The sequence below is a fragment of the Bufo bufo genome, chromosome 1 (assembly GCF_905171765.1).
Source record: "Bufo bufo chromosome 1, aBufBuf1.1, whole genome shotgun sequence".
Classification (NCBI taxonomy): Eukaryota; Metazoa; Chordata; class Amphibia; order Anura; family Bufonidae; genus Bufo; species Bufo bufo.
In genome coordinates, this window is record NC_053389.1 from 619817171 (window position 1) to 619961349 (window position 144179).

At 44.7% G+C, this 144179-nt stretch overlaps 2 protein-coding genes across 4 annotated transcripts; both read left to right on the forward strand.

The window, feature by feature from the left end:
• Positions 1-5176: 5176 nt before the first annotated feature.
• CSNK1G1 (casein kinase 1 gamma 1) lies at positions 5177-84193 on the forward strand. 3 transcript variants are annotated; one of them, XM_040413767.1, is made up of 13 exons: positions 5177-5531; positions 25362-25754; positions 31022-31062; positions 36996-37065; positions 41381-41532; positions 43308-43542; positions 54235-54320; positions 57236-57320; positions 59402-59550; positions 63323-63430; positions 72542-72652; positions 75459-75565; positions 82198-84193. In XM_040413767.1, the coding sequence occupies exons 2-13, from the start codon at positions 25574-25576 to the stop codon at positions 82253-82255; spliced, it is 1383 nt and encodes a 460-aa protein (XP_040269701.1). In that variant the 5' UTR covers positions 5177-5531; positions 25362-25573; the 3' UTR covers positions 82256-84193. The 3 variants fall into 3 exon arrangements, with proteins under 3 accessions (XP_040269701.1, XP_040269702.1, XP_040269703.1); XM_040413768.1 differs by having other exon boundaries at positions 5177-5492; XM_040413769.1 differs by lacking the exon at positions 72542-72652 and having other exon boundaries at positions 5181-5531.
• Positions 84194-125138: 40945 nt separating this feature from the next.
• STOML1 (stomatin like 1) lies at positions 125139-138208 on the forward strand. Its single transcript, XM_040413771.1, has 7 exons — positions 125139-125332; positions 132986-133092; positions 133448-133597; positions 136065-136268; positions 136659-136869; positions 137066-137215; positions 137311-138208. Exons 1-7 carry the CDS (start codon positions 125257-125259, stop codon positions 137505-137507), a joined length of 1095 nt encoding a protein of 364 aa, XP_040269705.1. The 5' UTR covers positions 125139-125256; the 3' UTR covers positions 137508-138208.
• The last annotated feature ends 5971 nt before the right edge of the window (positions 138209-144179 follow it).

Consider the following 144179-nt stretch of genomic DNA (forward strand, 5'->3'; position numbering starts at 1 on the left):
ATTTTCACGCCATAGCTCGCCCGCTTAGTGGGAATGTATTGGCGGAAACTGAGTCTCCCCTAGGACGCAATGAGAGACTCATCAACCGCGACCTCCCTTCCAGGTACGTAGGCCTGCGCAAATTTGGCCCCGAAGTGATCGATGACCGGCCGTATCTTATACAGACGGTCATAGGCAGGATCACCTCGGGGGGGACATGCTGCATTATCTGAATAATGCTGGCATTTCCAGATGGCCTCAAACCGGGGGCGTGTCATGGCCATACTGTAGAGTGGGGTCTGGTAGAGGACGTCCCCACTCCAGTATTGCCTGACACTGGGTTTTTGCACTAGACCCATGTGCAGCATGAGGCCCCAAAACGTCCTCATCTCGGCTGCACTGACCGGCGTCCAGCCACCGGGTCTAGCCAAAAAAGAGCCCGGGTGCTGAGCAACGAACTGTTGGGCGTACAGGTTCGTCTGCTCCACCATCAGATTCACAAATGGGTCACTGGGGGCAAGTGGCAGCACTCCTGGGTGGGTCTAGGGTCTCACAGCTAAGTGCTGTGGACCCCAACCACCAGAGACAATAAATCAGATAAAGTTTTTTTTTTTCTCCCCCCCCCCCCCCCCCCCCTTAACTAACCCTTCTATCCCTGCCTAATCGTGCATCTCCCTCACTGACCCTAACCTACCTGGAGGGTGATGGGTGCCGACGGGGGGATTGCAGGAGCTGGTGCAGGACGGTGCAGGTGCAGCAGCAGGAAGAGGAGGGGAAAGCGGAGCTCCGGGAGTTTGAATCTCCCGCCTCTCTCCCCGCACCAATCAGCACCAAGGACAGCACCGCCGCCCCCAAATGCTCGGACTGTGATTGGTGATGTGTAATCACACCACCGATCACCGTCCTTTTCCGGTTCATCGGAGACCCGAATGGACCGGAAACGCAGCAAACCGCAGGTCTGAATTGACCTGCAGTTTACAGCGATCGCCGATGCGGGGGGGTCACATGACCCCCCCAGGCGTTGTGAAAGGATGCCCGCTGAATGATTTCAGCGGACATTCTGTTCTGATTAACCCCCGCCGCAGGGGGGGACTCGGCAAACATGGCGTACCGGTACGTCCTAAGTCCTTAAGGGGTTAAACCACTCTAATGTTGCTTTAGCAGTGTGTTTGGGGTCATTGTCCTGCTGGAAGGTGAACCTCCGTCCTAGCCTCAGATCACGCACAGAGTGGTACAGGTTTTGCTCAAGAATATTCCTGTATTTAGCACCTTCCATCTTTCCCTCAACTCTGACCAGTTTCCCAGTCCCGGCTGCTGAAAAACATCCCCACAGCATGATGGTGCCACCACCTTGTTTCACTGTGGGGATGGTGTTCTTTGGGTGATGTGTTGGGTTTGCGTTTACTTTGATGGCCGAAAAGTTAAATTTTAGTCTCATCAAACCAGAGCACCTTCCTCCATACATTTTGGGAGTCTCCTACATGCTTTTTCGCAAACTCACAACGTGCCTTTTTGTTTTTATCTGAAAGTAATGGCTAAATGGATGTTCTGGAACATTGTTTCAGAGATGACAGCTGCACGCTAATCGTGCAGCTGCTGTGCGGGGGGCCCGCTGTAAGTGACAGCAGGGCACCTCAGAGAGAAGGCAGGGACCGTTTCTGGGTGTCCCTGCCTTCTGGATTGCTGTATAGACAACGAGCGCTGTGTATACAGCTGAGGAAGCGATGTCCCGGCGTGGTGGTCATGTGACTGCCGGAGGAGTGCAGGAGTTGTCTGGTCTTCCATAGACCACAATCAGCACTGCAATGAGGCTCTAACAGCCTCTCTGGGGCTGTATTTCCCCTGTAATTGGGGCTACTGTGTTAGCCCCATTAACAGAAGAAATCAATAGGGAAAAAAAAATTTAAGTTTAATGTCCCCCAGAGGTCTTCTATGACCTTATGGGGGACACAAAGTGTAAAATAAAAAAGGAATTAAAAAAAAAATCTTTCCCCCCCCCCAATTAAGTTATTAAAAAAATGGGAAAAATCGAAAAAAAATTGAATACATATTTGGTATCGCCGCGTCCGTAACGCCGCTCTATAAAAATATCACATGAACTACCCTATCAGGTGAACACCGTAAAAAAAATAAAAAACATTACGCCTTAACAAATTTTCTAGCCACCACCTCCCAAAAAACAAAAAAACGTTATCATGACCAGAAGATAATATCCAGAGTAACCACCGTTTGGTGCACAGACAGAAGCTAGACGGGCTGGGAATAACTCAGTAAGGTCCTGGTAGGTTGTCACAGGTATGTGGAGCTATGCTGACTGCAGTGCATCTCACAGCTGCTAAAGGGTGAGTGAGGGAGGATCCATAGAGCGAATACGAAGATCAAGGTTGTACCTCAGAAGCTCAATTGGGTTCAAGTCCGGGGAATTATGGGGCCAGGGTAGTACTTGGAAGTCCTGGTCAATCTCTTCCAACCAATATCAGACATTTCTAGCCGTGTGACATGTCACATTGTCTTGTTGAAAGATCCCATCAGCCCCAGGGAAGACAATTAGCATGTATGGGTGTACATGATCTGCAAGGATGGATTCATACTCAAATCGGTTGAGAGTGCCTTCCACATGGGTGAGTGGGCCCTGAGAATGCCACAAAAACATTCCCCAGACCATAAATTGTCTTCTTCCAGGTTTGGTTGCAGGGTGTTTGTTCTCTGATGTTTGTTGCCTGACATACCAATGTCCATCTGTTCGATGAAGCAGAAAATGTGACTCATCGGAGAAGACAACTCTTTGCCAATCAGCAGGGATCCAATACAGATACTGCCATGAAAATTGAAGCCTTTCCTGCCCAATCAGTGTATTTCTGTATTATTGTTTGTAAGGTTCTACACACGAGGCGCTGCCCCTTTTTTTGGTTTTTTTCTTATATACATGTAACTTCATTAGAAGAGGTGCAGTGACCAACTGTCTGCTTCGGAGCCCCATACGCAGTAGGGTTCACTGAACTGTTGTTTTAGACACACGTCTGGTAGCCCCCTGGTTCATTTGGGAGGTGAGCTGCTCCACTGTAGCGTGTCGGTCTGCCCTTTGCACACCTTTGTAGCCGATGTTCACCCCTCACAACAATGGCATGTGGTGCTCTGTAGTTTCCATGTCACAAAAGTGCCAATTGTCCACTCACCACAGCAGCACACAAACAGTTCCCAAACTGCACAGTTTAAAAAATACTGACACCCTTGGTCTGAAAGTCAATAATCCTGCCTTTTACCCATGACAGCAACAAAGGATATGAGTGCAGAGAGCCTATCACACACCTTATATACCCACCAATCCAGCTCACCACACATCACTTCCTTCATACTTCTGACGTTGAATGTAGGAAATGATCCTAATAATGTGACTCCACTGTGTATAAAATCATTCATTGTTCTGGGTAGTCCTACCCTGCGGCCTCTCCTCTCCTGCTCAGCCCACGGTAAGGGTCCATTCACACGTCCGCAAATGGGTCAGCATCCGTTCCGCAATATCGGGAACGGGTGCGGACCCATTCATTCTCAATGGGGCAGGAATGGATGCGGAGAGCACACTATGTGCTATCCGCATTTCCGGAGCGCGGCCCCGAACTTCCAGCCTTCAGCCCCGAACTTCCCGGCCGTGGCTCCGCAAAAAAATAGAACATGTCCTATTCTTGCCCGCAATTGCGGACAAGAATAGGCAGTTCTATGGGGGGGTTCCGGTTGGGTGTATTACGGATTCGCAATACACTACGGACGTGTGAATGGACCCTACGGGTATGTTCACACAGCAAAATACACTTTGAAAAAATTCTACATGTATTTGCCACAGAATCGGTGGCAGAAATAGGAGGCTGTTCACAAATTTTTAGGTTAAAAGCTGCAGATCTGACTGTGGATTGACACCATTCAGTGTCCCAAGAGGTGACATGTTGCTTTTTTTCCTGAATTATAGTTTTATGAACTGCGCATGGAAAAAAATCAACGTCATGTAAACTATGCTGCAGGTTTCTCAAATGGGAAGCAGATTGTGCAAATTATTTACTATGGCAGAAACAAATGTACAACGTGCCTGAGCAGGGGTGGACTGGCCATAGACTCTACAGGGAAAGTTCTGGTGGGCCGATGCCCCATGGGTCTGACTGAGTCAGGTATATAAAAATCTGATGCCGCCAGTGTTAAATAATGTCAGGTAAGTATGTACCAGACCAGCACCTGCAGGTGCCCTCCTGAATTCAACTATGTGTCCTCAGAGGTCATCATGGTGGTCTGGACTGAACGGAGAAACGATGGAAAGATAATATCTACATAAGAGGGGCAGCTTCGGGGCAGTATGTTGTGTTGAACTGTGGTATTTGGTTCTGCTGGGGCAGTATATTGTGCTGCACTGTGGTAGCTGGTTCTGCTGGGGTAGCATTTGGTGCTGTGTTGTGGCATTTCGTTTTGCTTGGACTATATTTTGTTTAACACTACGGTATTGCTGGGCCCGTCTACCTGTGTTGGATTTCCCTACAACATGGGGCCACTTTTAGTTTTTTCCAGGGCCACTTTAATTAATCATTCCGCCCCTGTGGCTGAGAGTGGTATTTGCAATCAAAGATAAAATTTAAATATTACTGCTGAAGAAAACACATGGTTCCACTGAATACAACTTGAATCACTGTAGAAATAAATTGCCATAACATTCATGATTTTATAAATGTGGTTGATTGGATGAGCAGAAGTGAGCAAAAGATGTCACTTTCTTGTTAGGCTATTGTACTTGTCTATCACGAACACTAGGTGGCACTATACTTCTAAAGCAACCATTTGTTTCCGCATAGCAACTAGAGAAGCGGTCGCTATGGCAAGGAAATCACCTATTCGTGGTTCCAACGGAAATACGCAATGCGGCTGTCCTGCCATCTTTAGTACTGGCAACCCATCTAGCGGCTAACACAAAGCTAACATCCAATGCTCTGATGGCAGCTATGACGTCTGTCATGGGCTGCAAATATGGAAAGTCACCTGTAAGTCTTTTTCCGGTAGTCAATACCCTTACACAGCATGCGTAATACGATGGAACCCCAGACGCCCCCTAGCGGTGTTATCCTGAGCGCACCATATGACGTCACGTCGTCTTCCCCATGCGGTTCACGCCCCTTTCCTTGTTGTGCGGTGAAGGTAGGCGGAGCTGTTAGGGGAGTTTCCGGTTCGGCCCCGTTGTGTGTGAGGAAAGGATACCGGGATGCCGGGGCGGAGCGACTAACCGGAAACAACGGAGTTTGGGCTTTTTTTTTTTTTTTTTTTAGGCACCTGTCTAGTGTGGGACTGCTGGGAGCGTGAATGGTTTGTTGGACCGTTGGCTGCTGTAGGATGTTGTAGCCCGGGCATCCGCCACCGCCCTGTATGCTGGAAGCTGACAGACCCAGGAAGTGCGGGCCGAGCGCCGGTCCTCCCCTATGAGATCTGCACCGGAGCCTGCAGCCGTCTGGACGTAGGTGGCGCGCGGAGCCATTGTCCCTGTGAGCCTGCCCATCCCAGTGACACCCGCAGGACACAAGGTGACCACCCTGCGCCATTGTCTTCCTCGGGCCCTGCTCTCATGTACTGGCGTACATTGCAGGGGTGGACCGGTTTCTGGGGTTTGCTATACAGAAGCACCGGACTGGGGTGTGGATTTGGGGGATGCAGAGGTAGCAGTTGGTCCAGCACTATAAAGGCAGGTTGTAGGTGGGGGCCCTGGTACAGGGCTTGCATTGGGGCTTGGCAGCATCTCTTTATGGGTCAGGATGATTGGCTATATGGGAGGTTTATCAAAACTTGTGTAAAGGCAAACTGGCGTAGGCTACTTTCACACGAGCGTCAATATTTTCCGGTATTGAGATCCGTCATAGGGTCTCAATACCGGAAAAATAACGATTCCGTTTTGTCCCCGTTCATTGTCAATGGGGACTGAACTGAACAGAACGGAATGCTCCAAAATACGTTCCGTTTGGTTGCGTTCCCATACTGGAGAGCAAACCGCAGCATGCTGCCGTTTTCTTTCCGTCTTGGGATACGGAGCAAGACGGATCCGTCATGACCCACAATGCAAGTCAATGGGGACAGATCCGTTTTCTCTGCCACAATAGAAAACGGATCCGTCCTCCATTAACTTTCAGTGGAATTCATGATGGATCCGTCTTGGCTATGTTAAAGATAATACAACCGGATCTCTTCTGAACGGAAGCAGACGGTTGTATTATCAGTAACTGAATCGTTGTTGCTAAACCCTGCGGATCCAGCAAAAACTCTAGTGTGAAAGTAGCCCAAGTTGCTCAGATTTCACTGTTCATTTTTCAGAGCTCCTTTGCAAAATGAAAGGTGGAATCTGATTGGTTGCTATGGGCAACTAAGCCAGTTCTACTTTACACCAGTTTTGATAAATCTCCCCCCCCCCCCCCCCCCCCCCCCATGTGTCATGTCCCTGGGCTGTTTCATGGAATGGGTGACATCAGCAGTGTGGCACTAAGGACCTTTTGACCACTCTGTGCACCATGTACATGACATCCGGTTATTGCCACGGAATTGTGTGGAGCAGGCTATGCTTCCATGGAGTGTAGTCTTTCAGTTTGCATTCTGGCTTCCTAGGCTGTGTAGTTGATCTGTATGTGTGGTCAGACCCACCAGTCCCTTGTCTCGGCCCACCTTCTGCCTCTACAGAACAAGGGCTTCCTAAGCTCTGCAGGGGCCTTCTTACCCCATTAATGGCTTGGGTCCCTGGAGGATCTTACTGTCACCTTGGCTGCCAGTCTTATCTTGTGTATGGACTTATTTTTTTCTATTACACTAACCCTCTGGTTCAAGAAAAACAATTAGATATTACCTGGGGAACAAGCGGGAGACTTACCTGGAGCCGTCCTTTTCATCTTTTTAGCTGCAGATCTGCCAATTCCTGGGCTGCTCTTCTTCCATCCAAGATGGCCGGAGCGCTTCTCGGGCTACATGCGGCCCTTGCGTTGGCCAGCCCTGCTTACATGAACGGTGCTGGTCATTCCCAGACCAGGGATGGACAGGTAGGAAGTGTCTTGGGATACCAATGCACCATATAGCCTGAGAAGCAGTGTGACCATCTTGGATGGAAGAAGAGGAGCCCAAAAATGAATGGATCTGCATCTCCTAGGATGAAATGTAGAGCACGGGGTAAGTGTTCTGCTCATTTCCCAGTTGATAAGACATTTTTTCTCTGAACCAGTGGGTCACTTTAATGTGTTTGCTCGTACTAAACATATCGGTGCAGGGAACGGCTTGTCTGGATTAGCCCTAAGGGCTAGTTCAGATGTGATTCTAAGCTGTCTTGAGCTGCAGCATGCTTACACAGTGATCTTGAAAGGACGTGATAGGAGCTCATACTTTGGACTAGGCATAAAGCATCGGGTTCATGGACCCCCGCTGTCATCCAAGTTAATGTGTCTGCCAGAAGTAGTATAGTCAGAATGTCGTCCTTCTGTGTCTTGGGGATATTATTTTCTAACCATTTAAAGAAAATCTGGTACCATGATCAACCCTACGAAGCCAGGCCTACTGTCTGGCAGGGCTCATCATGACTACAATGAGCCCTTTTCTCTGCAGTGTTTAGTTATATGGTCAGAGCACCACTCCTCCTTTAGATGGACAGGCCCAGCACCCTCACCACTCCGATGCCTGGTCTTGAAATCTCGTGCATGTGCTGGCGCAGTGATCTCTTGCGGTCGTCCCCACTGCACATACACAGATGGTACTGCCACCAGCTCATGTGTGATATTCAGGACCAGGCATTGGAGCAGTGGCAACAAGAAGAGAAGCCTTGCTCCAAGTGGCTAGGCCAGCCCCTCGTTGCTCCGAGCACCTCATTTACATATAACAAAAATTAGAATTTCTCTGCGTTAATAATGCGGATTACAGAGAGAAATGGCTCATTTTAGTCACCATGATCAACCCTAAGGGCTCATGCACACAAACACGTGCCAGCCAGGCCTATATTGCGGCCCACAAACAGCAGGTCTGCAATATACAGGCACCAGCCATTTGTGCACTGCCTCACAGATGTGGACCCATTCCGCACCTCAAAAAAATAGAATGAATGGGTCTGCATCCGTCTGCGGCAGCCACAGGGAGGGTGCCCGTGCATTGGGGAGTGCAATTTGCGGTCCTCTAGTATTTATTACCTCGGTGTTCTGTAATGTAGTGGTTTAGATCATGACCACTTTTAACTTTGTTTTCTTCTTGATACACCAGTTTTTGCAAACAAATGGTATTCTTTATAATGGAAAACTGTAAGGCTTTTCACATTACACTATATACTTTCAATATCCTTAAGATCTGTAAGCACCATATTATAGGTCCATTAAAATCCAGATTTGTAGTAGGGTATGTGTGCCTTTTAGGCTGCTTTCACATGCCTGTAATGTCTATCACAGCCATAACACAGACGTCCTTGGGGTTGCGTCCACATGAAAATGGCGCTACCCTTTTCTCTGATCACTGTAAATTTAATTAAATTGATTTCCTGTCAATTAATGTTATGGGGCATTGCTTGTGTATTCTGATCGGTGGGTGCATGACATCTGTCAAGTGTGCAGGACTGGGCTGCAGTTGCCTGTACTTTGAATGGATGAAAACATTGCTGTTAGAGATGAGCGATTTTCATATTTTGAAATTAGTTCACGCTTCGTTTGGTGATAAAAGGTGAATTGCGTTATGGATTCCGTTACTACAGACCATAGCGCAATTCTATGACAGAATGCCTTTAGAAGCATTCCGTTATTCATTCCGTCATAATAGAAGTCTATGGGCTGCATAACGGATCCGTCCCGTTTCCGTTATGCAGGAGAGGACTATTATGACGGAATGAATAAAGGAATGCCTCTAAAGGCATTCTGTCATAGAATTGCGTTATGGTCCGTGGTAACGGAATCCATAACGCAATTCACCTTTTACCACCAAACGATGCGTGAACGAATTTCATAACATGAAATTCGCTCATCTCTAATTGCTGTGGGGGAGCGACTGCGGCACTTAGCTAATTCTGCGACCCCCTTCATTCTGAGAGTCATGGAGATCCATCTGCCGGGAAATGCCATCAATCAATGTTGTGGGAAGACCCGTTTAAAGGGAATCCGTCACTATGTGAAACCATCTTGCATACCAGATGCATGCTTGTCAATACATTCTAACGGTGTTGGTCATATTTCCATTGTTGGCCCCAATGTGGAAAAATTAGGCTTCTTATTTTATTCTAATTAGCCTCTTGGTGCAAAGAGGGTGGTGCCATTGCACTTGGAGCTCCGCTTCATTTCCTTCACGCCCCCTCCACTTTGCTGGCAGGGCTAGGCAGTGAAGTCGTACTAATGCCTGGCCCTGAAGTCTCCCATCTCGCGATTGCTCATTACAGCCATTGCTGGCTGATGGATTCTGTACTACGTCTGTGCAAAACAGTGAAGCGAGCTAGCAATGGCGAGACCTCCGGACCAGGTATGAGAACATCTTCACTGCCTGTGACCCTGTCAAAATGTTGGGGGCGTGGCCAGGAATGAAAAGAAGCTGAGCTTTGTTCCCCAAGATGCAATGGTACCGCCCTTGTTGCTCCCAGGGCTAATTAGCATACAATAAAAAGCCTATTTTCTCCACAATGGAAATGGGACCAACACCATTAGAATGTATTGACAAGCATACTGGAGAGGGTGGAAATTCAGCCCAGGCCTGTTTTACACTGATTTTTTTTTTTTTTTTTTTTTTGACTATTTCAGTTGACTTGAACAAGAATGAAGAAATGATTTGGGTGAGGTAGTTTGTGTGAAGCTGATGCCCGATGTGTGGTGAGGAGTTGTCAGCGCGCCGCTCCGTGCTGTAGGTGTGAGAACAGTGTCAATGTCAGACGTCAGCAGTCTTGCATGAGTTAAGATTGTAGTTCATTTTGGAACAAGAGAAGGTGACTCACAAAGGGGGCCTTTCTGCTTCCTCCTGTCTGTGCCCACACCCATGTGCTTCATGTAAAATAACCCCATTAACCCATTACATCTAAGATGACATGTTGTTTTTATGCTTTGGTCTATCAGGACTTGTATGTCGTCTTTAAACAGTGGAAAATCCAGAGTGGAAACCTCAGGTCTGGTAGGAGCTTGTAGGAAATTACTGCCTCATTACGTTTGGCAGCAGTAATTGCCTCAGATGTTTGTATGCCACAAATATGATATAGATATTTCTGCTCTATTATCTGAAAATATTAGGTTAGCGTTACTGCTGGGCAGATTGGTAACCTGGCTCCGGTCCTGCACTGATGGGGTACGTCCACGTGGGAAAGAAAGTTCAGCAGAGAAGTCCGTTGCGGCTCTGTGGTAATAGCGGCATGGCTTACATGAGTTTATTTTTTGCTGTGGATTTCACCCCTTTCAGATTGAAAGGGCTGTTAAGCTCTGCCTCTGCCACCAGATGTAATGCAGCTATCCTATAAGTGAAGTTTTGACTGTTTAAACAGGCCTTGAGACATGACTTGGATATTAAATAAGCCAGCACCCCATCTGCAGACAGCTGTTTTAGGGTGATTGCCCCTCATCAGTGCAGAGGCCTAGGCTTGCCTTCTTCCCAGAATTCCAGAGGAGCATTGGCCTCTAAGCCTTCTGATGCCGAATAAGGCGCTCTCCATATGGAGATATAGTACCACCAGATTCATAGAGCGAAATCTGTGGAGATGATCTGCATCATAAATTGAGACGCTGCAGATTTGAAATCCGCAACGTGGGTCAATTTATACGGCTATTTTGTTTGCGCAGCATGTGGTTGAGATTTCTCAATCTACTTTGGCAGATTTGCTGCACTAATATGAGTGATGGTAAATCCGCCATCTGTACAGGTCTCTTCATGACTGTGTAATCTACAGTCGCCAAGTCCAGGGGTCGCCTGTCCCTATCTGCCCCATAAATGTTAAATGAAGCACCAGGACGCGTGCTGGATTGGTGCTCCATCCAAAGTCCTCCTCGCTGCGGTTCTATAGAGAGGTAGAATTTGGGACTCGAGCCCTGTAGTGATTTGTGGAGTTCTGTGGATGGGGTTGGACCACCCCTTTAATGCTACTTTATGGGATGTGACTACTTCTGGGAAGTAAGGTAGGTAGTATCGCCTCATCACATGACTGCTTCCTGCCCAGATTACTACCATGGTGGCATCATCCATTTGGAGGAAAGCCATGTACTAATGCTTCTGGGTATTTGCAGAGCACGCCCAGATATCTGCTGGGAGGGGGCATACACTCTTATGATATTGAATGTCGCTGATCGAAACTGTATTGAACCGTGCAGCCTTGCCAAAAATGGTGGCTGTCCTGCTCGGCTCAGGACTTCTTCAGAAGTGGTTAAAAAAACCTGGCGTGACGTTGACTCGTGGATACACAGAAACTATAGTGACTTCATATTGGCTAACTGGACTGTAGGCAAATGGTTATGTATCCGTGTAATGTTTGCACATGCTTATGTGTAGGAAACAGGTGTCATGGGCACAGGGCTGAACACCGGGAAGTGGTGGGGAATGTTGTACACCTCCACGCCGTTCTTCTGCCTAGTTTTATTTTAGGCACTCTTATGCCGCTGGGCTGGCATTCTGAGAATGGAACAGGTGCTCCGTGGGCACCATGTGCTTAGTATCGGTTGGCAGCAGTATGGTAATGTACTCTCAGTTGGTTGCTTCATACCTGTCAGGAGTGCTGCGTCTTATCTTAGATTCTTACGTCTTAGGGCAGGCACTATGAACGTCTGGTAATCTCAGATTATAACCGTACTTTCACTGACTCAGTGCCCTGGGTGTTTGCATCTACATTCAGACGAATGTATGTGGTTTGCGGTCCGCAAATTGCAGATCTGCAAAACACGGATACCGGCCATGTGCATTCCGCATTTTGCAAAACGCTCAGGGCCAGCGCTATGTAAAAAATGCTTATTCTTGTCCTTGATTGCGGACAAGAAGAGGACATGCTCCTATATTTTTTGCGGGGCCACGGAACTACGGATGCGGACAGCACACGGTGTGCTGTCCGCATCTTTTGTGGCCCCATTGAAATGAATGGCTCCGCACACGTTCCGCAAAATTGCGTAACAAATGCGGACCCAGTCATGCGGTCGTGTAATCAGTTTATGACATTACTTTGAGAGTCAGGGTGCCTTCCTGAAAATCAGTTCTATTCATTTGAATGGGGCAGTAGCACACGGATTTCTGCAAGCCCCATCAAGGTGAATGGAACTGATTTTTGGTTGCGGAATTTTCTGCCACGTGTGAAGGCACCCTTAGGGTATGACCATGTGGCACAATCAAGTAACGCAGCCTTCGAATCGCCCAAATCTGCCTCTAATTAAGCTGAGACCACACTGTTCAATGGGTTTGTATTGAAGATGCCGCGCACATTACAGACCCACTAAATAGTGCTGTTTATTTAGAGGCAGCATGACCACAAAACAACCCCGCTCTGTGGTCATACCCTTAGTCCGCAGAACACAGATACTGGCCGTGTGCGTTTTGCGAAACAGAACGTCCGGCCCATAATAGAGCAGTCCGGAATGCGGTCAAGAGGGAATGTTGTATATTTTTGTGGGGCCACGGATTGGACATATGGATGTGGAGAGCACATGAGTGCTGTCTGCATCTTTTGTGGCCCCGTTGAAGTAAATGGGTCTGCATACGACCCGAAAAAAATGCAGATCGGATGCGGACAAAAAAAGTTTGTGTGCATGAGCCCTTAGGGACATTGGTTTGTCCAAAAACTCTGCAGCCACAGTAACTCTTCTAAAATAGCATAATCAATCATACTACTTTTCTCCCCTACCACCTCCAGCGCTGAGCTGTGGTCCACCCCGCCGGTGTTCCTGAAGGTGACATCCTGTACACACCACGTCACCACTGCATCCAGTCACTGGCCTCAGTAGTCATGTCCTGGTTGGCTGCACGGTGACCTGGTGCTCATAGGATATCTCCGCTGCAGTCAGGGGGATGACTTCAGGACTGAAGTGTGACGCTGGAAGTAACAGGGGAGAAAAGGGCTGAGTGACCGTGTTTTTTTACGCCATTTACTGTTGCTCTTTTTAATAAAAAAAAATGTAGAAAGCGCGGTCCTATTGGTTGTCTTTTGTGGCGTCTCTGAAAATATTCCCATTTACAGCTTGAACATGCTGACAATTAACAGAAGTAAATTCAGATGTGATAACCAGTATGTGCTTCCTCCTTCTGTTCTTATTTACATTAAACTGATGCCAGTGGGGGTGAACTATCTAAACTGGTGTGAAGGAAAACTGGCTTAGTTACCCCTAGCAACCGGTCAGATAACACTTTTCATTTTCCGAAGGAGCTCTGACAAATCAAAGGTGGAATCTGGTTGCTAGGGGCAACTAAGCCAATTTTCCTTTGCACCAGTTTTGATAAATCTTCCCCAATGTGTGGCCTTGAAATGATATGCAGATCATAACCTATGCTTAAAGGGGTTGTGTCCCTTCAGCAAGTGGCATTGATCATGTAGAGAAAGGCACTTCCTAATGTACTATGATTGTCCATATTGCCTCCTTTGCTGGTTGGATGAATTTTTCTATTACATTATTCACTGCTCGAGCAGTGTATAATGTGCTGGAAGAATGAATCCAGCCAGCCAAGGAAGCAATATGTACAATCACAATACATTAGTAATTGTTTTGCATTAACTTTCTCCACATGATAAATGCCATTTGCTGGAGTGAGACAACCCTTTAGGCTCCATTCACACGTCTGCAAATGGGTCCGCAGTGTGCTGTCAGCATCCGCATTTGCGGAGCGCGGCCCCGATCTTCAGGTCCGCAGCTCCGCAAAAGATGGAACATGTCCTATTCTTGTCCGCAGCTTGCGGTCAAGAATAGGCATTTCTATAGGGGTGCCGGGCGGGAGTGTTGCGGATCCGCAATTTGCGGGTCCGCAACACACCACTGACGTGTGAATGGAGCCTTAATGTTAACATGAGGGCAGATTCTACATATCTTGAGCTGTGCTGCAGTTTTTATGTGGCCCGGGGTTTTGCCTCACGGTTTTTAAGTCCCCGCCTAAAATGTACAGGCACTTCATTCTTGGCACTGTACCCTCACAATGGAGCTAAACCTATAGCGGATCCGTGATGAAATCTGCTGCGTATCTGACGGCAGAAACCGCTGCGGGTTCTCACGCAGACCCACTGTAGGTTTAGCTAAACCGCGAGCATACTCCCGCTGTGCCTTTGTGAGGGGTCCGTGCGGTGTGGTCTTGAAAATGGAGTGGCAAAAACCCTCGGCCACGTGAACTGTGGTGCCTCCTATTGAAAACAGTGGGAGGCGATTTCAGCGCATATTCAGTCCAGTTTTCAGCGTCAAATCTGCGCCCAAAATCAGTCTTCTGAACATTCCATAATAAGCGGGCGGCAAAGTGGAATGTGGTTAGTTACATTTAATAAGGTAACTGGATTCATCACAAGCGCATTCGTATTCCGGTCGGAGGGGGTGTAAGGAGGCGACAGCAGGCAACGTGCGGCGTTTGGTTAACTTGGCTGCTATTACGGCAGCGCAGACAAAACTGGCAAAAGTTTGGAGCATTGATTGGGGAAAAGACTCATTTGTCTAGTCATCTTCAGTCAGCGGAAACCAAGCATGATGTCACTTCTGCAAATAGTTTGGGTATAAAACCAACACTTTTGGCCACGGAGAAATGTCAGTAATGTTGCCGGCTGTGAACCGGTTAGTCAGCTGTCATGTAATATTAATGCGGGCCGGCCAGGGGCTAGCGAGTTAAAAGTGCTTGTATTGATTGTGCCTTGCACACACACGCGGCCTTTTCTCCTCCGCTTTGCTTTCTGCAGGGTGGGGGTGCTTTGTTCCAGGCGGAGAGCTCCTGCTGAGATTTCTGCTCTCGTCACAATGTTCCTCCTCTCCTGAATTCATGTGGGGAAGATAATTGCTTGACACCCACTCATGGAGGCCTTGCCTTGATTTCCTCTATGCAGTGATGAACATGGGGAGGTAATATCGCTTGTCTTCCAGTGTTGTGGACCCCCCACATGTACCTGTTATTCTGCATCCTGCTGGTTTGCTGTACACTGCTTAGACTACTTTCACATTCACGTTTTTGCTTTCCGTTAGTGAGATCCGTTCAGGGCTCTCACAAGCGGTCCAAAATGGATCAGTTTTGCCCTAATGCATTCTGAATGGAAAAGGATCCGCTCAGAATGTATCAGTTCAGTCTCTTTTCCGCTCTGGAGGCGGACACCAAAACACTGCTTGCAGCGATTAGTTGTCCGTCTGACGAAACGGAGCCAAACGGGTCCGTAAGTCAATGGGGACGGATCCGTTTTCTCTGACACAATATAAAACGGATCCGTCCTCGCTATGTTACAGATAATACAAACGGATCCGTTCTGAACGAATGCAGACGGTTGTATTATCTGAACGGATCCGTCCGTGACGGATCCGCACCAAACAAAGTGACATCTGTTTTCTGTCACATGACCTGGGTGGAAATGGATACAGGCAGCCTGCACATCCTCAAAGCACTGGCCAATGTGGTGTATGAAAGTACTGCTGACAAGGCTTTGGACGTTTGGGGTGTTTTTTTTTTTTTCTAAACTCTCTCCCAATATTGATAGAGCCTAACGCCTCCTGTGCTTTATAGCTTCTTTTTCTCATTTTCTTTCCTTTGTTTTAAAAAAAATAAAATGTAAGGCCAAAAGCTACGTGACCTGGGATTTAACCCCTTAAGGACCGGGCCATTTTTCACCTTAAGGACCAGACTGATTTTTGCAAATCTGACATATCACCTTAGTCCACTTAATCGCGCTGTCGGCATCTCCTTCTGTCTCCTTTTTTGCTGATTGTAGGAACAGGACCTGTGGTGACGTCACTCCGGTCGTCACATGGTCCATCACATGATCTTTTACCATGGTGATGGATCATGTGATAGACCATGTGATGACCGGAGTGACGTCACCACAGGTCCTGTTCCTACAATCAGCAAAGAAGGAGACCGAAGGAGATGTCGGCAGCACGATCAACTGGACTAAGGTGAGTTAAATTTTTTTTTTTTTTTTTTTACCCCTCCAGCGCTATTTTACTATGCATTCTGTATTCAGAATGCTATTATTTTCCCTTATAACCATGTTATAAGGGAAAATAATACAGTCTACAGAACACCGATCCCAAGCCCGAACTTCTGTGAAGAAGTTCGGGTTTGGGTACCAAACATGCGCGATTTTTCTCACGAGAGTGCAAAACGCATTACAATGTTTTGCACTCGCGCGGAAAAATTGCGCGTGTTCCGCAACGCACCCGCACCTTTTCCCGCGACGCCCGTGTGTAAGAGGCCATTAGGTGTTCCACAAGAATTCATGGAAAATGGAGATGAAATTTCAGAATTTCACATTTTTGGCAGATTTTCCATTTAAATCTTTTTTTTTTTTTTCCGTTACGAAAGCAAAGGTTAACAGCCAGACAAAACTCAATATTTATTGCCCTGATTCTGTAGTTTACAGAAACACCCCATATGTGGTCAAAAACTGCGGTATGGCCACACAGCAGGGCGCAGAAGGAAAGGAACACCATATGGTTTTTGGAGGGCAGATTTCACTGGGATAATTTGAACTTGCCATGTCACATTTGAAGCCCCCCTGATGCACCCCTAGAGTAGGAACTACAAAAAAGTGACCCCATTTTGTAAACTACAGGATAAGCTGGCAGTTTTATTGGTACTATTTTAGTGTACAGATGATTTTTGGTTGCTCTTTATGACACTTTTTGTGAAGCAAGGTAACAAAAAAATTGCTGTTTTGCCATTGTTTTTATTTTTTGTTATTTACAACGTTCATCTGGCAGGTTAGATCATGAGCTATTTTTATAGAGCAGGTTGTTACGGACGTGACAATACCAAATATGACTACATTTTTTGGTTGTTTGTTTCAGTTTTACATAATAAAGCATTTTTGAAAAAAATGAATTTTTAGGGTCTCCATATTCTGAAAGCCATAGGGTTTTTTTTTTATATCAATTTTTTGGGCGAATGTCTTTTATGTAGGGGCTCTTTTTTTCAGTATGGGATGACGGTTTGATTTGTACAATTTTGGGGTGCGTATGACTTTTTGATCGCTTGCTATTACACTTTTTGTGATGTAAGGTGACAAAATGGCTTTTTTTACTTTTTTTTTTTTTTTTTTTTTATATACAGTGTTAACCTGAGGGGTTAGATCATGTGGTATTTTTATAGAGCAGGTTCTTACGGACGTGGCGATATCTAATATGTATACTTGTTTTTTTGTTTTGTTTTACTTTTAAGGGTACTTTCACACTTGCGGCAGGACGGATCCGACATGCTATTCACCATGTCGGATCCGTCCTGCGGCTATTTCACCGGGCCGCCGCTCCGTCCCCATTGACTATAATTGGGGAGGAGCTCCGGCGCAGCACAGCGGTGCACGGCGAAAGGCTGCCGGACTAAAATTACTGCATGTCAGGTTTTTTAGTCCTACGGCTTTCGCCCTGCTGCGCCGGAGCTCTGCCCCCGTCCCCATTATAGTCAACGGGGACGGAGCGGCGGCCCGGGGGCACGGCGAAATAGCCGCAGGACGGATCCGACATGGTGAACAGCATGTCGGATCCGTCCTGCCGCAAGTGTGAAACTAGCCTAACACAATAAAAGCATTTTTGAAACAAAACAAATTATGTTTTAGTGTCTCCATAGTCTGAGAGCCATAGTTTTTTTTTATTTTTTGGGCGATTGTCCTATGTAGAGGCTCATTTTTTGCGGGATGAGGTGATGGTTATATTGGTACTATTTTTGGGGGCATACGCCTTTTTGATCGCTTGGTATTGCACTTTTAGTGGTGTAAGGTAACAAAAATGTGCAGTTTTTCTTCTTTCTTTTTTTCTGTTTTTTTTTTTATTATAAAATCAGGGGAAAGGGGCTTTTTTTATTTTTTTTATTTTATTTATTTTTTAACTTTATTTCTGTCCCACTCTGGGACTTCAACTTTTGGGGGTCTGATCCCCTCTGCAATGCATTACAATACATCTGTATTGTACTGCATTGCCTGTTCGTGTACTACACGGAGTAATACACAAACAGGTTGCATAGGAGACCCAGCCTGAGGCTGGATCTCCTCTGCACCCTTAGAAGGCAGGTCCTGATGCCGTGCAGGGCTGCCTTGCCACGTATCGAGTCCACGCCACAGCAGCGCGGGGACTCAATGCGCTGCTTTACTCGCCGCGAACCACTTCTATGTCGCGTCAGCGCGGACCACGGCATATAAAGGGTTAATCCGCCGGCATCGCTGTTTACAGTGATGCCGGTGGATACAGCAGGGGCCCGGCTACCAGGGACTGCCGGACCCCTGCAGTGATCGGGCGTGCACCGCTCCAGTGCCCGCCCAATCATCCCGCCGTGCATGTACGGCGGAATGTATTCTGGCAATGCATCCCCCACAGAACATGCACGGTGTTCTGCGTTAAGGGGTTAAAATCAACCCAGTGATAGCACATTTTTATAATCAAGTTGTTGAACTAAGTTTGTAGCCTTTGTGGTTATGAGGTCGACAAACAAGTCCCGTTACTTTAGGCCACATGCCCGCAACCGTATGGTCTTTGCGGTCCGCAAAATACGGATACCAGCTGTGTGAATGCCGCAAGATCTTTGTAGAAGTGCCTGTTCTAGTCTGCAGTGCGCAGAAGATTAGGACAGGTTCTACAGTATGATTCGCGGTATGGACACAAATGGCGCACTGTCCACATTATTTGCGGTCCCATAGAAATGAATAGGTCCACATGCGATCCTGAGAAAATATGGACCGAAAATACAGTTGTGTGCAGGAGGCTCTAGCTCAAGCTTACAGCAATATGGCTTCCACCGCTGCCCCCCACACAGGAGATGAGGAAACTGCAGGCTACTGTACTCTGCCACCAGTGAGTGAGTGCCCCCTTTACCCCATAGGATTTTTTGAATTTATCACATTTTAAGAACTTTGATCACTTTTTTTTTTTGCATTTGTCCGCAACCTTTGTCTAAGGCCTCATGCACACGACCGTTCCGTTTTTGCGGTCTGCAAAACACGGAAGCCGCCCGTGTGCCTTCTGCAATTTGTGGAATGGAACAGGCGGCTTATTGTAGAAATGCCTATTCTTGTCCGCAAAACGGACAAGAATAAGACATGTTATATATTTTTTTGCATACCACGGAACGGAGCAACGGATGCGGATAGCACACGGAGTGCTGTCCGCATCTTTTGCGGCTCCATTGAAGTTAATGGGTCTGCACCCGAGACGCAAAAACTGCGGCTCAGATGCGGACCAGAACAACGGTCATGTGCATGAGGCCTAATACTGAGCAGTGTAGTGGAGAAGCGTGTGTCTGCGTGGCGATGTCCAGCCTCCTTAATGCAGTAATCACTCATCTGTCCTTCTAGGCTGTTCAATAATATATGGGCTGATCCCTGGATGAGCTCCTTTATACTGGAGGAAGGGTATGTTTGCTGCAGTCGTCTCGCCTTGATGCTTAATCCCAGGCTATGACTTGTATATACCCTGCCCTGATACTTTACAGAACTGGTTAACATTTCCCTTCGAAAAATGAACATTGTACAATTTCATGTCTTATTTCTTGTAGTTCGTCATCTTGCTGTGTTGTTGAATCTGTAAAAAAATGGTTGGTGTTTCATCCATGAATAGTCCATGTGTGATCCATGCATCCGTTTTTTGCCCTCCATGTGTCATCCATATTCCACATGCACTGGTGGTCTTCATGGAACCATAGACTTCAGTTGATGGATTTGATCCACATCACGGACCAAAGTAGTGCATGTCTTTTTTTTATATTTTCCAGAAAATACAAGTATATGTGAATTAACATATTCAAATCAATGGATACGTGTGCTGCCCACGTCCTGACTTGCGGACGTGTGTGAATAAGCCCTTAGTCGACCGTCCTGTGTTAGCCTGTTGTGGGTTTTTGTGTACGTTTCTGGAAAATTCTGTGTCCTGGCTCAAACAGCAGTGTGGTCATCTCTGGAGCTTAATCCTGAGATATTGCTTCTTCTTTGGCTTCATATTGACGTGTAGTTCCGCTTTTGAACCTTGTGTTAAACTTCTCCCTTAAGTTTAGCGATACAGACGGCATGCAGATTTTTTATGCTGTCCTCCCCACTTGGGAGTGCCGTGGCGGCGCACGGTCTGGGACCTTGACCCCAGCAAATTTACTAAGGCTACTTTCACACTCGCGTTTGGTGTGGATCCGTCATGGATCTGCACAGACGGATCCGCTCAGATAATACAACCGTCTGCATCCGTTCAGAACGGATCCCTTTGTATTATCTTTAACATAGCCAAGACTGATCCGTCTTGAACACCATTGAAAGTCAATGGAGGACGGATCCATCCTCTATTTTGCCAGATTATGTCAGTGAAAACTGATCCGTCCCCGTTGACTTGCATTGTGCGCCAGGACGGATCCGTTTGGCTCAGTTTCAACAGACAGACAGCAAAACGCTGCAAGCAGGGTTGTGGTGTCCGCCTCCAAAGCAGAATGGAGATGGAACGGAGGCAAACTGAGGCATTCTGGGAGGATCCTTTTCCATTCAGAATGTATTGGGGCAAAACTGATCCGTTTTGGACCGCTTGTGAGAGCCCTGAACCGATCTCACAAACGAAAAGCCAAAACGAGCGTGTGAAAGTAGCCTCGCTACAGGCATAAAAGTCGGGTTGACGTATTTTTATTTTTAACTCCAGGTGCACGGACTGTTGAGGATGCGCTTCATTTATGATGATGCCTGCACCTCTACATAAATTAGGCACATCCTTGGGCAGCGCAGGCAGAATCTAAGACCAGTATAAGCTGGTATAAAACCGCCGAGCTTTGATTAATGCCCCCCTTTCATTAAGGCCTCATGCACGTGACCGTTGTTTGGGTCCGCATCTGAGCCGCTGTTTTGACGGCTCGGATGCGGACCCATTCACTTCAATGGGGCCGCAAAAGTTGCGGACAGCACTCCGTGTGCTGTCCGCATCCATGGCTCCGTTCCTCGGCCCCGCTAAAAAAAATATAACCTGTCCTATTCTTGTCCGCAAAGCGCGGACAAGAATAGGCATTTATATTGCCGGCGCCTGTTCCGTTCCGCGGTTTGTGGACCACAAAAAACGTCACGATCGTGTGCATGAGGCCTAAAGGTCAAGAGCTTTAACCAGAATTTAGTCACATTTGGATTGTTAAATCTCCCCAATGTTTTCTCCTTTCCTATTCTCTTGTTACTCAAAAACAGCATCATATTTACTTCCCATTTGTGCCATAAATTAGCGCCACCTTGCCGGTCAGTGGTGCGTTATGGCATAGCCAGTATTTAAACACAGAAATGTGATTTAGGCCCTATGCACAAGACCGTATGGCCTCTAAAAAGGATAAACATGTCCTATAGGACATTCCTTCAGGAACAAAAAACCCCATGGTTTGTGGACCACAAAACACACACGCTCGTAGGCATGAGGCCTTAGACGCGGTATTTAGTAACCGGCTCATTTATCAAACTGGTGTAAAGTAGAACTGGTTTAGTTGCCCATAGCAACCAATCAGTTTCCACCTTTGATTTTTCAAAGGAGCTGGAACATGATTGGTTGCTAGACAAGTGTCATTTTAGCCTTTTACCTGTGACCTTAATGGCAGTGAGGTTGATTCATTTACCCATATTTTTCGAAAAGGAGGCCTAAGGCTAGGTCTACACGGCGACATTTGTCGAGCTACAATTTTTATAATGGTAGTCTATGGTGTCGCACTGCGACATGGGACCTGCTACGACTGCGACGCGACAGTCGCAAAAAACCCATTCGAAATGGATTTTTCTTTGACTGTTGCGTCGCAGTGTGTTGCAGTGTGACACCATAGACCAGTGCTTCTCAATTATTTTCTGTCATGCCCCCCCTAGGAAGAAGAAAACATTTCGAGCCCCCCGCGCGACTGTAAATAGTATCATTTGTCTATAAAATTGTTATAAGTACACCTCTGCATAACACTGTATCCTTATTAACGTATAAGAATAAAAAAAGAAAGAAATGTGGATCGGACACTTATTGGGGGGGGGGGGGAATCTGTGGAGGACGGACACTTATGGGGGGGATCTGTGGAGGACGGACACTTATGGGGGGGATCTGTGGATGACGGACACTTATGGGGGGGATCTGTGGATGACGGACACTTATGGGGGGGATCTGTGGATGACGGACACTTATGGGGGGGATCTGTGGATGACGGACACTTATGGGGGGGATCTGTGGATGACGGACACTTATGGGGGGGATCTGTGGATGACGGACACTTATGGGGGGGATCTGTGGCTGGCACTGTTATATATGTGCCATCCACAGACCCCCCCAGCCCATAACTGTGCCATCCACAGATTCCGTGTGCCCGCCGCCGCCGTTTAAAGTTATTAAACATGCCCCCCTCACTCCTAATAGTACCGTATATACGAATTTCTTCTGTATAATGCCGGCAGGCGGGCCGGGCGGCCAGCGCGTCCCTCAGTGACGTCACTTGTCTGCGCCGCCTGCTTCATTCATAAAGCAGGCGGCGCAGGCACGTGACATCACTGAGGGACGCGCCGGCCGCCCGGCCTGCCTGCCGGCATTATACAGAAGAAATTCGCACACCCCAAAGGCCGGCCCTGAACGAGCCCCCCTTTACGGAGCCTGGCGCCCCCCCTGGTGGGCGCGCCCCACTATTTGAGAAGCACTGCCATAGACTAACATTATAAAAATTGTCACGTGACATTGGTGCGACAAATGTTGCAGTGTAGTTGTGTCCGATCTGTTGTGCGACTTATTGTCGCCGTGTAGACCTAGCCTAAATCTTTTGACGCCTTATTTGTGGGTTGAAAGAATGTAATTGGTTTTAAAGTAACTGTCCATTCATGAGCTTAGTTAGAAGTAAGGCAGTACCTGTCGGTGATGCTTTACCTGCTGTTTATTATCATTGGTTATGCTGCTTTTTAACTTGGCTCTATTAGGCCAGATGGGTGATCTGATTCAGTGTAGCTACAGGAGTCTGAGACTCTCCCCCCCGCCTCATCATTGGTTCAGTCTGCTCCACTCTGCCTGTTCAGATTGGCTGCTGTGTAGAAGCACAAGCCCACCGCAGGCTCACCAGGATTCTCTGCATTTTGAACTGCCACATATATACTATGATTATGTATTTATTTTTGCTCTGTTCACCCTCGAGTCGTAGCTTCCATTGTTACCAATGCCGCTCTGTAGTGACCTGAGGGTTCCTGGCTGGCATCGAGGAGGAGACTTCATCTTGTCGGGTCAGCAGTGAATGTAGGTGCAGTGTTGAGAAGCAGATCAAGGAAGCAGATAGCTCTGGGAAAGCACCACCCAGGTTAATAAGTGCTTTGATGTGCGCAGCCGGCAGGGGAAGGCACATGCCTTATTTATAGCCGCACAAAGGGAGAGGCGGAGATGTACGAAAGTGAAATCCACTTCTTCTGTTAACCTTTGGGATTGAAAGCCACAAAATGGCTGTTTCTGAATCCGTGTTTGTGCTATTTGCTTGTTCAAAAGTGGCCATAAATTATTGCAGATGTCACTTGTTTTGTACTTGGCTTACGTGAGGGGTTTTCAGTTACTTGGATATTGATGACCCATACGCTGGACCTCGATAAGGGTGGGATCACGTTTTAAGCCTCCGTTTGATGTATATGTTGGGAGGGGGGGGGGGGGGGAAGGATTAAAAAAAACACAGCGCTCCACGTTCTTGTATCTTGCCCAGTCCAGTTAAAAAAACAAACAAACATATACAGTTATACACACTTTTTTTTTTTTATGATGGAACTCTATGGTGAACTGATGCCACTGTATGGCATTAGTCTGAGGCATCCATCTAACATATATGTTTTTAGTTTACGTAAAACGGATGGGGAAAAACCATGAACCTAGCCTAACAGATCGTCTGGAGGCAGACAGCGCCATACTGTGTGCAGTGGCTGTGCTGAGGTACTGCAGCTTAGCTCCTGTTAATGTGAGAGGGAGCCAGAAACTACTCGTATACGAAGCCTTCTCCTTTCGTCCCGTACACTGTATGTTTCTGGTGGTGATGCCGGGTGTTGGACCCCAACCATATGATATTGATGCCCTATCCTGACGAAGGGTTATCAGTATCAGTCTGTACAACCTTTTTCGGGAATGCTGTGTATTATGCCATTATGATTTATTGTAGCTCTGACTCATCATTACTGTAACTCGCTGCTAATCTGTTTTATCTCCCCAAACCCTCCCGTCTCCAGTCAGTCCTGAATGTAGCAGCCAGGCTCCTCTTCTGTCCAACCACTGTACCGATGCCTCCACCTGGTGACTGTCCATGCACTGGTTACCCATTCTTTATAGAATACAACTTATCACCCTCGCCCACAAAGCTTTCCGCAGTGCTGCACCCCTGCTTCTCCTCGCTCCTCTCTACCTGTGCTCTACATTATGCTGTGTGAGCGGGCACTATGACTAGCCTCTTCCATAAACCGGATCTCCCATCTTCAAGACTTCTCTAGTGCTCCACCAGTTCTCTGGAACGCTACACCAGACAATTAGATTAATTCCCAACATCCACAAGGGAGCCCTAAAAATATATTTACAGTCAATTCATACCCCTGTCCGCTATATGAGCAGGACCACATCCATAAGGCCTCTTTTACACAACCGTTTTTTAATTATTATTATTATTATTTTTTTTCCCCACGGGCCGTTTTTTGTGTACTGTATACGGAACCATTTATTTAAACGGTTCCGCAAAAAAAACGGAATGTACTCCGTATGCATTCCGTTTCCGTATTTCCGTTTTTCCGTTCAGTTGAAAGATAGAACATGTCCTATTATTGCCTGCAAATCACGTTCTGTTGTTCCATTTAAGTCAATGGGTCCGCAAAAAAACTGAACACATACGGAAATGCATCCGTATGTCTTCCGTATCAGTTCCGTTTTTTGCGGAACCATCTATTGAAAATGTTATGCCCAGCCCAATTTTTTCTATGTGAAACGGAACATCGGATTCGTTATATATATTTCTCTTATATAATGCAAGCACTGTTACCTATAGAATGTTCACATTTCATTTAGGAAAATCTGTAATTTCCAAAGTAGTGCAACATGCTACTCTATTCTTCCCTTCAAAATGGCTGACACCATTACAAACTCTATGAACCCATTATGAGCCAGTGGGATCCATCGGGCACCACTGGTGTCTAATAAGATTAGTGCTGTTGATAGTCATATAATGAGAGGTTTGCTCCCCTTTTTTCTCTATGTATAACCAGGCTCCCTGTTTAAATGGAATTGACAGGACAAAGTGCTCTGTTTACTGACTTTAATTTAATTTTTCTTTTCTCAAAGGATACTATGCGAAGCCTCCACCATGAAGTTGCTGAGTGGATGTGAGATGGTACCTTGGCAAGTCTGTGCGGTGATGTGATCAGCTTCTTTGGCCCCTGCGGGTACTCTGCTGGGTCATTTTTGGCCCCCCCCACAGTTTTTCTGCCTCTGTGGTTTGGGAGTCTCCTAGCATCAGCTGGGATTTGGAGGAATAGCTCTTATGGTATGTTAACATGGACCATAGCAACAGGGAGAAAGATGACCGACCACGAGCAACTAAAGCTTTGCCAGTACGGACTGGTCATAGCTCCCGGCCGTCCAGCTCGACCACCTCCTCAGGGGTTCTTATGGTGGGACCCAACTTTAGGGTGGGAAAGAAGATTGGCTGTGGAAACTTTGGGGAACTACGATTAGGTAAGATAATATTGATATATATTTTGCAATCTGTAACATAAATGTGATATACTTGTTGTGTGAATATTCCCATTCACTATATGGCCTTAAATCCTACTTTTTTTTTTTTTTTTTTTTAACCTGTATTTGTGATTGGGGGGGGGTTTTAGTAACCCTATTTACGTGTGTATTTTTAGTGCAGAATCTGCTTAACCCCTTCACGCATTATTACGTACATGTACAGTCATGTGAAAAAATTAGGACACCCTTTGAAAGCATGTGGTTTTTTGTAACATTTTTAATAAATGGTTATTTCATCTCCGTTTCAACAATACAGAGAGATTAAAGTAATCCAACTAAACAAAGAAAACTGAAGAAAAGTCTTTTCAAGATCTTCTGTAAATGTCATTCTACAAAAATGCCTATTCTAACTGAGGAAAAAGATAGGACACCCTCACATGTATTCCCTCTTAAATTGGCTCAGATCTCACACAGGTATATCACACCAGGTGCACATAATTAGTAGATCGTTACTCTGCATGTTGAACGAGGCTTGCCCTATTTAAACCTCAGACATTTAGTTTGGTGTGCTCCTGACTGTTGAAGTGAGAGTGAGCACCATGGTGAGAGCAAAAGAGCTGTCAGAGGACTTCAGAAAAAAGATTGTAGCAGCCTATGAGTCTGGGAAGGGATTTAAAAAGATCTCAAAAGATTTTGAAATCAGCCATTCCACTGTCCGGAAGATAGTCTACAAGTGGAGGGCTTTCAAAACAACTGCCAACATGCCCAGGACTGGTCGCCCCAGCAAGTTCACCCCAAGAGCAGACCGCAAGATGCTAAAAGAGGTATCCAAAAACCCTAAAGTGTCATCTCGAGAACTACAGCAGGCTCTGGCTACTGTTGATGTAGAAGTACATGCCTCTACAATCAGAAAGAGACTGTACAAGTTTAACTTGCACGGGAGGTGTGCAAGGAGGAAACCTTTGCTTTCCAAGAGAAACAACGAAGGCCAGACTGACATTTGCCAGCGATAAAGTTGACAAAGACCAGGACTTCTGGAATAATGTTCTTTGGACAGATGAGTCCAAAATTGAATTATTTGGACACAACAGCAGAGGACATGTTTGGCGTAAACCAAACACAGCATTCCAAGAAAAGAACCTCATACCAACTGTGAAGCATGGAGGTGGAAGTGTCATGGTTTGGGGCTGCTTTGCTGCAGCAGGACCTGGTCAGCTCACCATCATAGAATCCACGATGAATTCTACTGTGTATCAGAAGGTGCTTGAAGAACATGTGAGACCATCAGTTAGAAAATTAAAGCTGAAGCGGAACTGGACCATGCAACATGACAATGACCCAAAACATACTAGTAAATCAACCAAAGATTGGCTGAAAAAGAAGAAATGGAGAGTCCTGGAATGGCCAAGTCAAAGTCCAGATTTGAATCCCATTGAGATGCTGTGGGGTGACTTGAAAAGGGCTGTACGTGCAAGAAACCCCTCAAACATCTCACAGCTGAAAAAGTTCTGCATTGAGGAGTGGGGTAAAATTTCCTCAGACCGATGTCGAAGACTGGTAGATGGCTACAAGAACCGTCTCACTGCAGTTATTTCAGCCAAAGGAGGTAACACTCGCTATTAGGGGCAAGGGTGTCCTATCTTTTTCCTCAGTTAGAATAGGCATTTTTGTAGAATGACATTTACAGAAGATCTTGAAAAGACTTTTCTTCAGTTTTCTTTGTTTAGTCGGATTACTTTAATCTCTCTGTATTGTTGAAACGGAGATGAAATAACCATTTATTAAAAATGTTACAAAAAACCACATGCTTTCAAAGGGTGTCCTAATTTTTTCACAAGACTGTACATGAGGGAATGCGGCTTCTGCATGCTGTATGCGGTGATGCCGGCAGATTAACCCTTTCACATGCCGTGTTTTTTTTTTTTTTTGTTTGTTTTTCGCTTTTCCTGTGGATTTGCTGCAAGTTTATTCCTCTGCCTTTCAAGGGGTAAATCTGCAGCAGAAATCCTAAGTATAAGGCCTAATGCACACGACCATTGTGTGTTTTGCGGTCCGCAAAACACGGATGGCGTTCATGTGCGTTCCGCAATTTGCGGAACTGCATGGACAGCCTTTAATATAACTGCCTATTCATGTCCACAAAGGACAGGCTGTTTTTATTTTATTTTATTTTTCATATTTTTTTTCTTTTGAGGAGCGGAGAAACGGATGTGGACAGCACACGGAGTGTTGTCCGCATCTTTTGTGGCCCCATTGAAGTGAATGGGTCCGCATCCGAGCCGCCAAAACTGTAGCTCGGATGCGGACCACAACAACGGACGTGTGTATGAGGCCTCAATTGGCATAGTATCATTTGTTAGCATGATCAGCCATATTAAACCAGGCATATTTCCTGGTAGGTATTGTTTTAATCAGCCTTATCAACCCTATCTGTATGCTGCAGATATTTAAGTTTTTTTTTTATGTGCAAATTAGCAACTTGGAGCACCAGGGGGTCGCCCAAAGCTCTTGGTGCACTGCTTCTGTAATGACCCAGTGCGCCCTCCCCTTTGTGTGCTTACAATTTAGCAGTGGGAAAGCCTCAGCAGATCTGCCATATGTGAACTTGTGGGTTCATATGTGGCATCATTGCTGAGTTTTGTGGATGATATTTCAGAGACTTGAGATGAAATGTTTCTTGTCCATAGCAGTCCAGGTTCCTCATTCAAGACACCACTACAAATAAAGGCAAATGTGGCTGACTGTAAATGTTAGGACATGTAATTGGCACCTTGACATCAAATTTCCTTCTGCTAAACATCTCAAAATGTTCTGGGTAGAAACAGGGATGTGTAATAAAGGTACCACCACAAAACTGTGGGAGCTGCTTGTGCTCATCCCTGGATCAATCGATCTTCTCTATTGGTGGTCTGTCTTTTCCGTCCGGAGCCTGTTCGCCATGTGATGTGCCCTTGTATGACCACTGCTTCCAACAAATCCTAAACGGCTAGGTCAGAACGGCATGGTTGGTGTGCAATTCTCAGCACATAAATCCTGAATGTGTGCATTTACACTTAGGTATTAACAAATCATACCAAACCTGGCGATGGAGATTTTCATATGAAGGTTAAAACAAGGTTTTTAACTGAAACAGAAACTCTGCTAAAAAGGTGAGGATGTGGTAGACTGTTTGGATTACCGTATTTTTTGCTTTATGAGACGCACCCGATGATAAGACGCACCCCATATTTTAGAGTAGAAAAATAAGAAAAAATATTTTTCATCAGACCTCATCAGCCCACTCGGAGCCTTATAAGACCTGAGATTAGCCCATCAGTAGCGCCAGACCTGACTAAAATGAAAAAAATCATCTTACCTGTCCTGCGCTGCACTGTCACATGACTGCGTGCATCGTCAGGTCATAATGCGCGCACTACGTCCTGACGCTGTACGGGGTCAGGACAGTGCAGCGCAGGCCAGAAAGATGGGAGCGCGACAGCTGAAGAGGAGCCGTGGCGCAGACCAGGGAGGGTAAATATTACCTGCGCTTGCGGCTCTTCGCTTCCCGCTCCTAATACATACTAGTGAGCACTTCCATAATGGAAGCGCTCACTAGTATTCGTTTTATAAGACGCACGGACATTTCCCCCCCCCACTTTTGGGGGGGGGGGGGGGGGAGTGCGTCAGATAAAGCAAAAAATACGGTAATACTGTATGGAGATCAGTCTCCTTACACTATTAAAATGTATGGACTTTGATGATCCAAAGTTATGTATTCACAAAGTCGTGCGTTGAATAAGTTCAGTATTTGATTTTTAAAGTGAAAAGCCACTTCAAAACTTGAATCCGAACAGAGTTACACTTTAAAAATCAAATACCGAACTTATTCAATGAAGTTACGCGTGACTAAATAACTAGAGCTCATTGGAGCCCATACATTTTAATACTGTACGGAGATGGATGTATTTACCCAGAGTTTTGAACTAAGCGACTTCAGATGTAACATCCACTGCAACAAGACATAAGGTAGGTCTACTGTATCAGCAAGGTCTGATTTCAAAGCAGACTGGGGTGTCAAGATGTGCTGTATAAACAGGCAAGGTTGAAAACCGTAGTCTCGGTGGTTGGCCAAGGAAACTTAGTGCAGCAGATGAAAGACACATCTCGCTTACTTTCCTTCTAAATTGGAAGATGCCCAGCAGTCCCATAAGCTCAGAACTGAAGGAAACCAGTGAAACCAAGATACGCACATCTTCTGTTTGAAGAAGCCTGGTCATGAGTGTTCTTCATGGAAGTACTGCAGCCAGAAAGCCATAGCTTTGACTTGGAAAGGAGGTAAAGTGACCCAACTGTGCATGAAAACTTAGGACCTGGGGTGCAGAAAAATGTCAGCAGGTGCTCTTGACTGATGAGTCAAAATGTGAAATTTGGCCGTAATAAAAGGCAGTTTGCTGAAGGGCTGGAGAGATACAATAAGGAGTGTCTGTAGGCAAAAGTCAAGCATGGTGGAAGTTCCTTGCAAATGTGTAGCTGCGTTACAGCAAATGGAGTTGGGGATTAACTAATGGTGTCCTCAATGCAGAGAATTTCAGACAGAAACCTTTCAATCATGCGGTGTCATCAGGGAGGTGTCTGGCTCCAAATGTATTCAGCCAGTGTCTAGAACTATCTTCAGAGTAAAGAAGAACAAGTCCTGGAAGTGATAAGGCCCCACAGAGCCCTGATGTAAACATCATTGAGTCTTTCTGAGATTACATGATGAGACAGAAGGATTTAAGCAAGCCTACGTTCACAGAAGATCTATGATTAGTGCTCCAAGATGTCTGGAACAACATCCCTGTTCTTCAAAAACTGCAAGTGTACCTAGAAGAATTGATGCTGTTTTGATGGCAAATAACACTATTGTATCCCCCCCACACAGTACTGTATATAGTTAATGTGTAGTAAATGGTTGGAACGTTTCCATACGTAGGTGTGAATGGTATTAGCTTTGCCATATTCTGAAATTACATTGCTGCTATATTGTCTGTCATTTTAGATTGAAAAGACCTAAATCTCTATTCCCACTGCATGTGACCTTCAACAAAGAAGCCTTAAATTTTTTATGTATCACTTTAGCAGATTGTGTACATTTGTATTTCCTTCCTTTTTATACTTCTCTGAAATTGAAACATTTTTCTTGGTACTTGTGCAAATTACGATCTGCAAGAGTCAAAGGAGTGGGAAGTAGCAAGATTGTCAGGGTGACGGTCCTACAAGTGTGTAATTCTTTGTTCTTTCTCCTTCAGGCAAGAATCTTTACACAAATGAATATGTGGCAATTAAACTGGTGAGTATATGGCAGTCATGTTTGTGCTCTTGCCAGGACTACGTTTGTCTTCAGTTTCCTGACCTAAACCCCTGCTTCCTTCCTTTTCCTGCTGTGGAGCACATGTATAAACTATGGCTGGCTTCCTGGTTCACAGGTTACTTGGATGCTGTGAGGTGGGCAGCACCCTTGTCTGGCTTCTTCCAGAGATAGACCGTATAAATATCACTTTTCTCCAGGTTTACTCCTTTGTAAGCAAATCTTATATTGATCTTACGGCATCTTCCATTATCATGCAGCACCTTCATACTTTCTTACCTTCCTAGTGAGGGATGACCAATCCTAAGGAAAAACCCTTCACTAGAACTTCTAAGAAGCCGAGTGTTGGGGTCCATTCACACATCCGTGTGTGTTTTGCGCATCCGCAAAACACAGACAGCGGCAATGTGCGTTCCGCATTTTGCGGACACTAATAGAATATGCCTGTTCTTGTCCACAATTGCGGACAAGAATAGGGCATGTTCTATTTTTTTTCGGGAACGGAAATGCGGACTCGGAAGCGCGGATCCACATTTCCGGATCGGGGCCCGCACATCGTGCGACCCCATAGAAATGAATGGGTCCGCAATTCCGTTCCACAAAATACGGAATGGAATTGCGCATATGTGAATGGAGCCTTAGAATTTTCATAATTTTTATCCGTTTTAAAGGGAACCTGTCACCAGAAGGGCTCTATTGAGCTAATCGCATGTGCCCGCTGGTCAGGCTGGTGTGATGCATAAGGTTTTTTTTTTTAAAGTTCATAAAAAACAACCTAAAAATGTCCGTGACGGCATGAATATTGTCTTAGTGGGGTCACTGGGGCGTGTCCTAAGCTGAATCACTAAATACTGCTGGCAGTTGGAAGCAATGGGAATACCGGTTAACAATCCCAGGATTGCCGTCTCTGGTGTTGGTGAGGGTGTGGATGCTGGATACACAGTGGGTTTCAGTGTCTTCAGTGGTAGGTAGGCGTCCCTAGCCAGTGTCGGGGCATTCGACTGCACACAATAGGAGATGGGAATAGTGAGGATGCTGTTTGCATGTATTGGGATGGGGGACACTGTTCAATGTTTTCTGCTTTGTACTTGTATTTGATCTGTACCATTGCTATATTTGAAAACATCAATTAAAAGCATTTGATTTTGAAACGGATCATTTTAATTGTGTTTAAAAATAAATAAAAAGCATACAACATAGTTACAAGGAAATATAGGACAAACTGCAAAGGCAAAAATGCTGTATTTTTAATGGCAGTAATATATATTTTATTTTTGTATTGGAAAACAGTTCTTTGTCTCCAATGTTTTTCGGGTTTTGTTTTTGCCTCGGTGTTGGCTAAAAATATGACATGATGACCTTATTCTGTGGGGCAGTATAATTAGGCTTTATGTACACAACTGTTCATATTGCAGTCTGCAAACCTTGAGGCCACAATAGATCTGTGTACAATCTGCATTTTTCTCACTCCCATCAATAGAAAGCACTATTCTTGTGACAAGAATAGGATATCTATTTGTGGAATGGACATACGGATGCAGACTTTTTTTATTTTTTTTGCTGCGCACCCATAGAAATGAAATGGGTCCATGTGTAATCCACAAAAAAATGTGTGGATCAGACACAGATGCAAAATATGGATGTCTACATAAGGCATAACAACAATACCAAATTTATATAGTGTTTTACTACTTTAAATTTTTTTTTTTTTTTAAAAGTATTTATTTTTGTATCGGAAATGGGGATGATTTTTATTTTTTTATGTTTTGGTGGTTATTTTTTTTAATAAAACGTATTAATTATCTGTAATTTTTAGTTCTCTTAGAGGATTTGAACATGTAATCCACTGATTGCTTATACCATAGACTGCAATAGTATACCTTTTTGGAGTCTGTGGGACTTTTACGGGCTTCCTATTAAGCTCTGCCGCAAGAAAGGCTAAACAGGCAGTTAGCTGTGGCCCCAGGCTACCATAAGACTGATTGGAGCCCTATGGTTTCAACGTGGGAGCTCTAGTCTGAGGACAAAGGTAGCCCCCTCGCTCTAACTGCTCAGATGCCATTGTCACTATTGACCACGGCATCTGAAGGGTTAAGTGATCAGGATTAGAGCTATCTCCAATCTTAATTGGAGGCTTGACAAAGGCTCCATGGAGTGAGCTGAAACGTTGCTGTTACCACATGGGTTAATAAAACACCCACTGTTTTTCACGAATATTTGAGTGCTGCCTTGGCTCTCTTTTTGTACATATCTAACAAGACCCGGTCCGTAATCTGTTTCAAGGTATTGCACCAGTCTTTATTTGTGTGCTGCTCTTCAACTTTTTTCTTACATATCTCCAATCTTAGTCATTGCAGTCGGATGCCAGCTGTACACAGTTGGCCCCTTTTAGCATATAGAGCGGGTTCAGCTGATAAGTCTGCTCCATACATTTACACCACACCAGCAATGTGCAATTACATTGTGGTGCACGTGAGAGCTAAACCAATCTCATCCACATACAAAATTTTGGGAGAGAATTTATCAACCTGTCAAAGTATTCAGTGAGAAGTGATCTCCACAGACAAGGAGGTGTCAGCCTATTAGGCTTAGGGTACTTTCACACTAGCGTTTTTCTTTTCCGGCATAGAGTTCTATCCTAGGGGCTCTATACTGGAAAAAGAACTGATCAGGCATATCCCCATGCATTCTGAATGGAGAGCAATCCGATCAGGATGCATCAGGATGTCTTCAGTTCAGTTTTTTTGACTGATCATAACAAAGATAAAACCACAGCATGCTACGGTTTTATCTCCGGCCAAAAAAACGGAACACTTGCCTGAATGCCGGATCCCGTATTTTTTTCCATAGGAATGTATTAGTGCCAGATCCGGCATTCAAAATACCAGAATGCTGGATCCGTCCTTCTGGTCTGCGCATGAAAAAAATAAATGCCTGGTCCATTTTTCCGGATGACACCAGAAAGACTGATTGCAATGAAAGACGGTATTGCAATGCATTTTTCAGACCAGGCATTTTTCAGACTGATCAGCATCCTGATCAGTCTTACAAATGCCATCAGTTGGCATATGCTTTGCCGGATCCGGCAGGCAGTTCCGGCGACGGAACTGCTTGCCGGATCACTCTGCTGCAAGTGTGAAAGTAGCCTTAGTGGCCAATGTGAGAACTACATGATTGAAGGGATCTTTTAAAGCATAGATGGTTACATGAAAAACTAGCCACTAGTGTGCACTTCTTCCAGGAGCATACTATGCCCACGTAGTAAGTATCTTCCTCTTTTTTTAGGATTATTGGTCTAAAACAAAATTACTGAAACGTAAAGAAAATGTCACCAAAAATGTTATCTGCCAGTTAAAACCAAATAGAAACACCATCCTTCTTTTTTTTTTTTTTTGTAGCGTTATTTATATATACGGTATATTTTTTTTTCTGTACGTGATTATGGGGGCAGCCATCTTACCTGAGCTGTTCTTAACAGCGTTTAGAAAGCATTAATAAAATTGCATTATGGCAGCCCCATGACGCAACGGTCAGGAAGGGACCTCATTGACTTCTATGGCAGAGTTTTGTAGCCATGACCTGTGCAGAGGTCATTGTACAAGGAAAGAATAGATAAGATGTGACAATCGCCTATTGTGAATGGAGGATCCTGTCTTATCTATACACATAGGTGATATCATTACAGGCAGGATTAGAATGAGTTGTAGTAAAGTGATCTGTATAAAACAAAAGGTGGCGCCAATTAGGCATAGTGTCCAGTGCGAAAACTGCAAGATTGTATCTTTTTTATTTTAAATATACGGAATACATGGAAAATTTAAATCATCAAAATTTAAAATGTTAATGCCTTTTAACAATAGTCATGTAAAAAGGTTGAAAGAACTTTTGGGGTAGAGGATACTCCACCCATGTCTATAATGCCAACCAGCGGACTTGCTATGGAGGACCTAAAAGGAAGTCATTAAAGGGGTTATCCGAGTTATTTTTTTGTTCTTTCTATGTTCCTAATTAAGCAAATGTAACAGCTTTCCAATTCACTCACTATCTCCAATGCCTGGTTTCTCAGATTTCACTGAGGGTCACATAACCTGTGATGTCAGCTTCTCTCCCTGCTCTGACAAAGGTCATTTACAAGCCTGTAAACGAGATGTCACTGTGCTGGCCACGCCCCCTTCACTGCTGGCTGTGTGCTCTATCCTAGGAATCTAAACCCCTTCAGCTGCACAGCTCTGCAGGCAGTGAGGAGACAATGCTGGGCACATGATCTGACATACTAGAGAGAGCATTACACAAAAAGGTAGGGGGAAGATCCTGTGTGTATTAGCAGTGTCATTATACAGCTGGGACTTGTAGTCCTACACATACAACATGCTGCAGAGTCTCCCAGCACTCAGGGCAGCTCTTGTATTCTCTCCCTTAGCAGTGTCATTATACAGCTGGGACTTGTAGTTCTACACATACAACATGCTGCAGAGTCTCCCAGCAGGCAGACATGTCACTCAGGGCAGCTCTTGTATCCACTCCCTTAGCAGTGTCAGTATACAGCTGGGACTTGTAGTCCTACACATACAACATGCTGCAGAGTCTCCCAGCACTCAGGGCAGCTCTTGTATTCTCTCCCTTAGCAGTGTCATTATACAGCTGGGACTTGTAGTTCTACACATACAACATGCTGCAGAGTCTCCCAGCAGGCAGACATGTCACTCAGGGCAGCTCTTGTATCCACTCCCTTAGCAGTGTCAGTATACAGCTGGGACTTGTAGTCCTACACATACAACATGCTGCAGAGTCTCCCAGCACTCAGGGCAGCTCTTGTATCCACTCCCTTAGCAGTGTCATTATACAGCTGGGACTTGTAGTCCTACACATACAACATGCTGCAGAGTCTCCCAGCAGGCAGACATGTCACTCAGGGCAGCACTTGTATTCACTCCCTTAGCAGAGCAGGGGGAGGGGCAGAGATTGTTTTTATTGCAAGTAAACAAAGGGCCAGAAAAGAACCAGGGAAATGAGGAAAAATATATATATATATTTTTTTGCATAAAACTTGCTTAGCTCAGTTATATATCAGATTTTCAGTGCTATATTTTTTTTCCTAACTCGGATAACCCCTTTAAGGCCTCATGCACACTGCCGTGGCTGTATTGCAGCCCGCAAACAGCGGGTCCGCAATATGCGGCCACCGGCCGCGTGCTCCCCGCATCACAGATGCGGACCTATTCACTTGAATGTGTCCGCAATCTGGAGCTGCGGTGCGGAACAGAGGCATGGAAGCACTACGGAGTGCTTGGTGGTTCTGTTTTACCTGATCTTGATTCCTAATCCCAATTACTATTGATGAGTTGCACAGCAGTCGGGGGTCCGCCTCTGTGCAGAGTGTATTGACTGCATGCACTGTTCTAGCGCAGATGGACCTAAAGGGAATATGTCTTATGTCTTCAAAAATGACCTATTGTTTAAATCACATTTTTAGGTTTAACAAATTTCTAAAGAATGTATGATATTTAGAATTTTCCATGTCCATATCAATATTTAAACACAATCCATAAATTCCTGCAGTTTTCGCACTCACCCCTCAAGCCTAATAATAGATGCCACTTCTTGGTCTGTACAGATCACTTTACTGCAGTTATATATTATTCTAAAGGCACTTACACGGGCAGATAGAGCAGTCGATTGTCGAGGGGGAAGAGCTGCTTCCCTGCAATCCCCTGCTCGCTAGAGGAGACCACTGCTATTACATGCATGATTTGCCTTGTTGGTTAGCCTATAGATGCTACACTTCTAATTGGTCCTTATGTGGACAATTGTTTAACCACACTGATTTGTGTCCCAAAACGTGTTGGTTGTAAAGCTTGTTTTTTAATATTTTCCTTTTTTAAATTTTTTATTTTTTTTCCCTTTTCTTCCCCCAGGAACCAATTAAATCTCGTGCTCCTCAGCTTCATCTGGAATATCGGTTTTACAAGCAACTAGGGAGTACAGGTAAAAAATAAATAAATCAATAATTAAAGGCTACGTGCACCTTCAGAGGTGTCAGTGCAATTCATGCGCTTCTTCTTTGTGTGGTGCCAAATCAATTAGAAGTATAAGTATGTGTACACCATACTGCTTTAGGCCTCATGCACACGGCCGTCTTCTGCGGCCGAGAACGGTCCGTGGTAACCCGGCCGGGATTCCTTCTGACAGCAGGAGCGCACGGCGTCATTGGTTGCTATGACGCCGTGCGTTCCTGCTGTCAGAAGGAATCCCGGCCGGGTTACCACGGACCGCTCTCGGCCGCGGAACACGGCCGTGTGCATGAGGCCTTATAATGAGACCAGACACACAGGGGTAGGCAACCTCCGGCTCCCAGCTGTTGTGAAACTACAACTCCCAGCATGCATACTTGCTCTGCTCTTCTAAGAACTCTCATAGAAATGAATGGAGCATGCTGGAATTTGTAGTTTCACAACAGCTGGGAGCCGGAGGTTGCCTACCCCTGCACTAGGTGGTTTCATGAAAGCATCTTCTCATCTTCCCTGAGCCATGGTAGAAGAGGCGCACTTTATTCACATTACATTGACTTAAATAGCAGACATGACATCACAAAAGGGGTGTTCCTTAAGAAGAGACTATTGGCTCCTTAACCTGATAGGAGTGGTTTCAGCATCTTCAACTGAGTTCATAGGTATATTTGAAAACTGTAATACAAATTCCGTCTCTCACAGAGGCAATTTTTTATGATTGCGTTTTACTCATTTTAAGCTAAAAATATATATTTTTAATTGGTCTTTATTAAAAATGTTGAGGCGTTCTATCACAAAGGGTTAACTGTCTAGCTGTGTGAATCGTACTTTTTACTTTCACTTTGTGCCGGTCATCTAATAAACCTTATCTCTAATTTTCTAAGAGGTCATAAACACCTATTTAAAGGTGGATTTACACGCACCAATAATTGGCCAGATTATCATGAACGACGGTTCCTGCAAACGCTCATTCCCAATAATCTGGACCTCTAAATGTGCCGCCAATCATCCGATGAATAAGCGAAATATTCGTTCATTGGGTGATCCTGTCACTCATGCAGGCACTCCAATCATCGTTCCTGGGCAGCAGATTGTGCTGTCTAAGGCTCCATTCACACGTCCGTGGTGTGTTGCGGATCCGCAACACACCCGCCCGGCACCCCTATAGAAAAGCCTATTCTTGTCCGCAAGCTGCGGACAAGAATAGGACATGTTCTATCTTTTGCGGAGCTGCGGACCTGAAGATCGGGGCCGCGCTCCGCAAATGCGGATGCTGACAGCACACTGTGTGCTGTCCGCATCCATTCCGTCCCCATAGAAAATTAATGGGTCCAAAATCGCGGAACGGATGCGGACCCATTTGCGGACATGTGAATGGAGCCTAAACAGCGATCTACTGCCCAGAAACACAGATTCTGTATGGGGATGAGATCGCTGCATGCAAATGTGCAGTCTCCTTCACTGAACAAGCAGCCGGCTGTCTGGAAGGCACACATCTGTCTGTAAACACGCCTTAAGCCACTTTCTTACCAGTAAGATAAGAACTGAGCTATAATGAGTGTTAATATTGTCAGAGAGCAGAGATAAGGAGCCCTAAGGTGAGCTGGCTGACTGAGTATAGAGATAATTCAGCTCCTGCTACTACAGCCTCTCTGACCTGTACAGAAAAAGGGCTCAATATTTTTTATAAAGACCATTTATAAAAATGATTTATAGTTTTAAAATTAGTACAATGCAAGATAAAAAAAAATTGCCCCTAAAGGTGTACATGGCCTTTAAATCCTTAGTATAGTTTGCACTAAAAACCCTTTAAATTATTCTGAATTTTAGGCTGGTTTCACACGAGTGAACGTCACTCTCCAGACTCGCAATGCTGCCCCCGTCCTGAACTCCCAACACTGCCAGGGTCGTAGAATTATATTGATTTATGATGCTTTGTAGCCCTTTCAGTTCTGGAATGTATTAGATAACACTGACAGCATTTTGTCAGTTTTTTCCAGTACATTCCAGACCTCTAAGGGTTACATAGCATCATAAATCAATATAATGCTATGCCACCCCGGCAGTGCTTGAAGTTCAGGACTGGTGCTGCACCGCAAGTCCGGAGCGTGACACTTGCTCGTGTGAAACCAGCCTTATTTGGAAATTTGTGGTTACTTGTGGCACTCTCTGCATCCTCTAATGTGAGCTATTTTTGAGTTTAAGGGGTTCTCTAATAAACCCCCCTCTTGCAAAAAAAAATAAAATCTGTTTAAAGGGGATAAAAAAAACACACTCTGGACCCCGAATGGTCAGCTGTTTAAAGAGGCTATGGCGCTTGTGTGAGCGCTGCGTCCTCTTTATTGTTTATCTGCACGCGGTCTACATTGTAGCGGCGGTGCAGTGCAATTATACCTTTTCCTGTTCACTTGAGATGAGCACCATAAACCCTTTAAACAGCCGATCAGCGGGGGTTCTGGGAGTTGGACCCTGCCGATCTGATATTGATGGCCTATCCCCTGTAGACATTTTATCCACTGAAGACCTATATCTTGTTCTTTATAGTAGCTCATTAGAGGAAAATACGTTTTGAGATGAAATCTGTGCAATAGTTATTTACTCCTTATGTTTCCTCAGCTGTTCAGAAACAATTTTGGGGAATGCTGGCCTCACGATGGTATCTCTCTGATAGCTATGTACTGTACTTTTGTCTGTGTATACTGTACGCTAGCATAGTTAGAACGTTAGAACATGTAAATCAGTGGTCCAAATTCTTCCTTCTGTACTAGTGTACTGTACACTGCCTCTATGTCCTTTAAATAGTTACGATTAGGCATGTATTCTGCAATTTTTTAATTATGGTATAGATGTCCTTTTTAGTAAATTGAACCCGTTTTCTAGCTTGTACTGTGGTTGTGACACTGGTTGCCAACTAATGGCCAGGATTAGAAAAAGATGTCTGCTTTCAGCACCACACCTGTCCACAGGTCTTCAATGGAGCTCAGCTGCAATACCAGACACATCCCATGGACAAGTGTGGCGCTGTTTTTGGAATAAATCAGCCATGTTTTTCTAGACAATCGCTTTATTGTTGACCTGGACAACCCCTTTATCATTGACTTACTAATCGATATTCTTAAGGTACCCAGACACTTTGGATATTTATGCGTTAGTGTTCAACCTGCAGCTCCGCTCGCTGTCCATACATCAAGTCATAGTCAGATCTGCAACAGGCCTTTTGGTTGAGATGATGATGATGATCTTTACAACTGCAGCATCAGGATTTGAATCTTGATAGTAGAGATTATTATTCAAGTGTGTGACCTTTCGGCACGCAGGCCTTCCTCAGTTACTATGCCGCAGTGATGAAGTAGAACAAGGACGCAGCGCACACGTAAATATGTAAAGTCACATGTATATACGAGAAGCTTCACATGTGAGTTGACATATTTACGTGTGCGCTGCGTCCTTCTTGTTCTACTTCATCACTGCGGCATAGTATCTGAGGAAGGCCTGCGTGCTGAAAGGTCACACACTTGAATAATAATCTCTACTATCAAGATTCAAATCCTGATGCTGAAGTTGTATTTATTACTATAAGGGTCCATTCACACGTCCGTTGTTTCTTTCCTGATCTGTTCTGTTTTTTGCGGAACAGATCTGGACCCATTTATTTTCAATGGGTCCTGAAAAAAAATCTGACATTGAGCTGTCCGGTTTTTTTCAGGACCCATTGAAAATGAATGGGTCCAGATCTGTTCCGCAAAAAACGGAACAGATCAGGAAAGAAACAACGGACGTGTGAATGGACCCTAAACAAGGTTGGAACCCTACTTACAGAGTGCAGCAAAGATTTATTGCAAATGATAATCTTTTATATAGCGCCAACCTATTCCTCATGTTTTCTGTGGTGACAGCAATTAGAGGACCCGTCACCTCTCCTGATTCTGGACCATCTATTCTTATGGCTTTATGTTGTGCCATTCATTTATTAATCCTGCTAGAAGTTATGAATGAATTACTAGCAGATTTGGTGTGTCACCAGTTATCCAATCGGTGTCAAACTGTGCTAGGAGACCCTTCCCAACTGGTAACACCCAGCTGGACTTTTATGTGCAAAATGCAAGTAGTTACTGAAACGGGTCAGGAGAGGTGACAGGTCCTCTTTAAACACCGTGCAGGGTGAAACCAGCTTAAAAATGAGATTCTGCTGATTAGCATTAAAAAAATGATGTAAGTTTATGCTTAAATAACTGGAGGTATATCTGGTAATAGTTTTTCCTTCCTGTGGCTGACGTTTACTTGTTTTCCAGCTGATGGGCTTCCCCAGGTTTTCTACTTCGGTCCTTGTGGAAAGTACAATGCCATGGTACTGGAGCTTCTGGGTCCGAGCTTAGAAGACTTGTTTGACCTATGTGACAGGACTTTTACCTTGAAGACTGTGCTCATGATAGCTATTCAGTTGGTGAGCAGGCCTTTTCTATTACCTCTGCCCAATACCGCTTTGCAGAAGAATCATTTGTTCTTGAAGACTACATGCTGTTTTCCATATGGATTGCCAGTTTCTTTTCCTGTTTTATGCTATTGCGTTAAAGCAGTATTCTCTAAATATTTTTCCATTTTTAAATAAAAAAATTAAAGCGCTTAAGGGGTTTCTGTCAGCAGGAAAATGGTTATTAACCTGGCTGACATTAGCGATGTACTAATGTCAGCTGAATGTAACTATATTAGTGCCCTCTCACTGCGTGCCGCTGTTATTGAGAAAAAATATAACTTTTATAATATGCAAATGATCCTCTGGGGGGGGGGGGGCGTTGCTCCTGCTCTTAGAGGCTTCATTCTCCCACCTCTGGCCACACCCTTTTACTCTTGATTGACAGGACCAGGCAGCGCGGGTCTCCTCTTGCTGGCCCTTTCTGCCGTGGAAATCTTGCGCCTGCGCCGAATACTGAACAGGACTGCGCAGGCGCGAGATTTCCACAGCAGACATGGCCGGCAAGAGGAGACCAGCGCTGCCTGGCCCTGTCAATCAAGTGTAGCAGGGCATGGCCAGAGGTGGGAGAACGAAGCCTCTAGGAGCAGGAGCAACGCCCCCCCCCCCCCCCCCCCCCCCCCCTCTCCTAGAGACTTCGTAAAGTAATAACTTCGGCTCATCAGAGCCAATCCATTCTAATACTGTACGGAGCTCCCTATTGATAACCTATCCTGAGGATAGGTCATCAATCTAAAAAAAGCGGACTACCCCTATAATTTCTAATGTGATGAGAAGGTGGCAGTTGGCGAAACAGGAGATGTAAGGATCTGTCAGCAGTTTTGATCTTGCTAAACAAATGACAGCACTAGTTAATACCCTTTGTGGAGCTTTTCTCGAAGGTGTAGTGTGACTATGAAGTCCTGCAAATTCTGCTCTCTCAAGCAAGTGCCTGTGCCAGGGCTTCAGTGTGAAGTGGTGTCTGCATTTAAAGGGGTATTCCAGGACAGGCCGTCTGTATCGGATCAGCAAGTTTCCTGTTAAATCTGCTTATCGCCCCCATGAACTCTAGAACGAGGGGAGAGGAGCGTGCGCATTGCATGCTCTCACTTCACTGCAGAGGATGGAATTGAGACAGGCCCATAGCAATCTAAGGAGCCTCCTTTTTTTTTTTTTTTTTTTGCAGAGACAGAGCACTCAGACCACACCAATCTAAAGTTTAGATAGGTTTCTATGACATCAAAAGTGTTTTGAAATGTCACCCTTTGAAGGGGTATTCCCATCTCAGACAATGGGGGCATATCGATAAGATATGCCCCCCATTGTCTGATAGGTGCGGGTCCCAGCAGTGGGACCCGCACCTATCTTGTAAAAGCAGCTGGCAAAGTCCTGAGGGGCGCACCGTGCATGTGTGGCTGCCCTGCATTTATTTCTATGGGGCTGCCAAAAATATTCAAGCACTGGCTCAGCCCTTTCCGCCCATAGAAATGAATGGGACTGGTGGCCACGCAAGCGCAGTGTGCTCCTATTCAATTCTGTGGGGAGAGTGCTTGGTAGTGGGGGTCCTCCAGTCACCACCTTTGTTCCCGATATAGGTGCGGGTCCCAGCTGTGTTACCTGCACATATCAGAGAGATGCCCCTATTGTCTCATATGGGAATACCCCTCTAAGCTTGTGAAAGTGGCAGACTTGTTGAGACAATTTTCTTTTCTTGTAACCAGTCATAGTTGTGTGTGGGTTTTGTTTAATTTTCTTTTTCATTTTTTCAGATCTCAAGGATGGAATATGTGCATTCTAAGAACCTCATTTACAGAGACGTTAAGCCAGAGAATTTCTTAATTGGTCGCCAGGGGAATAAGCGAGAACATGTCATCCACATTATTGACTTTGGACTGGCCAAGGAATATATAGACCCAGAAACCAAAAAGCACATACCTTATCGGGAACACAAGAGTTTAACTGGAACAGCAAGATACATGTCCATAAACACCCACTTAGGAAAAGGTGAGCATTTTTGCAATTTTTTTCGTGAAGGGGAAAAATTAAATCTTAGAGTACCTGTCATGTCCTCACTGATGTGTGTATGCATACCTTTACTGTTAAAGATCGCTGACTCCCAAGTTTTTTTTTGTTTTTGTTTTTTTTCTTTCTTTTTTTTTACACCTAGCTTCTAGTGCTCAACCTCTGTTGTTTTTTCATTTTGGTACGGTACCAATGAATAGTCAGGTTGGTTGTCCCCAGCACCCAGGGTCAGTGGCTGAGGGAGCAACGCAATGACAAGTTTGGTGCTGTTGGTTGCCAAAATTAATGGCACCAATAGTGATGAAATGGGGGAAACTGGAAGTAAAAGAAAAACGCCACCGATGTCAGCGATCGTTCAGCTGCAAAGGTATGGAGCCTGTTGAACTTCTGTCAGGACCTGACAGGTCCTCAATAAAGGGGGACTGATCATCTATCCTGGATAGGTCATCAGTATCTAATCGGTGGGGGTCTGACACCCAAGACCCCCACTGATCAGCTGTTTGAGAAGGCACCGGCCTCATCATATATTAGGTGCATACTCCTGCAGTCAGTGTGCCTAAGAAGAAATCTACGACCGCTCAGAGCTGCCATAGATTTCTGGATTCATTGACACCAGAAAACTGGTGTAAATGAACATACATTATGTCTCTGCAGCTCACCCTGCCCACTTCTCTGCCCTTGCCACACCCCTGCACTCCAAAGGACTCTTCAAAAAGTCAAAGCGTTTTATTCACCCATAAAGTGGCAAAGAGCAACGTAAATGAACCTGAGATGAGTCCTGTCCAGGACTCATTTCAGGTTAATTTGCATATGCATCAAATCGTTTTTTACACAATAAAAGCACACAGAGCTATGGGGACTGGGTATTGCGGATGTGCTAGCGGCCATCTAGCAACCCATGTCCTCAGCTCTATACACAAAATACCGGTGACATGTTCTCTTTAAGAGAATGTCTTTATCACACTAGTTTATGGGAATCATGGGAAGTATGTCTGTAGTTGGATTACAGTTCATGAAAATCTAGACCTGTCGCCTCCAAACTGATATGTCAACAGATAGTAATTGCCTATAGTGTTAGAAATCTCCTTGCTCAAGTAAATTAATCACCCTCATATCTCGGGATCTTCACTCTATGGAGGTCTTTTTTTTATCTATATACAATTTTCTGTAATGGGGGCTATGCTTTAAATCAGGCGTCTCACCTGTGGCCGTGTATATGGGCCGCACATAGAACATTTTTCCAGTTGACGGGCCTCTCCCCTGAGACTCGCCTCAGCCAGCTATGCTTGGGAATGACGTCAAGAGCTCCCCTAGTGGTGACGACAGTGGGATGTGAGGGATATTGCTACTTTTTTGTGTGAGTTTATTCAATTCTCAAAAATAAATGTCACATGGCTAGACAACCCCTTCTTATTACTGACCCCAAAATTAATATAGACTTCCAAACCAGACCCCAGAATTAATACAGAGCCCTAGGCCAGACCCTAAAATTAACACAGCCCTCAGATTTATTTTTTTTTATAGCCCAGAGTACACCCTAAATCAGCCCCTAATTGCCTTCAGAACCCAGATTCCAGATTAAACCCCATATCAGACCCTAAATTTATGCAGACCCCAGATCAACTCTCAAATTCATGCAGACGTCAGATTAGACCCCAAATGTATACAGACCTGTCCTGGCACCAATGCTGCACTGCGTCAGGTCATATTGGATGCCTAGGTGCACTCCGTTCTGGAGCTGTACTCTTCAAGGACCTAGGCAGCGCCAGCACCGGACGAGGAGGAAAAGCACTAAGTAGTCAGCGCAGCGCTAGTGGTGCCATCCCGGCTGCTCCCTGGGCTTTCTGTCCTATACTAATGAGCACTGTGGACACCACAATAGAAGTGCTCATTAGATAAAGGGATTCTGTCCCCATCAAACTGTTTGCAAAGACACATAGCTGTGGTTCACCTGATAAAAATGCAGTTTAGCTTTTGTTGATATGAGACTCCTTTCCAAAGTTGTGATACCGTTTCTTAATATGTAAATTAGGCTTTTGGTGCAATGAGGGAATCGTCATTGCTCTTTTTGCACCCAAGCTCCACTCCTTTCTGTAGTCGCCCCCTTCCTCACTGCTTTGATTGACAGGGCCAGGCAGTGGCAAAGCACTGAGGGATGGGGCTGGCCACAGAAAGGAGTCGAGCTTGGGTGCAACAAGAGCAGTGGTGATACCCTCGTTGCACCAAAGGCCTAATTTGCATATTAAGAAAAAGTATCTTGTTAACAGTTACTTGAGGTATTGGGGGCTGGGGTGCTTTAAATCGTAGAAGGTTCCTTTTATCTACGGTTCTGGCTAGCTTATGCTTAGCCCATTTACTGCCAGGGGCACATGAAAGCACTCATTTTAGGGTCCATTCACACATCCGTGTGTGTTTTGCGGATCCGCAAAACACGGACAGCGGCAATGTGCGTTCCGCATTTTGCGGACCGCACATTGCAGGCACTAAGAGAACATGCCTATTCTTGTCCGCTATTGCGGACAAGATTAGGACATGTTCTATTTTTTTCAGGATCGGAAGTGTGGGTCCGGAAGTGCAGGTGCGGGCCCATAGAAATGAATGGGACCGCAACTCCATTCCGCAAAATGCGGAATGGAATTGCGGATGTGTGAATGGAGCCTTATGGTGAGAAAGCCGGAGTATTTATATTTCTGGGAACCAGTTTTCAGACCTGTGCTCTCCATATTTACTGAACTGTTGCTTGTCTGCTTGTGTTGACTGTGGTTGGGAAGGCAGGTGATGTGTGTTGTGGTTTCCATTGTCTTCTATGGTTATCATATGACTTGATAGGTGAGTGCTTTTGTAACTATATCGTGAAAGCGGTTCAATACAGGGATTTCTCCCTCCATTAAAGGGAGATTCTGGGGCACATATTGAAGGCTTATTCTTTAGCATAGGCCATGTTCTGTTCATTGTTAACACAGGCTCAGCAGCTAGACAGTGCCTGGTAATGTAACTCTATCTCCATTCAAGTGAATGCTCCTCTGATCGGCAGGATTCCTTGTGGTCAGATTCCACTGTTCACCATTAATGGACTCTCCATAGGATAGACCACCAATGTTGTAGTGTTGGAAATCCCCCCCCCCCCCCATATAAATTAAGTTTTAATGCCTGAAAAGGGAATGTTGTCCCATCTTCCAGCAGCAGGTGATAGAGCAAATCAATAAATAGGAAAAATAATATGGAAAAAAAAAATCAGTCTAGGGGTACTTTCACACTAGCGTTAGAAGAATGCGGCAGGGAGTTCCGTTGCCGGAACTGCCTGCCGGATCCAGAAGTCTGCATGCAAACGGAGATCATTTGTTTCCGGATGCAAATCTGGTGTCATCCAGAAAAACTGATCCGGTATATATTTATTTTTATTTTTTACATTTTTAAAGGTCTGCACATGCGCAGACCGTAAAACCGGATTGCTCAATGCAGAAATTTCTTAAACACTTGGTACCGGATCCGGTATTAATACATTTCAATGGAAAATAATGCCGGATCTGGAATTCCGGCAAGTGTTCCGGAATTCAATACTGTAAAAGGGATGGAACGGAAGACACCCTGATGCATCCTAAACGGATTTCTTTCCATTCAGAATGCATTAGGATAAAACGATGCATTTTTTTTCTGGTATTGAGCCCCTATGACGGAACTCCAATACCGGAACACTTTAACGCTAGTGTGAAAGTAGCCTAAGGTCCTGTTCACATCTCGTTTTTGTTGTTCGTCAAGCGGATACGTTTGTAAACAGAAAAAACGTATAGAAACCTATGACTTGACAAACCCATATACCAGGGATGGCCAACCTGCGGCTCTCCAGCTGTTGCAAAACTACAACTCCCAGCATACCCAGACTGCCTTCAGCTTACAGCAGGGCATGGAGGGAGTTGTAGTTTTACAACAGCTGGAGAGCCGCAGGTTGGCCATCCCTGCCATATACTATAATTGTGCAAACATAAATGGGCCTGTTCACATCTGCGTTGGAGGCTATGTCACAGGGTATGTCAAAAATTGTGGAGAAAAAGTTAGGGTCCTGGATAGGGCTATTACCTCCCTAATTAGGTTTCATTAACAACTACTAACCATTATTAAACAACTTATATCATCCTGACCCTAGTTTTCAAATTTATTTTTTCTTTTGTCTTTCTATATTGATTGATTAATTATTATTTGGAGGGATTCATTGACTATTTTATTTATACATATTAAAAGTTATATTTTAGAATCGTGGGATCATGTTGTGGATGACCTATAATGGTGAGGCAACTTTAATCTGTTGACCTTCTCCTTTTTTATAACTTATTTTTACAGCGTTTTCAAATTGACAAGTTTGCGGTAAATTCCAGCTAGTTCACTTATTTTCATTGGTTCAGGGAAGAGAAATAAGCTGTATGTAGTTGTGCTGCTAGAGTAGAAAGCTGCATAGAAGATCGATATCTGGATTTGATAATGGTCCCTTCTCACAAGGACATCCACTACCCTGCTACATTATTCATCAGTGGACATTAGCTGGACGACTACTCTTATGGGCATTTTCTGTACTACAATTGAGCTGAAAGCTTCCTTTAGGCACTAGGGTAGGTTCACATATGCGTTCTGAGATCCGGTAGCCTGATCTTGCAGAGGAACCAGCTACCTGATTTCACTGCATCAGACCTTGCCAGATACTGCCGTTCACCGCCGGACCCTATTGACTACAATGGGATCCTGCAGTGATCTGGCTGCTTTCCTGCATGAAGCTATTATTATTTTTTTCTGGCCTCCAGCCACCAATTATACCAGAACAGGCTGCCGGCTTTTCTAACGCCAGTGTAAAGATAGCATTAACTATCTGGTTTTATGATTGGACAAAATGATTGTAGTAGTTGTCCCAAAAGAACCCAACACACCACTTGTTTTAGAGCTAACTACTTTTCAGTATAGCACGTACAGGACAGTGTGTGTTAGCAGAGAATTGACCAAAGCATTGTCTTGGAAATAACCAGTCCTGTGTGGCAAACGTTTGTATGCTTTAGAGTAGCGGAAGGTGGCCGTACTCGTTAGACCAAGGCCGATCAAACTACTGCCCAATCATCTGTGTATTCGTTTTTTGTTTGGGAATAAGAGATTTTCTACATGCTTGATCTTTTGTTCTGAAGGCCGCATGCCCACGACCATATGTATTTTGCGGTTCTAAATGCGGATCCGCAGAATACGGATGACTTCAGTGTTGCATCTAGACCCATTGACCATGGGTCTGTAGTCCACATTTTATGGCCAATTCTAGGATATGTTCTATTTTCTGCAGGACGGACATATGGTTGAAGAAAAGACATGAATGATGCATACGATTGTGTGCATCAGGACTAAGGGAGATAACATAGGATAGCATAGCATGAGGTCTCAGGTCTGCTGACGGCTGTTGGAGCTTTATGGCCACGTCAAGTAGTTTTGTCTGGCCCTCAAACCACCCAGTTTCATACACATGGGGGGGTATTGTGCGTTCAACAAATAAAGATAATTCCTTGTATAATGAAACGTTAAAAGGATAAGTCATCAGTATCTGATAGGTGGGGGTCTGACACCAGGGACCTTGGAAAAGCCTGTGTCTTCTCCAACAGCTGATCAGTGGAGGTCCTCAGTGTCGGACCTCCGCCGATCAGATACTGAGGACTTATCCAGAGGACAAGTCATCAGTTAAAAACATCTCGGAAAACCCCTTTAAATCATTTTCCAATATACTTTTTGTATTGATTACATACTGTTTTCAACATCTCTGCTTGCTGTCATTTAATAGGAACCTTCATTTATTTACAATGGATATAAAGGGCAGGACTGAGTTATGAGCTCTCTTAACTGATCGAACGCCTGTGTGATCATCACATGATTAGGAGAGATTTTTTATCAGATGGAAACTTTGGTTTGGTTGTCCTACAATACCTGTCAGTAACATTGAGGGGATAACATAGTGACTAATGCTTTATATTTTCTTAGGGTATTTTCACACTTGCGTTAAAGGGGTTCTGCACTTTGTTTAAACTGATCTATCCTCTGGATAGATCATCAGCTTCTGATTGGCGGGGGTCCGACACCTGGGACCCCCGCTGATCAGCTGTTTGAGAAGGCAGCGGTGCTCCAGCAGTGCCGCGGCCTTCTTACTGTTTAGTTGAGAAAAGGGTTGAGCGGCACTCCTTGTTAGAAAGTCGGTGGTGCTCAGTGGTAGAGGGTACATCTAATATAGATGGAAAAACCACGGCACTCTATAGTTGCTTTTAGCTTCTTATTTTATTTCATTAATTATTTTCTTATCCATCTGGCCAACGTTTCGGTCTAATCCTAGACCTTGTTCACGGCCTGGTGTATAAACAATTGAACATTTAGAACAATATATAGAAAATGGAAAGGGTTACGGTACATAAAGGTGACGTATTACATAGTAGACAATATGACATGGTTGCGGAGAATATCTATCTTTTAAAGGTAATACGTAACGGACCAAAATTATACATGATTATACATTCCGACATGTTATCAGCATGGTCTGGTGATGGAGAGTAAGAGCGGTATAGACTAGGAGGGGGTACCAATCATCCCAGGTGGAGATGGTAGGATATATGCAGGGTATCTGTGAAATCCAAACAGTACATTATTAGATCAATGAGACAGGAGTAATCCTGTGATATGGGTAACAGAGTTCATATAAATCAGTTCCTGAAAAAACAAAGTTAGTAGCAGTGTAAGGCTTCATGCACACGACCGTTTTTTTTTTTTTTTGCTGTTCGCAAAACGGATTTCCGTTGTTCCGTGACCGTTTTTTCTTCCGTGGGTCTTCCTTGATTTTTGGAGGGTCGCCATGTGACGCCATGTGCGGGCGCATGCGCAGAGTGAGTCTGCGGTATAGACAGGGAACTGGCAGAGCGTGTTGACGTACTATATAATCATATAATGGTAATGGCGTGATGCTACCTGTCTGACAGTGGTCATTTCACCTGTAGAAAATAACGAGGGGGGAGGAAAAATTTGTATCGAGAAACACATTTCATGTACATTGACAGAAAGCAAAAAGTTAAGCAGTAAAAAAATCGGATAATGGAATAGAGAAATGGAAACCTTTAAATCCAGGAATATGGAATCAACAGCAAGATCAGGAAATGCAAAAATCAAAGTCTCTATTTAATCCACGTGGTGTCAAGGTATTAAGTTCGAAAATCCAGTAGGCCTCACGTTGTTTTAGACGTGCCGTCCTGTTTCCTCCGCGTCTTGCCGCTGCTACTGTTCAAGAATTTGGAATCTGAATTGATCTGATGGTTAGCCGAGATGAAGTGGTGTGGTACTGGTAGTTCGGTTTTGCGACAACGGATGTTAAACTTGTGCTTGGAAATGCGGTCCTGTACACATTGGGTGGTTTTACCCACGTATGCAAGGCCGCATGGGCAACATATTAAATAAACGACATATGAGGATGCGCATGTGAAAAAGCCTTTTGGGTGGTATATTTTACCTGAGTGTGGGTGGATGGTCCTATTGCCTCTAATGACATTGTTGCATTGGGCACAATTGAGACATGGATAAGAACCTGTTTTGGATGGTGCCAGTGTGGATCGTTTCATAGGACCAATATCTGCCTTCACTAGTCCGTCTTTGAGATTTTGTGGCCTTTTATCACACATGCGGACTGGAGACTGAAATTCTGGGATCTCTGGTTATGGCCAATGTTTTTTTTTATTATTGTTTGGATCTTTGGCATGATAGGCTGATATGTCACAACTAGTGGGAGTCGGGGAGGGGATGGAGTGGTGTTTGAGGAGGAATCGGGGCGTGTGGGAAGGGACTGTTCTTGTTTAAGTAGGGAAAGTGGATACCCCCTATCCTAAAAAATTTTAGACATTTCTTGCAATCGTTGTTTACAAAGTGTGGGATCCTTGACAATTCTAGATACTCTTTGAAACTGGGAACGGGGTAAGGATTGTTTTGTGGTATGGGGATGACAGCTGGAGTAGTGAAAAAGAGTATTCCGGTCGGTTGGTTTGCGATGTAGATCGGTGGTCATTGTGCCATTGGATGTCTTAATAACTACCGTATCCAGAAAACTAATGGATTGTGGATCAGTGTGTTCTGTGAACTGCAGGTCTGGGTCAATACTGTTGATGTGTAATAGAAATGCAGAGAATGAGTTGTGGTCGCCTCTCCATAAACAGAATACATCGTCGATGTATCTGTGCCATGATATTGCATGTGTTTGGAACAGGTCATTGGAATAGATCCAATCTTCCTCGAAACGGGCCATAAAGGCATTGGCATAAGGTGGCGCTACCATGGCGGTCCCTTTCTTTTGGATGTAGAAGTTGTCACCAAACATGAAAAACTGTGTTGTAGTACTAATTCTACTAGATGTATTCAGAAGGTCCCTGCTGCAGGGGATAATTCAGAAGTTGTCAACAGTATTGTAACTGCTTCAATTCCTTTATCATGTGAGATGGAAGTGTATAGGCTATTGACATCTAGTGTCACTAGTAGACTGGCTGGGGGTAGGTCTTGTAGATTTGAAATAATGGATAGGAATTGTGAAGTATCCAGTAAAAAGGAGCGTGTTTGTTTGACGAGTGGAGTAAGTATTTTTTCAAGGAACATCGATAATGGTGAGAGTAGAGGGTCAGTGGAGGCTACAATTGGTCTACCTGGTGGATGGGTAAGGTTTTTGTGGATTTTCGGTAGGATGTAAAATGACTGGGAGAATAGGATTGTTGTTGAGAAGAAAGGTGTATGTGGGTTTGTCAATGGTACCTAATTGGAGATGATGGTCTAGAAACGTGGTGATGTCTCTTGTTAGTTTAAAGGTGGGATTGTATTGGACCTGTTCATAGGTGGTGGTGTCTGATAATTGCCTTTGTATTTCTTGAATGTATAGCGAGGTATCCATTATGACTATTGCGCCACCTTTGTCAGCTGGTTTAATGGTAATTGATTTATCTGACTGTAGTGTATTCACTGTTTAGCGCCGGCCCAGTGACGTCACGACTAGTATCACTGGCCTGGGCGGGGCTAAGCTCTGTTCACTTGAATGGAGCTTAGCCCCGCCCAGGCCACTTGAAACTAGTCATGACGTCACTGGGCCATCGGTAAACAGCGAGAATGCTGGAGCGCTGCTGCCTTCTCAAACAGCTGATCGGCGGGGGTCCGACACCTGGGACCCCTGCAGATCAGAAGCTGATGATCTATCCAGAGGATAGATCATCAGTTTAAACAAAGTGCACAACCCCTTTAAAGTTTTCCGGTATGGAGTTCCATCCGCTGGGCTCAATCCTGGGAAAAAAAACACTTCAGTTTTATCCTAATGCATTCTGAATGGAGTGAATTGCATTCAGGATGCATCATTTCAGTCCCTCTTACGTTTTTTGGACGGAGAAAATACCACAGCATGCTGCAGTTTTCTCTCCCGCCAAAAATACTGAACACTTGCCGGAATGCCGGATCTTTGAAGTGTGTTAGTGCCGGATCCATTAATACCGGATTCGTTTTTCCGGATGACACCGGAGAGACGGATCTGTTATTGCAATGTATTTGTGAGACGTATCCGGATCCGTCTCACAAATGCATCCGTTTGCGTCCAGATTGCCGGAATCCTCTGACCCAAGTGTGAAAGTACCCTCATATGTTCTTTATCGGAAAACTCATTTATGACCGATAGATGATAAATCTATGATCGCTGCGGGTCGGACCGCTGAGACTCCCAGGGGTCATGAGATCGGAGGCCCTTGTGTGAGTGAGCATCACTTGTGTGTGACTTCCGAGTAGTGGTCACACTTGCACGCCATCATGTCATTCACCCAGGACTTGGGGACCCTATTTTCCTGTGCTCGCTGGAGATCCCAGTGTTTGGACCCCCAGAAAGCATAGACTTACTATTTATCACTCAGCCCCAGGATAAATGATAACTGGAAAACCCCTTTAATACTTCTGCATGAAAAAGATATGTGGAAGGGAAGAAAATTTACTGGCAATCGGCGTATGTCACAGAGAAAACGAAGGGAGTTCTCAGCTGTGATGACAGTGCCGGACAGCATCCTGGCAGAGCGTTATTATTGGGTTAACTGCAGTCCTGTGTAAGTTTATAGGTTTTGTCTGGTTTTCCGGCCAGTGACTGCTGATTAATAACGGGGTTGCTGCCATTGATTACAGTAGGCTGTGATTGGCCGTGGGCTATAGAGTTTGCATTGTCAAACCTCTTATCCTCTGTTGCTAGCTGTTTGACAGGAACATTGCATAATGGTATGATTTCTATGGCAACTACAGTGTAAAATGTTATTATATCGGTGCTATTACAGTGCTCTGCTTCTCACCTCCACTACTTCAATGGAAACATTTGCATTTCCATAGACGAGTCTCTATTGTATACCGTATTCATGGGTATAAGCTGGGACACTACAGAATATTCCTATAGGGCAGGTCAAGGCTCTCAAGTATCACATCTTAGTAGAAAGGAAAGACTCTGTAACATAATGCCTTAATTTATGGTAAGGTAGGGTCATTGAGCTTGTGTGCTAAAAGAAGACGATGGTATAGAGTCCTGGAGCCCGGCTTTATTCTACGTACAGTGTGTTACATGAATAATAATCTATACGTGAAATATACACGTAACAATCATTTCTTTTTCTTTTATCTACTAAGAACAAAGCCGAAGAGATGACCTGGAGGCACTGGGACATATGTTCATGTATTTCTTACGAGGGAGCCTTCCATGGCAAGGCCTAAAGGTAAGGAGTTATCCTCAGGAAATGTCTGTATAAACGTGCTGGCGATCGGTCAGGTAGGTAGAAGTATTTTCTTCACATAATACAACATAGCATTGGCTATGTGTAAGTGACCATCAGGTTACACCAGGTCTGGATTGTTAGGGTTCCTGGGATTCGCATCCTCGCCTATCCCTTGGTTGAACGTGATGGACTCATATTAGCTATGTAACTATGTGGCAGAAAATTCAGCAACTGAAAATCCGTTCCATTCCTATGAACGGGGCAGCAAGCGCATGGATTTCTGCAAGCTCCATTAAGGTGAACGGAAGAGATTTTTTTCAGTCGCAGAATTTTCTACCACAAGATCTGCCACGTGTGAGGGCGCACTAACCGCTTAGGAGGTCGATGCAACCAGATGATTTGCACGTAGCCTCCACAACATCCAGAGGAGTCATCAGTTTGTGACCAGACCCTGCAGCATAGACAACTGGTGGTTTTTTTGCTTTTAAGGGTTCTGTTAGAATTACATTTTTCCTTGTGGAGACCTCCAGGTTGTCATAAGGGGTCCTATAGGCCAGGCAATGCTTCCTGGGGAAAAAGGAAATGACATCTATCCTTACTTTATGGGAAATATTCTTGCTTTGTATTCACATCTTCGTTAGAGATGATACAGCCTAATTGTTGGCTGTCAGCCAGGACTAAAAACGCTATATTCAGCGATATTTGTCTGGCGAAACCCGGCAATTATGCCTGAAAGTGGCTAGATGACCACCGGGTCTGTTGAGTGCTGGATCCATGAACGCCACCAGCAGGCGGTGCCAGAACAGCCTGCCGGAAACATTCACCAGATGTGAACATAGCAGGAGTCGTTGTTCCAAGGTCTAAAATGGTTGTCCAGGACAAGAAAATCATGGCGACTTTCTTACAAAAAAAACAGCACCGCAGGTTGTGCCTGGTATTGCAGCTCTGCTCCATTCACTTCAGTGGAGCTCAGCTTCTATGGATAGTTGTGCTCTATTAGTAAGAAAGCAGCCATAGTTTTCTTATCCTGGACAACCCCTTTAAAGGGCACATTGACTAATAGGGTAGCTATCCAGTAGGTGGCACTAGAGGACCAGCTTTTGTCTATCTGGATAAGAACTTGTTTTCATTGGCTGTAAGGACACCTCCATATCTACCAGGAAAATATCAATTTCCCAGCAAATCCACTGCAAAACCCATCTGCTATATGCACATCTTGCTGCATTTTCACTCTGTTGAATGGGGTAAAATCCAAAGAAAGAATGGACTTGCTGCAGATGTAAAATCTCATGTCCGTTTCCATATTTTTTTTTATTTTTTATTTTATTTCCAGCTTCTGCTGTAATTTATATGCTGTGGATTTTCTCCCCTCAAGTCTGGGCAGAAAATTTTCAGCGGATCCACTACACTTGAGCATGGCTTAAATTTCCAGGATCATGGTCGATGGTTTGTTCTGGAGAATGTAGAATCGGCTCTTCGTTTCCTCCCGTCCTTGATGACCTCTAACGTGTTCTCACTGGACAGGTGCTATAGGATGATAACATTATGATGGTGGCAGGTTCCACATGTCTAAATGTCAGCTTATGGCAACGCTCCAGTTTCTATTCATGGAGTCAAAGGCGGACTTCTGCCCGGTCTTCTTAGAAATGTAGCATAGCAGCCTAAAATAATGATGCGCTGCAGTCATCTGGTTTGTGGGACAGAAAAGCAGAATATTTTTTTTTTGCGTAATGTAGTTCAACACTCCAGCTGCTGTGGAACTACAGCTCCCAGCATGCACACTTGCTTGGCTGTTCTTTTGTTGTAAATGGATAGTTATTTAATGGAATGTTTTCATCAGAAATAATTATATTTTTTTCACTCAATATTCATTTTGGCAGTATTAGACCATTTAGAATTAAATTCTAAATATTGTCTCACTTCAGCAGTCAGCTTGAGAGCTAAAACTCCTGTGTGGATAGGTTCTTGGCTGTTTACTGCTGCTGTGAGGGGCACGTGATATCTGTTAGGCTACATGCACACGACCGTGCCGTTTTTTGCGGTCCCATTGTAGACATGCCTATTCTTGTCCGCAAAACGGACAACAATAGGACATGCTATATTTTTTTGCGAGGCCACGGAACGGAGCAACGGATGTGGACAGCACACGGAGTGCTGTCCGCATCTTTTGCAGCCCCATTAAAGTGAATGGGTCCGCACCCGAGCCGCAAAAACTGAGGCTCGGATGCAGACCCGAAAAACGGTTGTGTGCATGAGGCCTTAGTAGAATTAGGATGACAGTAGGTCAGCTCCGTTCTCCTGATCTTCCTATATAAAGATGCTCACAGAAGAGCATTGCACTTATCAGTGTAACGTGGGATGTTCTAATGGAGTCAGCCATCCCTCTTTCATTTCTGGTTGCAGTGATGGTCTGACTGAGAGTCAAGCGAGGCTGTTTGCTGTGCTAAAGGATAACTAGCATAGTTGCCTATAGCAACCAATCAGATTGTGCCTTGCATTTTTCAGAGCTCATTTTGAATCTGGTTGCTATGGGCAACTAGGTCAGGATTCTCTTAAACTAGTTTTGATAAATCTCCCCCATAGTGATATTTGTAAAGGGGGGAAAAAAAAGACAGAATATCTACATATTGGCTGTTTATATGCGATACATAAATTGTTGATGGTAATATCCCTTTATTAGAGGTTGTCCCATATCGGCCTTTCGTGTTTTTTTTTTTTTTTTGTTTTTTTTACTATCCCTGCTGAGAAGGGCCGAGATGGGACAACCTCTTAAATATGTCTTTCTACATTTTTATTGAATGTATTTTTCTTTTTTTCATGGTCCCTTGTGTGAGGGCGATACAACTTACTGCATGTATAAAAATACTTGTTCATATTTACTTCATTCTTTATACATTGCTGTTCCAAACTTGCAGGCAGATACACTGAAGGAGCGCTACCAAAAGATTGGGGACACGAAACGTAACACTCCGGTAGAAGTCCTCTGTGAGAATTTCCCAGGTGAGAATGCTTGACTCTAATGTGCACTCCGTCTGTCTGCTGAGTGAAGCCTCATTCTCACGTAAGTGTTCCACGTATGTGCGCTGTACATGTTCTCCACGGACACCACGCGTCCCCATTCATTTTAATGTGTGTATTCACACCTCATTTCTTTACCATGGTCCGTGGGTCCGTGTTTTTAGCACAGATGAGTGCTCTTCTTTGTCACTGTTCGCCGATCTATCACGTCCATTATAGTCTACGGGTCCGTGTTTTTAGCACAGATGCGTGCTCTTTGTCACTGTTCACGGATCTATCACGTCCATTATAGTCTATATGGGTCCGTGTTTTTAGCACAGATGCATGCTCTTTGTCACTGTTCACGGATCTCACGTCTATGGGTCCGTGTTTTTAGCACAGATGCATGCTCTTTGTCACTGTTCACGGATCTCACGTCTATGGGTCCGTGTTTTTAGCACAGATGCATGCTCTTTGTCACTGTTCACGGATCTATCACGTCCATTATAGTCTATGGGTCTGTAAAATCACAGATGCCATCTGCGTTTCCCGGATCATTAGGAAGATAGGCTTTGAAAATTATTTTTCAGCTGTTAAGTGTCAGTGAAACACAGACAGCAAAAAACACACACGGATCCATCACGAACATCTTCACGGAGGCATCGCTGACCACCTTTTCACACATTTAAGTACGGGCTTGTAAAGGAGGCTTTAGGGTGTATTCAGACAGTGTGGTTAAAACTGCATTAAACTCATGCAGCTTTCAATCTGGTCATATTCTACAGGTCTGCCTGAATATACCCTAACACAATTTTTTTGGGGGTCAATATAAGCAGGCAAAGAATGACAGCAAGTCAGAGTATGTGTCTGGTTCAAACTTTTGGCCACAAAGATTTTTTTGTCTTGTGTGACTTTGGGTGTGCGACTTTTCACATTTTAAGATTAAGCTTTCAGATGTCAATGTGAAGTTACGTTCCGGCAAATGCATTTGCATGCCGGCAAATGCTTTTTATATATGTGCTGATGGTGTTCAAAGGACGCTATGGGCAAATGTATGACAACTGTTTCTCAGTACAAAAAAACATTGCATATGTTGGAACTATAGGGGTCATTTATTAAGATCGGCATTGGATCCGCGGAAGTTATGAAGAGGTGCCGGCCTCTACATAACTTCGACGTATCTTGCGCCAATTTAAGGCTACTTTCACACTAGTGTTTCTATTTTCCGGTATTGAGATCTGTCATAGGGTCTCAATACTAGAAAAAAACACTTCCGTTTTGTCCCTATTTATTGTCAATGAGGACAAAACGTAACTTAACGGAATGCTCCAAAATGCATGTTGCTGTTTTTTTTCCGGCATACGGCATGACCCACAATGCAAGTCAATAGGGACGGAGCTGTTTAATTTTGACACAAAAGAAAACTGATCTGTCACCCATTGACTTTTAATGGAGTTCATGATAGATCCGTCTTGGCTATGTTACAGATAATACAACCGGATCCGTTCATAAGGGATGCAGACGGTTGTATTATCAGTAACTGAAGTGTTTTTGAGGAACCCTGCCAGATCCAGCAAAAACTCTAGTGTGAAAGTAGCCTAAGACAGCTTCTTTGTTGTCTTACATTTAGACCATTTTCTACGCCTTAGAAAGTGCTGAATTGGGTGGGCTTGCGGCCCGTCCCCTTCCCTGCTCACGCCACGCCCACTTTTTTAGACCTAGCTTGAGCAGGGGAAAGTTGCAGTTTGCGGCACAAAGAACCTTCGCACCCCAATCCGCACCAGAAATACGCCTTATACAGGTGTTTCTGGATAGTAATTGACCCTCTGAGTTTAGTATAAACATTGGGAGCACTGCCAATAATAACTAGCTTGATAATAACCTAATGTGAACAGAGTCCAGAGCTTATGCTGCCTCCTGGACACTGAGGGAGAAACATCAGGCAGGATGAGTTTTACCTGACTGTTCCTTGTGAACATGCGTAATGGAGACATTGGCCCCGATAACCATGGTCATGGACAGTCAGGTTCCGATGACAATGTTCTGTTCTATTCCATAAATTGCACGTTTTTTTTGTTTTTCAGAGGAGATGGCGACTTACTTAAGATATGTCAGAAGGCTGGATTTCTTTGAGAAGCCAGATTATGATTATTTGCGGACGCTGTTCTCTGAACTGTTTGAACGGAAAGGATACACCTATGACTATGTTTACGACTGGGTTGGCAGGCCAATTGTAAGTAGCTGCTCTCATTTCACTAGTCTTTAAAGAGGACCTGCAGTGCTATCTTCAGGTTGGAGGAGCTGAGCAGCTTGATCAGACTGCCATATCAGTGCTCAGATCAGAGATGAAATAAAAACCTTCACTTACCGCTCCTCTCCAGGTCCGGTGGTCTCTGCAGCAGTCGTGCTTCCTGGTCTTCTCCGGCACGCGCTGTACTTTCACTGTGTGCAGCGTCATGTCATAGTGCGGGCACTACATCCTGGCACTGTACGTGGTCAGGACAGTGCAGTGTGACCCAGGGAAGACTACCGGGGAGGGTGAGTACCGGCAGCACTTCGCTCCCCATACTAATTGCATACTAGTGAGCGCTTCCGTAATGGATGCGCTCACTAGTATTCGCTTTATAAGACGCACTGTGATATCACCCCTACTTTTGGGGGAAGAAGTGCATCTTATAAAAGTGAAAAATATGGGAAGAATAGATAATATTTTTTTGGGGGGGTGGGGAGGGGAATGCGATCATTGGTAACACCTCCCCCATGTACTGAGAGCTGTTCACAGGGTTGGTTTAAGTTAGAAAAACTTGACATTTATATCAATCTGCTCAGCTCCTCCTGCTCTATGACATGCTGCTTGCAGATTGCACTGCATTATGTGGTGACGGGTTCTCTTTAAATGCAATGTATGCCTAGGAAATTCACAGTTAAACCAGGCTTTTTCATAATCCTCTTGCCTGGTCTTGTCAACCAAGATGGAGAGGAAGGGGCTGGCGGAGGAAGCAGGAGGAGCAATTCGTGCACACAGTGGCTTCGCCCTCGGTGCATTGAACTGCTTGTTTGCTTATGGTTTTAAAAGTATTTTTTCTCCAGAATTAAGCTATGGATTGGTAAGTGAGAGGTAGAATTGCACACAGCTGACCTAGCCTTACAAGATTTACTTGTTGGGCAAGTTTACTAATAGTGTCGCATTTTGCACTAAGAATAGAAATCGGTCATAATGTTACACAATTATTCTGGAGCATGGATTTTTGTGTTAAATCCTGCAACGGACTTGGGGTACTTCCACACTAGCGTTGGAAGAATCCGGCAGGCAGTTCTGTTACCGGAGCTGCCTGCCGAGTCCGGAAATCATATGGAAACAGATATCTTTTTTTTTTTTCTGGATACGGATCCGTTAGACTTTTGCATTGAAATACTGTATCGGTCTTTCCGGAATAACTGAACCGGTATTATTTTTTTTTTCACATCTAGAAAGCACTGCGCATGCGCAGACCGGAAAACCGGATTCAGCGATGCGGTAATTTTCGGAACACTTGGTACCGGATCCAGCATTAATACATTTCAATTGAAATTAATGCCGGATCCGGCAAGTGCGGTAGTGTTCCAGGATTTTGGCCGGAAAAAATAACTAGCATTTCAATACCGGAAAAGAATAACGCTATTGTGAAAGTACCCTTAGGCCAAAGATTTGTCCTAGTTTCAGCACTTTGATATTTTTGCCACTAACTGAGGAAACAGCGGGGAAACGGATCACTAACATTGGCTAAGGGCTTATGCACACAAATGCATTTTTGGTCCACAACCGATCCACAGTTTTTTCGGGTCACATGTGGACCCATTCACTTCAATGGGGAAAAATAAGCCTGTCCTATTCTTGTCAATTTTACGGATAAGGATATGACAGTTCTAAAGAAGGCAGGATATTCCGTTCCTCAAAATGAGGAACTCAAAAAACACGGCCGGTATCTGTGTTTTGTGGACCGCAAAAAACTGCTATGGCCGTGTTAATGAGTCCTAAAAGTAAAAGGCAGTCTAAATCCAGACAGAGTCTTAAACTGCACCAGATTTCTCACAGTGGTGCTGATGCTGGCTGATAAATCTGGTTCATCTTTAGACTCTAGACATGTGGTGGCTAAACTGCGACACTCTATCTGTGTTAAAACTACAACTCCCAAGATGTACACTTGCTTGGCTGTTCTCAGAACTTCATAAAAATGAATGGAGCATGCTGGGAGTTGTAGTTTCACTACTGCTGGAGTGCAAGAGGTTAGCCATCACTGGTCTAGACCAAGTTTACACCACCTATAAATTGGTGTAGCGTTGCTCCAAAAATGCCACCAGAATTTTGGTGCACAGAGGGACATTTAATCTATGCCCTTTGTCCATGAGACCATACCCACCTCTTTCCATAAACCCACGCCAGAAAAGGAGTAACGACATCAAAGTGTGTAAAACAGTTAAAAAAATAAAAATTAAAAAAAAGGTTGCGCAAAGCATGACATCAGTTTTTTGCCACATTTTCCAAAGTTCATCTTCATCATTGTGCCTTGTTGAACAGTTTCTTGGTGACAGATTTACTTTAAGGCTAGGGCTACGCTGCGGCTTGTGACATGTCCATAGATCTTCCTTTCTCAATACCACATTGCAACATAATGAAAGTGAATGTGGTCGCATTGCATCCCACAAGTTACCGTGTCACCTGTTGGGTTTCTGCTGCCTTGTGGTTTGTGGCACTTGCAGGCCACACGTTCACTTACATTATGTTGTGATGTACCATGGAGGCTGACGTTGCCATGTAGCCCCTGCCTAAAACACAGAACCTATAAAGAAAAAAAAAATAAATGTCAACTGATATATTATTTCTGCTTTGTTTTATCTGGAGCCAGATGTTTCTGCTGTGATTTAACATTAACCATGTGGAGCCGGTCTAGACAGCCTGCCTAAGCTTATGCCATCTATAGGAGTAGTAAATCTGCCCCCAAGGCATCGAGGAGGAACTCTAGGAGCTTCCCTTAATTTTCTTGGCAGTATATGTGTAGCGATGACTTTAATTCTATTTATTTTTTTACTCATTAGGAATGGTGTTACTTCTAGTTAGGATGTTGTCTTTGTGGTAAAAACACACCGTATAGTGGCACTTTCCTGAGCTTGTCGTTTGGTAGTGTTAACACTGGGTTTGCATTTGAATTTAGTATAAAGTGTGAACAAGCATTGCTGCAGTGTAAAGCATAGGGGTGATATCGTAGCCCCTGTCTGGAATGAGTCAGGATTTATAGACTACTCTGGTACCATAACTAAGCTGGAGTCAATGATGTTGTGAAGTATAGTAGACTTTAATAGATGGAAAAGGTTTTGCGTGGTATTACAGCTCAGTCCTACTCACTTCAGTGGAGCTTAGCTGCAATACCAAGCACAACCCATGGAGAGGTGTGGTGCTGTTTTTGGAATAAAGCAGCCATGTTTTTCTCATCCTGGACAACCCCTTTATACTTCATGAATAACTCCCTCCATTTACTTTCTGTTTTAAAGGGGTTGTAGCACAAAAAGTATTCTACAGCTTTTAAACCAGCACCTGGACTTTTGGAATTGCATGGAATAAAATAAATAGCATAGCCACTGAGTTATTCAATAAAATGTATCTGTATAGCGCCACCTGCTGTTTGTCCTTCCCCCGTCTTTATTTCTTTGTCCAGCTCGCTGATATCGCCGCACATGCTCAGTTTCGTCCATTAACTGCCTCCTGAGCCGTGATAGGGAGAGAGCTGCAGCAGAATGGACACGCCCCCTGAGCTGTGATAGGGAGAGAGCCTCCCCTTGAGCTGTCAGCTTGATATAAATCTAGCAGAGCAATGAACAGAGATCTCTGGACCCATGTGAGGTACAGGGCTGATTCTAGCTTGGTTAGAAAGAGGTTGTACTAGATTTTGTCTGATTTTAATTTGTACATTAGTCATGGGATAACCACTTTAATGCATTCTAATAATTATCCTTGTAACTTTCTGCAGCCTACTCCCGTGGGATCCGTCCACGTAGATTCCGGAACCTCTGCGATAACCAGGGACAGCCATGCCCATCGGGAGCGGCCGTCACAGACCCAGCCCCTGAGAAACCAGGTGAGCTCCTTCACACTTAGAGTAAGCACTAGGTTTTTTAGCCACATATACCTTTTTGTCTTTAGGATCAGCTTGCAGCTAGGGCCAATGTTGTTGTTTTCTGCTTTGTCACACATTAACCCTTTTAAATAATGTTATATTTTCATAATGGGGAAACTGCATTTGTTTAGCATTTTTCCTTTTATGTATTCTTTCTATTAAACACTAGAACCATTCTGCCCTTTTTTGTTTAGTGCATCTTTCCTTCCTATATTTCCTAAACTCCAATAACATCAGTCCAAAGGTGATATAATTTAAATTTGCTAAATGAAGAGGTGTGAAACATAAGTATTAATATTTCTTGGTTTGTTATGCTGGCTTTTTATTATTTTGCTTCCAATTCTCTACCAGTTTTCCCCACGGGCAGCCTAAAATAGTCTTGTTACAAGCCACTATTTTAAAAAGCCCCAGGCACTGGAAGAAAAGTAATCTGGAAGCCTCCCTGCTTGCTTGTCTTGATTGACAGGTCTGTTCCTATACTCAGATAGGGAAGAAACCTGCCTGTCAAGCTGAGTCGGGAGGAACGTTGGGGAGCCAGCCTTTGACTTTTCTTTTGATTTCTTGCCACATATTTAAAGGGGTATTCCTATCTTAGACAATGGGGGCATATCGCTAGGATGTGCCCCTATTGTCTGATAGGTGCGGGTCCCACTGCTGGGACCCGCACCTATATCGAGAAAGGAGCGGGGAGCGCTGTAGCTGGAGGACCCCAGATTTCCTGAGGTCCGTCCACCACCAACCGCTAATCCCTGCCTCTCCCATAGAAGTGAATAGGAGCGTGCCACGCATGCGCGGCCCATGCTCGCATTCCTTTTTATGGGGCAGGCGGCAATAGCCGAGCCGAGCCAGCGCTCAGCTATTTTCGGCGGCCCCATAGAAATGAATGGAGGGCGGCTACATTCTCTATAGGTGCGGGTACAGCAGTGGGAACCGCACCAATAAGACAATGGGGGCATATCCTAGCGATATGCCCCCATTGTCTGAGAAGAGAAAACCCCTTTAAACTAGGTATTCTCAGTGTATGTAACTTGGGACCCTGTCAGTATGAAGCCCCTAAACAGCTTCCATTTAAGCTCTGTTCACAGTAGATGAGATTACCCATTTGCAGCATTATGTTGACTCCATAATGATTTTTCTGGTTTCAGAACTTATCAGAGTCTAAATGTTTGCAGGTCAAACAAAAGTAAACCAGTAAAGTGGTTTTAATGCAGAGCTCAAAGATTTGTGGATGGATAACCTTTTCATACACTTTATTGTGAACTCCAGGAAAAAAAAAAAAAAAACCTCGAAGTAGCCATTTTAGTTTAATGGTTTTGTATGTGCATAGGTGGAGAAATAATGAAAATTTGTGTGACAATAGGGCCACCTAGTGACCAAATAGTTACACTGAATTAAGACTAGGCAATCACTTTAGTGAAGCAAAGGGTATTTCTGGCGTTTTCAAAACCCTCAATATAAGCTTTTTTTCTCTTAAAAAAAAAAATATATATATTTTTTTTTTTTTTTTTTTTTTTAATTCCCCATTGCTACAACACTTCCAGGCTTTTTTCATAGGTTGCAGTGTTCATATCGGTATGGGCAGCACGTGATTGGTCCTGTTTTAGGTATCGCACATCAATTTTGGCGGCAATTGCATGGATCTTTTCAAACCCACATTTAGATTTAAGATTTAATTTCTATTATTGCAAAATGTGTGTTAAGTTGGTTAACTGAGGATTAGGTCATCAATATCAGATCGGTGGTGCACCCGACTGTCAGCACCCATGCAGAAGTATTGTAATGCATTGGACAGGGGACCCACAAAAGTTGAAGTCCCAGAGTGGGACAAAAAATAAAGTGAAGAAAAAAAAAAAGTTTTACAAAAAAGTTTCAAGTAAAAAAAAAAAAAGCATCCTTTTCCCAAAATAAAGTAAAAAAAAAAAAAAAAAGAAAAGTAGACATATTGGGTATCGCCCGGCTCTATAAAAATATCACTTGATCCACCCCATCAGGTGAACGCCGTAAAAAATAAAAACAGTGCCAAAAAAGCAGTTTTCTGGACACCTTGCCTCACAAAAAGTGTAAATACCAAGCGATCAAAAAGTCTCATGTACCAATCAGTAAAAAAGAGCCCCTACCTAAGACAATCGCCCAAAAAATATGGCTCTTAGAAATTGGCAACACAAAAACAAGATTTTATTATGTTCAAAAAAAGCTTTCACTGTTTAGAAAAAATAAGACACATTGGGTATCGCCACATCCGTAACAACCTGCTCTATAAAAATATCACATATGGTCCCTCAGATGAATGCTATAAAAAAAAAAACTATGCCAAAACAGCAATTTTTTTGTCACCTTGCCTCACAAAAAGTGTAATACCAAGTGATCAAAAAGTCTCATGTACCCCAAAATAGTACCAATAAAAACATCACCTCATCCCGCAAAAAATGAGCCCCCACTTCACTCAAAAAATGAAAACCAATGGCACCCGTAAACCAATCCATCAAAATCTGTGCTGCAAAATCCATATGGCGCTCCAATCCTGCCATGTGCCCCCACAGCAGTTTACCACCACATATGGGGTGTTGCCATATTCAGGAGAAAATGGGTAAGAAATTATGAGGTGCTTTTTCTCCTGTTACCACTTGTGAAACTGAAAAATTTGGGGCTAAAGCAACATTTTATTGGAAGAAATAAAACTTTTTATTTTCACAGTCAAGTGTTTCCAAATTCCATAAAACTGCAGAATCGGAGTAATGCTTATTGAGGTTAATTTTGCTGTTAACCCTTGCTGTGTTGCAAGAAAAAAATGATTAACATAAAAAAAATCTACCAAAAAAGTGAAATTTTGAAATTTCACTTCCATTTTCCTTCAATTCTTGTGGAACCCCTCAAGGGTTAACAAAGTTTGTAACATCAGTTTTGAATAATTTGAGCGGTGAAGTTTCTAAAATTGGGTCATTAATGGGTGGTTTCCATTACTTAAGCCCCTCAATCACTTTATAACTGAATTGGTGCTTAACCACTTCCCGTCCGCCCAAAGGATATAAACGTCCTATGGGTGGACGTCTATTTCTGACAGCACGTTTTAGAACGTCCTGTCAGAAATAGCAGCTGCACGCTAATCGTGCAGCTGCTGATCGGGTTGCCCGCTGTCAGTGACAGCAGGGCAACCCTAAGACAAGGCAGGGACAGTGCCCAGGTGTCCCTGCCTTCACGATCGCTGCAGACACAGCGCTCACCGAGCGCTGTGTCTGCAGAGAAGGAAGCGCTGTGCGCTTCCTGTTCCGGCCCGGCGGTCATGTGACCGCCGTGACCGGAGTGTGCAGGGGCTGTGTGAGGTCTCTCAGAGACCTCGATCAGCCCTGCTGTGAGGCTGTACAGCGCTAGATTGCTGCTGTACAGCCTCTATAGGGGTGCATTTCCACTGTAACTGGGGCTACTTTGTCAGCCCCAGTCACAGGAGAAATCAACTGTGAAAAAAAAAAAGAAAAAGTGAAGTAAATGTCCCCCAGAGGTCTTGTATGACCTTATGGGGGACGAAAAGTGTAAAAAAAAATAAAAAAAATAAAGGGTTGAAAAAATAAAATAAAATAAAGTTTCACATGTAAAAAAAAAAAAGTTCCCAAGTAAGGAATAAAAAAAAAAAATTAAAAATAGAAAAAATAAAAGAAAATAGACATATTGGGTATCGCCGCGTCCGTAAAAACCAGCTCTATAAAAGTATCACATGACCTAACCCCTCGGGTGAACACCGAAAAAAAACAAAAAAAAAAAAACTGTCAAAACAAGCAATTTTTGTCACCTTGCATCACAAAAGGTGCAACACCAAGTGATCAAAAATGCGTATGTCCCACAAAATAGTACCAATAAAACCATCACCTCATCCCGCAAAAAATGAGCCCCTACATAAGAAAATCTCTCAAAAAATAAAAAAAATATAGCTCTCAGAACATGGACACATTAAAACATAATTTTTTTGTTTCAAAAATGATATTATTGTGTAAAACTTTAATAAATGAGAAAAAGTATACATATTAGGTATCGCCACGTCCGTAACAATCTGCTCTATAAAAATGTCACTTGACTGAACCCCTCAGGTGAACGCTGTAAAAATAAATAAATAGAAACTGTGCTAAAACAACCAATTTTTTGGTCTCCTTGCCCCATAAAGTGTTATAATGAATGATCAAAAAATCATATGTACCCAAAAATAGTACTAATAAAACTGGCACCTTATCCCCTAGTTTCCAAAATGGGGTCACTTCTTGGGAGTTTCTACTGTAAGGGTGCATCAGGGGGCTTCAAATGGGACATGGCATCTAAAAACCATGTGGAGTTCCTTTTCTTCTGCGCCCTGCCGTGTGCCCATACAGCAGTTTATGACCACATGTGGGGTGTTTCTGTAAACCGCAGAATCTGGGTAATAAATATTGAGTTTTGTTTGGCTGTTAACCATCGATGTGTTAAAGAAAAAAATTGATTAAAATGGAAAATCTGCTAAAAAAGTGAAATTTAAAAATTTGATCTCCATTTTCCTTTAATTCTTGTGGAACGCCTAAAGGGTTAACAAAGTTTGTAAAATCGGTTTTGAATATATTGAGGGGTGTAGTTTCTACAATGGGGTCATTTATGGGGGTATCCACTATGTAGGCCCCACAAAGTGACTTCATACCTGAACTGGTCCTTAAAAAGTGGGTTTTGCCAATTTTCTTAAAAATTTGAAGAATTGCTTCTAAACTTCTAAGCCTTCTAACGTCCTAAAAAAATAAAATGACATTTCCAAAATGATGCCAACATAAAGTAGACATATGGGGAATGTTAAATAATAAATATTTTATGAGGTATCACTTTCTGTTTTAAAAGCAGAGAAATTGAAATTTAGAAAATTTGGGATTTTTCCATAAATAAAGGTGAAATATTTTGACTCAAATTTATGACTATCATGAAGTACAATGTGTCACGAGAAAACAATCTCTGAATGACTTGGATAAATAAAGGCGTTCCAAAGTTATTACCACATAAAGTGAGATATGTCAGTTTTGCAAAATTTGGCCTGGTCAGGAAGGGGGCAAATGGCCCGGATGGCAAGTGGTTAAAAAAAGGTTTTGGAAATTTTGGTGAAAAAATTGCTTCTAAAGTTCGAAGCCTTCTAACGTCCTAAAAAAAAAAAAGATTTACTAAATTATGCCAACATAATGCAGACATATGGGGAATGTTGATTGATAACTATTTTATTAGGTATTACTATCTGTCTTAAAAGTACAGAAATTCTAATTTAGAAAATTGTGAATTTTTTTTTTGTAAATTTTGGACTATTTTATAAATAAAGGTCAAATATATCGACTCAAATTTACTGCTATCATGAAGTACAATGTGTCACGAGAAAACAATCTCAGAATGGCTTGGATAAGTATAAGCGTTCCAAAGTTATTACCAGATAAAGTGAAGTATGTCAGATTTGCAAAAAATCGGCCTGGAATTTAAGCTGAAAAGTGGCTCAGTAGTGAAAGTCATTACAGGCAACCCTTATCTATCATTAACAGGAGGCTGTCAGCAGTTTTGACCATGTTAGGCTACTTTCACACCTGCGTTCAGGTGTCCGCTCGTGAGCTCCGTTTGAAGGGGCTCACGAGCGGCCCTGAACGCAGCCGTCCGGCCCTAATGCATTCTCAGTGGAGGCGGATCCACTGAGAATGCATCAGTCTGGCAGCGTTCAGCCTCCGCTCCGCTCAGTGAGCGGACACCTGAACGCAGCTTGCAGCGTTCGGGTGTCCGCCTGGCCGTGCGGAGGCGAGCGGATCCGTCCAGACTTATAATGGAAGTCAATGGGGACGGATCCGCTTGAAGATGACACTATATGGCTCAATCTTCAAGCGGATCCGTCCCCCATTGACTTTCAATGTAAAGTCTGAACGGATTCGCTCAGGCTACTTTCACACTTAGAAATTTTTCTAAGTTATAATGCAGACGCATCCGTTCTGAACGGATGCAAACGTCTGCATTATAGGAGCGGATCCGTCTGATGAAACATCAGACGGACCCGCTCCGAACGCTAGTGTGAAAGTAGCCTTAAACTGCTGATAACACAAGGTAGGGGCTGGGTGACCAGGACAAACCATACCTTTTGGGGAAAATTTTTATAAAGACTGGCTTTTCTATACGCCAATCTGGATCTCCCTGCACTGGTGTGAGATGCGCCTAATTAAGTTCATTTCTGCCGTGGTGTGCCCCACAAACTGAAGTCTACACCAGCTACAGACTACAGTTTCTGGCGTAAGTTATAGTAAATCCTGCAGGCCTCATGAAGCCCTGTCCCTCCTGCTATGCCCCACCCCTTTCTCGGCGCTTCAAAAAAGTTGCAAGAAGCTTGTAAAGTTGCTAATTATGGTGCACATACGGTGCCATGATGTGCGACTCTTTTACGCCACTATAGTGGCTTAATTAACTTAAATGTCCTACTTTACTGTGGATAATAAATACTACACAGTGTGAATAAGAAGTTTTAGGCCTCTTTCACACTTGCGTTGTCCGGATCCGGCGTGTACTCCACTTGCCGGAATTACACGCCGGATCTGGAAAAACGCAAGTGTACTGAAAGCATTTGAAGACGGATCCGTCTTCAAAATGCTTTCAGTGTTACTATGGCAGCCAGGACGCTATTAAAGTCCTGGTTGCCATAGTAGTAGTGGGGAGCGGGGGAGCGGTATACTTACAGTCCGCGCGGCTCCCGGGGCGCTCCAGAATGACGTCAGAGCGCCCCATGCGCATGGATGACGTGCCATGCGATCATGTGATCCATGCTCTTGGGGCGCCCTGACGTCACTCTGGAGCGCCCCGGGAGCCGCACGGACGGTAAGTATACTGCTCCCCACTACACTTTACCATGGCTGCCAGGACTTTAGCGTCTTGGCAGCCATGGTAAACATTTAGAAAAAGCTAAACGTCGGATCCGGCAATGCGCCGAAACGACGTTTAGCTTAAGTCCGGATTAATGCCTTTCAATGGGCATTAATTCTGGATCCGGCCTTGCGGCAAGTGTTCCGGATTTTTGGCCCGAGCAAAAATCGCAGCATGCTGCGGTATTTTCTCAGGCCAAAAAACTTTCCGTTCCGGAACTGAAGACATCCTGATGCATCCTGAACGGATTTCTCTCCATTCAGAATGCATTAGGATAAAACTGATCAGGATTCTTCTGGCATAGAGCCCCGACGACGGAACTCTATGCCGGAAGAAAAGAACGCAGGTGTGAAAGAGCCCTTAGTCTGCCAGGTTCTGCTCCTGCAAGTACTTCGGAGGTCGAGTTTCACTCACGGTAAAGTGCTCTCTGCATTGAGCAGCTTCACAGCCCCCTCCCCTCTGCTCTGAGTGACAGGTACAGCATCCAACCAGGAGACCACTACAGCTGCTGTCACTTGACTTGGTAAAGGGGAGGGGCTATGAAGTAGCTCAGTATAGAGACCTCTGTGAAACTCCACCTCCTGGGACTTAAAGGAACAGGACCTGGCAGAATAAAAACTCATATTCACACTACTCATGAGGATAATAGCTCCACCAAAGGTATATTGTTCCTGCTCTCCCTACCTAGTGCTGTCAGCAGGATAGTGTAGTCAAAACTGCTGACAGACTTCTATTAGGAAAGAGCTGCATGCTTAGCTTCAGTCGCCTCATGCTGGTTTGTTTGTTCCCGTATATTCACATTTGCTACTAATTTTATGCTTTACAGTAATGTCCTAGCTGAGTGACATTTCTAGTGATGGTATGATGTAACATACAACTTGTTCTTACATTATTGTGCCTACTTTTTATTTTAATCTCCTGGCCAAATGAAAATTCTTTTTTTTTTTTTTTTAATCCCGTGTGCTTAAAGGGGTTGTGTCACTTCAGCAAATGGCAGGTATCATGTAGATAAAGTTAATACAAGGTACTTGGTAATGTATTGTGATTGTCTCCCGTGCTGATTAGTTTCATTTTTCCATCACATTATACACTGCTTGTTTCCATGGTTACGACCACCCTGGAGCGGTGGTCCTGCTTGTACAATATAGTAAAAGGCACTGGCTTGTTTGGTGACTGAGACCATGGGAGTGTGCATAGTCCAGCACTCTTTTCTATAGTGTGCAAGGGTCAGCCCCCCACCCCCCCCCCTTGAAGATCAAATTTATAGCGTTTCCTATATGCCTCCTAAGATTAGGCAATGTTTAAACCATACTTTCATACATTTTCAATGTCATATTAATAAAATTAAGAGAATAATCCCTCTTCATGCTTCAAATTGATAACCTAAAATAACTTTTTATGTACCCCTGTACTTACCTGAATACGGAAGCTTGTGAAACACTAGGGGGAAAATTTATCAAAACTGGAGTAAAGTAGAACTGGCTTAGTTGCTCATAGCAACCAATCAGATTCATCCTTTCATTTTCCAAAGGAGCTTTGATTGCTATGGACGTCACCTGGGATGCTAGGGAAGCAGGTCACCCTCACAGCCTGCTATTGGCTGTACCACATAACCCCTCCCCCCTCCTCCTGTCCCGTATGTTTTGATCCACACGGCAGGGACAGGAGGCTGCCATGCAGGGATCCGAAGGGACCCGGTAAGTATCTTCCATAGGTAGGGCCCGGGCATTGTGAGGGGTGTTTAAACTGTTGGATAACCCCTTTATGGAAATAATTTGTTGTGATGTTGACAGGTGAATTCTCGTATCTTAATAAAATTGCTTTTGGACTGATGACTTGGAGATTTGTTAAACAAATGCATCCCCCTATTTAGTTGCTTTTTGAACTCAGCCCTCTCTGGCAGGAGAAATGGCGAGCTGCATATACGGACAGTCCTGCGGCCAGTGACTTATCATACAACCTGGTTGCTGTTGTCTTCTCTAGTTTCCATACTTGAGACCCCTTGCATTTTTCAGTACAGAGAGGGCTGAGAATTTGCTCTGCTTGCAGCACGCGACCACAGCTTGGCTTTCTTCTCACCTTCACTAACACAGTGATCTGTTTCCATTGCTTTGGCCTGGCTGATCTCCTCCCCAAATACCCCTCTCCTCCACCACATCTCGCAATCGCATGTTTCCTAACGCCTCTGCGCAGACGGGCGCGCCAGACCGCCGAGGAGCTTGGGAGTTACAGGCCAGCCGACAGGCTCACCCCGCTTACCTGGCACCTCACCTGGCATCAGACCGGCATGGGGGATCTGTGCAGGTATTAGAGCGTGATGAACAACTGATGTCATGAATGCAGTCATTTTTAAAACCTAAATCTTGTCTTAGGTCTCCTCTTGGAATTTTAACTTGTTCTTTTTGAGAACATTGAGCTACATTTTTAAGTGACCTACTTTTAGCCCATGACCAGGTTGAAAATGGATGTGTCTTGTGACAGATGTATGGCTGCATCTGCCCCATTTGATGTGTCACAACTTATATCTCTGTTTATTAAAGGGGTTTTCTGGCATCCTAATTTTAGTTATGGGGTAAAATAATAGTCAGTACTCACCTTACCGATCCCCACGGCTGCTGTTCGGCCAAGGCTTCCCTCCCCGCTCTTGTGCTTGACACGCATCAGCCAGCGATTTGGCTGCCCGGGCATTTATTTCTGATGCATCAAGCCAGAGAACAGGAAGTGAAGAGAAGCTGGGAGGGGAGCATCGGCCGAACAGCAGCTGGGAGGATCAGTAAGGTGAGTACCAACTGCTTATTATTTTACCCCACTCTGATCCCATTTTTAATTCAAATTATTTCGCCAGAATACCACTTTAAATTAACCACTGGCTAAAATGACAGCAGCTTTTTCTTTTACAAGCATTTTTGTGGAGCAAAGATGTGACTTTTTTTTTTTTTTTTCTCATTTGCAACATTTTAAGAAAACTCACTTTTCCTAAATGTGTGCAAGTCCTCACCAAACATTAAGTGTCTCCGATTTTTTTTTTTTTTACTCTCCTTTTAAAGGTGTTAAATTTTTTGGGGCTTTGGGCAGACCACCCCCCACCCCCCTCTTCTGGCCAGACCTGCAAAGGGAAGCATACTTATCTGCTCACTGCCACTTGGTCCTGCTTCCCTTGTTGCCCAACACCATCCACTTTGGCGCTGCTGCAGCCAATGACAGGCCACAGCAGTCACCTGGCCCCCTTGTATCACGTGACCAATTTGGCTGCAGCTGTGTAAAAGTGGATGCTGACAGCGAGGGGACCTAAGCACGGCAGCCAGGCATAGGAGATGTGACCCAGCAGATGGGAACCGGTCAGGTCTAGCCAGGAGTAACCCCCCCCAAAAAAAATAAGTCTCTAAAAGGAGAGTAAAAAATAAGGTGTGTCTTAATGTTTGGTGAAGATATACACTATAAAACTGAAGGGCCCCCAACACTGCAGCACTTTTAGTCTGTGTTCACATGTAGCAGTTGAGTTGTGGATAAAAACACAATTCAGTTTTGATGCTTTCCCCCCCATCTGTCGTTTTAACTGGTAAACTGGTAAATCATGTTAAATAAACGTGTTTCACATGTAAAAAAAAATATGCAAACACATCAACACCACATTGAGAATTTGATACAATTTTAACTGCACTTCAACTGCTTTGTGTGAACATGCCTTTAATCTCGGGATCAGGGGGGATACTGACAGTCAGATCTCCACCAATGAAATAGCGAGGACATATCCGAGCAATATGCCATCACTGTATGTGGTGGATATAGCCCTTCAAGGCCAGATGTGCTAGTGGATGTGTACTAGAGCATGTTTTAGGGCATGCAGTACATTTTCATACATGTTAGGACGCAGATTTACAGCAGATATTTGCAGTGGATTTCATAGTGTAATTCATAGGGTGAAATCTGCAGTGTCTGAACATGGGTTTAAACAGATTGTCCAGAAAAGGCTATTTCACCAACAAACATGGCACCAACAGTCTGTAAAGGGACTTTGAGGGTCATTTCTCAAACTGGCTTAGTTGCTTCCAAAGAAGCTCTCCAAAATGAAAAGTGGCATCTGATTGGTTGTTATGGGCAACTAAGCCAGTTCTACTTTACACCAGTTTGATAAATGACCCCTTTTGTCTCCAGGCTTGGGTGTCCTACCTGAGGCCAGCATAAAGTATTGACAGAGACTATAATTATACAGAATATAGGTATACCACTTATCTGTATGCTCTATTTAAAGATCACAGTTTACCAGATGCAGCTCAAGTGCTGTGTGAGCTAGGGAGCCTTCGATGTATGAGCTGCTGGCTGCTCCTGCTGCTGATTGACAGCTTTCTCCCTATTACTGTGCATAAGAGGAAAGCAGTGGTGCGGCAGCCAGCAGCTCGTGACCACAGAGGGCTCCTGAGCTTGTGTATTTAATTGTGGTGATTCCTGGTGTGCACGACACTTGGCTCTCACTTAGGCTACATGCACACAAACGTATTTTGTTTCCGTGTCCGTTTAGTGTTTTTTTTGCGGATAGGATGCGAACCCATTCATTTCAATGGGTCCGCATCAGTATGTCCATTCCGTAGCCCCGCAAAAAAAAAATAAAACATGTCCTATTCTTGTTTGTTTTAGGCATTGTTACAATGGCTCTGCGAAAAAAAACTGATGGCATATGGATGTCATCCGTTTTTTTTGCGGATTGCAAAACACATACGGTCGTGTGCATGTAGCCTTACCCTGATAAACTACACCATATTGACAACCATGTGACACACCACTGAAATCGGGGTGTCTGTCTACTTTATGCTTCCCACCCCCAGGGAGGGCAGCCGTAACCTGGTGAGGTTTTCCCTGTAACTTTTAAGTGCACTAATAAGTACATTAGTCACTTACAGAGGCAGAGTATCCCATTGAATTGATGTAATTCTGGCTTTTCCATCACAGACTTATCTGCTGTAAGTTACTTCTCTATAAATGGAGGATGCTGACAGGTCAGATCTAATGTGTGTATCTTGTGCAGTTCTTATACTTTTATACCACTTTATTATTACTGCTAATGTCTTGTTCTTGTATTTTTTTTTTTTTCTAAATGACATTTCTGCCACAGGTGATGAGTTCAACAAATGGGCAACTGAATGCTGATGACCAAACAGGGGGTCACTCCAATGCACCGATCACAGCGCAGGCCGAGGTGGAGGTTGTGGAAGAAGCTAAGTATGTGCCCATGCTTAAGTCCCATCTACAATCCTACCCCAGCATGTGTACCCATTTAATCCTTTCCCATGTGCCTCATCTACCTTCTTGTCTTTCATATTGTGCCTTCATGTCAGTATCGCCACTACAATACAGATCACGCCTAAATTGCAGCCACTTCTGCATGCGGTCAGACTTCAGAGAGCATATTACATAACCACTTGTCCCCTGTCGGGCACTACATTCTTTCACCTTTTCTCCCTTAAGATCATGGAGTGTTAAAGCCACTCTCCGGTTAAAATAAAAATAAAAAAAACAATCTGGAGCCCTCCTTTTATCCTTCTAGCTGCAGATCTGCCAGTTGCCGGGCACTACTTCTGCCATCCGAGATGGCCCTACCACTACCACGCTGTACATTTGGTAGCCTAAGACACTTCCTGTTGCCCTTGGATTGGCTAGCCCTGCTCACATGAGCATTACTGACCAATCCAAGTGTAGGGCTGGACAAACAGGAAGTGTCTTGGTCTGCATCAGATTGTCTGAGAAGCGTTGCAGCCATCTTGGATGGCAGAAGAAGAGCCCAGGAATTAGCGGATCTGTGGCTGAAAAGATTAAAAGGAGGGCACAATGTATAGTGCTCTGTTTGTTCCCCAGTTAATGAGATTTTTTTTTTCTTGAACTGGAGGGTTGCTTTAAGAATTGGACTGCTGGTTTCTGTGGACTACTTGTAGATGAACGTTATATTGATGTATATTGCACTGGGCAAGTATAGTGACCACACAGATTACTGGAAGAATACATTTATCATCCACATACCTGTGTTTGCCCCACTTAATATTCTACATCTATAGCTCTGCTATTGTTTGCATCCATATTTTAGAAAATGCATAATTTATAACATATAGCAGATTTCAATTTAAGATGCAGATTTACAAAATGCACGTAGTATTTCCAGGTTTACTTTGAACTAAGTGTCTCTTAAAAGCTTTTTTTAATTTTGCTTTGGTTCTGCCAGCAGTAAAGTATTCGGAGCAAATTTATGCTTGTGTGCTTTTTGTCAAGAGACTTGCTGGGAATGTCGCATAGTTATTGCTGGCATTTGCATAAAGCTCAGTTTTAAAGTCGGGGATTTACAAATTACTTTTAAATATTTTATCAATGTCATGCTATTGACTTTGATGCTAAGCCCTAAAGAGGTCTTCCAAGTTAATTATAAAATGTACCTGCTTGTAGGAGTTGTGATAAAATAACAGAAGAAAGGTATACTGACCAGTGTAATCCTCTGCTACTTCCTGCACTTCTCCCCGCTGGTCTTCGTTTACATGACAGAAGTGGTGCCCGTATACCCCTCATTACTGTTGCAGCCAGGTATACAGTATTTGACTGGGAGGAAGCGGCAGAGGATTAAACTGGTGAGTATACTTGGTTATTGTAACACAATTCATGGCAGTTGGCGCATTTTTACTCAACTTGGAAAACCCCTTTAAGGCCCATTTACATGGGATGATGACCGGTCGAATTATAGTTCATACTTGCGTTCGATCCTCATCATTGCCCTGTGCAAACATGTCCAATGATCAAGTGAGCAAACAAATGTTTGTCACTGGCCACATCTTGTATGTGGACATAAGAATCATTGCTTGCGGCATATCTCTTCTTGTGAATGGGATGTGCTGCCGACAGAGGTTTTCTGAGATTTTAATACAGATAACCTTCCTCAGGATAGATCATCAGTATCTGATTGGTGGGGGTCCGACACCTGAGACCCCCCAATGATTAAACTGCTTGAGAAGGCAGTGGCTAGCTTTTCCTAGGCCAATGACGACATGTTCATTGGTTACGTAGCCTAGAAGCAGCTCAGCCTCATTGAAGTGAATGGGGCTATGCTTCCATACCAAGCACTGCCACTATACATTGTACGCCGCTGTGCTTGGTAAGCTGCGAGAAGGCCTCAGTGCTCATTGGACCCCCCACTGATCAGATACTAAAGACCTATCCAGAGGATAGGTCATCAGTATAAAAGACCTGGAAAACCCCTTTAAGCTGTATGGGACTGAACGATTGTATGAATCGTCGTTCATCCAAACATGCAGAGGACTGGAAGAAAACCAGCGCCGATCAACACTCATTATGAACAAATTATCTGCCCGTGCAAATGAGGCCCTTTCCTTCCACTTTCTCTGCTTGGAATGGTCAGAATTCCCACAAATGTCAGTCATAGCCTCTCTTGATCTTAATGTGATATCCCCATTCCTTTGACCTGCAAGGCATGTTGTCTGCATGGCTGCATTCCCCCATCCTCTCCCTAGTGTCTCTTGGGTGTATTAATATTTCTCTTTCTTTCTCTCTCTCTCTGTCTTCTAACACACTGTAGCTGCGTGAAAATGCTCAACTTGTGGTGAGTCTCTCTCTGAGGAGTGCACACCATGGAGAGGACCCCCCCATTAAGAGTTGGCCCATGGGATTAGCTTGTGTACCACTTTAATTCTTTGCAGAATAGACTACATAACCCATATTTATAGAAACCCTTAAAGTTCCTTTTACAGGTTAAGGAGGAAAGGGTACAGTCTTTTAAGAGTCTTGCGGTAATCATTATTATGTGATCTAAAAAAAAAAAACATACACTGCAATATCTGCACACAATTCTATATAGCAGAAAAGGTCTGCACCAGTATAATAACTGCATTAAAAAGTAATTGACTTGTATTAAAGTAGCACTCCTACAAGAAAAATGTTATTCTCTGACCTGTTACAAAGATACATTATGTAATCTGTAGTGAATGTAATCTTCTTACCAGTGACTGTATTTGTGAGTTATCCCCTCCCTTCTGCTTCTCAGCTGTGTCATGTGACCGGCAATCAGACTTTCCAAATAACACAGCTTCTTATGTGTGGATAGGAAGTCAGTTTCTCTATGTATTCCTATTAGAGCCTCAATGATAGTCTCATTGGGATCAGTAGAGAAACTGACTTCCTGTCCTGTGTCAGTTGGCGATCAGAGGGTTGGTCACATGAGACAGCTGAGGATCAGAAGGGAGGGGATAACTCACAAATACTATCTCTGGTAAGAAGTTTACGTTCACTACAGTTTACATCATGCATTCTAATAGGTCAGATAATAGCTGAGGGAGTGCTGCTTTAACTTTACTACAGTTGGTTAGATGGTAGAAATGGGCTTGACCTAAAGGAGTCAATGTCGCTCATAGTTCTAGTCATGTTTCATTTGCAAGCACAAGTTAGAAAAGAAGACCTCATCTATTGTTGCCTTGCTCAGCACTGATACTTTTGTCTGCACTAGTTTTTATGCTTGAAGTCTACTGAGTTAGGACTTATGTAGACAGACAAGCAGGGATGGTACTGCAGAAAGGATCATGGGTCAACTGAAACCACCTTTTCCCAAAATACTTTGGGACCTACTAGAGCAGTGAAGGCTAACTTCTGGCACTCCAGCTGTGGTGAAACTACGACTCCCAGCATGCTCCATTCATTTCTGTGGCGTTCTAAGAACAGCCAAACAAGTGTGCATCTTGGGAGTTGTAGTTTTACCACAGCTGGAGTGCCGAAGGTTAGCCATCACATAACTAATGGAACAGTACTAGGTCTTTAGGCAAAATGTCTGGAGAAAAATATCGACAATTGCAGTGTTAAGCAATCTACTCTAAAGAGCTGTATAGGTCTATGTAAAATCTGTTATGGAGCCAATATCGCTGATTAAAACAAGGATCACCTATATCAGCCATAATAAGCTAGTACTTTGAGCACGAGGAGGGCAGTGGAGGAACGGTGGCAGTGCCACCCATGTTGTACTGCAGATAATAGTCCACAATCATGGAGGCAGATTCTCTTGAGACAGTGTTCAGGGCATCATGGGTATTGCATTTTCACTGAAGACGCACGGGTTGGGTAATACTGATTTAAGGGAATGTACATCTTCACCTTTTTTTTAAAATATATATTCTTTCCAAACGAAACAACATAGAGCCGTAGATATAAAAATATTCAAAATACCCCTTTTGAAAAGGTGCCTTCATTTGTATTTTTATTTAATGGTTGAAGTAATATCCAATCAGAATCTATACTAAAATGTAGTGGCTTTATTTTTTACCTAGCATTAGTTTGAGTTTTAACAAGGTTCAGTGGAAAAAAAACAATATGCAGCTATTGTGGTAGTGTTGTTTCAGGACCTGGCATTTTTGTGGCACCTAAAAATCATAATCTTTAAGTAGATGGCATTTATATTTTTCCCCCAACATTAGCGTTTCTCCAGATTAAGAACTTAATTATAACCTTATGTCAGTTGGTTAAAGAGGATCTGTCATCTCATAAAACTTTTTACATCTGCCTGCCTTCCTCTGTTATAGGAACTAACAGTTCTGACTCCCGATATGCAGAGCTGGCCATATTTTGCCAACGGGGGAGGTCCTTGTCACTCAGTGCTTAATAGGGGGTGATCATCATTACTCTTGTGCAGTCCAGTCAGAGCATCACCCCCTCTTTTGCATTGAGTGAACAACCTGATAATACAGGAAGGAGGGAGTGGGGGCCACAGAAAAAAAAAACATACCAGATTATTGAAGGGAACGATGCCAATAGTGAAGGTGGGCAAATTTTACATTTTACCCCAGGTGGCAGGTCCTCTTTAAAAGGGTATCCCAGGATTTTACCTCTTTTCTTTTTTTTTTTTTTTTTTACTAGCACCTAGAACTTTGTTACTTAATGAATAAATCATACTCTCCTGCCACTCCAATCCAGAACCCTGGTTCTATTTACCTTTCTTCCGGTCCATGGCCTGTTTACTTCTGGCCACTGGCCTCTACAGGGATATGTCCCCAATCAGCACATGAGCAGCTGGATCACATGCAACTTGGAGACAAGTCCCCACTGAAATCAGTCATTGGCTGCAGCACTACTTGTGACCCCATTCATGCCCTGGAAGAAAACAGGCTGGGAACAGAAAAATAGCCAATTGGAACCCGGGCACTAGACTGCAACGGTGGGGAGCAGGCAATCATAAGTTTTTTTTTGTTTTTTTTTTGTTTGTTTTTTTAATTAGGTACCACATGTTCTGGGGTCCATGTAAAAAGGTCAAAATCTTGGAAAACCCAAGATGTAAACTTGAGGTAGCAACATTTAGCCTAAATTTGAACTTGGCCATTGAGCGAGGGAGAAAGGTCAAAGGGAAGAAAGCAGACCAGGTTTTGTAAATGTCCTACAAGCCCTTAAAGGGGCTGTAGTCTCTGGGCCATTTATAGCATACTGATAGGATATGCCATAAATGTGAGATATTTGAAGGTCCTACCTCTCGTTCTCTCTCCCATCTCAAGAACGGGGCCCTAAAGTGGACATAGAGAACATTGCCCATGTGCAACATAATAAACTTTGGCTCGGCTCAGTCCTATAACGGTGAAAGGAGAGAGCCCGTGCATATCCTATCAATATGCCATGAGTGGCCCCGGTGGGAATACCCCTTTAATATTTACAGTTTATTTTCCTTTGTCTGATATTGCAGTGTGTTTAAAATTGAAAATCATTCTTTATACTTTCTGCAATACACATTTCCTTATGACTAAGCTATAGGGTGCCAGTCCACAGATAACCTTGTTTTTCTCAGCAAGAGCTAAACTGACATGCACCCATGTCTAAAGCCGGCCATACATTTAAAAGTTAGATAGGTGATAATTGCCTAAGTGCTGGAAGGGCCAGACTGATCATTAGAACACCCATCTGAATGGAGTGGGGGTCATGAATTTACGCTGTCAGTCCATTCTAAATCTATGGGACTGATGGAGAAAGCAAAGTACAGCACTTGGTTATATTATCAGTTCCATAAGCTTTGAATAAAACTGCAGCATACATGCACCCCTGCAGCTCCATTCAATCACAGGACACTTGTTCTTGTGATGGGCGGTTGTCACAGCAGGTGGACCCCCCAGCAATCAGACACACATCACCTAGCCCATGTAACTGGTGAGGGAGTTCTGGGGGTTAATGGGATTGGCATAGAGCGATTTCTTCCAATTCCACCATATACCGTACATGCACGCTTGTGCAGGGTTATTTTAATGCGAAGAGGGGTAGAAGTCTGTATAGTAACTAAACGGTTTCATCTCGCCTCTCCCCAATTTTCTCCCCTTCAAGTAGGGCCCAAGGCAGATCTTTTAAGGATGTGTGGCAGTAGGGATGGCAAACTGCTCCTCTCCTTATTAGTATTTACCTAGCCACTTGGGTCCTAAACTTTCACCCAAATTCCCACTTTGTCTGGCTAAGTTGTTGTCCACTCCTTATCACCTTGTATATTGTCTGCATGCGACACACCAGTGTTTCTTGCTCCTTGTCATTCCTCAAGTGTCTGTAACCACCCACATGGTGCATATTCAGCCTCCACTTACCTCTTGGTTTAGAGTTGTAAGTCAGATCAAGGGACAAGCACCTTTTGCAGTGATTGCTAAAAACCTGTCCAGTTCTGACGTTTCTTCTACAAAGCTGTCTGGCCCTTTGCAGAGAACCTTTCTGTGCATTTTGTCGTTTTTGTACACTGGCGCAGTGCAGTCATGAAGCAGCAGTGAAACTGCAAACATCTTAAGCCCAGGACAGTTATCCTAATTTACTGACCTATCTCTCTCTTTTCTCTTTTTTTTTTTTTTTTGTGGCAGGTGCTGCTGTTTTTTTAAAAGAAAAAGGAAGAACCACTCTCAGAGACACCATAAGTGAACTCCATCATCCACTTGGGAGGAAACTATCTGATTAGCGTCTACAGTGTCGCTGTGTCAATGACTCTAGGGCATTGGGGGTGAGGATGTAGGTTCCACGTGGTGTAAATCTTCAGGGGGAAATTGGACACCAGAAATCCGAATGTCATTGGCTGCAAAGGAAGACCGACCCGGAAGTGGTTCCTGAGTCGAGGTGCAATAATGCCGATCCCTCAGAGCCAAGAGCCCTAAGACAAAGGGCCGTACCTATGGCTCAGAACAGGGACTGCCGGGGACCACTCTTCCAATCCATTTGTATTAACTACATAGGTTACTGCACTCCCTCGTTGCTTGAATGAAAGACGTCCTTACCACCACCAACCCATTTTCTCCCTTAATAGCCATGGTAGGGGGTTGCATCTCACAGCTCCCTAAAAGTCCCTCATCCCAGTATCCAAGACTGGAGGGAATAGAAACTTGACTACATTTTATTTAGGAAAAAAAAAAATGGTCCCAACCTTTTGGTCCCTAATTATTTTTTTTCCCCCCCCTTCTAATCTTCCTTTTTGTATCTCCTGAGAAATAAAGTATAGACAATTTAAAGCATTCCACAGTAGATGGGCCGCTTCCTGCATGGGTAAATGCCTCACGGAGTCTGTGTTGCACTACTGGCTTTAAACTAAATATACCTTTTTTTTTTTCTTTTTTCTTTTTTTATATTGATAAGACGTGTACATTCTCTCGCTCTGCTGCACGTTCACCTCAGAGCGAGGCTTGGGCTCAGGTTTTAGAATGATGAAGCCTTGTTTCCCTGCTTAGCTTTATGTAGACAGCAGACCACAACTGATTAAACTGAGGAGAAGTATTTAGAGTTGCTGCTTCAGGGGATAAAAAAATAAAATCAGATCGGAACTGATAAATGGACTAAATACTATGGGAATACCTCTCTATGCTTGAATTCTTACTGTAGATCATCTTGCAATGTTATACTTTTTAACAGGAACCATCTGAATCCTTCGGTTTCATTTTAGCATGGTATTTTAGACTATACCTTTCCTACAAAACAATACTTTGTGTTTTCAATTACTGTGGCGGGTAACTAATGTTCCCCTGTTATAGCATACACTGAGTTTGGCTGCAAAAAAAAACAAAAAACTGTGAAATGATTTTTTTTTTTTTTTTTTTTTAACAACTATTTTATCTTTATCATGGCTGGTTCTAGGTTTTTATATTTGGACAAGGTTTTATTTGTCAGTCCAGATGTTATTTTGTAGAATTTTCTTTGCTGGAATCGTGGAGTCTAGAATTTTGTATCCATGCATTGAGAAAGCAGACTTCAAAATGGCCATATATAATATTGCAGTAAGCCAACCGTGCGTAAGTCTGGTGTCATTCCGAAGTAAGCCATTCTGATTTCTGCATCACATTTCCATGGTCTCCACCAAGAACCAGTAACGAATCCTATTCTTTTTCAGTTTCAAGATTGTGAATTATTGCTACTCCAGCATTATATAGTTCAGCCTTTGAATGCCGGAAGTGATTATTTCTCGCGCACTGATGAGGCCGGGATACCTGGTGGTATACAAAACTAAGGTTTCCCTTCTGATCCAGTGCCTTTGATTTGATTCAGATCAGTCTTCATTTCAAGCTTCCAGACACTGAAAACAATTGCCACAAGGATATGCCTCGTGTAGATGTTTAATTTTTTTGTTTTTGGCGTTAAACAAGGACTTAAGTTATTCCTAATTTCGTTTCATGGATGGATCAATCCCTTCCCCTCAGGAATCATCAACGATGTCCCTTCATTGTACAGATCAATTGTTTTTTTGTTTTTGTTTTCTTCCTTTTTTGTATTTTTAAAGGTATATTTAATTTAGAGTATTGCATTGCACTGTAGCTAAAGGGGGATTTTTTTAAGCTGTTTTGTGTTTCTTTTAAGAACTTTAATAAATGTTTGTCTGTTAAATGTTTCGGGCTGAGATCTGTGAAGTTACTAAACTGGGGGGGATATGGGTTGGCCAGTGTGGAGTTTTTTTTTTTTTCTTCATTGCAGGATATAGCTACTAGAAAGGGGTCGTTGATCCAGGGAGATATTATGATTGCCTGATTTGGAGTCGGGAAGGAATTTTTTATTCCCCTAAAGTGAGGAAAATTGGCTTCTACCTCACAGGTTTTTTTTGCCTTCCTCTGGATCAACTTGCAGGATTACAGGCCGGACTGGATGGACAAATGTCTTTTTTCGGCCTTATGTACTATGTTACTATGTATTGCTGTAATTAGGCTGGCAATACACCTTCAATGACCACTTAAAAAAATACAAAATGATTTTGTCTATAGACATATTTAATGCACGTGGTAATTCATTATGTTGCAAATGAAAAAAAAAACATATTTAGTTTCCCCATTGGTTAAATTACTTTTCTTTACTGCTCCTAATTATTAAAGGGGTCTTCCGAGAGTGTTTTGTTACTGATGAACTATCCTCTTGATCAGTCACCAGTATCTGATCGGTGGAGGTCCAACAACCCCGCTGATTAGCTGTATGAGAAAGCAGCGGTGCAGGCAGTAATGCCTCAGCCTTCTTCAGATTTACGTAGGCCAGTGATGACACGTTCATCGGTCACATTGCCTATTGTACATTACAATGTACGGTGCTGTGCTTGGTGAGCAGCTAGAAGACTGCGGCATTACTGTGAGCCCCGGTGCCTTCTCAAACTGGTGTCCATAGGATAGGTCGTCATTAAAAAAATAAATAAATAGGAAAACCTCTTTATGCTACTGCACAAATACATGCTTGGGCATTGGTGAGGACAAAAAGGATACTAAGAAAAGTGTTATAAATGATTATAGGCATTACATGACAATTGATAAGTTGATCACATGTGGACATTCATTGCCATCTCTCCACCTTGTTCTCCTCCTCTGGAACGACAAACTTTAGATATTTGTTATATCCTTTGGACATACCATAAATGCCTCCACATGGAAGTGCCACTCTAACCATTTTGTTAATGCATGTTTCAAGACTTTTTTGGACACCCTTATTTCATAACTTCGGTTGTATTGAAACATGTCAAAATTGTCAAATTGTCTCTGAAGCGGTAGCAGAGGTGAGGTTAGACTGTTACCCCAACATGAGATGTTTATGATATATCCTCAGTCTATACCATAACTTTTTTTTCCCTATAGAGAAGACTATGGGGAAAAAACTGAAAAACGTCACATCACAAGCATTCTACAGAGCAGCAAGGGACCAAAAATGCTAAGAACTGCCTTTGGCTACCTGCACAGGTTGCACATTAGGTTCAGTTTTTCTGCACTGAAAAACCGCAGAGTAAGGCCCCTTTCACACGGGCGTTGCGGAAGAGGTCTGGATGCGTTGCGGGTGCCTTGTGGGAAACCCGCGTGAGTGCACACGCAATTTCAGTCAGTTTTGTCTGCGATTGCGGTGTTCAGTTTTTTTTCCGCACGAGTTTAAAGAGTTTTAATGCGTTTTGCACGCGCGTGATAAAAAAAACTGAATGTTGATACCCAGACCCGAACCTGGACTTCTTCACTGAAGTTTGGGATTGGGTTCGGTGTTCTGTAGATTTTATTATTTTCCATTATAACATGGTTATAATGGAAAATAGCTTTCTTTAATACAGAATGCTAAGTTAAATGTCCATCAAGGGTTTAAAAATAATTTTAAAAAATTACCTCATCCACTTAATCGCGCAGCAGTGATAGTCTTCTTTCTTCTTCTTGCAGGACCTGCAAAAGGACCTGTGCTGATGTCATCATGCTCACCACGTGGTGAGCGCGGTGACATCAGCTTAGGTCCTGCTGAATGAAGATAGATTTTCACGCAGCCCCTTTCCTTTCTATGGGGCCTGCGTTGCGTGAAAAACACTGAATATAGAACATGATGCGATTTTCACACAACGCACAAGTGATGCCTAAAAAACATTGCTCATGTACACAGCCCCATTGAAATGAATGGGTCGATATATTGTATCTTTATGTCAAACCTTGTCAATTTCTCATACCATTGTAACATGCTTTTGAAATGAAAAATGATAAAAGTTAATAAAGATTATATTTTTAAAAAAAAGAAATGAATGGGTCAGGATTCGGTGCGGGTGCAATGCGTGCACCCACGTGGAAAACTCACCTGTGTGAAAGGGGCCTAATACAGTACCAGTGAAGTGAAGATTTGGTATCTCATGCAGACATTGACGTGCAGTGTGGATTTTGAAATCAGCGGTATGTCGATTGTTAGTTCGGATTTCACAATTTGCAATTGGGGGGGGGGGGGGGGGGGGGGCAAAACAAGTAGCACATGCAGATTTTGGTGCGGAAATGCAGAGAAATCTGCGTGGAATCTGTTAGACAACCTGCACCCATGTGGAAGCCTTAGGCAATATGTACACGATTGTACTTTTGGTCTATTCATTTCAATGGGGCCGCAAAAGATGCGGACAGCACCCTGTGTTCTGTGCTGTCCGCATCCATATTTCTGTTCCGCCGCCCCGCAAGAAAATAGAACATGTCCTATTCTTGTCTGTTTTGTGGGCAAGAATAGGCATTTGTAACCGTGCGGGACCTGCAGAAATGGAGGATGCACATGTCCGGTATCCGTGTTTTGCAAAAAAATGGATATGGTTGCTTGTGTACATGAGGCACTAAATGGGTTGGCTGGGAATACATAATTTTCCCCTCCCCACGACAGCACCTTAGAGAGAGATGGCTCCGCCTCCAGGACAGGAAACCTGCAGCATAAAAAAGGTGGAGCCACTCCCAACTCGGTGAGGTTTCCTGTCTTGGTGCGGGAAGCCTGCAGTTCGGCGTTTTTGTCATGACCAGTGGATACTGGAGGGTCATTGACAGAAAAGTTCTTACCCGCCACAGGTTCCTATCCCATAGGTTTGGGGCTGGAGGAACAGGAGATTGCGGCGGTTGTCCAAGAGACCGCGTGTCTCCATAGCAGGCAGGAGGTCTCGGTCCCTCAGGTGAGGAGGACCACACCATCTTAGCAGGTGTGGCCAGAAGGCCCCAGCAGAGCGCAGACCAGTCAGGACGCCACGGGCCGCGGGCGCAGAGTGGTGACGTCATACAGGAAGTAGGTGCGTTCCACGGCCGTGCGCTTCTGGTCAGGTGACCGGAAGTTCCGTGTCTTCAAGAGCAGCAGCAGGTATGGCAGTGATTCGGAAGGATTGGAGTGAGGTTGTCCGGAGATAGACGGCAAAGTTCCTATCTGAGTGGTGTCTGGCATGGTGGGTCTGCAGGATGCATTGGATTTCTCAGGTGAGAGGGGCACTCTGGTGGCATGTGGTAATCGTTTACAATATTGATTGTATGCCGGGTTACCCACAATAATGGAGGAAGAAAGGCGGTCTGAAGGCGCAGACATTGAAATCTTGCCTCTGGTATTGTGAGTTCTAATGATTGGTCCTTAAAGGGTTAAGGCTGTTTCCTTAGATATGGGTATATTTCTTCTCTGTAGACGGTGCCTAAGAAAGTGGTGACCAAGAAAAAGAATAAAGAATGCCCTATCTGCAAGTGTTCGCTGACATCTTCGTATACGAAGAAGCTCTGTCAGCAGTGCATTTAAAAAAAACTGTGGCGGAAGAGACTCCGGGTGTTCTAAGGGATTTGAAGTCTCATGGCCGAAGTTAAAGTGTCCCTTAAAGCTTGTAGAAAGAAAAGAAAAGCGGTGGGGCAGGAGTCGGATGTAGGGTCCGAAGACAGCGAGTCTCCTTCTGCAGATGGGAACTCTGATGATTCCTCCTCTTCAGAGGATGAAGGGAGAGAAAGAAAATTCCTATTCTCGGCTGAAGACACGGACAAATTACTAAAAGTTATTAGATCTACCCTGGAGTTAGAGGACACCAGGGAGGATAGATCAGTGGAGGACTCAGTATTTGAGGGTCTGCGGGAAAAGAAGTGTAGATGTTTCCCGGTGCACAAGTCTATTTTAGCGGTAGTAGAAAAGGAATGGAAAAAAACGGATAAGAAGCCGTTTATATCAAAGACCTTTAAACGTAAATACCCCTTTGAGGAAGAAGCTTCTACCTCCTGGGATAAAGCCCCAAGACTAGATGTAGCTATTTCAAAAATTTCCAAGAGATCCTCTTTGCCTCTTTGAGGACATGGGTTTCTTAAGAGACCCCTTAGACAAAAGAATAGATTCATCACTTAAGAGTACTTGGGAGTTTTCTGCGGCTGCTTTCAAGCCTAGTATAGCCGCCACCGTAGCCGCCAGATCTATGTCTCTGTGGCTAGATAGACTGGAAGGACAGATCAGGGACAGATTTCCTAGGGAGCAGTTATTAGCATCCTTGCCTACCTTCCAAAAGGCTGCAGATTTTATTACTGATGCCTCTATGGATGCGGTAAGACTGGAGGCCAGAGCTGCATCACTTTCCAATTCTGCACGCCCTGCCTTGTGGCTTAAGAGCAGGAAAGGAGGCTGGATATGCCGTCGAAATTAAGGTTATGCAGCATTCCCTGTGACGGTCAATTTCTTTTCGGGTCAGAGCTAGACTCTTTGCTTGAAAAGGCTGCAGACAGGAAAAAAAGATTTCCTCAGGAGTCCTTTGCCCAGTTTAAGCAATATAAACGGCCCTTTCGGAAACCCGTCCAGATTCCAAAACAAAAGACAGACTGGAGACAGAATGCAGGGAGCAAGGCCTAGATCTGGGAATAAGGGTTTTTCGTTTAGATCAGCCTCCGCTCGTACGGAGAAACAGGGCAAGCAATGACGCCATGATCCCAGTAGGGGAAAGATTAAAATTCTTCCTACCTGCTTGGGAAAAGATTGCAGGGAAATGGATGGTAGGACTCCTGCAGGAAGGGCTAAGGTTGGAGTTCATAAGATATCCCACAGAAAGATTTCTTCTCTCGCATTAATGCAAGAAATAAAAAAAATTAACAAACAAAAATGTGTTTATTCCTGTCCCAGAGTTAGAGAAAGGGAAAGGATTCTACTCTGTTCCTAGTGAAAAAAACAGATGGGTCATACCGGACGATTATAAATTTAAAGCACCTGAACAAATTTCTGAGGGTCAGGAAATTCAAGATGGAGACTATCAGGTCAGCGATCTATCTTTTGTCTCCAGGATGCCATATGGCGGTTCTAGATCTAAAAGATGCCTACCATCATATTCCGATACATTCAGACCACCAGAAATTCCTCAGGGTGGCTGTAAGATCAGAGTTCGGTGTTCTTCAGTTTCAGGCGCTACCTTTCAGCCTCTCTATGGCGCCTCAGATTTTTACCAAAGTAGTGGCGGAGATGGCTTCTTTCATCAGAAAGGAGAATATCACGTTCATGCCTTACCTGGACGATTTCCTGGTTGTAGCCCAGTCAGGGGAGGCATGTGTCAAAGCGCTGAATCAGGTGATGGATGTCCTGCAAAGTCTGGGATGGTTATTACATTTCCAGAAGTCCAGGATGCAGCCATCGACAAGACAAGTTTTCTTGGGTCTGGTGCTAGATTCCAGACAGGAGAAAACTTTCCTCACAGTGGAGAAAGTTGCCAGAGTTCAGCACGCAGTTCAGAGGGTTCAGTCAGGAGAGTCCTTGTCCATAAGGAAAGCAATGTCACTGTTAGGAGTTCTGACGTCCTGTATACCAGCAGTACAGTGGGCTCAGAGGCACTCTGGGCAACTACAAGTGGAGATCTTGGCCACCACGAGACGGGCAGGGGCTTCCCTGGAATCGATAATAAAGCTATCGGATCCGACACTGTCATCCCTGAACTGGTGGAAGGAAGCAGGGAACTTAACTCAGGGAGTTCCCTGGTCCTTTCCGGAACCAGTAGTATTAACTACGGATGCCAGCCCCTGGGGATGGGGGGCGCATGTGGAGGATAAAATTTTTCAGGGAGAATGGTCCCAGGGTTAGATGTTTTTCTTCAAATCGAAAAGAACTCCGGGCAGTGCTACTGACCCTGAGAGCAGCTCTACCAAAAATCCAGAACAGGCATGTAAGAGTGATGTCCGACAATCGGTCGGTCGTTTCGTACCTCAATCATCAAGGGGGAACCAGGTCAGATTCCTTACTGAGGGAGACGGAGTGGATTTTCAAGGAAATAGAAGGGAGAGTTCTAAATCTTTCAGCCATACACATAAGAGGAGTCGAGAATACTCAGTCGGATTTCTTGAGTCGCCACAAGTTACGTCAGGGGGAAAGGTCTCTGAATCCAGAAGTATTTTCCCAGATAGTGAATTTATGGGGTCTTCTATCAGTAGACATGTTCGCCACAAGGGAGAACAGGAAAGCCAAAAAGTTATTTTCCCTCAGTCCAAGGGAGTACCCATCTGGAGTTGATGCTTTTCTCCAGAGGTGGAACTTCCCTCTGGGATATGCTTTCCCCCCCTCTGCAGTTGATTCCACTAGTGATAAGGAAGATCAGGTACGAGGAAGCAAGAGTGATTCTAATAGCGCCTTTCTGGCCGAAGAGGGCATGGTTTTTCCTGTTGAGAGCCATGTCAGTTTCGGACCCATGGATTCTGCCAGAGATCCCAAACCTGTTGTCGCAGGGTCTGGTATTTCACCCGGAGGTGTAGAGTCTCTACACCTTTCGGCGTGGAATTTGAAAGGTCATTTTTAGCCAGTCAGGGATTTTCGATAGAAGTTGTTTCCACTCTGATGAAAAGTAGAAAAGAGGTGACTAACATTTATCTATGCGCGAGTTTGGAGAAAGTTCTTCTCCTTTCTAGGTGTAGAAAGTTTCTTGGCCTTTAGAATTCTCAGTTGTACATGTGTTAGAATTCCTCCAGAAAGGGTTGTCAAAAAGTACAGTGAAGGTACAGGTGTCAGCATTGTCAGTCTTAGGGAGAAGGAGTTTAGCCATGGACCCATGGGTGGTTAGGTTTTTTAAGGCAGTTGACAGAGTGGTACCTGTAAGGGGCACCAGATTTCCTCCCTGGGATCTAAACCTGGTATTGAATGCCTTAACCAAGCATCCTTTCGAGCCACTAGATTCTTGCTCAGCTAAATTGCTTACCCTTAAGCTGGTTTTATTGGTAGTTTTAACTTCAGCTAGGAGGGTTGGTGAGATTCAAGCCCTCTCCATTAACCCCCCTTTTATGACTATCAGAGAGGATAGGGTAGTGCTGAGGCCAGATCTAGGTTTTCTGCCGAAAGTCCCTTCCAGGTCAAATAGGTCTCAGGAGATAGTTCTTCCAGCTTTCTTTTCAGAACCGAAGAATGACAGAGAAAAGGAGCTGCATTCTCTTGATGTCAAGAGGTGTATTTTACAGTACCTGCAAGTAACTAAAGATTGCAGAAAATTTTCTGCCCTATTTGTACTATTTGGTGGGGTTAAAAAAGGTAATACGGCCTCTAAGGCATCTTTTGCCCGCTGGATTAGAGAAGCAAAAATAAATAAATATAACAACCCTTAAAAAGGGATTTTTTTTAATAAAACTGTGCCGTAACAGTGATCAGCATGTGAACTGGTGGTGTCCTTTATGAGACAATCCTCTTTTATAAGCCTGCCACTTACAAGGTTCATTGAGGGGAATATATCCTCTTACTAGTGTTGATCGAGCACCATAAGGCTCGGGCCGAACAAATCGGGCTGCTCTGGTGCTCTACCGAGCACAATGGAAGAACCCGAGCATTAAACCAGGCACCCCCTGCTCTGAAGAGGGGAGGGTGCCTGGTTCATAGGAAAAGGTCAGAAATTGGATGTCTGGATGCATCTTGGACTTCCAGGTCGCTGCTGGGAACAATGTTGTCCGAGTAGTACGCCACTTTTACAGACTGACAATAATACGCACAAAGCCGAAGAAAAAAAAAACTATTTTAGAGGAAAAATAGTTACGAAACATTCTTTCCTGTATATTTACTTGTATATAAAGTGCAAGTGCTGCCAAAAATTACAAGGAAGAGGTACTCCGATGCAACCTGTATATCACATAAAGGAGGGCCTCATTCCCATTGTGGTACGATTGTTCAGGAAGTGGGACACTCATAAAGCCTATGCACTAAGTGAAAGGCCTGCAAAAATTATAAGGAACCAGCACTCCAATACACCCTTTGTTACACATAAAGGAGGGCATCATACACCCTTGAAAAATTATGATTGATGGCCTGCTGGTGACCCTCAAACATTTGGAGCAAGGGCCTGCTGATCTGACTATCTAAAACATTATGGGCAAGAGTTAATTAACCCCTTTGCTGGAGTGTGGTGGTGGTTTTTAGGGTCCTCATTGGGGACGGGAGTCACAAGACTGTGCCTATAGTGTGTGGGACTGTTAACGGAATTTGCCCTGATTTCACCCAGGTCAACAACTCTATCTATATGGGCCGTAAAACAGGCACTCCTAGCACTATCCCTTCTCCCAAGTTAATAGTGGACGGTATGAGTCAGACAGAGGCCCAAGGGGACGATTGCCCCTCCGAACAAATAGAGGTTAATCTCAGCAAAATAATGTCTGCAATTACAAACTGCTCTTACAGTCAAAATAGACCACGTCCAGGCTGATCTCGCCTGCCTCCGGCATGATATTGATAAGATATGCAAGAGAACCACAGAGGTGGAGAGGAGACTGGGAGATGTGGAGGATATGGCGCATCTAGGAGATAACAAGGTGCGAGTCTTTCAACAAGTTAAATCTCTGATAGCAAAAGTGGAAGACGCAGAGAACCTTAATAGACGAAATAATGTCTGCATTTTGGATCTGCCCGAAAGGGCTGAGGGCCAATCTCCAGAGGATTTTGCGGAGCACCTTATAAAGCAGACTCTGGCTCCCATCACCCTCTCTGCCAGTTTTGCAGTTGAACGGGCGCATAGAATCCCCACCAAACCTTTACCTCCAGGGGCTCCAACTCGTCCCTTCATCCTAAAAGTCCTGAATTATAGGGACCGCGACGCTGTACTAGCGGCGGCCCGCCAGCTGAAAGACATTAGATTTGACAACACCAGAATCTCATTTTATCCGGATTTTTCCTCGGAAGTCCAGAAACAGAGGAGGCAGTTTACAGCAGTGAGAGCACGTCTGCGCGAGGAAGGCCTTGCTTATGCCATGCTGTATCCAGCTCGTCTCAGAGTCCAGGACGGAGAGTCAGTGAAGTTCTTCTCCACTCCAGAAGAAGCATTGGACTGGCTCGATCGGAGGGGCTGAGTGCATGTGGGTTCCCAGGATGATAGAAGTCTATTTGCTTTTACGGATGGCCGAATTATAGGGAGGGGCTACAGTTGGTTTTGATGTCCTAGTTAACCCTGGGTTCCATTTAGTTTAATTAAGGGGTTATGGACACTTAGTATTGGTCCCCCCCGTATTTGCAAAGGAAGTTAACTTACTTAAGTTCGGGGTACCAAGCTCGGATATGTTGGGGCAATCTGGGCAGGGAGGGGGGGTTATGTCTGACGTTATGGGCTGGTTGGTATGTTCTATGTTTGTTTCATGTCTTGTGGTATGAAAGTGGGTGTGAATTGTCTGGGCAAACTGGGGTCCTCTTGGGTTACAGTAGTGAGTTCCCACCATGATGGCTACCTGTCGGTTAGTCTCCTCGAATGTCAGAGGGCTCAATGATAAAATCAAGAGGACTCTTGTCATTAACTACTTGAAGGGCTATAACCCTGATGTGGTGATATTGCAGGAGACACATCTGAGGGGGCAAAGGCTGCTGGCGCTAAAGAGACCGTTAGTGGGATCGAAGTATCATGCTATTTATAGTACTCATGCAAGGGGAGTCTCAGTGCTCGTGGCAAAATCTCTTCCTTTTCAATTGCACTCTGTTCAGCTTGATATGTTTTGTTATCATACATGCGGCGGTGAGGGGCATGGATTATATACTAGTGGGTGTGTACATTCCTCCTCCCTTCCAGAGAGAAGTGTTAGATGACATCATGGGGAGGGTGGCAACTTTACCATCTGCCCCATTGATCCTGATGGGAGATTTTAATGCTGTCCTTGACCCGCCCTCAGGCTAGCCATGATAGGTCGCTGAGCAACTGGGCGGATGCATATGCCCTCACGGAGGGGTGGAGATATCTGCACCCGGGAAAACATCAGTACTCCTGCCACTCTGCATCTTAGGCAACGATTTCCCGAATCGATCTGGAATTCGTTAGTAGAGAATTGTTGACTAACTTAACCAAGGTAGATTATTTACCGAGGGGTATTTTGGATCATGCCCCCCTATTGGTGCTCCTCACCCAACCATTGGCACCCCTTGAGAGGTTGTGGCAGCTCAACTGTAAGTGGTTGGAGGTCTTACCTGTGGCCTGGGCGGCTTAGCAGGGCATGAAAGATTACTGGGCGAACAATGAGGGCTCCTCGGACCCCATAGTGGAGTGGGAGGCCTTTAAAGTGGTTCTACGTGGTACGCTCATACATGCGATGGCCTCACATAGGAAAGACTTAGGGACGACCAGAGCTAGACTAGACATGAACCTAGTAGATAAAGAAAGAACGTATGTCCAGGCTCCTAGTGAGGATGATCGTATGGCGTGGGAAGAGGCGCAAAGAAGACTTGACCTACACTTGACAGAATATACCCCAAAAAAGCTATTATTTCAAAGACAGGTGGTGTTCTCGGATGGGGACAAGAACGGGCGAGCTTTGGCGTTTTTGTCCAGAACGGAAATGCCTCAAACTGTGGTCCCTCACATTATCTGTGGAGATGGGTCTCGGGTAGTTCGACCGGGAGAGATCTGTGAACAATTTGCCCGGTATTACTCTGACCTTTACAGCTCCTTACCTGTAGATATGCAAGGTTTTTTACGGAGCATTCCGCTTACTCCTCTATCCCGGATGGATGGGAGTTATCTGGATGGTCCTGTGGATGTGGGCGAGGTTAAGGTGGCAATTGAGAGCTTGTTGGTTGGGAAATCGCCTGGTCCGGACGGCTTTCAGTTGGAGCGGTACAAGCTCAACATAGATTTGCACAGTGCGCGACTGGTCAAGCTCTTTGAACATGCTTTTGAGGCCGATAGGCTGTCTCCGTCTTTTATGGAGGCGACTATCGTGGTAATTCACAAATCGGGGAAGCCCCCAGACCAGTGCAGCTCCTATAGATGATTTCCCTTCTAAACACAGATACCAAAATTTTAGCAAAAATTTGGGCCAGACTCCTCGGAGAAGTAATCTTAGCGGTTATAGACCCAGACCAGTCTGGCTTCATGCCTGGTAAGACAACTGATATCAACCTTTAGGAGGTTGTTTACTAACTTACAGGTCAGACACGACAATGCAGGGTCGCGAGCGTTGGCTTCTCTCGATAATGAGAGAGCCTTTGATTCTGTGGAGTAGCATTTTATTTAGGAGACGCTACACTGCTTGCGCTTCCCCTGGTCTTTTATCAGATGGGTCCAGTTGATGTTCCAGGCCCCCAAGGCCGAGTAAGGGTAAATGGTTGTCTGTCCCGACCTTTTTAGTCTACATAGAGGCACCAGACAGGGCTGCCCCTTGTCGCTGTTGTTTGCCCTCATTATGGAACCCCTTACCCAACTGATTAATAATAGTTTACTGATAGAGGGATGGACAATAGCAGGAATACAAGAAATAGTATCGCTATATGCAGACGATGTGTTAGTGTACTTAGCAGAAGCCAGCCCTTCTCTGGAGGCACTTCTGGACACGGTAGATAGATATGAGAGATATATTCGGGCCTTCGGGTGAACTGGGCTAAGTCTAGTTTGTGCTTAGTGGATGATAGTTCAGAGATATCCCGCTGTCGCCCTTGAGAGTGGTAGAAAGTTTTCCGTATTTGGGAATTCAAATTCATAGGGACCCTAGGCAGTTTTATAAACTGAACATGGTGCCTACAATGGAATACATCACGCTTAAAATAGAAGCGTGGGAGAACCTACCTTTGACCCTGGTGGGTAGAATAAATATTGTCAAAATGGTACTGCTGCCGAAGCTTCTTTATATTTACAGGACACTTCCAGTTAAAATCCCTAAGTCACACTTCAACTCCATAGATAGACTACTGTCGCCCTTCCTATGGAGACATCAGTCCCCTAGATTGGCTAGGAAAACCCTAAAGGCTCTGTATATACAAGGGGGTTTGCGAATGCCACATATGTATGTTTATTATATCGCAACTCAGCTGATGTATGCGACTTGGTGGATCAGAGCGGATGCAAACAACCCAGCGGTGGTTCTTGAAGCAGCACTAGTGGGCTCATATGAGGCTTTGACAAATATGGTATATAGAGGGGGAGGAGCCCCTAGAACCTTGTACTGCACTGAAGCCATGACTAATGTAATTGCGGCATGGACACGGTTTGTGGAGACACATATTGAGGATCCTAATGGGGAGACTTGGTCTCCATATATGCCCCTGTGGAGCAATAAACTACTTCGAGAGCTCCTTATGTTGTCAAGGTTTGAATTTTGGCCTCAAAAAGGGGTAAAATATCTGACACAACTCTTCCATGGAGGGGTATTCCGCTCTTTTGAAAGCCTCCAGAGTGAGTTCAAACTACCTCGAACATGCTTTTATCGTTACCTCCAGCTGAGACATGCCTCTGAGACCCAGTTTAAATCCTTATCTATAAAACTTGAATGTGGTCCCCTGGAGTCTATTGCCAGGCGGGTGCTGAACCACTAAGTTTAAGACGTGGGCTAGGCATAGTATGTGTGTGAGCTTGCCGAGCTCCAAAGTCGCCACCAAGTTACGGCCATTATCAGACACAACCATGCCTGGTTCTAGGTTGAGTGGCGAGAGCCACAGCTCAGTCTGGTCTCTTATCCCCTGCCACAGCTCTGCGGCAGTGTGCTGTTTGTCCCCTAAGCAAATCAGCTTCAGAACGGCCTGTTGCCGCTTTCCCACTGCAGTGCTACACTGCTACCGACTGACTGACTGACTGGTGCTGCACGCGGATAATTCGGAGGTGGAAGTGGAGGAGAAGTGGGGGTTGGAGCCACTAACGTAGGTGCTGGTGGAAACCCTGATCGACGTAGGGCCCGCAATCCTTGGCGTCCGTAGCACCTGTGCCATCCCAGGGTACGACTCGCTCCCGGCCTCCACAACATTCACCCAGTGTGTTGTCAGGTAAATGTAGCGTCTCTGGCCGAATGCACTTGTCTATGTGTCTGTGGTTAAGTGGACCTTCCCAGTAACTGCGTTGGTCAGGGCACATGTGATGTTACGGGACACATGTTGGTGTTAGGCGGGCACGGCACACCTTGAAAAATAGTGGCGGCTGGGGACAGCCGCCAACATGAGGCTGCGGAAGGCCTCAGTGTCCACAAGCCTAAATGGCAAGATTTCCAGGGCTAGTCATTTGGAAAGCTGCGCATTTAGTGCTATGGCCTGTGGGTGGGTGGCTGGGTATTTGCGCTTGCGTTCAAATGCCTGGGGTATGGACATCTGTACGCTGCGCTGCCATACAGTGGATGTGCTAGCTGATGGTGCTTGCGAAGGTCCAGGTGCAGGGCGGGAGGCATCTGGCCCTGCGCCTTTGACAGGGGATTGGCCAGCACGTAACACAGGAGAAGAAGAGGCAGTGGTGTGACCCGCAGACACAGATTATGGACCCAGGCGTTCGGCCCACCTCTTACGGTGCTTTTATGCCATGTGGCGGAACATGCTGGTGGTGGTGAGGTTGCTAGTGTTCAGGCCCCTGCTCATTTTTGTATGGCACAGGTTGCAAATTACAATTCTTTTGTCGTCCGCACTATCCTCAAAAAAGCGCCAGACTGCAGAACGCCTACCCTTTGGCAAGGAAGATTTCCGCAAGGGGGTGCTCCGGGGAACAGTTGCGGGCCTGTTTGGTGTGGCCCGCCTCCTACCTTTTGCTACCCCACTGCCTCGTTCAGCCTGTTGCCGTGCAGCAGATACCTCCCCCTCTGTACTGCTGTCCTCGCTCGGCTTGCCACCTTCCCAGGTTGGGTCAGTGACTTCATCGTCCACCACCTCCTCTTCCACTTCCTCACTCTGCTCATCCTCCTGACTTGTTGACCTAACCACTACCTCAGTGATTGACAACTGTGTCTCATTCTCTTCCTCAACCTCTTGCCATTGACTTATTGGTAACTGTGTCTCATCATCATCCACCTCATTAAACAGTAGTTGCTGTTCCCCACCGTCATCTTCTTGTGATTGTGGATGCTCAAGAGTTTGGGAATCAGGACACAAGATCTGTCCCTCTTCAAGCATACTTGGTGAGAGGGCCAAATCAAGGAATGGCGCTGAAAAGAGCTCCTCGGAATATCCGAGTGTGGGATCAATTGTTTGCCCAAACTCTCCATGGTGGGAGGAAGGAGGATCAGGGTGAGGATTGGCTTCAGCAGACTCTTGGCTACTGAGACTGGACTTGGTGGAAGACAGGGTGGTGCTTAACCGACTGGAAGCATTATCTGCTGCAATCCAACCGACCACCTGGTCTCACTTGTCTGACTTCAAGAGTGGTGTCCTGGGACATGAAGCTAGGTATCGTGGATGATTGTTTTTCTTGTGCACTGGCAGCAGGCACAGTTTCACCGCGCCCAGGGCCACGGCCTCTGTGTGCAACATCAGCATCACGGTCACTGCCCCGTCCCTTACTGCTCGCTTTCTTCATATTAAATCTTATATATGATTTGAAAGTATGTCACACGTACAGTAGTGTTGGATTTGGAAGTGTATGCGCAAACAAATTTAAAAAGGTATTTGGGATGTGGAAACGTCACACAGGAGATATCCCGCAGATAATGTCAATGCTGTCACCAGCGGCTAATGAAAAATTACAGGGAATGTCACAGGTATTTGGGATGAGGAAACGTTATACAGGAGCGCTACCACCAGTAATGTCACTGTACACAGCATCTATGCAAAAAAGTACACTGTATGTCACAGATAAATTTTAGAAGCGCACACGTTACACTGTAGATGTGGCACAGCTAATGTCACTGTCCGCAGCGGACACAGTCTATTGAAAAAGTACACTGTATGTCACAGATATTTTTTTGGATGCGCACACTTTAGCTGCGCCACATCTCCTGTGTAAAGTGTGCACATCCAAAAAATATCTGACATCCAGTGTACTTTTTCCATAGATGGTGTCCGCTGCGGATACGGACATTAGCTGCGCCACATCTCCTGTGTAATGTCCCTATCCGCAGCAGACACCATCTATGGAAAAAGTACACTGGATGTCAGATATTTTTGGGATTTGCACACTTTACGCTGGGGATGTGGCGCAGCTACTGTCACTGTCCGCAGCGGACACAGTCTATGGAAAAAGTACACTGTATGTCTCAGATATTTTTTAGGGATGCGCACACTTTACACTGGAGATGTGGCGCAGCTAATGTCGCTGTCTCCAGCGGCCTAACTATTGTACGCTATTTAGCGCAGGATAAAAATAGATATTGCTGCCATACACAATAGTCCTTAGAAGGACTTTTGGGTCTGTAAAGTTTTAGCGCAGGTTGCGCTAAAAATATTGATTGCTGCTGCCACACACAATAGTTCTTAAAGGGGTTATCCCATCTTAGACAATGGGGGCATATCACTAGGTTATGCCCCCATTGTCTTATAGGTGCGGGTCCCACCTCTGGGACCTGCACTTATAAGGAGAACGGAGCTAGGGAGAGTTGTGGCTGGAGAACCCCGGGTTTCCCGAGGTCCGTCCACCACCAGGCGTAGCTCCCCGCCTCTCCCATTCAAGTGAAAGGGAGCGCACCACGCATGCGCGGCCACCGCTCCCATTCATTTCTATAGGGCCGACGGAAATAGCCGAGCCAGTGCTCGGCTATTTTCGGCGGCTCCATAGAAATGAATGGAGGGTGGCTGCGCATGCACAGTGCGCCCTCCTCAAGTTTCTCCGCTCCCTTCTGCTTGTAGGTGAGGGTCCCAGAGGTGGGACTCGCACCTATGAGAGAATGGGGGCATATCCTAACGATATGCCCCCATTGTCTAAGATGGGAATAACCCCTTTAAAGGGAACCTGTCACCGGGATTTTGGGTATAGAGCTGAGGACATGGGCTGCTAGATCGCCGCTAGCACATCCGCAATACCCAGTCCCCATAGCTCTGTGTGCTTTTATTGTGTAAAAAAAAAAAAAAAGGATTTGATACATATGAAAATGAACCTGAGATGAGTCCTGTCCCTGAGATGACTGTACTTGCTAGATATCATTAGCACTGCTGTAAACGCAGCCAAAATCATTAGCACTGCTGTAAACGCAGCCAAAGGCAGTACAAAACAAGGAAAGCCTATTCTACAAGCTGTGCAGGGAATCTGTCATGTGAGTACAGCACAATACACCCATGATCAAATAGGAACTGACTATCATAAAACACAATGATGCAGTCAGTTCGGCTCAGGGGAGCCACGGTTGGTCTGGGAGATGTGACTGACACATGGACCATGTTTCCCGAACCAAGCGCAGTCAAGTGAATCATCCCTTAAGGTACGTCTACATGGTGATTTTGGGCGCGACCAAAGATTGCAGTTTAGCAGGACTCCCATAGGAATGAATGGGGTTACAGTGTGACTCACACGTTTGCTGCAACCTTTACACACGAATCGCAAAAAATCCAGCAGTTTTGGATTTTTTGCAATTCATAGTTCGCTGGCGCTGCAAACGTGCGAGCTGCACTGCAACCCCATTCATTTCTATGGGAGCCCTGCTACACTGTGATCTTTGGTCGCACAACAGCTATCACTGCCAAACTTGCTGTTTAGATTCACCCATTATGGTGCCCTACAGTGCAGAATAGTCCTCATATTAAAGGGGTTGTCCCATGAAAAATATTCTACAGTTTTCAAACCAGCACCTGGATCTGAATACTTTTGTAATTGCATATATTAAAAAATTTAGCATAGCCACCAAGTTAGTCAATAAAATGAATCTTTATAGCGCCACCTTCTGTTTGTTTTTTCTTATTTCTTTGACCTGCTCGCTGAGAAGGCCGCACATGCTCAGATTCATCCATCAACAGACTCCTGAGCTATGGTAGGGAGAGCTGAGACACGCCCCCTGAGCTATGGTAGGGAGAGCTGAGACACGCCCCCTGAGCTGTGATAGGGAGCGCTGAGACACGCCCCCTGAGCTGCAGCAGAAAAGACCCTCCCTTTGAGCTGCCAGCTTGATATAAATCTAGCAGAGCAATGAATGGGGAGATCTCTGGATACATGAGAGGTACAGGGCTGGTTCTAGCTTTGTTAGAAAGAGATTGTCATGGACTATATGGTGTCTTTTATTTATTTTTTACAGTAGTCATGGGATAACCCCTTTAACGACCTCCTGGCTCTCTGTCTCCCTGCCACCAAAACATGTTAATTAGTGGTGGGGGAAGACGGGCAAGGAGAGCTGGGATCTCTGGCAAGCTCCAACACTGAAGCTGTTCAATACAAATTTTTATTTATGCCAAGAAAACATGTCCACCACTCCATAAATGACATTTAAACTTTATTCATAAATAACATTAAAATACAGATATATGGTTAAAGGGGTTGTCTGGATTCAGAGCTGAACCCGGACATATCTCCATTTTCACCCAGGCAGCCTCTCTGACATGAGCATCTGAGCATTTCATGCTCCAAAGCTCTCCTTTGCCCTGCACTGAATTGCACAGGGCAAAGGCTTATTTTTTTTAGGAGATCCGGTGACATCCCGGGCTCTCCATGTTTACATTGTAACCACTGCTAGGCGGAGGCTTCCGCCTAGCAGTGTTGCCGGTGACATCACCGGCACTAATGAGCGGGCTTTATCGCTGCCCTAGCCTGTAAAACAGTTAGGGCAGCACTAAAGCCCGCCCATCAGTGCTGGTGACGTCACAGGGAACACTGCTAGGCGGAAGCCTCCGCCTAGCAGTGTTAACAATGTAAACAAACAGCCCTTGCCCTGCACGATACAGCACAGGGCAAGGGAGAGCATCGAAGCATAAAATCTTGCCTGGGTGAAAATGGAGATATATCCACCTTCAGCTCTGAACCTGGACAACCCCTTCAAAATTCATCCACCTTATAAGAAATCACAAAGACTGTGGGGACACCTGGTGGACAAACTTATAATGGCATCATGAAAAATGTTTTTCTTTTTTTTTTTACAGTGGTCGCTAAGGGGCCTTAGGCTGGGCCGCTGCCTTTTCACAGTGGCCCAGTTTAAGCACTGCATGGGTTCCACATGCAGCAGAGAGCAGATGCTCAGCTCTCAAATGGGAGCCGCGCTCCTGCTCTGAAGCCCCTTTCACACGGGCGATATTTCCGCGCGGATGCGATGCGTGAGTTGAACGCATTGCACCCGCACTGAATACCGACCCATTTATTTCTATGGGGCTGTTCACATGAGCGGTGATTTTCACGCATCACTTGTGCGTTGCGTGAAAATCGCAGCATGCTCTATATTCTGCGTTTTTCATGCAACGCAGGCCCCATAGAAGTGAATGAGGTTGCGTGAAAATCGCAAGCAAGTGCGGATGCGGTGCGATTTTCACGCACGGTTGCTAGGAGACGAGCGGGATGGAGACCCGATCATTATTATTTTCCCTTATAACATGGTTATAAGGGAAAATAATAGCATTCTGAATACAGAATGCATAGTAAAATAGCGCTGGAGGGGTTAAAAAAAATAAATAAATAATTTAACTTACCTTAATCCACTTGATCGCGAAGCTCGGCATCTCCTTCTGTCTTCATCTTTTTTTTTTAAAACTTTCAATTTTTATTGATTTTTCAACATAAGAAAATCAGACAGTAAATATGTCATTTGCATAAGCCAGAACAATGTTAAGATTTGCAAGTACAACTTTGACATTTATATTGTGATGTTACATATTTAAGCCAACAAAAGAATACCAGCTAATAAATGTCACTTGTATAATCCAGCAACTATCACTTAATATATGTTAAGCATATTGATGACATATACAACAAATTGTAACATAGTCAATTCAAGAACAAGACTAATGGATTGAATCCAGAACTTGTGATCCATTTCTAAGATATATTTTATTCTATACTTTAGTGTACCGCTATATATGCTTACCCTATACCGTAATCCATCCACCGTCCTCCATCCACCGCTCTCTCCCGCCATGTATGTATACCACAGTATTAGTCCCTACAGAGCTACAGAGTGAATCTTAACTGCAAACGGGCATGAGCTCCACAATTCCCATCTTTTGTGAGCCCTTAAGCGTTCAGAGTAAGAATCTGCATATATATATTCATGTTGCATATACTGGTTAACTAGTGAGATCACATCAGGCACCTGAGGAGTAATGGGCAGCTTCCATGAGGTTGCAATAAGCTTCCTTGCAGCTGAGAGAATGCCCATCATAACCGGTCTATGGGAGTGAGGTAAATCTCCTATTCCGATGGATAACACAGCTAATGGAGGGTCGAGGGGGATCTGGAAGCCCGCCACTGTCGAGATAAGGTCAAAAATCTTCCTCCAAAAAGGGAGAATAATAGGGCATGACCACCACATATGTGATAAGCTTCCCTTTTCCCCACAATTCCTCCAGCAGTTTGAACTATATTCAGGATCCATGTGTGCTATGCGGGCCGGCGTCAAGTACCATCTAAGTTGTATTTTCCTATTTTGTTCAATGTGATTAATACATTTGGCAGTAGCTATCGTCCAGTGGAAAGCATCCCTCCACTCCCCGACCGACCAAGAGCTTTCAAATTCTTCTTCCCATTTCACCATAAAGTTAAGCTTTGTTTCTAAAGTAGGGTCAAGTGCATGATATGCAGTAGCAAGGCCTTTCCCCTGACCTGTCGTACCAGTAAAGTATTTACCAAAAGGGGTCGTTTCATTCATTGAAATAGTGGGAAGTCTCGTTCTGTGCAGCATATGCCTAACTTGTAGGTACTGATAAAAACAAGTGTTAGGTATACCATAATTCTGATGTAAGGTCTCAAATGTTTTCATAGTATCACCTTCATACAACTGATCCAGACGTGTGATACCTGCCTTCTCCCATTTATCTAAGGAGAGATCAGGGACCCCATATGTAAGCGCAACCAGTGGGATCTCAGATCTCTTAGGTGTGAAAAGCAACCCTTTCTCTATATAATTGGACCAGGTCCAAACTGCCGCTTGCATAGTCAAGAGAGGGGGTGTAGATTTAGGCGCTTCTAGGGAAAGGGCGGCAAGAAAGCCTGGGAGAGAACCCAGTTTTGTGTAGGTGGATTCTAATTCATGCCATCTCTGTAGCGAGGAAGGCGCCCACCACTCTTTAGTCTGCTCAATGAGGTTCGCCTTATAATAACGAATGAGGTCCGGGACTCCAAGGCCCCCTTCTCTCAGTTTTGGGTATAGGGCTCGACGGTCCACCCTAGGTGCTTTGTTACCCCATATAAATTTTATAAGGTCCGACTGCAATATTTTTAATATTTTTTGTGGAATGATAAGAGGAATACATCTAAGTTTATAGAGGATCTTAGGAAGAATCATCATTTTGACCGCATTAATTCTGGCCAGCCATGACATAAACAGTTTAGAATACTCGGCATAGTCTGTTAGTAATTCTTTTCTCAGGGAGTCGAGATTGCTTCTCACCAAATTTTGTATACGAGGTGTTAATAGTATGCCCAGGTAAACTATGCCATCCTCTGCCCACTGAAATGGAGCCCTCGCCAGAATTTCCCTTTTGAGGGGTTCTTGGATCGCAAATGGGAGAATATGCGATTTTGTAACATTAAGTTTATAGAAGGAGGCTTGAGCATATTCATTTAAGACTTCCATAACGTTTGGGAGAGATATCTCTGGGTTCGTAAGTGATAACAGGACATCATCTGCGTATAATCCTATTTTGTGTGATGCATTACCCACATGTATACCTAAAATACCTGGGTCCAAGCGGATTCTTTCTGCCAGGGGCTCCATCACTAGCGCAAAAACCAACGGTGACAACGGGCAGCCTTGTCTGGTACCGTTCGTTATATCAAAGCTTTTGGAATAAAAGCCAGATGCTAAAACTCGAGCTGATGGCAGAGAATATAGATTTAAGATAGCCGATAGAATAGGTCCCCGGAACCCAAAATGATTTAACACCTCCGTCAGAAACCCCAAGTGCACCCTATCGAAAGCTTTTTCAGCGTCAAGCGATATAAATATTGTGGGTGCACTGGAGGAATCCGCTATTTGGAGCAGATCAATTACTCTACGAGTTCCATCCCTACATTGGCGGCCAGGGATGAAACCAACTTGGTCAGTGGACACTAATTTAGGAAGAAGGGGCTGTAACCTTAGGGCCAGTAGTTTAGAGAATAATTTTAAGTCATTATTTAATAAAGATATGGGTCGGAAATTTGCTGGAGTATCATGAGGTTTCCCTGGTTTAGGGATTGTTGTGATAATAGCACATAACATCTCTTTGGGTATAGCACCCGGAAGCAGAAATGTATTAAAAAGCCGCGTAATGTATGGTAACAAGTTTACTTTAAAGGATTTATAATAGTCCCCCGAAAAGCCATCTGGGCCTGGAGCTTTGTGCAGTTTTAATGATTTAATAGCTATATCTACTTCTCGTTCTGAAAAGGGGGCATTGAGTAATTCCAAATCTTGGGAGGCAATACTTGGGAGAGATACTGATTTTAAGAAATTCTGTATGGTATGTGAGGTAGGTTGTGGGGTGTCATCGTCATTTTTCAAATTATAAAGGGAACTATAGTAATCCGCAAACGCATCCGCAATATCAATCGGGTGTGTAGTCATCTTTCCATTATTTTGCTTCATTGAATCTATACGGGAGGCTACTTCCCTTTTTTTCAGCCTGCGGGCTAGCATAGCTCCGGCTCTATCTCCTAAGTGATACCATTTTGCCTTTGACCTGGTTAGGGCCTTTTCAAATTTGCAAAGCAAGAGAGAGCGTAATTGAAAGCGCAAGTCTGTGATTTGGGCTGATAGTGTATCTGTAGGTGTCTCCTTAAATCGCATTTCTGCCTCCACTATTTGAGCTAAAATATCTTGCATCCGTTTATCTCTTTGCTTTTTAAGTTTGGACGCAGTCTGAATGAAAAGGCCTCTCATGAAACTTTTATGGGCGCACCATAATGTGGAGACACTAATATCTGGCGTGTCATTAAGAACAAAATATTCGTCCAAAGCTTTAGAGAATATTTGGTGCCGATTCTCATCCCTCAGCAAAAATGAGTTAAGGCGCCAAAGCGGTGGGTTAGGATTAGGATAATTATCTGAGATGTGTAGGTAGATTGGAGCATGATCAGACCATGTAATATTACCTATTGCTGTGTGAGAGGTTTTATGAAGAAGGTCTTTGGAAATAAGGAAATAGTCGATTCTAGATTGGGAGATATGAACCTGGGACATAAAGGTATAATCCCTTTCTGTCGCATGTTGGTACCTCCATATATCATGTAGGGGAGTAGTTTTGAGAAGCTTACCCAACGCAGGCCGATGACCCCCCGTTTTCTTGGAACAATCCATCAAAGGATCAATGGGCAGGTTAAAATCCCCTCCTAGAATGATGGAACCCCTGGCAAAATTCAGCAACTTCTTAAAGAACCTCGTAAGGAAAGAAATTTGGTGAGAATTAGGTACATAGACATTAGCTATGGTGTATTCAGCATGATTGATAGAGCAAAGGAGAATAATATATCGTCCCGCCTGATCAATAATAGTTTGATGTGCTTTAAATTGGACCGAACGCCTAACTCCTATAAGAACCCCAGCTTTTTTAGCTTCTGCTGATGCAAAATAAAGATGCGGGTAGTGCCTATTTGAACGCTTACCAACATCTTTGGTCAGCAAATGAGTTTCTTGAGCTAGCACTATATCACACTTAGTCTTATTCGCATCATTCCACAGTGCAGAGCGCTTGTAGGGGGAATTTAGCCCCTTTACATTTATAGACATTAGGTGTAGTACCATTGTGGGTTTGTGGGGACAAGTGAGTACTTAGCGTTAAACTGGAGAGAACGGCAGATTTCAGACGGCGAGACGGACACAGCAGATTCGGGATCACATTGATTCTGGAAGAAACAACAGAAGTTAACGAGATCACAAAGTGAAACTAGGCAAACATGCCTATATTGGTACAAAAACCAAAGGAAAGCGCCCATGAGTTTTCAGGAGCGCAAAGGTTTTCAAATTAAACAGAAAGATCCTGACAGGATCACCTTAGTTTATAAGAACTATAAGTGATTTTGAGGTTAGAGTATTCAGAAAAGATAATAAATTTGGCATAGCAACTACAACAGTAGAAGTGTTACCCATTCCAGCCCACTTTATAGACAGAAAAGAAGGAATATTAGGCAGTTTATGTAAGGGTTAATGAAAGATCGAATATAGAATAGAAGGACGTAGATGTCCCAGTTTAGGATACATGAGGGTTCCCACATCATAAGAAAATTTTTATATTAGAAAATATTCATGTTATCTCCTCATCGGGTTGTTTAGGGGACAACCGATCATTCTTTCTTTTATTACTTTTCCCATGCCTGCCAGCTTGTGCAGTGGACCACGGGATCGGGGCTGGTATTACTGGAAAAGCCTGTAGATTTTGGACACTGCACCAATCTTCAATGGAGATCATGGGGTCTCCCAGTGCTGATAAAAGTTCCGTAAGGTCCTCATATCGACGGATAGAGAATCTTTTCCCCGCCACCGTGGTAGAGAGTCCAAACGGGAACATCCAGCGGTATAATATTTTCCTATTTCGCAGCAAATCTGTGAGAGGTTTCAGTTGTTTCCTTTTGTGCAGAGTTATAGGGGCAAGGTCTTGGAATAGGACAAGTTGGTGATCTTCAAAAGACCAAGAGGGGGATACCCTAGCCTTCCCCAGCATATCTTCCTTGACTCTGAAGTCCAGAAATCTACAAATAATGTCCCTGGGGGGATCATTAGGGTTAGGTCTTGGTCTTAGTGCTCTGTGTGCTCTCTCAATTTCAATGGAGAGGGGGTAGTGGTCTCCTAATAAAGATATGGCAATCTGTTTCACCGTTGAAAGTAGAGATTCTGCAGTATACGTTTCAGGAAGGCCACGGATTCTTAAAATTATTGCGCCTATTACGATTATCTTGGTCCTCCATTTGGATGTATATCTGGTTCAGATGATCTTGACATGTTTGAAAATGAGTGGCAACTTCTCTGGAATGATTGCAGAGTTCTGCTGTGGTGTCCTCTAAACTATCCACACGGTGACCAATATGGCGTAGGTCTTGTTTAATTTCTTGTAAATTCTGTGCTAGAGGCGACAGAGCATTGGTAAGGGTTTGCTGAAAAAAGTCCCTTGATAAAGGGAGATCCGTCTGTGCTGCAGCTTGTGGTTCATCCTGCAGTGTGTCACTTAAGGATAAAGGTTGATTCACATGAGCAGATGTTTCAGCATTTGCAGACGCTTTTGTAATAAATTTCTCTATATTGCCTTTGCCATGCGGATTTTTCTGAGGCATGTTAGGATCCCTAGAAACAGGTTGGCCGTATTTAACCATTGCAAGATAGGTGGTTTAAGTCCTTTAGAAGCTGGAGAAATCACTTAAAGATGCTATGCCTTTGCGTGCAGCATTTCCTCACATAAGCTATAAAGGTGTCCAGACAGGATAGATCATAATTAATGATCTGAAAACATTGAGCCTATGGCTCTAATACGTAGGATAGATAGACCCCCTCTCAACAGGTAAAAGGAGGGACATTTGAAAACACTAGGACTCAGTCCTCACAGTAAATCGATCCAGAGATAACTGGGGAGACCAGATGCTTTATGTGCTAGTGGCACTTCACCTTTAATGGCACTGGGTCCTCTAGTATGAATTGAAAAGACACAGTACCTTCAATATGCAAAGCCTGAGGGGCAATGAGCAGCAGGCCTCCTTTCACCTCAGAGGGCCTCAGCTCCGATCAATGCAGAGTAGGTCTCTAATCCTCCACCGGAGATGCTCCCTGTTAAGATGGCGCCGTACTTCAGGCGGCTCTGCCACGCGCTGCTAACGTTCGGCACAACGGGACTCTCACTCCACACTGCGCAGGCTTCTTATTTGCAGCGGGATCCCATCCAGGGAAGCTCCGGTCTTTACCTCTCCCTGTAGTTATTCGCTGGGAGGTATGTAAAATCTATGTCCCGGCCTGTGTGTTAGATCCGGGTGCCGCCTGTTAACTAGGCCCCGATCACATCTCCGGTTCACCGGCACCTAGAGAGCTCCAGGTAGGGTCAAATCGCAGCTGGCAGGTTAAAGCCTTCCAAAATGAGGGATTTGTGGCAATATAGGGCAGTTTCCTGACAGGATGGTGGTGGATGCAGGGTCAAGTGGACAGAGCTCCCTCACCACACGTCTCTTCCTGTCCGCGGCAAGCCACGCCCCCCTTCTGTCTTCATCTTAACCGTGTGCAGCAACAGGACCTGTGGTCACGTCACTCCGGTCATCACATGATCTTTTACCATGGTGATGGATCATGTGATGACCGGAGTGACGTCATCAAAGGTCCTGTTCCTGTATTTAATGCTCACCACAGGTCCTGTTCAACAAAGGAGACAGAAGAGATGCCGGGCTACGCGATCAATTGGATTAAGGTGAGTTAAATATTTTATTTTTAACCCCTCCAGCGCTATTTTACTATGCATTCTGTATTCAGAATGCTATTATTTTCCCTTATATCCATGTTATAAGGGAAAATAATTCAATCTACAGAACACCGATCCCAAGCCCGAACTTCTGTGAAGACGTTCGGGTTTGGGTACCAAACATGCGCGATTTTTCTAACGCGAATGCAAAACGCATTACAATGTTTTGCACTCACGCGGAAAAATCGAGCATGTTCCCGCAACGCACCCGCACATTTTCCCGCAACGCCCGTGTGAAACCAGCCTAACAGCCCCAGGTATAGGCCCCAAGCCAGCCTTGAGTGTTTTCCAGCAGGCTGTGCCTCTCTGACGCAGCCTGCAGGTCAATGTCCATATAGCACTGACGTTAAAATGCAATGCACTATAGGGATCGAGCACTGTATTTTAAATGCAGTCTAAATATTGCCTGTTCTAGTCCGCTTGTGGTAAAAAAAAACTAATTTATTAAATAACAAAATTCCCAAAAAATAAATATGCTTTCTTTTTCCATTGAAAACATGCTTTTCAATGAAATAAAATAGCAAATCTCCCCCACATGTTTGGTATTGCTGCGCCTGTAACGACCCACACTACACAAGTATAATGTCAATTATCCCCTCTGGTGAACGCCTTAAAATAAAACGGACAGAATTGCTTATTTATTCTTAGTTGCCACTGAAAAAACTTAATAACAAAAGATCAAAAAGCGTAATTTACCCCAAAATTATACCAATGAAAACCAGTCTCCCAGAAAAAAATAAAAATACCACTTGAATAGGTCCGCAATCCAAAAGGTGCGGCGCGGCACGAAGGCGCGGATCAGAAGCACTATGGAGGGCCGCCTCACCGCAAAAAGAATAGAACTTTGAGTGAGTCTGGATCCGTCTGCGGAACCCACAGGGATATTGCCCATTGTGCACCGCAAATTGCGATTCCCCAATGCACGGAACCGCCGTGTGAACGTAGCCTTAGAATGCAGGTCTGGAGCAGAAATGTCTGTGGCTGGGGCACTCATCTGGGCTTGCACATGCTGCACACACAACATTCCGATTTTTACAAAGAATCTGCTGTGTGTGAACATACCGTAAAGCTACAAATGCGGCCTGCTTCAAGGATAGCAAACCCAGGAAATTCATTGGACGTCTATTTGTATGCAAGTGTAAACTGCACCGCACGTTGTAAATGCCGCCCTATAACTACGGTAGCGACTAAACTCCAGACACGAAACGGACCTTCTGACGTCACACTATCACGTGACCTTTCTAGGTCACGTGGGTCGGCAGCCAGCGCGCGCTTCTATTTCAGTGCTGCTACCATTACAGTAGGAAGGTTAGGCATGGCTGCTCTGCGCACCAGCGTCTTTAGCACTGACAGGGGAGAGTGTCTGCCTGAGAGCCGTACATGTGAAGCCTGTGGAGGGGGCTGACAATTCTGTGAGGGGGGACTGTCCTGTGGGATTGTATGATGGGGGGCTCTATGGTGTGGAATTGTATGATGGGGGGGGGGCTCTATGGTGTGGGATTGTATGATGGGGGGGGGCTCTATGGTGTGGGATTGTATGATGGGGGGGGGCTCTATGGTGTGGGATTGTATGATGGGGGGGGGGCTGCCGTGTGGGATTGTATGATGGGGGGGACTATGGTGTGGGATTGTATGATGGGGGGGACTATGGTGTGGGATTGGATGGGGGGGGGGGGGGGACTGCTGTATGAGATTGTATGATGGGGCTGCCATGGGGGGGGACTATGGTGTGGGATCTTATGATGGGGCTGCCATGTGGGATGGGGGGCTACGGTGTGGGATTGTATGATGGGGGGGCTACGGTGTGGGATTGTATGATGGGGGGGCCGCCGTGTGGGATTGTATGATGGGGGGGCCGCCGTGTGGGATTGTATGATGGGGGGGGGGGCTGCCGTGTGGGATTGTATGATGGGGGGGGGGCTGCCGTGTGGGATGGGGGGGGGGACTACGGTGTGAGAGGGGGGCTGCGATGGGGGGGGGGGGGGGGAGACTGCCGTGTGGGATTGTATGATGGGGGGGCTGCCGTGTGGGATTGTATGATGGGGGGGGGGGGGACTACGGTGTGAGAGGGGGGCTGCCATGGGGGGGGGGGGCGACTGCCGTGTGAGATTGTATGATGGGGGGGACTATGGTGTGGGATTGGATGGGGGGGACTATGGTGTGGGATTGGATGGGGGGGACTGCCGTGTGAGATTGTATGATGGGGGGGACTATGGTGTGGGATTGGATGGGGGGGACTGCCGTGTGGGATTGTATGATGGGGGGGCTGCCGTGTGGGATTGTATGATGGGGGGGGCTGCCGTGTGGGATGGGGGGGACTACGGTGTGAGAGGGGGGCTGTGATGGGGGGGGGCGACTGCCGTGTGAGATTGTATGATGGGGGGGACTATGGTGTGGGATTGGATGGGGGGGACTGCCGTGTGAGATTGTATGATGGAGGGGGGGCGGCTGCCGTGTGGGATTGTATGATGGGGGGCTGCCGTGTGGGATTGTATGATGGGGGGCTGCCGTGTGGGATTGTATGATGGGGGGGCTGCCGTGTGGGATTGTATGATGGGGGGGGGCTGCCGTGTGGGATGGGGGGGACTACGGTGTGAGAGGGGGGCTGTGATGGGGGGGGGGCGACTGCCGTGTGAGATTGTATGATGGGGGGCTGCCGTGTGAGATTGTATGATGGGGGGGGGGGGGCGACTGCCGTGTGGGATTGTATGATGGGGGGGGGGGGCGACTGCCGTGTGGGATTGTATGATGGGGGGGGGGGGCGACTGCCGTGTGGGATTGTATGATGGGGGGGCTGCCGTGTGGGATTGTATGATGGGGGGGGCTGCCGTGTGGGATTGTATGATGGGGGGGCTGCCGTGTGGGATTGTATGATGGGGGGGCTGCCGTGTGGGATTGTATGATGGGGGGGGGGCTCTATGGTGTGGGATTGTATGATGGGGGGGGGGGCTCTATGGTGTGGGATTGTATGATGGGGGGGGGGCTGCCGGGTGGGGGACTACGATGTGAGAGGGGGGCTGCGATGGAGGGACTGCCGTGTGAGATTGTATGATGGGTTTGACTATGGTGTGGGATTGGATGATGGGGGGGCTGCTGTGTGGGATTGTATGATGGGGGGGGGGGCTCTATGGTGTGGGATTGGATGATGGGGGGGGGGGGGCTCTATGGTGTGGGATTGGATGATGGGGGGGGGGGGGGCTCTATGGTGTGGGATTGGATGATGGGGGGGGGGCTCTATGGTGTGGGATTGTATGATGGGGGGGGGGGGGCTCTATGGTGTGGGATTGGATGATGGGGGGGGGGGGCTCTATGGTGTGGGATTGGATGATGGGGGGGGGGCTCTATGGTGTGGGATTGGATGATGGGGGGGGGGGCTCTATGGTGTGGGATTGGATGATGGGGGGGGGGCTCTATGGTGTGGGATTGTATGATGGGGGGGGGCTCTATGGTGTGGGATTGTATGATGGGGGGGGGCTCTATGGTGTGGGATTGTATGATGGGGGGGGGCTCTATGGTGTGGGATTGTATGATGGGGGGGGGGGCTCTATGGTGTGGGATTGTATGATGGGGGGGGGCTGCCGGGTGGGGGGGGGGACTACGATGTGAGAGGGGGGCTGCGATGGGGGGGCTGCCGTGTGAGATTGTATGATGGGTTTGACTATGGTGTGGGATTGTATGATGGGGGGGGACTATGGTGTGGGATCTTACGATGGGGCTGCCATGTGGGATGGGGGGCTACGGTGTGAGATTGTATGATGGGGGGGCTGCCGTGGGGGGGACTATGGTGTGGGATGGGGGGGGGCTGCCGTGTTGGATTGTATGATGGGGGGCTGCCGTGTTGGATTGTATGATGGGGGGGGGGGGCTGCCGTGTTGGATTGTATGATGGGGGGGGGGGCTGCCGTGTTGGATTGTATGATGGGGGGCTGCCGTGTTGGATTGTATGATGGGGGGGGGGGCTGCCGTGTTGGATTGTATGATGGGGGGGGGGGCTGCCGTGTTGGATTGTATGATGGGGGGGGGGGCTGCCGTGTTGGATTGTATGATGGGGGGGGGGCTGCCGTGTTGGATTGTATGATGGGGGGGGCTGCCGTGTTGGATTGTATGATGGGGGGGGGGGCTGCCGTGTTGGATTGTATGATGGGGGGGGCTGCCGTGTTGGATTGTATGATGGGGGGGGCTGCCGTGTTGGATTGTATGATGGGGGGGGCTGCCGTGTTGGATTGTATGATGGGGGGGGCTGCCGTGTGGGATTGTATGATGGGGGGGCTGCCGTGTGGGATTGTATGATGGGTGGGGGGCTGCTGCCGTGTGGGATTGTATGATGGGGGGGGGCTGCCGTGTGGGAAGGGGGGGGGGTGGTCCGCCGTATAATATTGTATGCAGGGGGGGTGGTCCCGTATATTATTGTATGCAGGGGGGCGCCCTTATATTATTGTATGCAGGGGGGCCCCGTATATTATTGTATGCAGGGGGGGGGCATTGTAATATTGGATGCAGGGGGGTTGCTGTGTGATTTGGTATGTGGGAAGGGGGGGGGGCCCGTATAATATTGTATGCAGGGGGGGGCCGTATATTATTGTATGCAGGGGGGGGGGCCGTATATTATTGTATGCAGGCGGGGGCCCCGTATATTATTGTATGCAGGGGGGGGGCATTGTAATATTGGATGCAGGGGGGTTGCTGTGTGATTTGGTATGTGGGAAGGGGGGGGGGCCCGTATAATATTGTATGCAGGGGGGGGCCGTATATTATTGTATGCAGGGGGGGGGGGCCGTATATTATTGTATGCAGGCGGGGGCCCCGTATATTATTGTATGCAGGGGGGGGGCATTGTAATATTGGATGCAGGGGGGTTGCTGTGTGATTTGGTATGTGGGGGGGGCGCAGTGTGATTTTGTTTGCAGGCTGCTATCTGGGGGGCCACGTTGTATGTCACATGTTTTACTGAATAGAATAACAGGTTTTCATCTTCTCCGCACCCGATATTTATTCTTATATATTTTCTACTGTACAAGTCGAAGTGAAAGCTGCAGGTTTTACTGTTTTTAATAAAAACTTATTGTTGAACCCAAAAAAATTTATTCTATATTTTTATGTTAATTTCTCTATTTTTTTTTTTTATATTTTTTTTTTTATTGCAGTTCTGTATTCTTGGCGCTTGTAGCTGTGCATAGAGACGGACGCAGACGTAAATAATGGTCAGTGTTGAGTGAAGCTTCAGATGCTTCATTCAAAACTTGGGAATAATACTGTCCAGTGATTCGTCTCTGTACAGTCTAAGGCTACATTCACACGTCCGTGGTGTGTTGCAAATTGCGGGTCCGCAACACACCAGCCCGTCACCCCCATAGAAATGCCTATTCTTGTCCGCAAGCTGTGGACAAGAATAGGACATGCTCTATCTTTTTGCGAAGCCGCGGACCCAAAATCGGGGCTGCGCTCTGCAATTGCGGCTGCAGACAGCACACTGTGTGCTGTCCGCATCTATTCCGTCCCCATAGAGAATGAATGGGTCCGCACCCATTCCGCAAAATTGCGGAAAGGATGCGGACCCATTTTGCGGACGTGTGAATGGAGCCTTACAATGTATGGGCTCCTCGGAGCCGAAGTAAGTTATTCACGAAGTTGCACGAGACTCCATTGAATAACTCAGGTAGTTGATTTTTAAAGTGGAAAAACACTTTAAAACTTTAATCAGAACTCTGCTTCAGTTCAGAGGTTCTTGAATGGAACGAAGCCGAGTTCGGTTTCAAGTTTTAAAGTGTTTTTCGACTTAAAAAAAATCAACTACCTGAGTTATTCAGTGGTGTCTCTCGCAACTTCATGAATAACTAACCTCGGCTCCTCGGAGCCCATACAGTCTAAGACTACGTAGATTAATCACTGTACAGTATTAATCCGAAGTTTTAAACGAAGCGACTTCGGATGAAGCCTCCAACGCTCACTGCCCTTGACACCGACAATGGCCTAACAGACGCGCACATTACACCGCCCCGCGGATCTGTGAGGAGCAGCATTTACCGCTACAAGGGGACTCCCTGTACAATGCTTTAACCCCTTTGTGACCACCCAACGTAAATATACAGTCCTGATCAAAAGACCACTTGATAAATGGCAAAAAATCCTATTTTACATGGTTGGATCTTAACAAGGTTCCAAGTGGAGCTTCAACATGCAACAAGAAGAAATGGGAGTGAGACACAACATTTTTTGAGCATTCAATGTAACGAAAACAACGAATAAACTGAAACAGGCTGTTTTTCAGCTGATCAAAAGTTTAGGACCACACCTCCAAAAAAAAACTAAACCCCCCCCCCCCAAAACAGAAATCCAACTTCCAAACATGAGCTCAGTAATGAGTAGCTCCGCCGTTATTGTTTCGGCATGCTTGATGCAAGCGTTTCCATGAGGCGAGTGGGAACATTTCTCCAAGTGGTGAAGACGGCCGCACGAAGGCCATCTACTGTCTGGAACTGTTGTCCATTTTTGTAAACTTCCCTTGCCATCCATCCCCAAAGGTTCTCAATTGGATTTAGATCAGGGGAACACGCAGGATGGGCCAAAAGAGTGATGTTATTCTCCTGGAAGAAGTCCCTTGTCCTGCGGGCATTGTGTACTGTAGCGTTGTCCTGTTACCCCACAGACGAGGGCCCTCAGTCATGAGGAATGCTCTCTGCCACATCTGGACATAGCCAGCGGCCGTTTGACACCCCTGCACTTCCTGAAGCTCCATTGTTCCACTGAAGGAAAAAGCCCCCCAGACCATTATGGCGCCCCCTCCACTGTGGCGCGTAGAAAACATCTCAGGTGGGATCTGCTTGTCATGCCAGTAACGTTACATTTTTTTCTCATCAGAGAATAAAACTTTCTTCCACCTTTGCAAGAGAGAGCACCAAACATGGGACATTCAAAGTCCAAACGAGCAGTTCTGTGGCGTTCAAGGAGACGAGGTCTTTGAAGATGTTTTTTGTTTTTGAAGCCCTTCAGTCTCAGATGCCGTCTGATGGTTATGGGGCTGCAGTCAGCACCAGTAAGGGCCTTCATTTGGGTCGAGGATCGTCCAGTGTCTTGACCGACAGCCAATTGGATCCACCGGCTCAGGGCTGGTGACATTTTTTTGGGTTCTTCCACTTGACTTTTTTGTTCCATAACCCTCAGGATCATTTAAAGGGTTTCTACCACCAGAAATACCGTTATGTAGCTGACTGATATAGCGATGCGCTAATGTCAGCACTACATAACAGTATGTTTCTAACATTAGTCCCTGCAGCCGTTTTTGTAAAAAAAAAAAAAGCACTTTTATAATATGCTAATGAATCTCTAGGTGCTATGTGGGCGTAAAATCAGCACCTAGAGGCTCCGTCCACTCACCCTTTATCCCGCCCAGGTCCAGTGTTCTGCCCGCCCCGCTCCTCTTGATTGATTCCACTGTTCTCTGCATCGTTGGCGAAATCCCGCGCCTGCGCCGTTCACTTCGGCGCGGTGAGTGAAGGCCGCTCTCCTGATGCCGGCTTCCTCACTGACGTATCCGGCGCAGTGAGGAATCCAGCACCAGGATTGCATCATTCACTCACTGCGCCGAAGACAGAAGTGAACGGCGCGGGATTTCGTCAACGATGCGGTGGACTGTGCCATCAATCAAGAGGAGCTAGGCGGGCAGAACACTGGACCTGGGCGGGATAATGGGTGAGTGGACGGAGCCTCTAGGTGCTGATTTTACGCCCACATAGCACCTAGAGGCTCATTAGCATATTATACAAGTGTTTTTTTTTTTTACAAAAACGGCTGCAGGGACTAATGTTAGAAACATACTGTTATGTAGTGCTGACATTGGCGCATCGCTATATCAGTCAGCTACATAACGGTATTTCTGGTGGTAGAAACTCTTTAAGAAATTCCAAATGACTGTCTTACTGCGTCCCACCTCAGCAGCGATGGCGGCTGTGAGAGACCCTGCTTATGCAGTTCAACAACCCGACCACGTTCAAAAAGGGAGAGTTTTTTTGCCTTTGCCATCACAACGTGTGACTACCTGACAGAGAATGACAATGAATCCACATCTTTGCACAGATTTGGCCTTTTAAAGGCATGTGGTCCTAAAATTTGGATCAGCTGAAAAACAGCATGTTTCAGTTTAATCGTTATTTTCAATTAATTGAATGCTCAAAAAATGTTTTGTCTCACTCCCATTTCTTCTTGTTGCATGGTGAAGCTCTACTTGGAACCTTGGTATAATCCAACAATGATACATAGGATTTTTGATCAGGACTGTACCTCGGTGGGTGGGTATTTAAATATGGCAGCTGCTCGTGAGCACCATAGCTGCTGGGTGCTGTTTTAACCCCTTAAGGACCCATGACGTACATGTATGTCATATCTTGATGGGACTTAAAGACCCATGACGTACATGTACTTCATGAGGTCTGGGGGAAGATCAGGGTGGAATCGCTGCACCATGGCTGCTCTTACCGGTAGGCAGCTATGCCGGGAAAGAGCAGCATGGTGCCGATCCACCCCCCTGCAGCTCCAAGCGCTGCGATTGGATGATCAATGTGTCGGTCACATCGCAGCACAGGAAGCTGTCAGCAGCTGCGGGGAGGGTCGGGAGGAGGTCAGGGGACAGTGGCTGGTGCTGAGCTGGTCAGCATCGGTCACATCCGAGGTGAGGCAGGGGACACCAGTGTTTTGGGTCCCCTGCCAGCGCTGCGATTATCTAAAACAACGCTCCAGCCAATGGCAGCGCTATAGCTGCACAGGAAGAGGCAGAACGTCCCTGCATGCAGCCATTCTAGCTGGTGACTGCTTGCAGATAGGTTCTGTGCTGCTGTGCCTTGCTGGGACTTGTGCTGCACCACCACTACGAATTTAACGCTTTTGCATGCTGAAAAGAAGAATGAACAACAACATCTGGAATAGCTGCATAATTTTTTTTTTTTTCATTTGCAGCTGTTCCAGATCCCTCCGTTTCCGTCCCCCCCCCCCATCCTTTTTTTTACGGACACCATAAGGTCCGTGCACTTTTTTTGGTATTTTATTTAATTTTTTAACCATTTTCCAGCTCTGCATCACTTTTTCTGTGTGCGAGGAGCAGTGACTGCAGTGTGCTCAGTAGCATCTGCACATTTGAGGTTTTTTTCCACATTTGTGTGTGAAAAAATAACTGCAGTTAGTGGTAGTTAGTTAGATATATCTATCTATCTCAATTTCAGTTAGTGTCAGTTTAGATTTCAGCACGAACGCATCATCTGCGTACGTGCCTTTTGCAACCACTGAGCACCGATCAGTAGTGTCCATTATTGATCGCGACTGCTCAGTTTGCGATACAAGTAATTTTTTTTTTTTTGCAGAAAATGTTTTGTTTTTTTTAGAACTTTTCTTCTAATTTGAAATTTATTACAAGCCCCTTCACGTGTGAAAACACTACATACACTCCCCACACTAAATAAAGGTTTACACGTTTCACACGTCACACCCCAATAAAATAAAAATGTCCCATTCGTCCCAACGACTATACTCAGCTGAAGAGGCACACGCCATGCTTGCCTCCGATACAGAGTCTGCCAGTGAGGGAGAAGAGGATGCCACTTTCCTCTACCCCCTCATCATCATCCGCTGATGAGGGACCCTGACTCTAGGGGGTGCCACAGGGTAGCAGCGGAGGCAGCCCCCCAGAGTGAGCCCACATGGACCCCACCCCCTGACGATTATCAGCCCCAAATTCCGGAGTTCATAGGTCACTCAGGAATTCTGATAGATTGTGCGGACTTCACTGAGCTAGATTTTTTCAAAATCTTCTCTGAAGATTTTGTAAATCTAATGGTGGCCCAAACCAACTTATACGCCCAACAATTCATTGCTCAGAAACCTAGTTCGCCATACGCTAGACCCCTAGGTTGGACCCCAGTAGATGCAGCAGAGATGATGAAGTTTTGGGGACTCGTTCTGCATATGGGCGTAGTAAAGAAGCCAAACGTCAGACAATATTGGAATTCTGACATTTTCTACCAGACTCCAATTTACAGTCAGACCATGAACCGGAAGCGGTTTAAATGGCAGCAAAAATCCATGTCTGCCAATTCAGGCCTGCAAAAACCATATTTTGCACTTTGCCTGTAGAGGCCTGCTGTGCGCCAATACAGCAGACTACGAGCACATATGGGGTGTTCGCAAAATGGGGAACATATTCTGGGGTGCATTTTCTCCTTTAACCCCTTGTGTAAGTGAAAAATTGGGGTCTGCTAGTAATTGTTCATTTTTACAAATGTGTGCTTCGAAATCCTCTCTAGTATTTCTGCCTTCTGTGAGACTCCTGTTTGGTAAAAAGTACCCTTTCCACCACTTAAAATGTTTGTACGGGGATGTATATTCTGGAATGGGGTCACTTTTAGGGGTTTCCACTCTAGGGCCACCTCTGGGTGTCTTCATATGTGACATAGCTCCCAATTACCATTCCAGCTAAATCCTCTCTCCTAACCGCCATATGGTGCTCCTTCCACTCTGAAGCCTGCCGTGCGGCTATACATCATGTGGGGTGCATTTTGTCCTGTTACCCCTTGTGAAAGTGAAAAATGTGGGTGTAAAGCAACTGTTTCTGGAAAAAATTGTGTGTGGTAGACAGAGGTAGATTTGGTTAGCAAATGTTTGGCAAAAGAAAATCATTTCTAGGTTCGTCCACTAGTAACATGTCCGCTCCTGCCGCCATTGCAAACCCACCACAGCCAGACAACATCTCCTGCACCTTGTCCGTCATGTTCCACACTGTCACTGCTACAACAACTGCAAGGCCAGACATCTTCTGCACCTGTATTGCAGTCTGGTGTATGGGAAATAGACATTACACTGTGAGCAGGCTAAACTCCATGTCTGAAGAGGACCTCACCAGCAGGAGAACCTCTCTGTATATAACACATAGAAAAGGTCCGTCTGGGGTATGGGAAATAGACATTACACTGTGAGCAGGCTAAACTCCATGTCTGAAGAGGACCTCACCAGCAGGAGAACCTCTCTGTAACACATAGAAAAGGTCCGTCTGGTGTATGGGAAATAGACAGTTCACTGTGAGCAGGCTAAACTCCATACCTGAAGAGGACCTCACCAGCAGGAGAACCTCTCTGTATATAACACATAGAAAAGGTCCGTCTGGTGTATGGGAAATAGACAGTTCACTGTGAGCAGGCTAAACTCCATGTCTGAAGAGGACCTCACCAGCAGGAGAACCTCTCTGTATATAAACACATAGAAAAGGTCCGTCTGGTGTATGGGAAATAGACCGTTCACTGTGAGCAGGCTAAACTCCATGTCTGAAGAGGACCTCACCAGCAGGAGAACCTCTCTGTATATAACACATAGAAAAGGTCCGTCTGGGGTATGGGAAATAGACATTACACTGTGAGCAGGCTAAACTCCATGTCTGAAGAGGACCTCACCAGCAGGAGAACCTCTCTATATATAACACATAGAAAAGGTCCATCTGGTGTATGGGAAATAGACATTACACTGTGAGCAGGCTAAACTCCATGTCTGAAGAGGACCTCACCAGCAGGAGAACCTCTCTATATATAACACATAGAAAAGGTCCATCTGGTGTATGGGAAATAGACCGTTCACTGTGAGCAGGCTAAACTCCATGTCTGAAGAGGACCTCACCAGCAGGAGAACCTCTCTATATATAACACATAGAAAAGGTCCGTCTGGTGTATGGGAAATAGACAGTACACTGTGAGCAGGCTAAACTCCATACCTGAAGAGGACCTCACCAGCAGGAGAACCTCTCTGTAACACATAGAAAAGGTCCGTCTGGTGTATGGGAAATAGACAGTTCACTGTGAGCAGGCTAAACTCCATACCTGAAGAGGACCTCACCAGCAGGAGAACCTCTCTGTAGGTAACACATAGAAAAGGTTTGTCTGGTGTATGGGAAATAGACAGTTCACTGTGAGCAGGCTAAACCCCATGTCTGAAGAGGACCTCACCAGCAGGAGAACCTCTCTGTATATAACACATAGAAAAGGTCCGTCTGGTGTATGGGAAATAGACAGTACACTGTGAGCAGGCTAAACTCCATACCTGAAGAGGACCTCACCAGCAGGAGAACCTCTCTGTAACACATAGAAAAGGTCCGTCTGGTGTATGGGAAATAGACAGTTCACTGTGAGCAGGCTAAACTCCATACCTGAAGAGGACCTCACCAGCAGGAGAACCTCTCTGTATATAACACATAGAAAAGGTCCGTCTGGTGTATGGGAAATAGACAGTTCACTGTGAGCAGGCTAAACTCCATGTCTGAAGAGGACCTCACCAGCAGGAGAACCTCTCTGTATATAAACACATAGAAAAGGTCCGTCTGGTGTATGGGAAATAGACCGTTCACTGTGAGCAGGCTAAACTCCATGTCTGAAGAGGACCTCACCAGCAGGAGAACCTCTCTGTATATAACACATAGAAAAGGTCCGTCTGGTGTATGGGAAATAGACAGTACACTGTGAGCAGGCTAAACTCCATACCTGAAGAGGACCTCACAAGCAGGAGAACCTCTCTGTAGGTAACACATAGAAAAGGTTTGTCTGGTGTATGGGAAATAGACAGTTCACTGTGAGCAGGCTAAACCCCATGTCTGAAGAGGACCTCACCAGCAGGAGAACCTCTCTGTATATAACACATAGAAAAGGTCCGTCTGGTGTATGGGAAATAGACAGTTCACTGTGAGCAGGCTAAACTCCATACCTGAAGAGGACCTCACCAGCAGGAGAACCTCTCTGTATATAACACATAGAAAAGGTCCGTCTGGTGTATGGGAAATAGACAGTTCACTGTGAGCAGGCTAAACTCCATGTCTGAAGAGGACCTCACCAGCAGGAGAACCTCTCTGTATATAAACACATAGAAAAGGTCCGTCTGGTGTATGGGAAATAGACCGTTCACTGTGAGCAGGCTAAACTCCATGTCTGAAGAGGACCTCACCAGCAGGAGAACCTCTCTGTATATAACACATAGAAAAGGTCCGTCTGGGGTATGGGAAATAGACATTACACTGTGAGCAGGCTAAACTCCATGTCTGAAGAGGACCTCACCAGCAGGAGAACCTCTCTATATATAACACATAGAAAAGGTCCATCTGGTGTATGGGAAATAGACATTACACTGTGAGCAGGCTAAACTCCATGTCTGAAGAGGACCTCACCATCAGGAGAACCTCTCTATATATATCACATAGAAAAGGTCCATCTGGTGTATGGGAAATAGACCGTTCACTGTGAGCAGGCTAAACTCCATGTCTGAAGAGGACCTCACCAGCAGGAGAACCTCTCTGTAGGTAACACATAGAAAAGGTTTGTCTGGTGTATGGGAAATAGACAGTTCACTGTGAGCAGGCTAAGGCTACTTTCACACCTGCGTTAGGTGCGGATCCGTCTGGTATGTGCCCAGACGGATCCGCACCTATAATGCAAACGTTTAGATCCGTTCAGAACGGATTCGTTTGCATTACCATGAACAAAAAAAATATATATATATACAGTATTATTTTTTTTTTGTTCATGATAATGCAAACGGATCCGTTTTGACTTTACATTGAAAGTCAATGGGGGACGGATCAGTTTGAAAATTGAGCCATACTGTGTCAACTTCAAACGGATCCGTCCCCATTGACTTACATTGTAAGTCTGGACGGATCCGTTTGCCTCCGCACGGCCAGGCGGACACCCGAACGCTGCAAGCTGCGTTCAGGTGTCCGCCTGCTGAGCGGAGCGGAGGACAAACGGAGCCAGACTGATGCATTCTGAGCGGATCCGCGTCCACTCAGAATGCATTAGGGCTGGACGGATCCGTTCGGGGGCCGCTTGTGAGCCCCTTCAAACGGAACTCACAAGCGGAGCCCCGAACGCTAGTGTGAAAGTAGCCTAAACCCCATACCTGAAGAGGACCTCACCAGCAGGAGAACCTCTCTGTAGGTAACACATAGAAAAGGTCCGTCTGGTGTATGGGAAATAGACAGTTCACTGTGAGCAGGCTAAACCCCATGTCTGAAGAGGACCTCACCAGCAGGAAAACCTCTCTGTATATAACACATAGAAAAGGTCCGTCTGGGGTATGGGAAATAGACAGTTCACTGTGAGCAGGCTAAACTCCATGTCTGAAGAGGACCTCACCAGCAGGAGATCTGACGGGGCCACATGCTGAGCTTTCCTTTGACGATGATGATGGTGAAATCACAGATTACCGCCAGAGTATTGCAATCTGAATACTTTGATGGGAACATTTCACAGATAACTCTTGATGAGTAGAAAATTTGAGCCGATACTTTAGTTTTCTCGGACACTGGACGGCGGACATTTCTCCGTGATTAGAGGCTCCTCTGCAGCATCATCTGAGCTCAGACCCTGTTCTCACAGTACTCGGGGTGAAGGGCGTCCATGATACGGATTCATGTTTGATGGCGATATTAAACAGTTAGGCCTCCTGCACACAAACGTTTTTTGTTTCCGTTTGGCAGAACGCTTTTTCAATTCCATATATGGAACCATTCATTTCAATGGGTCCGCAAAAAAAACGGAATGTACTCCGTATGCATTCAGTTTCCGTTTTTCAGTTCAAAGATAGAACAGGTCATATTATTGCCCGCAAATCATGTCCCGTGGCTCCATTCAAGTCAATGGGGCTGTAAAATGAACGGATACAGAATGTATCCGTATGTTTTCCGTATTTGTTCAATTTTTTTGCGGAACCGTCTATTGAAAATGTTATGCCCAGCCGAATTTTAGAATGTAATTACTGTATATGCCTTGTTTCCGTTTCCGTTCCTCAAAAAACGCAAACCAAACGGAAAAAACGGAACGGAAGCTGAGACAGTACTGAAACAAAAAAAAAGTAAAAACGGATCCTTTTAAAACGGACCGCAAAACCATCTGGTCTTCTGCAGGAGGCCTTATAAGGATTAAAAATAAAAAAGAGATTTTCTACCATTCATCTGTTCATCTTTATTTGGCAAAATTAATTGTAATGGATCACATACCACAAAGGGTTAAGAAGGTCCTTACGGAGTATGGAGTTTAGCCAATTCACTTTGAGTCTGCTAAATCCCATCATAGTTCCGTACCTGACCACCAGGGGGCTGAGAGGTCCGCACCGTGTCTGGAGTTTAGCCAAATCACTGTGAGCTGGCTAAACACTAGCTCTGTTCCGGACCCGTCCACTAGGGGGCTAAGAGGTCCGTACCGTGTCTGGAGATTAGACGGCTCTTAGAGACCTGGCTATTTCCCATACTGCAAAAGGACCAGGTCCGTTTGGTGTCTGGAGTTTAGACACAACCCTATAACTACAGGCTCTGTGGGCACAGCCCCGCCCCTCCCACTCTAGTCACAGGGCTGGGTTTGTCCTCCTGCGTTTCTCATTGGATGGCCGCCCTGTCACTCAAGTTGTCACCACGTGCCCCGCCCTCATGGTAACTAGGAAGAGATGTGGACATAGGCTATGCGGTTATCCGGTGTAGCACCCCCCAGGGAGCCCATCACCTTGGCAGCAGCGATGCTTCGTGTCTGTATGTAGTCCTGCACCATGTGGGCGCAGTATAAGTATTCGGTGTTACCTCCGGCATTAGAGGGGTCGACACCATCACCGTCTACAAAATCAGGTAATGTTTCCTGACACTGAACTGCAGTGGTGGCCACAATGCAGCTGACACATGCACTGAATCATAGGGGCCTGTTCACACGTTCTGGACTTGATGACGATTTTACCTATCTAACGGCACTGGCAGCAGCCTCATAGCTTTTCAGGGGTTTTTGCAGTTATCAGCCTGGTTATTATTTACTAATCGTGATTACGTACCTGTAACGCCCCGTTTTCCGGCACATCCACCGCTGTGTTGGTTCCATAGCCCGATGACATCATGTCTACGTGGCAAAGCTTGTAAGGCTACTTTCTCACTTGCATTCTTGTTTTCCGGTATTGAGATCCGGCAGAGGTTCTCAATACCGGAGAAAAACTTTTCCGTTTAGCCCTCATGCATTCTGAATGAAAAGAGATCCGTTCAGGATGTCTGCTGTTCCGTCAGCATTCCGTTTTGTGACCGGACACGAAACCGCTGCAAGCTGTGCTTTTGTGTCCGGTCATAAAAACGGAAAGAAACAGATCTGGCACTGAAAACAATGGTGATGTGTTTTTTTTAGGAGCCTAAAAAATGGATCCGTCATCCATTGACTTTCAATGTATTTAGTGATGGATCTGTTTTTTCTGTTTTTTGATTTCACACAACCGCATCCTAACGTAACACATGCATCCTGATGTGCAAAATCAAAACAGATCCGTTTAGTTGCGGTATTGAGATCCTCTGCCGGGTCTCAATACTGGAACTAACAACACAAGTGTGAAAGTCGCCTAAGGACACCACCTCATCAATGACCGTGCCTCTGAGGGCGGTGTTCTGCTCATTCTCCTGGACCCGGTCCTGTAGACGTGATGTCAATGATGCTGCTTCTCAGGGTCTCTCCAGCAGGGCTTCAAGCAGGCTTGGATCTGGGAGGTGGAGAAGAGGCCGAGACCTGATGCTACAGACACTCCCTGGGAGTCTTATGCGGGATGTAAACACAGGGTGCGGCTCACAGATCAAAGGAGTCAAAATGCACTCAGAACGTCCTCATCTGATCTACATGATGGAGTTAGGTTGGATGCTGGTGTTATGTATTTTTTTTTTTTTGTGTAACCCTTTAATTTCTACTGGGGGTCTTCTTGCAAATAAACATTGGGTTTAAATGGCCCTTAAAGGGCTTCTGCCGCCAGACATTATTGTAATGAAACAGGCTGACCTTCTAATGTGCACAGATCAGCTTGACGCAGTTTTCTGTATGGGAACGGAGTGCATTCTGGTTCGTTCCGTTCTGTTCAGTTTTGTCCCCATTGATAATGAATGGGGACAAAACTGAAGCGTTTTTCTCCTGATTGAGATCCTATGACGGATCTCAACACCGGAAAGGAAATCGCAGATGTGAAAGTAGCCTAACGCCATTTATGTTATTGATCTAATGCCTATAAAAGTAAGCAGCTTAGGGTACTTTCACACTAGCGTTTTTCTTTTCCGGCATAGAGTTCCGTCCTAGAGGCTCTATACCGGAAAAGAACTTATCAGGCATATCCCCATGCATTCTGAATGGAGAGCAATCCGTTCAGGATGCATCAGGACGTCTTTAGTTCAGTCGTTTTGATTGATCAGGCAAAAGAGAAAACCGCAGCATGCTACGGTTTTATCTCCGGCAAAAAAAACTGAAGACTTGCCTGAATGCCGGATCCGGCATTTTTTCCCATAGGAATGTATTAGTGCCGGATCCGTCCTTCCGAATGTATTAGTGCCGGATCCGTTTTTGCCGGATGACACCGGAAAGACGGATCCGGCATTTCAATGCATTTTTTCGACTGATCAGGATCCTGATCAGTTTTACTAATGCCATCAGTTGGCATACGTTTTGCCGGATCCGGCAGGCAGTTCCGGTGACGGAACTGCTTGCCGGATCTCTCTGCGGCAAGTGTGAAAGTAGCCTTAGCGAATGATTAAAAAGATACTTTTGTGTCCAGAACTCCTGTGAAGACCAATTTGTATCCATGGTAACACACACTATATAAAATGCGTAGGCTTCCATCTGTTCCCCATTGCCTCCTGTGTAGATTTCCAAGTGGGGCACAGATAGAAGGCAGTGTAAGGGGAGGGTCATACTACACAGGCTTTCTTCTCTGTTGCCATGGAGATGTATTAGTCTGCATAGGAACTGTAGAAACAAAATAGTTTGATATTTTTAACAAGAACTAATACAAAGTGGCTTCATTTTAGATACGTTTGGACAATAAAGAAAATGGTTGAGATGATGGATATGGCCTTTAAAGGGGTTTTCTGATTGTCAATATTTGATCGGTGGGGGGGTTCGACTCCCGGCACCCCCCGACGATCAGCTGTCTGAAGAAGCCGTGGTGCTCTGGTGAGTGCTGCGGCCTCTCCGTAGGCCAGTGATGTCACGTTAATCGGTCACATGGCCTAGGCGTAACACAGTCCCATTCACGTCAATGGGGGAGAGCTGCAATACTAATCCAGTGGACGGCACTGTGCTGGGTAAGCTGCGAGGAGTGCTGCGGCCTCTACAAGCAACTGATAGATGGGGGCGTTCGGTGTTGGACCCCCACCGATCATGTAGCGATAAATTGATAGGTCATCAATATTAAACACCCGGAAAACCCCTTTAACCTCCTCCTGCTGTGTGCTATACTATTATATTCCTTCAAGTAGGTGCTTAGCACAAAGCGATCTAATACTATAGTGCTGTGCCACACCGTCATTAGTGGTATACAGATGGCACTCTGAGTTAACTCTGATCTTGGCAGTTTAGCTCCTGATCAATGTTGACTGTGCCATCTAAGAGGTTAGAGAGGGAGGGCGCATCCCTGTCACCCCATTTACCCCATCCCCTGGGGTTGGTATGAAGCTAGGAGCTTAAAAATGGCAGTTAGGCGTGCCATGCACAGATGCCTAATCAGCCCCGCTTTTGGAAGGGCATAATAGGCATTATGTCAGCACCCGCACTGAATCCTGACCCATTAATTTCAATGGGTCTGTGTACATGAGCGTTGTTTTTCACGCATCAGTTCTGCATTGCGTGAAAATCGCAGCATGTTCTATATTCAGCGTTTTTTACGCAGCCCTGGTCCCATAGAAGTGAATGGGGCTGCGTGAAAAACGCATTGCATCCGCAAGCAAGTGCGGGTGCGATGTGTTTTTCACTGATGGTTGCTAAGAGATGTTGTGCATATGACTTTTCTATTCCTGTTATTGCATTACATTTTAGGAGGTGGAGTTAACAAGAGGCTGAAATGTTGCCATTTATTTCCGCCGTTCGCCATCCAGAATACAAAATGAGATTATAAGTGCATAATAAGTATATATATTTTTTTTTTATGGGGCTTTCAATGCTTGTGCCAGAATTTTGGCGCATGCAGAGTACATCATCTCATTCCTGCCCTGAAAAAAATGTACTGCTCATGCGCCGAAATTCTGGCACATGGCACACACTTGAGACTAGGGGGCCAGGCAAGAGCAGTTCTCAGAAGCCTGCCTTGTCAATCATCAAAGGATAAGAGGGGCTTATTTAGCAGAGGGAAGGAACAACATAGTACTGAGGGGAAACCGCACGCCGTCATTTGGTCATTTGTATACAGTATGTGCGAACACACCGTGTGGTCGTGTACTGCGCAGCCATACAGGCTGCAGCAAGCTCTAATTAAGCTAATGCAGACTGCACTGCTTAGTCTGTCTGCATTGTTAATGGTCATGTGATATTGAAGGGGCCACGCAACCAGTAACAATGCAGACCGACTAAACAGTACAGTGTTCATTAGTTTAATTAGAGCCCGTTTGGCTGTGCTTTGTGGTTGTACCCTAAAAAGGATTTTTATATATTTATGTATTTAAAGGGAACCTGTCATGTGGATATTTGATTATAATCTAACTAATTATATACAATCATTAACTACTAAAAAGTGCCTTAGATGTATTCACTTACTGGTGTGACAGATGGTTATCTCATAATATACACACAAAGATGCCGCATGCTAATGAGCTGATTGGAGTCCGGCGTGATGTCATTGAGTCCAGCGTATATTTAATTCAGAGCTATAGCCACTCCCCTGCCCACCTGCTGCTGATTCATATGGAAAATAACTGTCAATCAGCAGCAGGTGGGCGGAGAGTCAGGAGCTCATGAATATTCAGGACTCATTATTATTATCAGCTGGAGCTTTTCAATACAAGATGTTGGCAGATTGAATGGGTCAATTAAAGAAAGTGACCCAGCATTTTGCTAAGAGAATCAGTCACTTATTTATGTTGCCCTTAGTTAGGACACCATAAAACTGGTGACGGGTTCCCTTTAAATATATCTGTGCAGAAAAGGGTTCCCCACGAGGGGCTGCCATATACTGACACAGAATGGCACAGCCGCAGTGGGTCTTTACAGTGTATGGGTGTTTTATACCAGAAAATATTTGAGGCCTGCACCATATAACGTTAGCTGAGGTGCCCGTGGAGTTCAAGGGATTATGCCATGATTGATGTAAAAAAAATTAAAATCAGACATCACATAGTACATGATGGTCTTTTTCTAACAAAGCTAGAACCAGTCCTGTACCCCACATGGATCCAGAGATCTCCACATTCAGTGCTCCAATTGCTGTGCTAGATTATATTCAGCCTGGCAGCTCAAGGGGTGTGTCTTTTTCCAGGGTGTGTGTCCTTTCCGCTGCAGCTCTCTCCCTATAAATTCCACAGATTCTAAAAGAACATAAGGCTGTTGGCAGTTGAAGATTTAAAGAGGACCTTTCACTAGATTAAAAAATCTAAACTAAGTATACAGACATGTAGAGCGGCGCCCAGGGATCCCCCTGCACTTATTATCCCTGGGCGCCACACCGTTCGCCCGGTATAGCCTTTCGGTATCTTCACATGTTAGGCTCCACCCAGGGGAACCTGCCGGCGTCTCTTTCTCCCATGCTGTAGCGCTGGCCAATCGCAGCACTCAGCTCATAGCCTGAGAGTTTTTTTTTTCTCTCAGGCTATGAGCTGAGCGCTGCGATTGGCCAGCGCCACAGCATGGGAGAAAAAGACGCCGGCAGGTTCCCCTGGGTGGAACCTAACATGTGAAGATACCGGAGGCTATACCGGGCGAACGGAGCGGCGCCCAGGGATAATAGTAAGTGCAGGGAGATCCCTGGGCGCCGCTCTACATGTCTGTATAGTTAGTTTAGATTTTTTAATCTAGTGAAAGGTCCTCTTTAAACTGAACACGTTCGACCAGCTCAGGGAGATGGACAAAAAATAATGTAAAGAACAAACAGCAGGTGGCGCTATACAGGTATATTTTATTGAGTAGCTCACTGGCTATACTACATTTTTAATTACATGCAATTACAAAAGTATTCAGATCCAGGTGTTGTGTGAGAAATGTAGAATATGTTTCTTGACACAATATATGACATAAAAATTGCATGTAGGGCACATATCAGCAATCACTGAGGAAGGTCTAATAGACCGAAACGTCCAACACATTGGGCTCTGTATGCCATTTTTTATGTCTATTTGAGTATGGATTAATAAAGCTTATAGGGGTTGTCCCGCTAATAATATTCTACAGTTTTTAAACCGGCACCTGGATCTGAATACTTTTGTAATTGCATGTGATTAAACATGTATTATAGCTACCGAGGTATTCACTGAAATCTATCTGTATAGCGCCACCTGCTCTTTTTCTAATTTCCATGTCCGGCTCACTGAGATGGAAGCGCATGCTCAGTTCTATCCTTCAACCGCCACTAGCTCAGCAGACAGGACACACCCCTGAGAAAGGACACATCCCCTAGGCTGCCAGCTTAAAATACATGCAGCAGAACAATTGGAGCGATGGATGGTTCCATGCCAGGAACAGGGCTGGTTCTAGCTTTGTTACAAAGAGGTTGTTACATTATTATTATTATTAGGGATGAGCGAATCGACTTCGGATGAAACATCCAAAGTCGATTCACATAAAACTTTGTTTCAATACTGTACAGCTCATCGGAGCCAATACATTCTAATACTGTATGGAGCACTCACTCCGTACAGTATTGAAACAAAGTTTTATGCGAATTGACTTTGGATGTTTCATCCGAAGTCGATTCGCTCATCCCTAATTATTATGTGTGGTTTTAATTTTTTACATTAGTCATGGGGTAACCCCTTTAATTAACTTTTTCAAAACAATTCAAGTAGGGTTGTTTCGAGTATTAAACATTCGATACCCAATCAATACTTTTGTCCCGGTATTGATACGATACTGGGATTTGCCTTTTATCGATACTAGGCTGCGCTGCTTCACAGCCTAGTATCAGAGAACATGCCGCGCTGCTCTCGGCATGCTCCGTGTTCCCTCGGCAGCACGGGGAGAAGGAAGCAGTGTCTCTCCCTCCCCCTGTGCTGCTGCTGCTGCCACCAATGAAAGCGCAGAGGGGAGGAGGATAGGAGGGGCTGTGGCCACTGCGCCACCAATGATAACTAACGTTTAATATACAACTACAGCCAGTGGCAGAAACACATTGCTGGCACCCGACCTCTGATGACAAAGTGCCGCACCTGAGGGGTTAACTGCCGCGGATCGCAGCGCCCTGTTAGAGGTCGGGTGCCAGCAATGTGTTTCTGCCGCCGGCTGTAGTTGTATATTAAACGTTAATTATCATTGGTGGCGCAGTGCAACCCCCCCCCCCCCCTCCAGTATTAAAAACATTGGTGGCAGTGGCCACAGAGTCCCCTCACCTTCTCTCATTGGTGGCAATGGAAGCTTTTGATCGGAGCACCAGCAGTGCAATCCTGGGGCTCCGATCGGTTACCGTGGCAGCCAGGACAATAAATAAAAAAAGTAAAAAAAAACTGTACAAATCACCCCCTTTCCGAATTTTACATATAAAATTACATATTGCCACGTCCGAAAAGTCCAAACTATTAAAAAATATCTCCTATGCGGTGAACGCTGTAAAAGGAAAAAAAAGAAAAACTGCGCGATTCGCCTTTTTTTTTTTCTTTTTTTTGACCTTGTCCCCCCCAAAAAAATAGGATAGGACTGTTCTATTATGGGCCGGATGTTCCATAAAATGCGGAATGCATGCCGATTTTTAATTTTTTTCGCATGGTATCGAGTATTGCAATACTTTTTTATAGTATCGAAACTGAATCAAAATTTTGGTATCGAAACAACCCTCAATTCAAGTGAGTGCTGTGGATTATCTTCTTAACGGACTATGAATGCTTTATAATTTCTGCAAAAGAAAAACAGAGAAGTTTAAAGATCTTGTCGAATGATGCACAACTTCAATTATTCTCTTTGGGTAGAAAGTCACTTGTAACTCATGGTATAAAATCTGTGTCTGGATGTTACACAAAATAATCCTGTGCAAAGTTTTTTTCTGCAGGAATAGAGCCTTAGCCTAATTGTCTTGCTGAACAAATGGCACCATATCCCGGTATAATATATATATATATATATATAACATTTAATCCCTTTTTCATTACATTTTAGCAGTAGTTTTGTGAAAATTTCTGAAAATAAATGCAAAATAAGCCTCTTCATGTGAATACCCTGTACATTATAGGGCTGAATAGAGATGGTCCTGGGGTTAGAAAGGGTTTGTGAGGAACATGTTGGCTATAATGTGTTACATCTGAAGCCAAGCACACACACGCAGCTGATATTTCCTATAAAATACTTTTGCTTCTCCACAGATGCTTCTAACTCGTGGTTGGTGTGGTGCTGTCACATTTGGATGACCTGCCTTTCATTTTTAATTCTTCTCATCACTTTACCCATATCCATCTGGTGCTTCCTAAAGGTAAAGCAATTATGTGTAAGGGTATGGCCACACGGTCAGGTTTCTGATGCAGTTTTGGAAGCCAAAATCAGGAGTGGATCATAAAAGGAGAGAACGTTTAAAGGACAGATACAGCTTTTCCTCATTTTTTTTAATTCACTCCTGGTTTTGGCTTCTAAAACTGCATCAGAAACCTAACCGTGTGGATGTGACCCTGCTTCTGACGCCGTCCACTATTTAGTTTCCAGAGGCTGCTGATTGGAGTGGGTGCCGGATCTTGGACCTTCACTGATACCGAGGATAGGTCATCAATATCTAAAAGTTGGAATAGCCATTATAAAAAGAATCTGATTTTCGTATAATCTTATTTCAACAGATCGTCCCAGATTATGAGAGGGTATTGGTATTTCGCCTTGGTCGGGTACGTCCACCCAAAGGTCCTGGACTTGTCCTGCTGCTCCCTCTAATTGACCATTTTCAGAGAATAGACATGAGAACAAGAGCGTTCAGCATACATCCATGTAAGGTAAGAACGCTGGGGTTAAATCCTCAGGACTGGGCAAATTATTTTTTTGCTTTTTCATTTCTACCTTCCAAAAGCCACAACTTTTTACATTACACATAAAGTGATCACAGAATAACCTGCTAGCAGATTGGAAACGATGCATTGTGAATACAGGACTTCCTAGGCCCACGGTGGTGCTCTATTCCAAACAGTGCAAATATAGTCACTCAATGAGAATGAAGGACGGCACTCACCTCAGAGGCCTGAGGAAGCGTACTTATGTGAAACGGCCATCGCCGCGTGCAGCACTTGTGTGGTGTCTTGCACCCTTTCTGCCGCCTAACCTCTTGTGAGGAATAAATAAGAATTTGACCATTCCGGTAATGGGCCGTCCTTCATTCTCCTTGAGTGACCACAACTTTTTACATTTTTTGTTCACAAGCCAAATGAGGGCTTATTTTTGAGGGAATAGATGTATTTTTTTAATGGCCCCATTTAATTTACAGTATCTTGGAATGGAAAACGGCCCTTAAAAACATCCCTATGTCATGAACAAAAGGGCAGCAAAATTTGTTTTGGTAGCCCAAAGGAAAAATAAAATAAAAAAGTTAAACCATCATGTGCACAAAGTCACTAAAAAGTGTCTGGTTGTTTAGGAGCAAAACACTGGCCTTTAAAGGGTTAATCAGAGGAATTGATTCTTTGTGTATTATATTGCTGGTCTCAGCTGGAAGTGATTGCTAAATGATCAGAATTTCTTCATCATTGGAGTCAGGATTAAAGGGGTTATCCCACGAATAATGTAAAAAATGAAAATCAGACATCATATAGTCCATGAAATTCTCTAACAAAGCTAGAACCAGCTCTGTACCTCACATGGATCCAGAGATCTCCACATGTATTGCTCTGCTACATTTATATAAAGCTGCAGCTCAAGGGGAGTGTCTTTTCTGCTGCAGTTCAGGGGCGTGTCTCAGCTCTCCCTATCACAGCTCAGGGGGCGTGTCTCAGCTCTCCCTATCACAGCTCAGGGGGCGTGTCTCAGCTCTCCCTATCACAGCTCAGGGGGCGTGTCTCAGCTCTCCCTATCACAGCTCAGGGGGCGTGTCTCAGCTCTCCCTATCACAGTTCAGGAGGAGGTTGAAAGATGAAACTGAACATGTGCGGCCTTCTTAGTGAGCCGGTCAAATGAAATAAGAAATTAAGTGGCCGTATACATATACATTTTATTGAATAACTCAGTAGCTATACAACATTTTTAATTACATGCAATTACAAAAGTATTCAGATCCAGGTGCTGGTTTGAAAACTGTAGAATATTTTTTGTGGGACAACCCCTTTAAGTCCTTCCTGCTCAGCGCCAGACTACTGCGTTGCTGAAAATAGCAGGTTAATGGGGTTTTCCGGGATTTTAATATTGATGACCTATCCTCAGGATACTGCAAGAAAATTTCGACTAGCACATCCATAGTCACAGGTGCACATCCATAAAGCTAGCATGCAGACAGCAAACAAAAAACGTATGGCAGCACACCATTACACATACACACAATAGAACTAAGGATTAGGGATTAAAGTGGTACAATACCTACTATATAATATTGTACCACTTTAATCTAGAATAATCCTTAGCTCTATTGTTTGCTTGTGTAATGGTGTGCTGCCATACGTTTCTGTTTGCTATCCTCAGGATAGGCACCCCCGCCGATCAGCTGGTTGAGGAGAAGGCGTGTCGTGCCCTCCCTTCATTGTTTGCCTGCTCGCCGTTGACATCGCAGCGGTGAGCAGTATAATTATAAGAAGCCGTCCAATTCATTTCAGTGGGACGGCTCTGTAGTATTCAAGTGTATAGGAAGGAGCTTCTTGTAATTACACTGCTCTCCGCTGCGATCATTGCAGGTAAACAATGAAGGGAAGGCTACACTCTCATAGAGCATAGGCTTCTCTTCAACAGCTGATCAGTGGGGGTGCCGGGTGTTGAACCACTGACGCTCTGATATTGGTGACCTATACTGAGGATAGGTCATCAATATTAAAATCCTGGAAAACCCTTTTAGTGCTCAGTGCCATAATAATATGGCATTGTGATGGCACAGGCTCAGTAGTAAAGCCTGTGACTACTGTATAATACAGCTGGCACCCTGCTCTCATTGCCAGCATTAGAGAGAACTCTGATCTCAGCAGTTTAACCCCTCAGATACTGCAGGGTAAACAGGGATCATGGCATCTGAGCAATTAGACGGAGGAAAGCATAACAAAACCTGTATAAATTTGGTACCTCCATAGTGGTACTGACCCACAGAATAAAGAAAACATGTCATATTTACCACCCATTGAACACCATAAGAGTGAAACCATAAAAATAATCGTGAAATGGGTTGTTTCTTTCACGCCATCACCCATCAGAATGGTGGAACGTGTCTAAATGTAGGCATGAATGGCTTTATCTTCTGTCTTTTATATTGAGCTTCAACCCTTATGTTTTCAGGTCAAGTCTCGGGATGATGTGCCGGTATCTGTAGGAGCTGATGTTCAGTTTAGAGTCTGTGATCCTGTACTGTCTGTGCTGTCTGTACAGGACCTTAATTTTGTAATCCAGAACACTGCAGAGAACCTGTTGGCGCAGAGCTTGGGCCGCAAATACCTTCGAGAGATCTATGGTGACCGAATACGTCTAGGAGAACATTTTAAGGTTTGTAGGCAGGAAAATTAAAAGCGCAATGAAACATCAACCAGACAAATCAACTGTTTGCTGAATATGCAAAGTTTACAAGAATTACAACTTCCTACAAGTCAATAACTGAATCATTTTATGCTACACGTATATAGTGTGTATTTACTGTATGTAAAGTGAAATCATTGGCATCCCTGTGTAAATGCAGCGTTAGTGGATTTGGTTCCAAATCTGGATGTATGATGCAGTTCAAATCTGAGCCAACCCTTTGCCTTCACATCTGGGTGGAAATGGAAGTGCAGGAGTTACATATATTGACCAGCCATGCTCGGGCATTGCTCACATAATTACTTGGGCGTTATTAATAGACACCTTTGATCTCATCATATCTGGTCTTGTGTTTTACAGGAGGATATTAACGAGCAGGTGAAGCCATGGGGGGTTTGTGTGGAGCATGTGGACCTCCATATGGAAGCTGTCCTACGACCTCCTGAAGAGCACGTGAATCTTCTCAACACTCCACAAGCTGTAAACCCCAATGGTGGATTCGAGCAGCTCATCATGCAGGTTGTCTCTATGGCCAAGCAAGCTTCAGCAACAGATGCAAAACCATCTACAGGTTTGACAGGCGTCTGTGTGTATGTGTTTGGAAGTGAGCATGCACATGGTGGTGTCACAGTATATAGCTGGGGGCTGGCTATCTTGTGTGTGGCCAGCTTTTAAAAGCCCCTGTACTACTATGATGGCAGATTTATGGTTCCTTTAGCTTTACAAATGTACTTCACAATGGATTAATGCAGGTCTTTGTTTTGTAGCTGTTACAGATCTGTCATTACACGAGATGTTGTCTCGATTGGAGGGGATCTTGTCAGAATCATTGGTCTCTGAAATTAGGTCTTCATATCAGCTGTATGTGATTCAAAAAGACGGCAAGAGATTTGCATGTTTCCTTGATCTAACATCAGGTAGATTAAGACCTTATCACCAAAAGGTCCTCATACATGCTACTTTTCTCATTTTCGTATAACTTACTGTTAATTTTTTCTCATCCTTCTTGCAGGAGCAGGACTTTCTGGAATGGGAGTCCTCACTTCTTCTCCCGATGTTACCCTAGAGATTACAGAAGCCGATCTCCTGTCTCTCATTCGGGGAGATTTAAATGCCATGGCTGCTTACACAACAGGTCGCTTGCTTGTCAAAGGGAATCTACAGACTGCTCTGCGACTAGAGAAGGTCCTACAGAAAATGAGATCCTGATGCTATTCCAAAATTTATTTTTTCACTCCTGTTTTTTTGTAAGATAGGTTTTTATTTATAAAGAAAATAATATGGACTAGTTTCAGCTTTTTTTTTTTTTTTAGCATTTTGTACTTTTAAGGCTATGACTGTTATTTCATTCTAGCTACCACATAATGTGAACCATTGACAGCACTTTAGGCTAGGTTTTACTGTTTAATGTCCTGGGTTGAACAGGACTGTCGCAGGCTTTGGGCACTGTTCCAGGAGGGCTGCAGCATGTCCTGTTTTCAACTGTATCTGCATCCACTGGATGACCACTGCGGTCAGCGGCTTGGCGCAGACGTAATGTAGTGACATGCCAGAAGGCACCTGCACTAAGTGGTGAGCTCCTTTCATCGTGGTAGTGCTGCGGTTAGGCATTTCATTTGGAGGCACTAAGGGGAATACTTCTTGGAGGCATAATACATTGTGGGCAGTGTCTAAGGGAGCATCATATTGCATTGGAGGCATTAAGGGGGTATCATACTGTATGGGTAGGCACAAAGGTGTCATCATACTTCAGAGGGGCACCAAAGGGGCATAATACAGCATAGGTAGGCTCTAAGGCAGGCATGGCCAACCTGCGGCTCTCCAACTGTTGTAAAACTACAACTCCCACCATGCCCTGCTGTAGGCTGATAGCTATAGGCAGTCTGGGAATGCTGGGAGTTGTAGTTTTACAACAGCTGGAGAGCCTCAGGTTGGCCATCCCTGCTCTAAGGGAACATCTTACTGCATGGGGGCACTTAGAGGACATTATGCAGCTTGAGGAGCCACCAAGAGAATATCATACCACATGGAGGCACAAAGGGAGCATCATGCTATGTGGAGGGGAGCATCATGCTATGTGGAGGGGAGCATCATGCTATGTGGAGGGGAGCATCATGCTATGTGGAGGGGAGCATCATGCTATGTGGAGGGGAGCATCATGTATGGGAGCACTAAAGGGCCATAATATTTCATGTGGTGTAATAAGGTGGCATAATATTTTATAGAGGGCACTAAGGTGGTATAATTTGATATCCACGGCATATGAATTTTTTATGCGATTTTTGGTGGCGAGTAACACATGCAGTTTTTGGTGCGGGTTTTGTATGGAAACACAGAAATCTGCACCAAAAACAGCATGGAATTTCTGTTTTGAAATCTGCACATGGATGTAAGTACCTTTACTGTCTAGCGGCATCCTTACTGTATGGTGGGCACAAAGAGGCACTATCACTGTGTGGGGATACAAAGGGGGCAGGGAGGGATTGGGTGTATATCTATAGGAATTGGGTGGGGTTTGAGTGTGGCTTAATGTAAAAAAATAAAAAATTTAAATTGTTGTGGTGCACTGCATGTGCTGCTGCTGCTTTTGTCCCTCTTTGCCTTTTATTAAAGTTGGGAGGTATACATAGCCATAAACATTAGATAACTGTAAATGAGCAGGCCCTCCTACACATAAAAGCATACATGTTCAACCATGTATCCATGTGTTAGCCATAGAGAAAGTGGAATTGGCCACTTGTAGACACTTCTGGTGGTCCTAAGAACAAAAGGATCGGGATTGCTGAAATCTAACGGCTTTGTCTGAAATCCTTCTCTCACCTGACATCTACGGATACGCAAAAAACTGATGCAGTCCGTGTGCATCCTGCAATTTTCGTGGAACCCACTATAAAAAAGCCTATTCTTGTCCACAAAATGGACAACAATAGGGCAAGTTCTATAATTTGCAGCCTGTCATGGATGACAACCGTGTGCTGTCAGTTTTGTTTTTGCAGACCCATAGAAATAAATGGGTCCGTGTGCAATCCACACAAAAAAGGCGGATTGGACATGAACTAAAAATATGGTTCTAATTTGCTATTTCTGCATATAAAGAAATTACACAGAATGGAAAAAAGAGGCCCTTCCCATAGGCTGAATGACACAATAGAGGAAAGATAGCATTAAAAAAGCGTTTTAAAGGGGTTAAATATTCTGCAGTTTTCAAACCAGCACCTGGGTATGAATAATCTTGTAATAAAAAATTTAGTATAGCCACTTAATTATTCAAAAAAAGGTGTCTGTATAGCACCACCTGCTGTTTGTTCTTTTTCTTTTTCATATTTAGTTCTATCCTTAAACTGTCAAAGGGACAGAACTGCAGCAGAACGGACACGACCCCTGAGCCGCCAGCTTGATATAAATCTAGCAGAGATAAATGAATGGGGTGATCTCTGGATCCATGAGAGGTACAGGGCTGGTTCTAGCTTTGTTGGAGTTCTATTAACATGCTAGTATCACATGTCTGATTTAGATTTTTTACATTAATCATGGGATGACCCCTTTTTAAAGTCTCTACTCAAACATAGCTTTTATTATTATCAGCCAAAACTGAGTAAGGTATCCAATGCTCAAACAAGCCTCTAACTTTTTGGCAAATGCCTTAGCTGATATGGTGAAGCTATCGGCGAAAAACGGCTGCTCTTTCCAATGCCTCCCGCAGAGCAATCTGGTTAAGGTCTTGGTCGGGAGACACTGCATCTAAAAATAGATTATGTTCCCTACCATGCGAAGGCGATTGTGTTTTTGGCACCCTATTAGATGACATACTAGAAAAAGCGTCGGACAGGAAAAAAGGGCTTCCGACAGAATCAAATTTTTTTTCCACCAAAGACGCTCCTTTCGACCCCAGAGACGTAATAGATTTGACCAGAAGAAAAAATAATCTGGTTCTTCCTGGCAATCATCTAAGGGGAAAAATAAAAGATTTTGTTCAACGTTGACAAAGCCGCACGTCCTTCCTCTCAATGAGGCCAGGAGTCCTGTGGGGGGGGGGGGGGGAAGATTAAAACACTTTTATTCAGCCTGGGAAAAAATTCAGGCCTCCCCCTGGGTACTCTCGACCATAAGAGAAGGGGGGTACCGTTTGGAATTCTTACATCTCCCTCTAAACAGGTATCTAAAAAATTCTGTTCTAAAAGGAGAAGATCAGGATGTGATGGACCAGCAGATCACTTTACTGTTACAGAAGGAAGCCATAGTACAGGTTCCCTTGAAGGAACAAAGAAAGGGATTTTACACCTCAATATTCCTAGTAAGAAAGCCAAATGGTTCTTTCCGGGCAATAATAAATCTGAAGAAATTGAACAAGTACATTGTATACAAAAGATTCAAGATGGAGACAGTAAAATCTATAGTCAATTTTCTATCAAAGGATTGCTTTATGATAACATTAGACCTCTCAGATGCCTATTATCATGTTCCAATCCAGAGAGACTATCAGAAATATTTGAGGATGGCAGTATGGTTCCAGGGAAAAGTACATCATTTCCAATTTCAAGTTTTGCCGTTCGGCCTTTGTTCAGCCCCAATAATCTTTACGAAGATTAGGGCGGGTGTCACAAAATTCTTTCATCTGGCAGAGATTTTACTAATTCCATACTTGGACGACTTCCTAATCGCGGCACCAACAGAAAGTCACCTGCAGGTTCAGCTCCAGACAGTATCGGACACCCTTTCGGATCTGGGGTGGATCATAAACCAGCAGAAATCCTGTCTACTTCACTTACAGAGGAGAATTTTTCTGTGCGTGCTGTTAGACTCTCATCTAATGTCTTCCTTTCTCCTGGATCAGAAACAAGAAGATTTAATCCACAGAATCCGGAAATTTCAACGGCTAAAGGTTTCCTCAATCAGGGAGATCATAACAGCACTAGGTCTTATGACTTCCACCATTCCATCAGTAAAATGGTCACAAGCCCACTCGAGGGTACTGCAGTCCTTCCTGTTGAGGGAATTGGACAAGCAAACCTCTTTAAATAAAAAAGTGAAGATTTCAACAAAGGTAAAGATCTCACTGTCGGTGGACAAAACGGGAAAGTGGAGTGGCGACAAGCAGATCAGATAGTGATTACAACCGATGCCAGCAAGCAAGGTTGGGGAGCACACATGGGGACGGCCATAAAGCAAGGCCTATGGAAAGCAGAGCTTCAAACGTGCAGGAACTAAGTGCGGTTTGGCAAGCCCTGAAAGCTTTTTATTTATTTTTTTAATATATTTTTATTTATCAAGATGCATTGTACACATTAAAAGCCAACAACATGCACATCATGGAAAATCTTTTGATACATAGTTGACTGATCATAGCCAATTGTTGAAGCATTACAGTATGACATCTTGATATCTTTTTATAATAATATCCGAACCCCCTTACCCCCCATTTAACACCAACTTCCCTAAACCCATAGGTGACTCTGACAGCCAATCTCCACAGTATACTGGATACGATCAGAATACATAGTAATCAGATCTTATTGTCATATCGCCAGCCTTCCCAAGTTTCCTTTCATTTGGGATGTCAAATACCATTTCGTCTGTTTAAACGCTGACATTAGCTCCTGTATTTCGTTATCAGATAAAGCGTCTGAAATACATTTTTTTCCATTTTTTTTTGTATCTCTCAATACCACACTTTAATTCGGGATGGGATATATCTTAATTTTGTGTGTAGCAGGGCCCCCAGTCGCCACGGGCATGCCAACTCCTGTTCCAGGGAAGTAGCCGAAAAGTAAGAGGTACCCCATATCCAGTCTCTGTCGGTGGGTAATAATTCAATTAAAAATTATTAATTATGGTCATAAAAATTATTAACCATAAAAAAATTGAATTTATAAAATTTGTCATAAATTCTTAAAATCATGACCTGGTGAATTGTAGACAACCTAATTGATACAATTCACATCTGAGTCCGACTATTTCCTCAGATAAATAAGTTCTTTTTGACGTGAGATGACGTTAATGATAAAATGTAGTTTTGCATTATACAATAATACACAGGTATTATAAAAATATGCAGATTTATTGGTTACAAGATTATAAACATATATAAGTAAATAAACACAATGATACATGCAAATGAATATATATAGTGTTAATATAAAAGCATTACAAGCTTAACAATACATGTGAGTGGAAATAACTTATAACCAAGCTATTATAAGGTTAGGATATCAAAGTAGGAACATAAGTTATATATATTACTTCTGTTCAGAGAAAACCCCATGATATCAGGATAGGCATGTCTAATCCTAGACATCAATATAGAATGCTATATACATTCTGCCCCCCTAACCAACTACACATCACATGGCTTCAAGATGGGCAAATCCATTCAAGGATATAACTTAGAAGAGATAACTGTATCCTTCCGCCCCATCCTGGACTATTTTCACATATAAAAAATTGGTAAGACTATTAAGACAAATAACAGGGATCTAGGATCTTAAATGGAAAGGATTTGACGTCTTTCCCGTGGGAATCCATCACTTAGCTTGGCGAAGAATGTTCTATCAATATATACATATATAAGCAATCATTTAATGCTTTGCTAGATTATGAGTCTAGATTCTTCTGCAGGTAGAATGAAGCCTTACAATATCCTAAGACTACATCTCAACATGGAGATGATCAATTAATTTAATCATTTATTTATTCGCCAATCTAGATGGTATAATTTCACCCACACTATCAAATTAGTCTTAATAAAATGAAATATCATTTTCTGTGTCTCTTACCAAGTCCTAGCAGGAATCTCACCTCTGCTCCTAGGAAAGCTGGGTGGTCCATCATAGCGCATCTCATTATGGCTTCCATCTTGATAGACCTCAACTTCTCCTCTCCTCGCTCTCCTTCTTTTCTCCTTTCTGTGTATGGCTTATGATCCCAAACTTATCAGTTAGACACACCTTCCTAGTTTGGAACATTCCAATCAGTCGGATGGGCGTGACTATTGATAAAAAATGTGACATCATAACCCTACCCATAATGCACTTTTGCTACTGTTGTAATGTCACCTATTGATACCTAGGTGGCACTGCTGTATAAGCTATTTGCATCATAGTATAAAGGGTTAACTTATATAAGTCTGAATATACATTTTGACCTTAGAAGCTTTAATTCAAAGCGATAGGGATTAATTCTGACACTTGTAGCAATTAGAGACAGACCTCTAGGCGTCTCTTTTGAATGTTTCTCACACTTAATTTATGGATCGTAAATGGCTTGTTTTCTCACAGAGGTATCAGTACCTCCTCTGTCATACCAAAGATGTGATAAATTGTTACAAAACACACATCTTCACAGACACTCTTCTTGAGACAGATATTCCCCTAATGAGAAATATATACAATATACTGGATACATGTTGTCTTCGTAACATATAACAATATAATATAAACAAATATATATATGTCCTACTGATTGTTTTATGCAAAGGACTAACTAAGGATCATTAAATGAATACATGAATATTATATACTTTGCTTCATTTATAAATGCCTAATTGTATAGGTAATGATCACCAGCTGCAAAGAGCTTATCTTTTTCTACCGTCGTAAATTTAAAAGTAAACAAGGAGACCTCTTCTCAGACTGGTACATTCATGGGAAGGATAACACTGAAGAGTATAAACCTTTGTGTGACCTTAATTTGGCCTACTCAAGACATACAAAATTGCAACTATAGTCGAGCATGGCTCTTAAAGGAAATGAACATCCATTTTGACAATAATGAATTGGATATCAATGCATTTACCTATGAAAAGGCACAACATCTCTCACGTGTCAAAATAATGATGCCATAATGATGCCAGGTTATAGTGACGAACATTCGGCATCTGAAGAC

What these genes read in the sequence shown, in the direction of transcription:
- CSNK1G1 (XM_040413767.1), top strand. Translation starts at nt 25,574, where the DNA reads ATGGACCATAGCAACAGGGAGAAAGATGACCGACCACGAGCAACTAAA. An exon ending in AATATGTGGCAATTAAACTG is followed by an intron (nt 31,063 to 36,995) that starts GTGAGTATATGG and finishes TTCTTCCCCCAG; the next exon opens with GAACCAATTAAATCTCGTGC. An exon ending in GAGGTTGTGGAAGAAGCTAA is followed by an intron (nt 75,566 to 82,197) that starts GTATGTGCCCAT and finishes TTTTTGTGGCAG; the next exon opens with GTGCTGCTGTTTTTTTAAAA.
- STOML1 (XM_040413771.1), top strand. Translation starts at nt 125,257, where the DNA reads ATGTGGGCGCAGTATAAGTATTCGGTGTTACCTCCGGCATTAGAGGGG. An exon ending in TCAGCATACATCCATGTAAG is followed by an intron (nt 133,598 to 136,064) that starts GTAAGAACGCTG and finishes TTATGTTTTCAG; the next exon opens with GTCAAGTCTCGGGATGATGT. An exon ending in AGATGCAAAACCATCTACAG is followed by an intron (nt 136,870 to 137,065) that starts GTTTGACAGGCG and finishes TTTGTTTTGTAG; the next exon opens with CTGTTACAGATCTGTCATTA.